General features: G+C 43.7%; 2 protein-coding genes and 1 long non-coding RNA gene across 4 annotated transcripts in view; all 3 read left to right on the forward strand.

Annotated features, from left to right (window-relative positions):
• LOC120928551 overlaps window positions 1-1,566 on the forward strand; it is a 2,567-nt gene extending 1,001 nt beyond the window's left edge. Inside the window, exon 2 of the long non-coding RNA XR_005747221.1 lies at window positions 1,349-1,566. This is a non-coding gene — a long non-coding RNA (uncharacterized LOC120928551). The remainder of the gene's footprint in view (window positions 1-1,348) is intronic.
• A 54,267-nt stretch (window positions 1,567-55,833) lies between these two features.
• LOC120929444 (poly(U)-specific endoribonuclease-D-like) lies at window positions 55,834-84,251 on the forward strand. Its single transcript, XM_040340869.1, has 7 exons — window positions 55,834-55,943; window positions 57,824-57,992; window positions 63,857-64,059; window positions 66,763-66,876; window positions 70,293-70,399; window positions 80,572-80,714; window positions 84,083-84,251. The coding sequence occupies exons 1-7, from the start codon at window positions 55,874-55,876 to the stop codon at window positions 84,192-84,194; spliced, it is 918 nt and encodes a 305-aa protein (XP_040196803.1). The 5' UTR covers window positions 55,834-55,873; the 3' UTR covers window positions 84,195-84,251.
• A 7,243-nt stretch (window positions 84,252-91,494) lies between these two features.
• On the forward strand, window positions 91,495-115,103 carry LOC120929445 (poly(U)-specific endoribonuclease-D-like). Of its 2 annotated transcripts, none has more exons than XM_040340871.1 (7): window positions 91,495-91,606; window positions 96,236-96,410; window positions 102,140-102,342; window positions 107,084-107,197; window positions 108,695-108,801; window positions 111,988-112,130; window positions 114,944-115,103. In XM_040340871.1, the coding sequence occupies exons 1-7, from the start codon at window positions 91,537-91,539 to the stop codon at window positions 115,053-115,055; spliced, it is 924 nt and encodes a 307-aa protein (XP_040196805.1). In that variant the 5' UTR covers window positions 91,495-91,536; the 3' UTR covers window positions 115,056-115,103. The 2 variants fall into 2 exon arrangements, with proteins under 2 accessions (XP_040196805.1, XP_040196804.1); XM_040340870.1 differs by having other exon boundaries at window positions 91,499-91,606; window positions 96,233-96,410.
• The last annotated feature ends 29,076 nt before the right edge of the window (window positions 115,104-144,179 follow it).

The following is a 144,179-nucleotide window of genomic DNA, read 5'->3' on the forward strand; positions in this document are numbered from 1 at the left end:
TTGTTCTTCTCTGCATACTACCCTTTGTTCTCTGTTGCTTATATTCAGATAGCTTGTGCTGTTTGTATACTGTTTGTTCTCACATCAAGCTGTCAGGCATAGAAGTTAGCAAAAATAAAAAGGAAGGGAAACGCATCCTCGGCTGAAACTGGATCCCTGAGAACATTGGTGTGCACCCCAGAGCACAAACACACGTGTGTATATCAGCACAACAGTGGATGGTGTTAGTAAAGGAAAGATTGGTGTCAGTAGAGCAGTGGATGGTGTCAGTTGCGGTTTTATTTTATTTTTATTTATTTTTTAATTTTACAATTGTTTTTTTATTTATTATTTATGTAACTAAAAGTCCCACCATGCCTCATGCCGCGTAAACACGATAATTTTTCAGCATGAAAAAAAAACGTTGTTTTTCAGCATGTTGAAAAAAACGAAGTTTTTCCAACTTCATCATTAAAACGACGTTGCCCTGTCTACATTTATGTTTCCTACTGGGCTATGTCTACAATTGTTTTTTATTACCATGTTGGATGTGACTTTTCAATAAAACCCTTTGTACAAGAAAACGACGTTGCCCACACACCATCGTTTTTAAAAAATGATCTAGAAAAGCGCGGTGACGTACAACGGCACTATAAAGGGGAAGTTCCATTCGCCTTTGGGCTGCTTTAGCTGATTCCTTGTTAGTAAAAGACGATTCGCGCTTTTCTTTCTGTTACAGCGTGATGAATGTGCTTACTCCATTATGAACAATAGTTTTACCAGAACAAACGCTCCCGTCTCATAACTTGCTTCTGAGCATGCGCGGGTTTTTAACATCGTTTTAGCCCACACGCGATCATTTTTTACAACCCGAAAAATGACATTGTTTAAAACGACGTTAAAAAATGCAGCATGTTCGATTTTTTTTTTTTTTTTTTTTTTTTTTTTCAGAACCTCAAAAATGATGTGAAGCCCACACACGATCATTTAAAATATTTTTTTTTAAAAACAACGTTTTTTTCATGCCGAAAAATGATTGTGTGTACGCGGCATTAGCCTTTGGGAGTCATGCTTGTATCTATCAGCGTTGCAAAGCATCATGGAACTTGAAGTTCCACAACAGCTGGAGGACCACACGTTGAGTACACATTGCCTAATATAAAGGGGATTGGCCACCGTGGGAGTTACCATTTCTGTGGTCGCTATGGGGGCTTGAGGTTGATGGGACACCTTGCTCCTAGGTAGGAGACACGACCCCCAACCCCCAACCTATATTATAATTGTTTGTTTCCAGTGGTGTTTTTTACACTTAATGGATTTTTATTTATGTCAATGTACTTATGTTTAATGTTTGTATACCAACTTGTAGATTGTCTCCTGATGAAGCGATATCCATCGCAAAACTAGTCGAGATCTCCCGTATCGTGACTCCAACCTTCACCCAAAAAACCCCCCTACCTTGGGGATTGCACCTCCGGTGATCCATTTGACGTCACGCTATGTGCACTGTTTTTAAATGATGTCGATGTCTGATGTTTTTTATCCTTTGTTTTGTGTCATTATATTAATAAATTGATGTTTATTTTTGAGATTACTGCTCTTTTTGAGTTTACCTGTTTACCGTGTACCGCAACAGTCCTCCCTGCCCACTTTACTCTGTTGGCTCTATAGGGTCTTTGAGGTTCCCTGAGTCCTTCTGCTATTCCATGGTGAAAGGATCAATGTCCAAAAGAAAACTCAAAATGTTACAAAGTGTCCATATAATTGTAGAAACAGAAATTAATATAGATATAAATAAAAGTGCACTGTTCCAAGTGTTCATTGATATTTAAATCATAGGGGGCTTCCGTCCTCCACCAGTGCTAATTTAAAACATAGCCTCTTACCAGATCAACATAACCTCTGTTATAGGAGATCATATACAGCATGAGATAAAGGATCACTTTCATCCACCTGCGTCCAGCTACACAGCAGCACTTGTGCAGAAGCAGATCGTAAGCTTAACGATGAACGCCTCAGCCTCCACACATCCATGTCATATCTCACTGCAAACCTCGGATCAGCTATTCTTTAGTTGAAGGTTATTAAACCTGATGTTTTTTAAAAATATGAACACTTTGTGATATTTTAAGGCAGGTTGTGTTTTCATTGATGTTAATACCACTATTAGAGTATTGGTGCTAAAGTTACATTTTTCCTTGTGGATTCATATATCACTTGGTGTATAATCATGTGAGAATTTATTTTCTTTGTTAACAGACAGCGCAGTCTTTTTTTCATTTGCTTGCTGAATTTGCATTCTTATCCATTTTGTCTATCCATCCTTATGCTGCATACACACGATTGAAAATTCCGACAGTAAAAGTCCGATGTGAGCTTTTGGTCGGAAATTCAGACCATGTGTAGGCTCCATCGGAAGTTTTCTGTCTGAATTTCCGCCAAGAAAAAATTGAGAGCTGGTTCTTGGAGGAAATTCCGATCGTCTGTATGCAATTCCAACGGAGAAAAATCCTATGCATGCTCGGAATCAAGTCAACGCATGCTCGGAAGTATTGAACTTAATTTTTCTCGGCTCGTTGTAGTGTTGTACATCACCGCGTTCTTGACGGTGGAATTTGATGTGACCCTGTGTATGCAACACAAGTTTGAGGCGGAATTCCGTCGGAAAAAAAAATCCTGGATTTCTTGTCGGATGTGTGTACGCAGCATTATTGTTCTATTCTTTTAAAACCTTTTAGAACCTAGTACACACTAGCACACACTAGTAGTCTTTTTTCGTTCAACCTGACAAAAAACTGACAGCTCAGGAGGAGCCACAGTACTAACCATGCAATGCTAGTAAAACGATCTCTCCTACTGTGCCCCCTGCCAGAACACTCTGGTCAGCATTTTCACCCATTGGCTGAGAGCACTGATCAGGAGCTGATTGGCAGACCTTTTTTGGATGGTTTCTGTCGGACTGGCTGCAGTACATGGGCCGAATGTCAGACGGTTTCTATTAAACTGGCCCACATTCGGCTTGTGTGTACTAGACTTAATTCTTCTCCTGGTGGGATGATTATTCCTAACTTGGGCTAACCACATCTCTCTGCATGTTCACTATAGCGCTGCTGGCAGTAGATCTCCTCAGTGCTGGAGAGTTTTAGGTTTCATCACTACTGGGACAATGTAGGACAATATAGGACAAGGACTGGCCTTTTCCAAGGGATGTTTTACTTAATCAGAAAAACATTGTTCTCAACCAGTTAATAAAGTTTGGGAGGTTAGTTAAATATGAAATCCCTCCAGGCCCCTATCTATCTGGAAGCAGTGTCCAACAGGCCTTTCAGAGGAAAAGATTCCAGTTAAACAGCATTAAGCCTCGTACACACGACCGAGGAACTCGACGGGCGAAACACATAGTTTTCCTCGTCGAGTTCCTTGTTAGGCTGTTGAGGAAATCGACAAGCCAATTTTCTCCATTCCCATTAAGGAAATAGAGAACTTGCTCTCTTTTTGGCTCGTCGAGTTTCTCGACAGTTTCCTCAACGAAAATGTACACAACCGGTTTCCTCGGCAAAAAAATATCTCCCAGCAAGTTTCTTGCTGTTTTTTGCTGAGAAACTCGGTCGTGTGTACGAGGCCTTAGCTATCTTTGACCCTGACCAGCTCCATCTTGTCAGCATTACAGTGTTTGCAAATAAATTGTGAACCGTGGTATCTACAGGCCCAGTGATAAAATAGAAACATGTGGTACATATTTCCTTTATTTTTTCACTTTTAAATTTTTTATTCAAAGTTTTTCAATTTGACAACACTTCAAACATACAAAAAACTTAGTATATCAAAATTTATAATTATACATGCCTTTACATACAATCCCCAATAATATATATAAAAAGAAAATACTTACAGACTAAGGGCCAGATCCACATACAATTGCATCGGTGCAGCGTATCAGAGATACACTACGCCGCCGTACCTTACCTGGCGTATATTCGAATCCTCAGCGAATTTTGCGCCTTAAGTTACGGCGGCGTAGTGTATTTCTGGCGGCGGATTTGAAATTGGGCGGGTTTGGGGGCGGGTTTCATTTAAATGAAGCCCGTCCCCGCACCTAATTAACTGCGCATGCGTCGTCCCGAAATTTTCTACCGTGCATTGCGCTAAATGACGTCGTTAGTTTTTTTAACTTAGACGTGAGTTACGTCCATCCCTATTCACGGACGACTTACGCAAAAAAAAAAGAATTTAAAATTTCGACGCGGGAACGACAGCCATACTTAACATGGCTATTCTATCTATACACCGCAAAATACCAGCTTTAACTATACGCCGGAAAAAGCCGACTACAGACAACGTTAGAAAATGCGACGGCCGCGCGTACGTTCGTGGATCGTCGTAAATTGCTACAGAGATAGTGATCTCCCATGTGTTAGAGATCTGAGGAGCATATCAGGTTCTAAAAACCTTTCAAAAAAGATTCCAGGGAAAGTTTGTTGCTATGCTTGACAAATTACAATACAACCGGTCTCCTACGTGAAGAGACAAGTGGAACAAGGATACAAAAAAACTGCTGATGGTTAAGTGGTTAAGAGGGCCTTGTCTCCCTTTTTTTTAAATTAATGAATGTAATACGGGCATCTAATAATTTAGGGAGAGGATTTAGGGAGAGGATCCAGTGTAAAAAGGTATTTAAACAGTCTTTTGAAAAATTACTGTCAGGCACTAAAAGTATTTTTTTTAAACTTTATATGAGAGCTAAAAAAATCAGAGTACTTTGATGCTTGCTTGTTTTTTAATAAGGGGTCAAAAAAACTTTTTTTTTCTATATATTCTTACATGACCACAGGCCCAAGCATTATTATTAGTTTTCTAAAAGACAAATTTTTTCATAGTTCTGTTTGGTGGTTTTATGTAAATCTAAAGAAAATAGAGACTACAGACTGAGATATCTCACTGTATAATCTAAATAATAGTTCATGCACACTTGCAAGGTTTCCCACATGTTATGTTCCTGGACCTTAAAGTGGATGTAACAATGTAGAGTAAAAGACTTCCTATCATCTGTGCCCATTCTTGCCACACAGAGTTAATCCAGCTCTGAGCAATCCTCTTTTATTGTTCAGTGAAATAAAACGGACTTACAGAGAAATATCTTAGTCCGTTCCGCCCCCTTGCTGTGAGTGAAAAGTTATTTACATATCTCATGCACTAGCTTGGAGACAGGCATTATTTTTTAATTCCCACCCCCACTCCTTTTCTGAAGTCATGTGGTTACTTTTCTGGATTTTGACTGGATGTTAGTGATCATAGCAGAATTTAGTGTAAGAAATACACAGGACAAAATGCATGTTGACAAGGGGAGTGTAGAGGAGGGCGGGCCAGTCTGCTGACATCACGACTCCACCCACTGAGCTCCAGACAACAGACCCACCCACAGAATCTACATTTTTTCAGTTCTTATAACAGACAGAGGGGAGACATTTGACAGGTAAGGATACATGCAGGAGACATGTATATCCTTATAGATCAGCACTATGGCAGTAGTTTAGAAAGGATGAGAGTGGGTTTACATCCACTTTAATTGTAGGTCTACAATAATCTCCATTTGGGCATAACACATTAGTGAAACAAGCTCTTGTGAATATGAATGGACTCTGGGATTCAAGAAAGGATTTTACATAGGAAAATCTCACTGGGTGGTCCCCATTCGTTTTGGAGTTTTGTAGCTGGAGCCAAAGATTGCAATGGCATCTGATCTCGGAAGTGTCTGTAATAAATATGATCTAAAGCGATCTAAAGCGTTTTTTGTTTGCTTTTGGCAGCTTCATGGGAACTGAAGCAAGGAATTGTGAAAGATGCCTTCACAAGCAGTATGTTACACTTGAGTGTGATAGGACGTTTGTAAAATGTGCAAAGACTAACTACCTTGCAATGTAGTTGCACTTCTTTTTCTAACTACTAAACATTGCTTTCTTTGTACATTCCACAATACAAAGATGCCTTATAAGTATTGTAAAATGCAGCCTTATTGATTTGTTCAAGAAAAGAGTATTCTTCTCCAGTCTGCATTACCACATACGACAGTGAATTTTATGTTGGTGAATGAATAAGTACGGAATGTTACCCGCGGTAGCCTGTCAGTTTGCCAGGGCAACAGGTTCAGCTATGACAAATATCTATTTACAATGCTAACTGTATCCTTAGTTTTTACAAGTGATTCAAACATCTCCTCAAATAGTCCAATAGATTTTGGTTTTGTAATAATATGCAGTTACAAAATTATGGAAATCTATTCTTCAGAAAAGAGGCTTGTTTTGTTTTCGGAGAAAAAAGAGCTCCCAGATTATGACAATTTACATAATAATGAAGGGGAGCAATGGGTTCTGGATGAAAGTATTGTAGCCCGCCTCTGTTTATTATGGAATACCTTGCAAACTATAAAGCTGCACTTAGGTTCCCAGGGAAGGTCATGTTAAATAAATATACTTTTTTTGCAGCGTTACCAGGCTTGATTAGACTAATGTGGTTGAATCTTATCTATTTTTTTTTTTTACTTGTACCTATGTATTTTGTACCTTATAACTTACAACACTTTTCTGTGGAAAGAATGTAATAGTATGTTACACAGCTTTCAGCTCAAAGAATTAATATAGTCATACACTTTTGAATTTAGGTTTGCAACTCTAAATGATTTCTAAAATCAGTGTAGTTTTAAGAAATTGTACTGTTCACATATTTGTGGCAAAACTGTATGTTACCTATACTGATTTACAGAAGGCCTCGTCGGCAACATTTACTAACTTTCCATATGCTACCCCACCATCGCAATCAACCCATGCAGCCAAAATAAATATCTTAAGCCTTTGGATGATACGTATGATACCGTCAGGGTACCCTAGAAGAGGAGGATCGGGGCCGCTCTGTGCAAATTCATTGCATAGAGCAGGTAAGTATAACATGTTTGTTATTTAACCACTTTCCCACTGGGCATTTAAACCCCCTTCCTAACCAGACCAATTTTCAGCTTTCAGTGCGCTCACATTTTGAATGACAATTACTCAGTCTTGCAACACTGTACCCAATATGACAGTTTTTTTCCCCCCCGCACAAATAGAGCTTTCTTTTGGTGGTACTTAAAGCGGGAGTTCACCCATTTGTAAAAAAAAAAATGTTCTCCCCTTAGCTTCCTGCTCGTTCGGTCTAGGGGAATCGGCTATTTGTATTAAAATATGAGCAGTACTTACCCGTTTTCGAGCTGCATCTTCTTCCGTCGCTTCCGGGTATGGGTCTTCGGGAGCGGGCGTTCCTTCTTGATTGACAGCCTTCCGAGAGGCTTCCGACGGTCGCATCCATCGCGTCACTCGTAGCCGAAAGAAGCCGAACGTCGGTGCGGCTCTATACTGCGCCTGCGCACCGACGTTCGGCTTCTTTCGGAAAATCGTGACGCGATGGATGCGACCGTCGGAAGCCTCTCGGAAGCCTGTCAATCAAGAAGGAACGCCCATTCCCGAAGCCCATACCCGGAAGCGACGGAGAGGATGCATCTCGTAAACGGGTAAGTACTGCACATATTTTAAAATAAATAGCCGATTCCCCTAGTAAAAACGAGCAGGAATCTAAGGGGGAAAAGTGCCCTCTAAGGGTGAACCCCCGCTTTAATCACCGCTGTTTTTTTTTTTTTTTTTTGTGCTATAAATGAAAAAAGACATTCTGTAAAATAATTTTTCTTAGTTTCTGTTATAAAATTTAGCAAATTAGTAATTTTTCTTTTTAAACTTTGCCCAAAATTTTTACTGCTACATATCTTTTGTAAAAATAACCCAACTCAGTGTATATTATTTGGTCTTTGTGAAAGTTATAGATTCCACAAGCTACGGTGCCAATCACTGAAAATCGATCACACCTGATGTACTGACGGCCTATCTCATTTCTTGAGACACTAATGCCGCGTACACACGATCAGTCCATCGGATGAAAACGGACCGATGGACCGTTTTCATTGGTTAACCGATGAAGCTGACTGATGGTCCGTCGTGCTTACACACCATCGGTTAAAAAAACGATTGTGTCAGAACGCGGTGACGTAAAACACAACGACGTGCTGAAAAAAACGAAGTTCAATGCTTCCAAGCATGCGTTGACTTGATTCTGAGCATGCGTGGATTTTTAACCGATGGTTGTGCCTAACGATCGTTTTTTTCCCATCGGTTAGGAATCCATCGGGTTAAATTAAAAGCAAGTTGTTTTTTTTTTAACCGATGGTTAAATAACCGATGGCGCTCACACACACGATCGGTTTTGACCGATGAAAACGGTCCATCAGATCATTCTCATCGGTTGAACCGATCGTGTGTATGCGGCATAACAAGTCAGGACAGTACAAATATTCCCCAAATGACCCCTTTTTGGAAAGTAGACATTCCAATGTATTTAGTAAGAGGCATGGTGAGCTTTTTGAAGTTGTAGCCTTTTCCAACAATTTTATGCAAAATGAAGATTACATTTTTTTTTCTCAAATTTGTCATATTAACAGGTTATTTCTCACACACAGCATATGCATACCAAAAATTACACCAGAAAACACATTCTGCTACTACTCCTGAGTATGGCCTGGAGATGGGGGCCTCGTCCCCAGGGGTAATGGGGTCCCTGTCCCCAAGTGAGAAGGTGTCCCTGTCCCCACAGTATTAAAAATGACCAGATTAATATCCCAGGAGTTTAATTGACTCGATGCTATACTCTGATTAAAAAGTGGTGTATTTATTGCATTACAAACTGGTCTACCTTCAATGTTCTGTGATATGCACTCTGCTGTTAAAACATGTGCCTGTAGTTTGCTAGGTCTCAAGAATCTACATTTATGGGTACTACTGTGGAATATGTTTGATGTGTAAAAATGAAATTTCCATCCACTTGGTTCTTAAATTAAATATATCACAAAAGAAATATGGAATCTGTCATTGCTTTTTGCCTCCAGAACAACATACTCAATAAGACGATTGGTGCTAAAAAAAATTGGGGGGCGCAAATAAACTGAAAAGAATTTGAAAAAATAAACCATCAAACGCTGCCACTGTGCCATCAAACGATGCCACTGTGCCCACCAAACGCTGCCTCTGTGCCCACCAAACACTGCCACTGTGCCCACCAAATGCTGCCTCTGTGCCCACCAAATGTTGCGACTGTGCCATCAAATGCTGCCAGTATGCCAAATGCTGCCAGTGTGCCATGTGCCAAATGCTGTCAGTGTGCCCAGTGCTGCCAGTGTCCCATAAGTGTTGACACAGTGCCCCAAGCGTTGCCCACCGTCTGCCCGGTGAGCGGTGTCCTCCATTTCTTCCTCGATGAGGAAGACTCTTCTCCTGCCCGCTCCTCCTCTCGTCCTTCCAAGCCTGCCGCTTCAGCCAATCAGGCGGGTCAGTGTTAGGGAAGCAATTCCCTAACACAGCACTGTTTAACCAGGGAACGCACAGCCGTGCGCCCTCTGGTTAACCATTTGGAAGCCGATTAGAGCCCATAGGCTCTAATCAGGAAGCATATTAGAGCCTCTGGCTCTAATCAGGCACTTCCAAAACACCCCAATCGCTGTTATTAGGGTGGCCGGCGCTCAACAGGGGCCGGACACCTGAAAATGGGCGGCAGGGGCGACAATTCATGGATTTATGCAATGCATAAATCTATGTATTGTTGATTGATAAAGCAGGAACATAAATAGTTTCTGGACAGCCGAACTCTGAAAAAATTGTAGCCTTTATTAAAAGAAGGACAGCACTACAAATCACAGCAACATAAAATAAAACCTGACTCCTGACGCGTTTCGCACTGAAACTAGTGCTTATTGTTGATTGATGGGTGCAGGAGAGAGGGGGCGGCGCTCCTGCGCCCACTATGGACGCACCACCACTGATGAAATTAACAACAGGTGCACTAGATGGGCAACAATGAGATGACCTCCAAAACGTGAATGATTTTACAGGTGGAGGCCACTGACATTTTTTTCCCCTACTCATCTTGGGGCAGATGTATTATTGATTGAAACACGTGTAGTTTATTAAGAATTCCACCCCCATCGTATCAGCTCGTCCCATCATGATTCAAAAAGGCCTCTTCTGTAGGCATCCGCCCCTTGCAGAGTTCAATCAATAAAACACCCGACCCTTGCAGAGTTGCACAAGCATCAGGAGTGCGCGGGAACATGTGGCACAATATTGTCTTCTTTGCACAGGCGCCGTTTACAGCTGTTCATGTTCTGAGACTTTCGGTTGCTCCGTAGTGCTCCATACTGCGCAAGCGCTGCGCCTGTGCAGTACAGGGCAGGCATTATTCAACGGGGGTTCATTCTTGGCACAACACCGGGCCTCTTGTGGCGAGAGTACGCAGCCAGTTCCTGGAGGTTGAAGAAATTTATACCATTGAATGGCCCCCACGCCCGCCTGATCTAAATCCAATAGAACACCTCTGGGACATTATGTGTCGGTCCACCTGAAGCCGCCAGGTTGCACCTCAGTCTGTTCAGGAGCTCAGTGATGCCCTGGTCCAGATCTGGGAGGAAGTACTACAGGGCACCATCCGTCTTCTCATTAGGAGCATGCCCCGACATTGTCAGGCATGCATACAAACACGTGAGATCAACAATTCTCTTTTGCTCCACTTAACAGTATGCATAGTGTTAATGTTGTTGAACCTGGTTTCAAGATAACACTAGAAATGCTGTAAGAACTACTTGCACAAACCCAGGTGTCTATGACATAATTATCTTATAGATTAGCAAATTGATGTTATTTATAACATTGTACCCTTTGATATAGTAGCGCTGCAGAAATAGTAGTGTCTGTGACCCTGGGTTTAGGAAAACACCTATGATGGCAAACACATTCTTAAGACCATGATATTTTTTGCTAAATTAATATTAAATATGTTATATATATGCTTGATTCATAGCATGCTATTAATATTTTTTTAAATATGTTTTTTAAAATAACATACTGTACTTACTAAAAATGATCTTTGTAGGTTAGCCTCAGAAAAGAAAAAATCTGGCAATTCCGAAATGACTATGGGATGATTGCAATTACATCTCTGGGCAGGTCTGATCCAGTTTATTATTTGTATATTATTTGGAGAGAATATAATTTTTTTATGTAATATTTATATCATTGTTCTTCAAGCAGACCTTTTAGTAAATTTACAAGTCTGCATAAATACCTTCCTGACATACTACGATATACAATAACAGTATTCCTTTTCAGAAAACCTCCTTTTATCATTAACAGTGTTAATTTAGTCGCTGAAAATATTTTTATCATAGTTTTCGTCATCTGCATGTTTTCAGTGGCAAAACTAAACCAAAAGAAAATTAGTCAATCGATGAAAACTTTGATGAAAATGTATTCTAATTTTCATTTAGTCGACTAAAATTTTCAGGACATTTTAGTTGACTAAATCGAATGGGTTTAGTTAAATTGTAATGCATTTTTTAAGCAATTCTCCAATTTTTTTTAACTCATTATACTGTATACTCCTGGAGTAAAAATCGAATAATCTGTTATTATTTATGGTATTAATGTTTACATATGCACTACAGACACAGATTTATATATAACGGGCCAGATCCACATACATTTGGATCGGCGCAGCGTATCAGAGATACACTACGCCGCCGTACCTTACCTGGCGTATATTCGAATCCTCGGCAAGTTTGCGCCGTAAGTTACGGCGGCGTAGTGCATTTCTGGTGGCGGATTTAAAATTGGGCGGGTTTCATTTAAATGAAGCGCGTCCCCGCGCCGAATGAACTGTGCATGCGTCGTCCAGAAATTTCCTGCCATGCTTTGCGCGAAATGACGTCGCAACAACGTCATTTTTTTAACTTAGACGTGAGTTACGTCTATCCCTATTCACGGACGACTTACGCCCAAAAAAAAAATGTAAAATTTCGACGCGGGAACGACGGCCATACTTAACATGGCAAGTCTATCTATATGCCGCAAAATACCAGCTTTAACTATACGCCAGAAAAAGCCGGCTACAGACGACGTTAGAAAATGCGACGGCCGCACGTACGTTCGTGGATCGTCGTAAATCGCTAATTTGCATACCCAAAGCAGAAAACGACGTGAACGCCACCCAGCGGACGCCGAAGTATTGCATCTTAGATCCGAAGGCATACGAAGACCTGTCGGATCTAACCCAGAAGCCGTTGTATCTTGTTTTGAGGATTCAAAACAACGATACGACGCAGGAAATTTGAAAGTACGCCGGTGATCTGCCGGGCTTGTTCCAGCTATGGTATTAGTTCCACTAAACAGCTGATGATCAGCTGTTGCGTTCGGCTATTGCTACTGCGCATGCCCGGAGTCTGCGCAGTCGGTTGTGGAACAAGCTCGACGATGGTCATCTTCTCCTCCTCCCTCCCTGAGGCCTCCCCCGCCCGGGTGCTCGCTGACTGGTGCCCTGGATGGGCCGCTCTATTGTCAGTCAGTGAGCTCCTCCTGCTCTGTCAGCCCCATAGAGCCGCACACAGCCCCCCCTCTACGATCCGTTTCAAACCCGACGTGCTGCACCGGCCAGATTGCGATCCAGGATGTAATAAATATACAGTGAAGCATACAGTGAATAAATATACGTCCTCCCCTGCTGACTTTTGGTACGCTCCACAAGCCGGGTTTCCTGTCTCAGCAGCTAGCTGCCGATTCCGTGTTCCACAGCTGACGATCAGCTGTTTTGTTCGGCTATTTCCGTAGCCTGTTACTGCGCATGCCCGGAGACTGCGCAGTCGGTTGTGGAACTTCCCCCATAGGGGAACATTCAGGACAAGTCACCGGCGTATCAGTAGATACGCCGGCGTACTTCATCTGTGGATCTGGCCCAACGTCTTTATAAATAAAACCAAGTTTGATAAATAAACAAAAATATTGCTTTTTGACAAACAGAAGTGCAAATTTAAAATATAAAAAAACAAACAAAATATATGTAAACAAGTGGGGATGGGGAAGTAAAAGGGAGTGCACAGGGCAGGATGCATTATACTTTGGAGATGGGACGGTGACCTGCAAATAGGGATGGGGAAGTAAATGAAAGTGAGGGAGTGCACAGGTCAGAGAACTAGATGGTCTGGGAAGGCTGTTATTTTACATCATCATCCAAACAGCTACATCTAATTTCCGATCATCATCCAAACAGCTACTGTACATCTAATTTTCACAAAATATACACAGATACTCGAAAAACTATTCATAGAAAATTTGAAATATTCGGAAACTTTCAAGAATATTCAGAAATATTCAATAACATTCAGAAATACTGCAGAGTAGGTAGTATACGTCTTTTACAGATCCCCGACCCAATCAAGGGTTTAAGTTAAGATTAGAACATAATGCATCTATCCAGGGCTGTCTTAATGAGAGGGCACACCTGGGCACTGCCCAGGGGCACCAGCTGCATGGGGGGGCCCCTGCACATTCCCCAAAGCAGCTGGCCCTTGAGCCCACGCTGCCCCGAAATTGGGGGCCCCCATGATGGCACTGAGAGTGATAGATACACAGGGGAGGCAGTCTGCCTCCTACCTACTTGATGTCTGTTTACCTGCACTGTCATCATGGTAGGGGCCCCAGAGCATTACTTTGCCCAGGGGCCCTTGATGCTATTAAGACGGCCCTGCATCTATCCACTTGTTCCAAATATTTTCAAACTTCGAAAAAGTGTTACGTTGAATGTAGGTATATTTTTTAAACGTTATACACTTCCCGAATACCCTCCACCAGAAGGGAGGATTGGGTGACACCCAGCGAAATGCTTTCAACTTATGTACAATAAAAAGAGATGTCAAAATGGCCACTATCTTATCCCGATCCATGCTATTAGGATTCACATAACCCAGAAGACATAAAATAGGATCTAAAGTCAACCTGATATCATATACGGAATTTAGCAGGTCCACCATTTCCTGCCAATACCAAAATATCTCCAGGCATCTCCAAAAAAAGTGCATAAAAGAGCCAGGTGATTGAGCGCATCATGCGCATTCCCAGTTTTTTCTCCTGCCTACCCTGTGCAGCAGCTCCGGTTACAATAAACTTTATACAGAATAAATAGTGGAATTCCTCTATGAGGTGGAGATATTGAAACAAGCTGTACATTCTGTAATATTTGGTCCCATATATCCTCCAAATTCACATCGATCTCTGCCTTCTATCTTTGCCTACATGGAGCAGTAACGTCGGAGAACACTTCAGATAATAAATGGGTATAGAATATACTAATAAGGCATTTTGTTGTATCTGCTCTGGCTATACTGTCCAAAACAGGAACAGAGGAGAAAAAGACCACTGGAGTCATACCTTGAGTTTTTAATACATGTCTTAATTGCAAATATTGAAAAAAACATTTTTGGTCTAGGTTATATTCAGTACAGAGTTGTTGATATGTTTTCAAGAATTCATCAGAGTATAGTTGTATCAGGGTATTACACGCTCCAATCTGTAAAATCCTTCCAGTTGTAGAATTGCTGTAAGTGCTTTATTCGACCATAGTGGCATATATCTAGTATATCTTTAAATATCTAGTGTTTTTTTAATGGACTGCCAGACCTTTTATATCAACTATAATGTTGGATAAGTAAATTGATTAAAAGGTGGAATAGTAGAGTATAAGGCCAGCAAAGGATTACCTCTGCGAAGTAGGTAAGCAAGCATATTATAAGAGGATACATGCAAACCTTCCATCTGCAAAATGCTGGAGTTGAGCCGCTAGGAAATACAGCCAGAGATTTGGTTCTAATAGCCCCCCTGGTCATTTAGATATTGTATGAATTCATATCTACAGTTGCAAGAAAAAGTATGTGAGCCCCTTTGGAATGATATGGATTTCTGCACAAATTGGTCATAAAATGTGATCTGATCTTCATCTAATGCCGCGTACACACAGTCGTTTCTTTGTGATGAAAAAAAACTATGTTTTTCAAACTTAATTTAAAAAAACGACGCTGCCTACACACCATCGTTTTTTCAAAATGCTCTAGCAAAGCGCGGTTACGTTCAGCACGTACGGCGGCACTCTGTTCCATTCAAGCTCGCGTCATAACTTGCTTCTGAGCATGCGGGGGTTTAAAAACATTGTTTTAAACGTCGTTTTAGCCTACACACGGTCATTTTTTATGACACAAAAAATGACGTTTCGAAAAACGACATAAAAAATTGAAGCATGCTGGAATTTTTTTTTGTCGTTTTTCAGATAAAACAACGTTTTCCCCACACACGGTCATTTTAAATGACGTTTTTAAAAATTTCGTTTTTTTTCATCACAAAAAAACGACCATGTGTACGCGGCATAAGTCACAACAATAGACAATCACAGTCTGCTTAATCTAATAACACACAAAGAATTAAATGTTACCATGTTTTTATTGAACACACCATGTAAACATTCATAGTGCAGGTGGAAAAAGTATGTGAACCTCTAGACTAATGACATCTCCAAGAGCTAATTGAAGTGAGGTGTCAGCCAACTGGAGTCCAATCAATGAGATTTGATTGGAGGTGTTGGTTACAGCTGCCCTGCCCTATAAAAAACACACACCAGTTCTGGGTTTGCTTTTCACAAGATGCATTGCCTGATGTGAATGATGCTTCGCACAAAAGAGTTCTCAGAAGACCTACGATTAAAAATTGTTGAATTGCATAAAGCTGGAAAGGGTTTTTAAAAGTATCTTGAAAAGCCTTGCTGTTCATCAGTCCATGGTAAGACAAATTGTCTCTAAATGGAGAAAGTTTAGCACTGCTGCTACTCACCCTAGGAGTGGCCGTCCTGTACAGATGACTGAAAGAGCACAGCGCAAACTGCTCAATGAGGTGAAAAAGAATCCTAGAGTGTCAGCTAAAGACTTACAAAAGTCTCTGGCATATGCTAACATCCCTGTTAGCGAATCTACAATATGTAAAACACTAAACAAGAATGGATTTCATGGGAGGATACCTCAGAGGAAGCCACTGCTGTCCAAAAAAACATTGCTGCACGTTTACAGTTTGCACAAGAGCACCTGGATGTTCCACAGCAGTACTGGCAAAATATTCTGTGGACAGATAAAACCAAAGATGAGTTGTTTGGAAGAAACACACAACACTATGTGTGGAGAAAAAGAGGCACAGCCCACCAACATCAAATCCTCATCCCAACTGTGAAGTATGGTGGTGGGGGCATCATGGTTTGGGGCTGCTTTGCTGTGTCAGGGCCTGGACGGATTGCTATCATCGAAGGAAAAATGAATTTCCAAGTTTATCAAGACATTTTACAGGAGAACTTAAGGCCATCTGTCCACCAGCTGAAGCTCAACAGAAGATGGGTGTTGCAACAGGACAATGACCCAAAGCATAGAAGTAAATCAACAACAGAATGGCTTAAACAGAAGAAAATACGCCTTCTGGAGTGGCCCAGTCAGAGTCCTGACCTCAACCCGATGGAGATGCTGTGGCATCACGGAGGAGGACAGGGGCATGTACGTCCAAAGATGAGACCCAAGAGTGTTCCTCTGGACCGTACCCTTTCCAATGCACTAGGTATTGTATGCACCCACGGAATGTACGGGAGTCAACAATGGACTGTACTTCATTCTTCTCATGGTTCTCAACCTGTATAGGGTGAGGACGTGACACAGAGGTGGTAAAGTGGTTGCAGACCAGAGGTTTCAATAAGGAGACATGAAACACATTTGAGATCTGCATACTAGAAGGAAGGTCCAATGCGTAAGCCACTGGGTTGATCCTGTGAAGGATACGGAAAGGCCCAATAAACCGAGGTGCGAACCTCAGAGAAAAAACACGAAGTCGGAGGTTGCGAGATGACAGCCAGACCCTGTCCCCAACCTGGTAGGAAGGCGCAGGCAGGTGTCTGTGGTCAGCATGGAGTCTGTACCTATCGTTAGCATGTCGCAAAGCCTCCTGGACTTGTGCCCAAGTGGAACGAAGAACACGGAGATACTCCTCTAACGCAGGAATACTCTGCGTAACAAATGAGTCAGGCAACATGGAAGGTTGGAAACCATAGTTTGCCATAAACGGGGACACGATAAGGGGTCTGACCAGTTGTTATAATGGTCAGAAATATAGCAATGTAGGAATTGCTCCAAGGACTGATTGGCTTGTTCTGCGGCCCCATTAGACTGCGGGTGATGCGCAGAGGAGAAAGCAAGCTGAATTCCCAACTGTGCACAAAAAGCTCTCCAGAACAGGGACACAAACTGACTACCCCAGTCTGAGACAATCACCTTGGGTAGCCCATGTAAGCAAAAGATCTCCCGAGCAAAAATGGAAGCCAGTTCTTTAGAATGGGCAACTTCTTAAGTGGGATACAATGAGACATTTTCGAGAACCAGTCAACCACCATAAGGATAACTGTGTTGCCCTGGGTGTTAGGAAACTCCAAAATGAAATCCATAGACAGGCGGGTCCAGGACCTCTTTGCATTGGGTATGGGTTGTAGGAGGCCCACTGGAAGGTGTCGTGGAGTCTTACTCTGAGCACACACTGAACAGGCAGCTATGAAGACGATTACATCAGCACGTAGACTAGGCCACCAGAATTGTTGGGAAATGGCCCAAAAGAGTTGATTCTTCCCAGGGTGGAGACTCTCTAGGACAATGCAGTGGTCACATGGTTTCTCAGGAGGAGCATCGACCTGAGCAGCGAGAATTTTGTCACCCAAAGGTGAGGTGAGACTGGTGCGAACCGTAGCCAGAATATGATCAGGAGGAATCAAATAAACCATCTTGGAAGTGGAGGAAAATTGTCGTGACAAGGAATCAGCCCTTACAATGTAATTAAAACTTGACAAGAAAAAAGCCCATCGCGCCCTTCTGGGGGAAAGGCGTTTAGCCTCAGACAAGAATGTGAGATTCTTATGGTCAGTAAGAATGAGAATCGGCACAGTGGTACCCTTGAGGAGATGTCTCCATTCTTTCAGGGCTAAAATGATCGCCAACAGCTCTCTATCAGCAATCTCGTAGTTTCACTCTGCAGGTGACAGTTTCATGGAAAAGTAGCCACATTGGGGCATATCGCTCTCAGAGCTAGGACGTTGAGACAGAAGGGCTCCAACTCCGGTCTCAGAAGCATCAACTTCAAGGATAAAAGGCAACGTAGGATCAGGATGTGCCAACACAGGAGCAGAAACAAAGGCAGCATTGAGACTCTCAAAGGCCTTAATGGACTCCGGAGACCAACTCTTTGGGTTACCGTCCTTTCTGGTCATATCAGACGAGAAGTTACGAGTAAACCTCCGATGATAGTTGGCAAAGCCAAGGAAACGCTGCAGAGGACGTAAACCCACGGGCCAAAGCCACTGTAGGACTGCTGAAAGTCTCTCTGGGTCCATTGAAAAACCAGCAGTGGAAATTACATATCCCAGGAATTTAACCTATTCACGATGGAATTCGCACTTCTGTAATTTACAATAGAAATTGTTCTCTCTTAGTTTCTGAAGCACAAGACAGACATCTGTGTGGTGGCTCTCCAGAGACTTGGAAAATATGAGGATATCTTTGTTACAAAGGCCAAAAGGCATTACAAGATACTTATAATGACCTGTTCAGGTATTGAACGCAGTTTTCCACTCGTCGCCCTCCTTAATCCTGACAAGATTGTATGCCCCTCTCAAATCAAGCTTTGTGAAAAACGTTGCTCCCTTGAGGCGGTCAAATAACTATGTAATCAATGGAATTGGATAAGCATTCTTAATCGTGACACGATTGAGACCCCTATAATCAATACAAGGTCTCAGTTCAGCACTCTTCTTTACAAAGAAGAAACCAGCACCAGCAGGAGACGAGGATTTGCGGATCAAACCTCGAGAAAGTGCATCTGCAACATACTCCTCCATGGCCTTATTCTCCAAGACCGACAAAGGGTAAACCTGGCCACGAGGGGTTATGGCACCAGGTTTAAGGTCAATTGCGCAATCATACGACCAGGGGCGGACTGACAGTTCATGGGGCCCCCGGGCAAAAGGAGATCATGGGGCCCCCTTGTGTCTCCGCCCATGTGTCCCTGCCCGCGTTAAAGCTACATTCACACAAAGTCCCACCTACATATTGCACTGCCCACATTGCAGGCGTTCAAAGAATTTCTCTACACACTGTTCAAAATAAATGTTTATTATAGGAATTAAAACATTCTTCTCACTGATCACCAATGTAAGGGACATTCTTCCCACTGATCACCAATGTAAGGAGCATTCTTCTCACTGATCACCAATGTAAGGGACATTCTTCCCACTGATCACCAATGTAAGGAGCATTCTTCTCACTGATCACCAATGTAAGGGACATTCTTCCCACTGATCACCAATGTAAGGAGCATTCTTCTCACTGATCACCAATGTAAGGAACATTCTTCCCACTGATCACCAATAGTGTTGAGCAGAATATGCCATATTCGATTTCGCGATATATCTCGAATATATATTCGAATATTCGAGATATATTCGCTAAATTCGAATATTCGTGATATTTTATCGAAATTAATTGATTGCGATTTTTCGCTATTGCGAATGCGAAAATAATTGCGATTTTTTGATAACTGCGGTAGGAGCGCTCTGATTGGCTCAGAATATTCGTGATATTTTATCGAAATATCGCAACATGCGAATGCGATATTTATTGCGGAATTTCGAGATATGCTGGAGGAGCGCTCTGATTGGCTCAGAATATTCGTGATATTTTATCGAAATATCGCAACATGCGAATGCGATATTTATTGCGGAATTTCGAGATATGCTGGAGGAGCGCTCTGATTGGCTCAGAATATTCGTGATATTTTATCGAAATATCGCAACATGCGAATGCGATATTTATTGCGCAATTTCGAGATATGCTGGAGGAGCGCTCTGATTGGCTCAGAATATTCCTGATATTTTATCGAAATATCGCAACATGCGAATGCGAAATTGATTGCAGATATTTCGAAAACTGCTGTAGCAGCACTCTGAAATCGAATATGTATGATATTTTAACCAAAAAACATATTGCGATTGCGATTTTTCGATCGCGCATGCGCAATTGCGCGAACAACACGCGACCATTTCCTGGAGCCTTGCCAGTTTCCAACTTATGATCGCAGCGCAATCACACAGCAACATGGTTGGAAGCAATTTCACTAAGTCTGAGGAAAAGTTGCTGATTTGTGTAAGTATTTTGACCACTGTTATTTCATCATCTTCAACTGCATTTTAGTCTAGTTTAAAAGTTAGTATATATGATCAGATATTAGTATTTCACAAAAAATGTGTCTCCTGCTTTTACAAAACTACAAGTCCCAGCATGCCTGGACAGCTGCAGACACCCTGGTTGGCAAATGTGTATTTAGGCACTTTTCCTTGTTATTTAGCATAATGAATTTAACATTTTTTTGGACATAGGACGTATGCGAACGTCCTGACTTCAGTGTCCTCAAGGCCCAAGGACGTTCGAATACATATTGCCCTTTAGATGTTGCAGAACTACAACTTCCAGCATGCCTGGGAATGCTGGCACTTCTAGTATTGTAAGTTCTGCAGGCCCCCATTTTTCAGGCCTTTATGCACGGGTCTCTAAACTGTGGCACCCTAGATGCAGCAAAAGTAAAATTCTTAGCATGCACTGACAGACCGTGGCTGATGGGAGTAGTAGTTTTGCAACAGCTGGAGGTGGACTGGTCTTGAAACCCAGAGTTAGGTAACAAACCCGTAGTGTTTTGCAACCATCCTGCCTCCAGCTGTTTTTTTCCTGTTGAAAAGCCTGTGGCGTGCAAAACACAACCCAAAAACTCCACCCGGTGCAAGGAAAAATTTGCACACACCTAAAGAGTGACATCACAAAAAACTGCGGCGGTTGCATACGTCAGTGGTCCTCCGAAAAGGTCCCGTCTCTGACCCCCCGGGGCGTTAGGCTCCTGACAGGGAAAAGAGTTACTGTGGTCCATACAGCCGAAGCCATATGGACCCATCTCGGTCCAAGCAGCGCAATCAACACGCGAACAACACGCGACCATTTCCTGGACCCTTGCCAGTTTCCAACTTTTTGATCGCAACGCAATCGCAGAGCAAGATGGTTGGAAGTAATTTCACTGTATTTGAGGAAAATTTGCTGATTTGTGTAAGTATTTCGACCACTGTTATTTCATTATCTTCAACTGCATTTTAGTCTAGTTTAAAAGTTAGTATATATGATCAGATATTAGTATTTCACAAAAAATGTGTCTCCTGCTTTTACAAAACTACAAGTCCCAGCATGCCTGGACAGCTGCAGAGACCCTGGTTGGTAAATGTGTATTTAGGCACTTTTCCTTGTTATTTAGCATAATGAATTTAACATTTTTTTGGACATAGGACGTATGCGAACGTCCTGACTTCAGTGTCCTCAAGGCCCAAGGACGTTCGAATACATATTGCCCTTTAGATGTTGCAGAACTACAACTTCCAGCATGCCTGGGAATGCTGGCACTTCTAGTATTGTAAGTTCTGCAGGCCCCCATTTTTCAGGCCTTTATGCACGGGTCTCTAAACTGTGGCACCCTAGATGCAGCAAAAGTAAAATTCTTAGCATGCACTGACAGACCGTGGCTGATGGGAGTAGTAGTTTTGCAACAGCTGGAGGTGGACTGGTCTTGAAACCCAGAGTTAGGTAACAAACCCGTAGTGTTTTGCAACCATTCTGCCTCCAGCTGTTTTTTTCCTGTTGAAAAGCCTGTGGCGTGCAAAACACAACCCAAAAACTCCACCCGGATGCAGTGAAAAATGTGCACACACCTAAAGAGTGACATCACAAAAAACTGCGACGGGTACATACGTCAGTGGCCCTCCGAAAAGGTCCCGTCTCTGACCCCCGGGGCGTTAGGCTCCTGACAGGGAAAAGAGTTAGCAACGCATATCTCCCCTATACGTGTATCCTGTGTTGTTAATAATATATTCATAATTATGCAAATGATAATGGCTGCTATATTTATGCAAAAAAGGTGGCGACCGAAATGGCAGGATATAAAATCTGTCATGTTACCCCTGTCATTGATTAATAAGGCGAGAATGCTTCCAATTGTTGAATAGCATACATTTACGTCATATATCCATAAGGCTGTCAACAGAAGTATTACAATATACTTTGTTCTTCATCTTGCAGAAGTTCCTGGAAACAGGATACGATAAGCTGCGGAGGCAGCCAGAGAAAAGGGCTGTGGTCAGCGCCCTAATCGCTGACTTTGGCGGCCAACACGACCACAATGCAATTGTGAAGAAGTGGTCTGACCTGAAGAGGCGCCAAATGGATCAGGTCAGACGTCTTCGGGCTAAATATCATCCAGGTAAGTTATTGTTGACAGTTATGTTTTTTTTTTAAAAAGTGTATTTTGTGCGTGAACTCGAAAGAGAGAGGAGCCGGCCTGCAGGAGTTGGGAGGCCTCCCCCAGAGGCAATCTGCCACCTTTCTCCATGCCCCGGTTGGCAATGGCGGGTGTGAGGGGGTCCTCCCAACCCAACCTCGCATAGCACACCCACCAGGGGCGGGGCTGAGACCACCAAACTCAATTCACAGGTAGCCGAGTGCGGGATCCGAACCCCTAGCTGCAGAGGTGAATCACTTGTCAGTGCAGTGGCAATCGCGTGGAGCCACCGCAGCTCCTTTGGTGACAGTTATGTAAGGTCATATGTAATTCATGTAAGGTCAGATGTTGTTAACCAAGATGCCATGTTGTGCTAACATATATCACCACCAGCCAAGGTATTCATAGTACTGTTGAAAAAAGACATGGGACAGCAGACAGGAACACAGAAGTTATGTGGGAACATACTTTTCCCATTGCTTTGCATGGGACTTTAAAGAAAAACCCCGACCATGGCAAGTGGGGGTGGGTAAGGTTTAAACCACCTATCCTATGTTTGTGGCTGACATATAAGTAACCTGTGTGCCAAGTTTCATATAAATATCTTTAGCCGTTTGTACGTGATGCTGGAACATACATACATACATACATTTATGCACACACACACGTTGAGTTTTATATATATAGATTACCACTAAATTCCTGTGTTAGGAGTGGGGTTGTTATAGTAATCCCGTGTGCTCCATCAGGCCCTTTTTTTAACATGAGATGGTCTGAACAAAACAAAGGAGACAAAAACAGCTCATTTTAACATGGTGGCATCCCAGCTCACGCTCAGTCCCCTGTAGTGCCCACAAGACCCTTTAATATAACATTGTCCCATTGGTTAACTGTCTATATAAATCAATTTGTATTCATATACAATACAGCAGAGTACACAGAATTTGCATACGTCATTAGAAAACATTTTTATAATATATGAACATTGTGTTATTATAGGAGCTCCAATGCCAGTTGTGCGCGCCAAGCGCAGAAGGCGCCAGGCCGATGAGGAGGAGGAGGAGGATGCGGCAGAGGAGGATGCGGCAGAGGAGGAGATGGATGAGGAGGAGCAGCCAGGGCCCTCCCACTCCCCAACCCCAGCTCCTGTTGAGGAGCAAGCTGAGGAGCTTCCCCCCCCCCACCACCCCAACTTCTCAAGCAGAAGAGCAGGAGGAAGAGAGCGGTCCTGTGAGCCTCGTTCGGGAAGGTAAATATGTGCACAATGATTAATAACATTTCAACAACAAAATGTAGATATAAAAATGGACAACATATAAAGCGCACCTGTCAGATTGTAGAACCATAATATGGTATTGATGCTAGAAGTATACAGGTAGTGCATAATTATTAGGCAAGTTGTATTTTTTGAGGATTCATTTTATTATTGAACAACAACCATGTTCTCAATGAACCCCAAAAACTCATTAATATCAAAGCTGAATTTTTTTGGAAGTAGTTTTTAGTTTGTTTTTAGTGTTAGTTATTTTCGGGGGATATCTGTGTGTGCAGGTGACTACTATTACTGTGCAGAATTATTAGGCAACTTAACCAAAAAATAAATAGATAGCCATTTCAATGATTTATTTTTAACAGTGAAACCAATATAACATCTCAACATTCACAAATACACATTTCTGACATTTAAAAACAAAACAAAAACAAATCAGTGACCAATATAGCCACCTTTCTTTGCAAGGACACTCAAAAGCCTGACATCCATGGATTCTGTCAGTGTTTTGATCTGTTCACCATCAACATTGCGTGCAGCAGTAACCACAGCCTCCCAGACACTGTTCAGAGAGGTGTACTGTTTTCCCTCCTTGTAAATCCCACATTTGATGATGGACCACAGGTTCTCAATGGGGTTCAGATCAGGTGAACAAGGAGGCCATGTCATTACTTTTTTTTATTTAATACCCTTTCTTGCCAGCCACGCTGTGGAGTACTTTGACACGTGTGATGGAGCATTGTCCTGCATGAAAATCATGTTTTTCTTGAAGGATGGTGACTTTTTCCTGTACCACTGCTTGAAGAAGGTCTCTTCCATAATCTGGCAGTAGGACTGGGAGTTGAGCTTGACTCCATCCTCAATCCGAAAAGGCCCCACAAGCTCATCTTTGATGATACCAGCCCAAACCAGTACTCCACCACCACCTTGCTGGCGTCTGAGTCGGACTGGAGCTCCCTGCCCTTTACCAATCCAGCCACGGGCTCTTCCATCTGGCCCATCAAGACTCACTCTCATTTCAGCAGTCCATAAAACCTTAGAAAAATCTTTCTTGAGATATTTATTGGCACAGTCTTGACGTTGCAGCTTGTGTGTCTTGTTCAGTGGTCATCGTCTTTCAGCCTTTCTTACCTTGGCCATGTCTCTGGGTATTGCACACCTTGTGCTTTTGGGCACCCCAGTGATGTTGCAGCTCTGAAATATGGCCAATCTTGTGGCAAGTGGCATCTTGGCAGCTGCACGCTTAACTTTTCTCAGTTCATGGGCAGTTATTTTGCACCTTTGTTTTTCCACACGCTTCTTTTGTTTGATGATCACGCTTCAGAAGCTTTGCAACTTTAAGAGTGCTGCATCCCTCTGCTAGATATCTCTCTATTTTGGACTTTTCAGAGTCTGTCAAATCCTTCTTTTGGCCCATTTTGCCAAAGAAAAGGAAATTGACTAATAATTATGCACACCTGATATAGAGTGTTGATGTCATTAGACCACACACCTTCTCATTACAGAGATGTACATTACCTAATATGCCTAATCTGTAGTAGGCTTTCGAGCCTATACAGCTTGGAGTAAGACAACATGCATAAAGAGGATGATGTGGTCCAAATACTCATTTGCCTAATAATTCTGCACTCCCGGGATGTGTTAGACACATAACAAGTGTATACACATGATAATGATTGATTAATAAGCAAAAAAAAATATTTATTTATTTGGTAACTTTATTTGAAATCCAAATGTTTTTTTATTATATCCTAAAAGCATCAAGAGATCTGAGGAGGCAGAACAGACTCATCGAAAAGACCCACCAGAGGATCCTGCAAAACCAGCGGAAGATGAGCTACCTCACCCAACAAAATGCTCTGCTAGAGCAGCAGCTATTGGGTCAGATTGCGGAACTGCACCGCATTCAGAAACGCATTGATAGCTATATTTAAATTTATTTTTGTATTAAAAAATCTTATTTTTTGGAAATGTTTCATTTCTTTTTGAGATAGAGTTGTAGGTTTTTCAACACATCTAACTTCACATCAAACAAATCAACATCAACACATTTAACTTCATAATAAGCAAAAACATTTTATACTATTATTTTATTTAACATTAACCTAGGACAAACTAAAGCACACGACACAGACACGACGAACACAAAATAAACTGTTGAAAAATGAACATAACAAAAGCAACAATATATATATATATATACAAAGAGAGAGAGAGGGAGAGCAAGAAAGAGAGAGAATGCAGATGAGCTCTTGCAGACAGCCCAATGGTTGCAGTATAAATGCCGCAAAACAGGGTTTAACATAAGGTTCATTGTTATAGTTACACTTGCTGTTTAGATCCGGTCTGGTAGTCCGGTCTGGTAGCTTGTAGCGGAGGCTGTTGGTGGATCCGCTGTGCCAGAGAGGTCATGAAGCTTTACTCAGCATGGAGGCAGCTGCAGGAGTATTAAAATATAATATAACTAGACAATGCATTTCCTGAGGAAAATGCGAGTGGGAATGCTGAATAGCTTAACTGGTGAGCCCCTTGCCAAAGACATTCACCATAACCACTACACTATCTTTAGGACACACAGCTTCTTTCTCTATCTGCAAAGTATAGAGTATGCTGACTTCCTGGTCGCCCCTCCCCCCTCAATAGGTTTCCCCTCCCCCCCAGGTCAGTGAGGAGGAATATTGCACTGAGGTCAGGAAAGTTATTTATGGAAAGAAATAACATTACAAACGCTTTTAATTCACAGATCTAATACATGATTTAAGCCTCCAAACAAAGCTTAATAAATCCTCAAACGTACATGCAATTGATACAACGACTACACCGTTTGAAATACACGGCCCTTGTAAACGCATCGATATGAAATTTATGTAGATAAACTTAAAAATGTGGCCATGTCTGCGATTTAGAAAAGAGCGTCTTTGTGAGTTCTGCAGCAACATTTTTTAGATAATTTCACATGAGAGTCTATGAGACATAATTTCTGGCTGTTGCTCCAATAACTAAAACTAAAATACGTATCGCAGAATTGGTCACATTGCCATAAACCAGACAAGCATAGCTACGTTTTGATATAAAAATTGTGTATGAAAAGTAGATCTTGTGGGCGTGAGACCAATTTGTTTCCCCTTTTTGTAAAGATATTTTTAATTACAAAGATCTCCAATGTTAAGGTCATATGACAGACTCTAAATCCCCTCCATAGGATTACATTATAACCTATTGCATTTTTGTGAAAAATTCGCAAAACGTAAATTGCGTTTTCACCAAAAAATTGTAAACGATAACGATCTGAAAAGTCATAGCCGGATAGCTAAATATTTTGTGACCGCTTTAAAGTTTTTTCAGTGTCTGTAAGTGAAAGTATGAAGTAGCTGAAACTTTTGGCAGGGCATGTGAATTCAAAGGGGAAAAGGATGTTCTCATTGACTTCAATGTTAAAAAAAAGGGTCTAAAAGCTTAAAATTTATAAAAGTGTAAAAAGTAGAAAAAAACTTGAAGAAGTCCCATCATTAGCTGAACGAGACGAACATTTTTACAGTTGAATGGTCTCAATAGCTGAAAGTATGCCGAAGTTACGCAGAACCAAAAAACGTAAGGAATAATAAGATTACTAAATTTACGGATATCAATACTGGAAATGTTTATTAAAGCATTCACACTAATTAAGATTAATACATTTACGGGTATCCATACTGGGAATGCTTATTAAAGCATTCCCACTAAGTATCACACAGGCATGATTTACAAGCAGTAGTGGTAATAGTAATACATAGCATAAAAACACTTGGGGAATACATTACAGCATCAGTAGTGGTCATAGTAGTCAATAGTGTACCAAAAAATTGGGACACAGGTGTCTTGACTGAGCTGTAATAGTAGTAGTAGACATTGACAATACAGTGTCAAATCACTCGGGCAAGAGGTGCCATGATGAACAGCAGTCTTAATAAGAGTATATAGGGTGTGAAATAATTGCTGACATAGGTGTCTTGACTGGGCAGCAGAAGCAGCAGTAGTAGTATTAGCAGTAGTAGTTGATACAGAGTCATATCACTTGGGCAGGAGGTGCCATGATGAACAGCAGTATTAATAAGAGTATATAGGGTGTGAAATAACTGCTGACATAGGTGTCTTGACTGGGCAGCAGAAGCAGCAGTAGTAGTATTAACAGTAGTAGTTGATACAGAGTCATATCACATGGGCAGGAGGTGCCATGATGAACAGCAGTCTTAATAAGAGTATATAGGGTGTGAAATAACTGCTGACATAGGTGTCTTGACTGGGCAGCAGAAGCAGCAGTAGTAGTATTAACAGTAGTAGTTGATACAGAGTCATATCACATGGGCAGGAGGTGCCATGATGAACAGCAGTAGGAATAGGAGTATATAGAGTGTCAAATAACTGCTGACATAGGTGTCTTGACTGGGCGGCAGCAGCAGCAGAAGCAGCAGTAGTAGTATTAACAGTAGTAGTTGACACAGAGTCATATCACTTGGGCAGGAGGTGCCATGATGTACAGCAGTCTTAATAAGAGTATATAGGGTGTGAAATAACTGCTGACATAGGTGTCTTGACTGGGCAGCAGAAGCAGCAGTAGTAGTATTAACAGTAGTAGTTGATACAGAGTCATATCACATGGGCAGGAGGTGCCATGATGAACAGCAGTAGGAATAGGAGTATATAGAGTGTCAAATAACTGCTGACATAGGTGTCTTGACTGGGCAGCAGCAGCAGCAGAAGCGGCAGTAGTAGTATTAACAGTAGTAGTTGATACAGAGTCATATCACATGGGCAGGAGGTGCCATGATGAACAGCAGTAGGAATAGGAGTATATAGAGTGTCAAATAACTGCTGACATAGGTGTCTTGACTGGGCGGCAGCAGCAGCAGAAGCAGCAGTAGTAGTATTAACAGTAGTAGTTGACACAGAGTCATATCACTTGGGCAGGAGGTGCCATGATGTACAGCAGTCTTAATAAGAGTATATAGGGTGTGAAATAACTGCTGACATAGGTGTCTTGACTGGGCAGCAGAAGCAGCAGTAGTAGTATTAACAGTAGTAGTTGATACAGAGTCATATCACATGGGCAGGAGGTGCCATGATGAACAGCAGTAGGAATAGGAGTATATAGAGTGTCAAATAACTGCTGACATAGGTGTCTTGACTGGGCAGCAGCAGCAGCAGAAGCAGCAGTAGTAGTATTAACAGTAGTAGTTGATACAGAGTCATATCACATGGGCAGGAGGTGCCATGATGAACAGCAGTAGGAATAGGAGTATATAGAGTGTCAAATAACTGCTGACATAGGTGTCTTGACTGGGCGGCAGCAGCAGCAGAAGCAGCAGTAGTAGTATTAACAGTAGTAGTTGACACAGAGTCATATCACTTGGGCAGGAGGTGCCATGATGTACAGCAGTCTTAATAAGAGTATATAGGGTGTGAAATAACTGCTGACATAGGTGTCTTGACTGGGCAGCAGAAGCAGCAGTAGTAGTATTAACAGTAGTAGTTGATACAGAGTCATATCACATGGGCAGGAGGTGCCATGATGAACAGCAGTAGGAATAGGAGTATATAGAGTGTCAAATAACTGCTGACATAGGTGTCTTGACTGGGCAGCAGCAGCAGCAGAAGCAGCAGTAGTAGTATTAACAGTAGTAGTTGACACAGAGTCATATCACTTGGGCAGGAGGTGCCATGATGTACAGCAGTCTTAATAAGAGTATATAGGGTGTGAAATAACTGCTGACATAGGTGTCTTGACTGGGCAGCAGAAGCAGCAGTAGTAGTATTAACAGTAGTAGTTGATACAGAGTCATATCACATGGGCAGGAGGTGCCATGATGAACAGCAGTAGGAATAGGAGTATATAGAGTGTCAAATAACTGCTGACATAGGTGTCTTGACTGGGCAGCAGCAGCAGCAGTAGTAGTATTAACAGTAGTAGTTGACACAGAGTCATATCACTTGGGCAGGAGGTGCCATGATGTACAGCAGTCTTAATAAGAGTATATAGGGTGTGAAATAACTGCTGACATAGGTGTCTTGACTGGGCAGCAGAAGCAGCAGTAGTAGTATTAACAGTAGTAGTTGATACAGAGTCATATCACATGGGCAGGAGGTGCCATGATGAACAGCAGTAGGAATAGGAGTATATAGAGTGTCAAATAACTGCTGACATAGGTGTCTTGACTGGGCAGCAGCAGCAGCAGAAGCAGCAGTAGTAGTATTAACAGTAGTAGTTGATACAGAGTCATATCACATGGACAGGAGGTGCCATGATGAACAGCAGTAGGAATAGGAGTATATAGAGTGTCAAATAACTGCTGACATAGGTGTCTTGACTGGGCAGCAGCAGCAGAAGCAGCAGTAGTAGTATTAACAGTAGTAGTTGATACAGAGTCATATCACATGGGCAGGAGGTGCCATGATGAACAGCAGTAGGAATAGGAGTATATAGAGTGTCAAATAACTGCTGACATAGGTGTCTTGACTGGGCAGCAGCAGCAGAAGCAGCAGTAGTAGTATTAGCAGTAGTAGTTGATACAGAGTCATATCACTTGGACAGGAGGTGCAATGATGAACAGCAGTATTAATAAGAGTATATAGGGTGTGAAATAACTGCTGACATAGGTGTCTTGACTGATCCAGAGGAGTCATGGGAGAAAATCATGTGGTCAGATGAGACTATAATATAACTTTTTGATCATAATTTCACTAACCGTGTTCGGAGGAAGAATAATGATGAGTACCATGCCAAGAACGCCATCCCTAATGTGAAGCATGGGGGTGGTAGCATCATGCTTTGGTGGTGTTTTTCTGCACATGGGACAGGGTGACTGCACTGTATTAAGGACAGGATGACCGTGGCCATGTATTGCGAGATTTTGGGCAACAACCTCCTTCCCTGAGTTAGAGCTTTGAAGATGGGTCGAGGCTGGGTCTTCCAACATGACAATGACCCAAAGCACACAGCCAGGATAACCAAGGATTGGCTCTGTAAGGAGCATATCAAGGTTCTGGCGTGGCCTAGCCAGTCTCCAGACCTAAACCCAATAGAGAATCTTTGGAGGGAGCTCAAACTCCGTGTTTCTCAGCGAGAGCCCAGAAACATGACTGATGTAGAGAAGATCTGTGTGGAGGAGTGGGCCAAAATCCCTCCTCCAGTGTGTGCAAAGCTGGTGTAAAACTACAAGAAAGGTTTGACCGCTGTAATTGCAAAGAAAGCCTACTGTACCAAATATTAACATTGATTTTCTCTGATGTTAAAATAGTTATATTCAGCACTTTAAATACATCAGGTCCGGGGCTTTATCAGGGAATGCATGACAAGGGACCCTTCAGCGCCCTGAACCGACGACGGGTGCCAGAAAGTCACCGCCGATCCAGGACTCATTCATCTTTATGAATGTGAGTCTGTCCACGGAGTCTGTGGACAGACGGGTCCTCTTGTCCGTGACCACCCCACCTGCCGCGCTGAATGTCCGCTCAGATAGTACGCTGGAGGGGGGGCAAGACAATAACTCCAGCGCATACTGAGCGAGCTCGCGGCAGGTGTCCAATCTGGCAACCCAGTACTCCATGGGGTCGTCGGTGCTCATACTGTCAGAAGCACCGACGGACGCCATGTAGTCTGCCACCATGTGGGCCAGCCGCTGGTGGTGACTGCTGCTGCTGCTGGTGCTGGTACTGGGTCGCTCGGTTTGGAAGAACATCCTCATCTCTTCCATTAGGTCCCCTGCTCGGCTGCAGCTGGGTGCAGCCACCTGCTGGGTGAGATGAGGGGGGACAACTGGAGGCCGGGGAGTTGCCTGCTCCAACCGTCTGACAATGCCTGCCTGCAGTTCCTCCATCCGGTGCTGCCTCCGGCTGGCTGGGATGAACTGCTCCAGTTTCCCCTTGCACCTGGGATCCAAAAGGGTGGCCATCCAGAAATCATCCCTCGTCTTGATGGTCTTAACCCGGGGGTCCCTCCTGAGGCATCTCAGCATGTGGGCAGCCATGGGGAAGAGCACAGCCCGCTGTGACTCCTCAATGCTGGCCAGGTGAATGAGGTGCGACTCTTCATCCCTGAGGCGCTGCTGGTCAAACTCAGACATGCCCAACCCCCGGACTATCGGTGCCCCCAACACCGGCTCTCCCTCCTGACCAGGCCCTGACTCCGGGACGACACCAGCAACCACCTCCTCCTCCTCTTCATCATCATCCTCCTCCTCCTCCTCCTCGTCCTGGCCCTGGTCTCGGTGGAGCATTGCTGACTCCTCCTGCTCCACCAAGGCACTCTCCCCAGCCTCGAGCAGGCGATCTAGTGTCCTCTCCAGCATGAACACTATTGGCAGCACGCTATTGAGGCCGATTTGCTCACTGCTGACCATCTTGGTCGCCTGCTCGAAGGAGGACAACACTTGGCAGACCTGGTTTATCTGCCCCCACTCCGCACAGGCGATGAAAGGGAGTTGTGGTGAAGTCCTCTCAGTGCCTAGTTCCATCAGGTACTCCCTCACCGCCCTTTGCTGCTCCCACAACCTCTTCAGCATGTGGAGGGTGGAGTTCCACCGCGTCACACTGTCCACAATCAGCCTGTGAAGGGGCAGATTGTACTCCCGCTGCAACTTGGACAGGGACGCGGTAGCGGTTGGGGAGCGCCTGAAGTGGCTGGCAATCCTACGCGCCTTTGCCACAATGTCACTCAACCCTGGATAAGTGCGCAGGAACTTCTGCACCACCAGGTTGAGGACATGTGCCAGACAGGGCACGTGGGTCAGACTGCCAGCACTAAGGGCGGCGAGTAGGTTGCTGCCGTTATCGCAGACAACCATACCTGCCTGGAGCCTTCGGGGTGTCAGCCACTTCTGGACCTGAGCCTGAAGTGCTTTCAGCACTTCTTCTCCAGTGTGTCTCCGGTCCCCTAAACTAACAAGCTGGAGCACGGCCTGACAGCGCACGTGCCCCACACTTGAGTAGCTACGGGGGCGCTTGCTGGGAGGCTCAGCAGCTGCGGAGACAGTGGCTTGAGGGAGACCAGCAGTTCTCCCCTGGACACCCCGGGGCGGCACCACAAGATCGGTTGCCGCCGATCCCTCACCGACGCCTCGGAGGGAAACCCAATGGGCCGTGAAGCTGATGTAGCGCCCCTGCCCATGCCTGCTGGTCCAGCCATCCATTGTCAGATGAACCCTGTCGCTGACAGCGTGATCCAGCGACAGGGTTACATTCTGCACAATGTGCTGGTGTAGGGCAGGGACACCAGTCCTGGCAAAGAAATGGCGGCTGGGGACACGCCATTGGGGTTGGGCCTGCTCCAACATCTGCCTGAAGGGGTTGCTGTCAACTATGTTGAAGGGCAGCAGATGTTGGGCAATAACCCTTGCCAGGAGCCCATTGAGGGAACGCACACGTCGGTCTCCAGGGGGGAAGGGAGTGGTGCGGTCAAAGGCGTCTGAAATCGACGCCTGGCGCCGGACGGCAGTGCGGGACACAGACGTGGAGGGTGCTGTGGAAGTAGAGGTCTGGCTGCCGGTACCAGTACCTCTACTAGAGGGAGCGGGGGGGCATGACCTGCTGGAAAGAGATGAAGATGTGGCAGGGGCTGCTGTACCCTGCTCACTTGTGGTGGTGGCGCTGCTACCACCACCACGCTTCATCTCGTCATACACCGCCCAGTGGTTTATCCTCAGGTGCTGGTTCAGGGCTGTGGTACCCACCCGAGCCAAACACTTCCCTCTCTTCACCCTCACTTTACAAATCCGGCAGATGGCCACGGTAGGGTTGTCTGCCACCAGGGTAAAGTAATTCCAGACAGGTGACTTCAGCACCGCCCTCCTGTCAGATGGGGTGACGCTTACTTGCACCTGCTGGGACTCGGTGCGCACAGGTGGAGCTGCCTGCTGCTGCTGCTGCTGCTGCTGCTCCTCCTCCTGACACCTCCTGCTGCCATCACCAGTGGAGACCCTGACGATGGTCTCCCTGGTGGTGACCTGGCGCACCGTTTCACCAGGGTGCCTACCTTCCCCGTCGTCACTGACGTAGTGAGCCGACGCGTCAGATGGCAACCATGATGGGTCACCCTCTTCGCCCCCAGAGATGTCAGACCAAGGGCTGAAATGTGTTGGTCTGAGGGAACCACCTGACATGGAGCCTCTAGCCTGGTTTCCGCTGTCCCCTCACCCACGCCTGGGTCTGACTAGGTGCTGCTGTTTCCTGCACCAAAACAGCAGCACCAGTTTGAAGGGATGTCTCTGGGATACTGCCAGCAGGTATCCCATCCTCCTCATCCATCCCTTCAAAAAGGTCCTGACCATCAGGACAGAGCTGGAGGTCTGCCTGATGCATGGCCTCCCCCAAGATATCCCTATCACTGTCGCTGTCGAACAGTAAGATGCTGGACTCTTGGGGGCTGGGGGGGGGAGTACAGGCACCGGAGTAATGGTGGTACTACTGTGAGTCGGGACCGACGACTCAGTGGCACTGCTGTGCCCCATGTAGTCCACCACTACTTCAGCCTGAGATGGCAATATCGGGCGGCTGCCCGATGGGAAGAACTCCCGGATCAGGCGTACTCCCCTTGCACCCGATCCTCTACCACTAGTAGGGGCACGAGAGGTACCCCGTGCTGGCAGCGATCCAGCACTGGGAGTAACTCCCCTACCCCTGCTGCCACGGCCACGGATGCCGCTCATTATTGCTGATATGTGTGTGGGGGGGGGGTAAACTTTATTGGGGGGGGGAAATGTGAACAAAATGTGTTTTTGTGTATTTTTTACAAGACAGGCACGCAGACAAAGACGTACACAGACAGCTACTAAACTATAAGAAAAGTAGTACACCAGACAAGGACTACAAAATTAAAGAAAAAAAAAAGCACTAAACAAACACTAACTTTTTTTTTTTTTTTTTTTTAAACACAAAACACAGACACTAAACACACACTAAGCTAAGCTAGATGAAATAAATGTAAACTAACAGTGTGTACACTTACTACACAAAATTTAACTAAACTGAACACAAAACTTAGCTTTTAGAAAAGCTCTTTAGGAAAAACTAACCAAAATGTGAACTGAGATGCCTAGCAAATATCACTGAACAGCGAACCTGCAAGATCTAACAGTAACACAAGATGAACAAAACTTAGCTTTTAGAAAAGCTCTTTTAGAAAGCTCAGCAAAATGTGTTCTGAAATCTCTAGCAAATATCACTGAACAGCGAGGATTGCAGGATCAAACAGTAACACAAATGAACAAAACAGCACAAAACAGCACAAAACGTAGCTTTGAAAAAAGCTCTTGGGTCTATTGCTTTGAAAAAAGCAGTTGATATACTGGAAAAGATCCACTGGAATCACTAAATAGCAATGCTGGTGATGATCTAAATCAATCAGGAACAAAGACACAGGAAAACAGGAACACAGAAACAGCCTCCACACTCTCTAGCCAGCTTCTGAATCTGCAATGAAATGGTGCTGGGAGTGAGCTTATATAATGTCCATGCAGGCAGGTTCCTATTGGTTGCTAACCTCTGACGAGTGTGGAAGGAGAACTCTGATTGGCTCTGATGCAAAAGGGCGGAGCAAATAATCGCGCAATATTCCTATTGCCGAATATTCGCATTGCGAATATTCGGCAATATAAAATGATCGCTTCAGCTACTCGGCCCAAGGTCTCTAATCATACCAGCAATGCTTTTAGACGTCTATGGAGATCACTAGGATGTGATCTGTTTTAAAAATGAAACTGTAAAAATCGCTCTGATGCGGAAGATCGGGGCGAGGAAAATAATCGCGCGATATTGCGTTTGCCGAATAATCGCATTGCGATCTTTCTGGAAAATTCAATGAACGCTTCAGCTACTCGGCCCAGGGTCTCTAATGATACCAGCAATGCTTTTAGACGTCGATGGAGATATCTAGGATGTGATCTGTTTTAAAAAAAAAATTGTAAAAAATCGAATATTCGAAATTGCGAATATTCACCGCGAATTTCGAAATATAGCGCGATTTCTCGAATATGCTATATTCGAGTCGAATATTCGCAATGCGAATATTCGTGAGCAACACTAATCACCAATGTAAGGAACATTCTTCCCACTGATGATCACCAATGTAAGGAACATTCTTCCCACTGATCACCAATGTAAGGGACATTCTTCTCACTGATCACCAATGTAAGGGACATTCTTCCCACTGATCACCAATGTAAGGGACATTCTTCTCACTGATCACCAATGTAAGGATCATATTTCCCACTGATCACCAATGTAAGGAACATTCTTCCCACTGATCACCAATGTAAGGAACATTCTTCTCACTGACCACCAATGTAAGGAACATTCTTCCCACTGATGATCACCAATGTAAGGAACATTCTTCCCACTGATCACCAATGTAAGGAACATTCTTCTCACCGATCACCAATGTAAGGAACATTCTTCCCACTGATCACCAATGTAAGGGACATTCTTCCCACTGATCACCAATGTAAGGAACATTCTTCTCACTGATCACCAATGTAAGGGACATTCTTCTCACTGATCACCAATGTAAGGGACATTCTTCTCACTGATCACCAATGTAAGGGACATTCTTCCCACTGATCACCAATGTAAGGGGCATTCTTCCCACTGATCACCAATGTAAGGAATATATATAGGGAATAACACTCACTTAGGCTGGATTCACACCTATGGCATTTTTAGTGCTTTTTGCATTTTGCAGATTTGCACTACAGAACGTGTTCCATAGGAAACCATGTTAAATGGATTGTTGTGCAAATCTGCAAAATGCACAAAAAATGCCATAGGTGTGAATCAGCTTTAGTCCAGGTTCGCACTGACAGCGGGAATGAAATTGTGCGAGACAGTTCAGCTAAACTCGCATGATTTCATACCCGCATATCAGTGCGAATTTGGCGGGTGATTTCAGAGACATCTGTGAGGGTTGCTGCACAGATGTCTATGGAAATTGCACCAAGAAGTCGCCAAAAGTTGTACAGAAACTACTTTTGGGAATCGGCGCCACGAATGGGGCATCACACCGATTCGGTTAGTGCCATTGCCATGCGATTTGACATGTCAAATCGCATGGTAAATTGCTTCAATGTGAACCAGGTCTAAGTGCTATTCCCTATATATAACACTGATATCTATACACTGAGTGGCATTCAGTGTACCAGATATCAGTGTGCAGGGGCGGATTGACCAGTCAGTCGGCACCGTGGTGGCAGGGCCCGGGCCGGCTCAGTCCGCCACTGGAGGTGCCCGCAGCAGTGGCAGCTTATCATACACAATAAAAAAAAGAGTCTGTACCCCCGAGAAAGCAGTGCCTTGAACCATTAAATCCCACTAGCTAGGTTGATGTGGCTGTTGTATATGAGGGGGTCGGGAGGTATGAGCTGGCCGGTGTCCTGACGATATGGTTCCTCTATCTGATAGTTTCCGACCTCAACTGTGCATGCTCAGTCAGAGTCTACGGAAATCTCCGAGGCTGAACAGCTGTTTGTCCGCTGTAAATGGAGCATGCGCAATGCGCTCGCTCCCGACCCGATGCTTGGGGCTGGTTATACACGGCTCCTCCACTTGATGGCCAGTGCTTTTGTCAAAGGGGTGGATGTCATATTGAGAATATCAACAAACTGGGGGTGTGTGTAACCAGCACCAAGCATTGGGTCGGGAGCGAGCGCAGTGTTCATTGCATATGCTCTGTTTACAGCTAACAAACAGCTCTTCGGGCTTGGAGATTTTCGTAGCCTCCGACTGCGCAAGTGCAGCGCCTGCGCAGTCGAGGTGGGAACCTATCCGATAGGGGAACCATCTTGACAAGACAACGGGATGGATGGCTCATCGTGTGCACTAGTGAATAGCCCCTGACATGACCTGCTACCTGGTTAATAAGCACAGACACAGCACAGGGCAAGAAGGTAAAGAAACAATCAGCATGGGCATGGCTCTTATAACACAGATTAGACACTGTCACGGTAACTGCAATCACAGGGCTTTCATTATTTTTGACACTGACCTGCTAATCTGCACACAACACAAGGCAGGTCATTGTGAATGCCATTCGTTCCTGTGTCTGTGCAATTCAGTGTGCTCTGCTCTGCCTCTCCAGTCCAGCAGCAGCAGCTCCTTCACATGCAGTCCTCCGAGGCAGTGACTTATGGCCCCGCCCCCTCAGCTGAATTCCACAGGGGAGAGAGGTGGCCGGAGCGCCTGTCACAGTGTCACTGTACATCCTCGCACGCACAGCTCACGGCTCTGATGAGCCATCCATCCTGGGAAGCTCATAACTCCCGAGCGAGCCTCTTATACAAGGCATCTCGGGGGTACAGAGTGCAGACTCCGTTTTTTTAATTGTTTAGAAGCTGACGCTGCTGCGGGCACCTCCAGGGACGGACTGAGCCAGCCCGGGCCCCCCCCACCACGGGCCCTCGGGCAATGACCGAATGACCGAATGGTCAGTCCGCCCCTGCATACGACCAGTGTGGAGGCAAAGAACCAGTCATACTCCTCCGGCAGGGAGGAGAGTGAAGAGGTGTACAGGACCTTGGCTACCTTCTGGAAGCATCTCTTACTGCATTGTGGTGACCAGGACAGAACCTAAGCATGGAGCCAATCAAAAGAAAGGTTGTGGCTCTGTAACCAAGGATAACCAATAACCAGCGGAAACTTAGGTAAGAAAAAAACCTGGAATTGGATTATCTCATGGTGAAGAGCCCCTACGGCCATGGACAATGGAACAGTCTCATGAGTCACATGGGCAGGCTGTAGAGGTCTCCCATAAAGAGCCTCAATGACAAATGGAGTGCCACGCAACTGCAGCAGAATTGAGTGCTTTGATACATAGGCAGCATCAATAAACAGGCCTGCAGCCCCAGAGTCGATTAGAGCCTGTAATTTGACGGACGACTCAGCCCAAGAAAGGATAACCAAAACCAGGGGCTTATCCTTCTGGATAACTTGAGACTAAACAATGCCACCTAAGGTCTGTCTGAGACAGGACCTCAAGGTTCGGGCGTTCCCAGGACGGGAAGGACAAGACTTTAAAAAGTGACCAGCCTCGCCACAATGAAGGCACAATCTCTCTCATCCCCAGAGAGACGCGTGAAGCCCAAGTGCATGGGTTCACCTTCACTGTCCGACTCGGTACCAGGAGGCATGGGAGGTGAGGGAGGCAAGGGTGGGACTGCAAAGCTCAGAGACAAATGTACAGGAGGCTTCCGTAAGCGCTCATTAAAAGAGTCTTTCTCTGAGTCTGGAGTCAATGAGGATGGCAAATGTGATCAACTTCTCCAGCTCAGTGGGTATATCTCAGGCTGCTATCTCATCCTTGATGTTATCCTAGAGACCATGAGAAAAAGCAGCCACAAGGGCCTCATTGTTCCAAGCGACCTCTGCTGCCAGAGTACGGAATTCAATGGTGTAATTGGCAAAAGTTCTCATACTCTGTTTGATGGACATGAGGCTCTTGGCAGCAGAAGCAGAGCGTACAGGAACGTCAACTACCCTTTTGAAGGAAGCCACAAATTCTGGGTAACTCAGGACCACAAGTTTTTGCATCTCACATAGAGGGTTTGCCCAGGCCAAGGCCCTCTCAGAAAGCAAAGATATCACGAAACCTACTTTGCTTTTGTCAGTGGGAAACACCTGGGGCAGCATCTCAAAGTATATCTCAACCTGGTTGAGAAACTCTGCATTGAACTGGATCGGCCAAAAATCACTGGGGAAGAGGAGCGGAACCAGACATGCCTCTAATAGAAGTAATACTCGAGGCGGGTGCCTGCACAGAGACTGGGGCAACAGCAGGGTCGGCTTGCAACACAGGTTCTACCGGAGCGACCACAGTGGGAGATTCCAGATGAGCCATGTGACTCAGGAGCGTCTGTATTGCCATGGCAAACTGATCCATGTGGTGATCCAGGTCATCCAATCTGGAAAAAATATTACCAACAAGTGGATTGACTGCATCTTCTGAATTCATGGCCATCGCCTACTGTCAGAAACCATGAATCAGACCAAGACAGAAGTACAGTTAAATCACACTTGTTTATTAATAATAATAATAATAATAATAATAATAATAATAATAATAAAAAGATAAACAGAGTAAGCATAGTCAAAACATAGCCAGAGTTCAGGAACCAGATCGGATAGTCAATCGAGCCAAATGTCATAGAGCCAGAGAAGAACGTAGTAGAACAGCAAGTGGGATCAGGAGCCAGAAGGGATGTGTCAGCCAAGCAAGTCTACAACAGGAACGTAGGAGATGTTGAAGACTGTTGAAGGAGTCTCTGTGATGTTGATCAAGGCAAAGGCAGAGAGAAAGTGAACTGGAAGGCTTAAAGGGGTTGTAAAGGTTTGTTTTTTATTTTCTAAATATGTTGCTTTTAGCTAGTGCATTGTTGGTTCACTTACCTTTTCCTTCAATTACCCTTCTAAATGTTTTTTTTCTTTGTCTGAATTTTTCACATTCTGTTCCTCCTCAGTAAGGTGTTTGGTAAGCTGTTCTAAATGACTTTCCACCGCTCGGATGATGGTGGAAAGCTTACTGAGGACAAACAGGAAGTGAGAAATTCAAACAAAGAAAAAAAGCATTTAGAAGGGAAATCGAAAGAAAAGGTTAGTGAACCAACAATGCACTAGCTTAAAGGAACCTATTTAGAAAATAAAAGACAAACCTTTACAACACCTTTTAAGTAGGCAGGACTGATGAGCCGGATCATCAACAGGTGAGTCACTGTGGAGAGATAGGAGCTGGCAATTAGCCGACAGTTGAGCAGCCAGCTCAGAGAAGGAAGGGCTGAGCCCAGCCCTGACAAACATCTCTCTATTGCTGGCTGCAGTAGGGGGCAGTGTGGTGTGTGATTCAATGCATTACACAGTTCCCTTTTTTTACTAACTTTATTTGAAGTGTACAAAATGTCCACTTCATTCACGTCAATGTATAATAGTGTGATGCGCTGTGTTGCTGTACATTGCTATGTGATTCTGCATGATGAACAGTTTTTTGTGTGTCCCTGCGGTGATAGAACAAACGTCCTTCACTGCATTTAGTGTGAATTCACCCTTTTTCAAGCAGCCCTTAAAAAGCTCTTCTGGCATTATCAAGAGAGCAACCAAATAAAAATTCTTTACCTTTGCCTGGAAATGTTACCAGTATACTTATTGGCAGAGGAACTGGGATTTACTATCTTAAATGTAATAAGATAAAGGATCTGTTTCTTGTTGTATGTGTCACATTGAACTACACTCCCATATGGACTTTTCTGAATGCAGAATTTCCTGGAATCAGCTGTAGGAACAACCATATTTTACAGCAACTAACCTAAACTTTGCTATGCTTCTCTTATTTCATGGTCACCTCCTCTTTATTGCCTCCTGTAGCTAGGCCCCCTCTCTTCTGTCTTAGCTATTATTCTTTTACTTCTTCATTTTTGTTTTCTTCTGTAGCTGCTCTCCCTCTCCTCTGTTAGCCATTCTCCTCCTCCTTAATATAAAAGATCACCCCAGAAAGATAATTATCTGCAGCGCCACACAATCGAAGTGCAACAATTAGTCACATATCTATATAAAGTAAAGAAATCAACATAACTATAAATACATAAATCATAAGTGCACTATAATATCACAATAAAAATAAAGTACAGTATCTCACAAAAGTGAGTACACCCCCTCGCATTTTTGTAAATATTTTATTATATCTTTTCATGTGACAGCACTGGCGAAATGACACTTTGCTACAATGTAAAGTAGTGAGTGTACTGCTTGTATAACAGTGTAAATTTGCTGTCCCCTCAAAATAACTCAACACACAGCCATTAATGTCGAAACTGCTGTCAACAAAAGTCACATACTGTTTTAGGGTTGTCCCGTTACCGATACTAGTATCGGTATCGGGGCCGATACCGAGCATTTGCGCGAGTACTTGTACTCGCACAAATGCTCCCGATGCTTCACCGATACCTGGGATGAGAGGGAGCGAGGCATTGTGTAAACAGGAAGTCAGCACGCGGAGTCGCAGGCGGAGTCGTGGGGTGGAGTCAGCGGGCGGAGCTACGGGCGGAATCGCGGTCGGAGCAAAGATCCGAGCAGAGTCCTGGTGCAAGTAAGCTGGCAGGGGTGGAGGGCGCAACACCGGGCTGCATCATCCATTGCTATCATTGTCCAGTGACGCTATGTGTTGCCTTGAACATCCCGACACCCATATTGGTACACCCTGAACCCGGCCACATTAAGCCAGCAGCAGACATCTTGTTACACCCAGCCCATATAGTTTGAGCTGGGTGTAACAAGATGTCCGCTGCTGCTTTTATGCAACCGAGTGCAGGGTGTACCAAGATGGGCGCCGTAGGCAGTATAGTAAAATATTTTAGTTTTCTTTTTCCTCTCATGTAATTAAGTGCCAGATATCAGTGCCCAGCCATCAGTGCCCAGACGTCAGTGCCCAGCCGTCAGGTGCCATCTGTCAGTGCCCAGCCATCAGTGCCAGCCATCTGTCAGTGCCCAGCCATCAGTGTCCATCCGTCAGTGCCCAGACATCAGTGTCCATCCATCAGTGCCATCTGTCAGTGCCCAGCAATCAGTGCTCAACAGTCAGTGGTCATCAGTCAGTGCCACTGCCAGCCATGAGTCAGTGCCAGCCATCAGTGCATGCCATTTATCAGTGCACTGCTCACCAATACTGAATCAGTGCCACTTATCAGTGCTCATCAGTCAGTGCCAGCCATTAGTGCCAGGCATCAGTGTGTGCCAGCCATCAGTGCCATTGCCAGCCATCAGTCAGTGCCACCTTTTAGTGCCCATCAGTCAGTGCCATCTATAAGTGCCAGCCATCAATGCGTCACTGTCACATGACATTAAAAACAGTATCGGTAATCGGCATCGGTATTAAGAAAAGTATCGGTACTTGTACTCGGTCTTAAAAAAGTGGTATTGGGACAACCCTATACTGTATATATGTATATATGTATAAAAGTGCATAAAGTGCAGGTAAAGGAGGTAAGGAGTCTGTGACCTGTTACATGCCATAAATATATATATACAAGCGGAGGAAAGCAGATTAGTGTGCACAGGAAATCAAATAGTTTGCATCTGCATAAAACCCTGGCAGAGAAACTTTCCACCAATTAGCATAGGAGGGGACCTAAATTGGTATAGCACAGATAGATAGGCCAGGGGGGGAGTTGGGATTGTCCTCCACCAAAGGCTCTGAGGTTACATGCACACAGTCTCTTCTTTATCAACAGCCTTATCTTCTTCCCGCATATCAAATTCAGTTCCCTCTTCAATGAAGGATGGGAAAGTCGGATCTACTGTCAGCAGGGAAGATTGAAGGTCTTCCAACTAGAGTTGAGCGGACACCTGGATGTTCGGGTTTGGACCCGAACCCGAACTTTAAAAAAAAATTTGGGTTCAGGAACCCGAACCCGAACTCCGAACCCCATTGAAGTCAATGGGACACGGACTTTTAGTAAAAAAAAATAAATAAATTTGCGGAGGTCCCCCCAAATTCAATAACCAGACCCTTTAGGTCTGGTATGGATATTAAGGCTAACCCCGCCATCAATTAAAAAAAAAAATGACATGGGGTTCCCCCTAAATATCCATAACCAGACCCTTCAGGTCTGGTGTGGATTTTAAGGGGAACTCCACCCCAAATTTAAAAAAAAAATGGCGTGGAGTTCCCCCTAAAATCCACACCAGACCCCTTATCCGAGCACGTTGACCTGGCCGGCCGCAGAAAAGGGGGGGGGGACAGAGTGCGGCCCCCCCTCTCCTGAACCGCACCAGGCCACATGCCCTCAACATTGGGAGGGTGCTTTGGGGTGCCCCCCAAAGCACCTTGTCCCCATGTTGATGGGGACAAGGGTCTCATCCCCACAACCCTTGCCTGGTGGTTGTGGGGGTATGCGGGCAGGGGGCTTATCAGAATCTGGAAGACCCCTTTAACAAAGGGGACCCCCAGATCCTGGCCCCCCCCTGTGTGAAATGGTGATGGGGTACACTGTACCCCTACCATTTCACGAAGGAAGTGTAAATAGTAGTTTTCAGAAAAAAAACACACACACCGTAGAACAAATTACTTTATTAATTAAACCAAATAAAAATCCAGTGGTGAAAATAGACGATCGGTGGTGCTCGCTGCTCCATCGTTGTCTCTATCCAGCGTCAGGTGATCTCTCCAGCGACGGGTGATGTCTCCAGCGATTGGTCCAGCGATGAGAACATCCATTCAGAGCACAGCTCAGCGAATGACGCGCCGATGCTTTGACGTTTCTTTTTTTAGGGGAGGCGGGCCACACGTCACGTGACCCCGTCCCCCTCTGACGCACACTCTGCTACGTCACTGGGACAGCCCTTGCGTCAGAGTGGGACGGGGTCACTGTGGATGCTTATTGGTCCCTTGTGGGAAATGCCTGGACATAATGTGTGAAATAGTCAGTCACTTCCAGGATATTTCCCTGCCTACACAGATCAGAAGCACACCAGCTCCATGTGTCCCTGACTTTGAAGATGGCCCATTGGGGAAGCTTGGTGAGGCAAAGTCTTTCTTTGGATGCATCTGATGCAGGAGTGGCAATAGCCCTCAGCCTGCATGCAGGGTCCGTAGAAACGTTCCCTCATCAGGTAAAAAGTCATCTCGGGCCCTAGGTGGCTATGTTTGTCGTGTAGAGCAGTTAATACTGTCTCCCTATGTTTTTCAGGTAGGAACAACTTCCATTTTTCTTTCGGAATCGTCAGAGGGGCCCCTTTGGTAGACCACCTCTTCGTGCAGCTGTAACCGATCCCACTCTCAGTGCAGCAGATGGGATTCCTGTGGGGAGTCAGTGAGGGGCAAATAAGGGTGTTGGCTCTCCAAGGCCTTCAATGCTAAGCTACAGCGGGGGTTTACCAACTGGTCCCTCTGCAGGGCTTTCTTAGAAAGCTTGGGCAGACCTTCATCCCTAACTTGGGTAATGTTGCAGTAACATCTGAGGACACCAGAAGCTGACACCCCAATGTCTTCTGCCCTGGATCCTCCACCCATTTGATATTCTGTTCCTTAGCTCGTACCCCCTCAGGTGTCTTTGGAACAATGAGACCTTCTTGACAAAGCATTGTGTCTTTGTTTCCGACCCCAGTCGATACTTCAGGCTGAAAGTGAATCCCAATAGGGCAGCCAACCATCTGTGACCTGTGGCATCCAACTTTGCAGTCGTGAGAATATAGGTGAGCGGAATATTGTCAGTCTTGATTACAAATTCTGCTCCCTACAAGTAATCCCTCAGCTTATAAACTAATGCCCACTTCAGAGCCAGAAACTCGAGCTTGTGTGTGGGATAGTAATTCTCAGCGGGAGCCAGGCTACGACTCACATAGGCAACAGGCCGTAGGTGTCATCATGCTCTTTATATAGCACCCCGCCTAACCCATCTCGACTGGCATCAACATGTAGTTTGTAGTGCTTGTTTGGATCTGCATAGGCCAGGACTGAAGTGATTGTTAGGCCCCGTACACACGACCGGATCTGTCCGCTGAAACTGGTCCGACGGACCAGTTCCAGCGGACAGATCCGGTCGTGTGTAGGCCCGACCGGACAATTGTCCGGCGGATCGGACAATTTCCAGCGGACAAAAATTTCTTAGCATGCTAAGAAATCTGTCCGCTGGAAACCTGTCCGTCGGACGTGTTCGGTTGTCTGTACAGACTCACCGGACACGTCCGACCGACCGCCATCCCTTGCATGCGTCGTACTGATTCGACGCATGCGTGGAAGCTTTGAACTTCCAGGGCCGCCCACGTCGCTGCTTCATCGTCGCGGCGACGGCGCGGCCACGTCCCCGCGTATTGTTTACGCGCGGATTTCTGTCTGATGGTGTGTACAACCATCAGACAGAAATCTCCGGGCGGACATGTCCGCTGAAAACGGTCCGGCGGACCATTTTCAGCGGACTGTCCATCCATGTGTACGAGGCCCTAGGGTCCACTTCAGCTGCCTAAAAGCCTCTTCACACTTTGGAGTCCATTGTTTCTGAATGGACTCTCTGGGCTAGATTCAGGAACGAGATACAACGGCGTATCTCCAGATACACCGTCGTATCTCTGAGTTGCGGCGTCGTATCTGTGAAGGACTTTTTACCTATATGCTTCAGGTTAATCCTCCCTGCTTGTTTAAGGCTGTTAATGGTATTTGCCCTTCTGCAGCCAGTCCTGTTTCAAATGTTAATTGTTCTAGCCCTGTGTTTACTGGTTACTGTGATTAGATAAGTGGCTCATGTTAATTATGCTGATTGCTTCATTGTGGTAATTATCTCTCTATATGCGGAGCCGAACCGGCTAGATACTGATTAGTTCAAAGAAATATCTTTATTTCAAGGGAGCTGTATTGAAGACCCCCCACTGTGTAAGGGGGGGGCGGAGATTTGTCATTGTAACAGTTGTAACCACATATAAGCTCTGGTTTTTACTATTAAAAGTCTGTGTTGTTCCAGCCTTAAGCCTTGCCTCATGTATGGATGCTTCTGGGATGTTCTTGTATGGAGAGGAGGGAATGCTTGACGGGGATATCATACCAATACCGTCACAAATTGGTTGGCAGCAGCGGGATTTTCCCTTCTACTCTCCCTTACACCAGGATTCCAAGCAGACACTGGGAACAGTGAATGGAAGGCTGCTACACCCTGCTTAAAAGAAATACACTGAAAGAACTACTGGAAGTTCGTGGAAGGATTGCTAGCAACAAAACCAAGCGGGTCATCATAGCAGAATTAATGGAGCTAGACCAGGAGAACGTGATTGCAGCAACGCCAGCAGTACAAGAGATGGAGACACCAGTGATTCAGGAGGAGTCACCAACCAACAAGCTAATGAGAGAGAAGCAAGCGTGGTCTGGCCTGAACCCAACGCCGGATGTGGTGCTGAAAGTGATGGACCTGTTAGCGAAGGAGGCTAAACAAATAAGAGACGCAGAGCTACAGTTAAAACTGGCAGCAGTCCAACAAGCAGCCGCACATTCTCCAAACAGTGAGTACAGCACAGCAGACGCAAGGAAGATTCCGTTTAGCGCTTTTAAAGCTTTTGATGAAAAGGACTGTGAGATTGATAACTACCTGGCAGACTTTGAGCGACAATGTAACCTGCACCGAATAGCTAGAGGAGAGTGGGTTTCAATATTGTCAGGCAAACTGTCAGGCAAAGCTTCTGATGCTTTCCGGACCGTGCCAGATCAGGATATCCATAGCTACGCCAGGGTTAAAGAAGTGCTCCTGGCTCGTTATGCAGTAACCCCAGAGTCCCACAGACAGAAGTTCAGGGACTCACGCAAAACCACGGAAGACTCTAACGCGGAATGGGCATGCCAGTTGTCCCTGTCGGCCTCTAACTGGGTTAACAGCAGCCAGGCCACCACCGCAGAGGACATTTTGCAACTAATGCTCCTGGAGCAATTTTACAATCACATCCAGACGGATGTCAATGATTGGGTGAGAGATCGCAGGCCCATGACTCTACCAGAGGCCGCGAAGTTGGCGGATGAATATGCGGATACTCGCAAGACAAACCAGGTCACACCACGGGTACAACCTCCACGACCAACGGCGCCCTCACACCCACCAGCCGCTAGATACCAACCGCCTAACAGATCGATGACATCGAGCCCTCGCTATCCACGCCAGGAGGACAACGAACAACGCTGCTTCCGGTGCAAACAGTTGGGTCACTTCAAGCAGAATTGCCCCCTGAATGACAACACCAGGTCAAATTGGTCTCAACCTGGGTACCGCCCACCAGCAGCAGCCCATTGTGTAGACTCGGCTTGGGATCCCCAGGAGCTGGGTCAGGAAGAACCATTGGGCACCCCTTACGAAGCCCTCATGGTACAATCTGTTATTACGGACAACAGGGAACACCATTGTCAGCTGGTCATGGGTGACAGCCATGAGCCGGAGGGGCCTTGGAGGGAGCTGGGCAGAAAGAGGCACCGCCAGCTACCCTCCAAGAAGAAGAGGTCCTGGAAGTCATATAACCAGCGGACCTGGGAGGAGAAGAAGCGACTGGAGGAGATGGAATCGCAGCGGGCGCCCCAGATGCAGGCCGAGATGTTCGCCAAGGGCCCTTACACCACCACCCAGTTCCTGATGATGAAGGACCACGTGGAAAGCCTGCAGGACATGAGCAAGCAGGATCTGATCCAGGAGTACATAGAGCTGGAGGAGTGCATAAGCCGCATGGAGGAGGAGAACAACCACCTGAGGTCACAGCGGGCTGACCCCCCCAGGCTCCATGAACTGGAGATGGAGCTGGAGAAGCTCAAAGAGGAGAACCGGCGGCTGCGGAGGGAGCAGGGGGTGGCTGACCTTATGGGGCTCTGAGTCCCCCCCCCCCCCGGACTCTGAGCACCAGTGCTACAGCATTTCAACAAATATAACTTTTCCTTTTTATGAATCTCCTGTGATTGTCACTTCAGAGCCATAACCTGCCCCTCCCATGGCGGGACACCTAGACGGCGGCGCACAGACCCATTCGCCGTCTTCACACTGACTTCTGGTGACTCTGCAGATCGCACAAAGACTTGGGGACTGACCGGCGTGTGATCTGACGACCCGGTGACATACCTAAGTCGGAAGCAGTTGCCAAGGGAGGTCAGTCACGCCAAACGGAGTTAACCTCGGACTAAAAGCTCTGAACCCGTCAACCCTACTGGACCAGGGAAGGTCCAACCGGGTTTGCCGGAGCAGGGAGAAAAAGGGGGGCCATTGTGAAGGACTTTTTACCTATATGCTTCAGGTTAATCCTCCCTGCTTGTTTAAGGCTGTTAATGGTATTTGCCCTTCTGCAGCCAGTCCTGTTTCAAATGTTAATTGTTCTAGCCCTGTGTTTACTGGTTACTGTGATTAGATAAGTGGCTCATGTTAATTATGCTGATTGCTTCATTGTGGTAATTATCTCTCTATATGCGGAGCCGAACCGGCTAGATACTGATTAGTTCAAAGAAATATCTTTATCTCAAGGGAGCTGTATTGAAGACCCCCCACTGTGTAAGGGGGGGCGGAGATTTGTCATTGTAACAGTTGTAACCACATATAAGCTCTGGTTTTTACTATTAAAAGTCTGTGTTGTTCCAGCCTTAAGCCTTGCCTCATGTATGGATGCTTCTGGGATGTTCTTGTATGGAGAGGAGGGAATGCTTGACGGGGATATCATACCAATACCGTCACAGTATCTATGCGCCTGATTCTTAGAATCAGTTACGCATAGATTTGACTAAGATCCGACCGGCGTAAGTCTCTTACGCCGTCGTATATTAGTTGCAATTTTAAGCTGGCCGCTAGGTAGCGCTTCCGTCGATTTACAAAATGAATATGCTAATTAGGTAGATACGCCGATTCACAAACGTACGTACGCCCGGCGCATTTTTAAACGTCGTTTACGTTAGACTTTTTCCGGCGTAAGGTTACTTCTGCTATATGAGGCGTACACAATGTTAAGTATGGACGTCGTTCCTGTGTCGAATTTTGAAATGTTTACGTCGTTTGCGTAAGTCACTCGCGAATAGGGCTGTACGTAAGTTACGTTCACGTCTAAAGCATTGACGATTTGCGGCGGAATTTCAAAAATGCGCACTGGGATTCTTTTAAAAACGGCACCTGGGCCCTCCAGCTGGTCTGACAGGCTTAGCTAGATCTGGGACATCCTTGTCTTCTTTGCTTTTCAGCAGCTCTTTGAGTGGGCCAGCTATTTTAGCAAATCCCGCTATGAATCTTCTGTAATAGGAACAGAATCCCAGAAATGACCTGAGCACAGTCACATTAGTAGGCCTCGGCCAGGAGGTGCATGGGTATTTGATATACCCGCTCTTCAGGTCCAGCACACTGAACCATTTTGCTCCTGACAGGCTCTGCAAAGCGTCTTCTATCTGTAAGGTGGTGTACTGGTCAGGAATGGGCCTTCGGTTCAGCCTTCCGTAGTCTCGATGATCCATTCTTCTTTCGTACCACCATCATCGGGGAAGCGTATGGACTTCGGGACTCTCAGGTGATACCTGCTCTCTTTAGTTCTGCCAGCTGTTCATGCAGATTCTCTATGTTTCTTAAGGAATCCGTCGGACTCTCTCTCTGAACAACTTATCTTCTTGGAGACGGATCCGGCGCTGAGCACTTTTTGCACAATCCACATCAAATTCACTCCTTGAGAATGCAGCCTTCCACCCCAGGAGCTGAGTCTTGGACCTTTCCTTTAATTCAGGTGAGAGAGAAGTATTCTTTGGAAAGAAATCTTTGACAGGGATCCCATACTTTCCTCCACCCACCAAATCAGATGGTGAGACGGTGGTGGCCGGATTTACCTGTCCCAGCAACATCCAATCTGGCATCTTCACTGGCGAGGCCGTTATGTTGCAGACACTAACCAAGATCTTCCCGTGACTTCTTTGAAATGCTTTGGTTGAAACCACTTCGGGAATTATCTCCACTACCATGCCTTCCCTCTGTCCATCCGCTTCGAGGACAATGAAATGGCCTTTCTTGCTTCCACTTTAGCGTTCTTGCACCAGGCGTTGATAGGCTTGTCTTAACGGAGGTGCATACTTTCAGTTGAAGTGTCCAGCTCCAGAACAAGAGGTGTCAACAGTCTTCTGAGAATGCCCCATATGTCCAGCTCTTCCAACTTCTGCAATGGCAAGTGCTTGAGGTGCCTGTCATAGTAGTCTCTGTAGAAAAGGGTCACTTTGGCTCCAGTATCCAGAAGAGCCTTGGCTTAGATTCCTTCTACTTGGATGGGGCAACATGAGAAGGTCCCATCAGCTTGTCAGGGAACTTGGAGGAAGTGGTGGCCTTGGCCTGTCCGGTGGCTTGTATCCGCGCTCCTTTCTTGCGGGAATTTTGATCCGGCTTAAGTCTTCACTGAGTTCTGGAAGTCTGGTGTGCACAGACTCTCCGCCGCCAGGCAGCATGTGTCAGAGGGCAGGGGACACTAGTTTGCTCAGAGGCAACATCGGGAGCCCTCTGCAAAGGTTTGGACTTCTGCTGCTGTCTCTTTGTGTAGTTTTTGGAGATAGCTATTGCAAATGGGCTCCCAAGTGGCTCCTTCACCGGGGGTCACTGACGTTTCCTGTCAGCTTCTGGCGCTGTGCTTGAGGCTTTGCTTGGACTCACCCATCGGCAATGTCCTACTCCTCCATAGTTGAAGCATACTTCATTGTTTATCGGCCTCTTGCCAGAGGCAGTAGGTGGGGTTGAATTCACACTTGCCTCTGTAACACTCTCGTCCGGTGTCTTTGCAATTTCCGCCACATGCAAGGGCATCCTTTCCATTAGCTGAGCCATCTGAGGCTTTAGGGCGGCTATTTCAGAGTAGTGCTCCCCTGCCCCACAGACCTGACCTCAGCCAGAGGTGCTGAAGCTGGACGGATGGCTACTTGCTTGTCATTGAACATGGCCTCCTCTTCTCTCACTACTTTGATGAGTTCAGGATATTTTAGGGGCATAACACCTGCAGAAGTCTTCATCTGAAGCCAGACTGGGTCAGAGCATAGGGCCCCTTTAGGAGTTTCTGCATCCTGGCCTGGTTTATGGCAGAAGGCATCATCCCCTTTTAAGTACGATCTGGTATAGCATCTTGTTCAGCCGTCTGATGTATTCAGACAGACATTCACCTTGCCGTTGGAGAGTATGCTCAAATTGATAGATCAGGTTGGCTGCTTTTTCTGTCAGCCCAAATTCCTCCTGTAACATAGCCAGGTAATCATAAGCTGTACAGGTCGCGTTACTAAATCTCAAGTTCCTGATGGCCTCAGCAGCAGCTCCTCGCATTCTCTCACTGATGTGCTGCTTTTTTTTGAGCCTCTGACAGGTCCCACTCTTCTAGAGCCTGCATAGCCTGTTCAATCCAGACTTCATATTCTTCCTCTCCAGCGTACACTGGTTGTTTTTCCGAGAAGATCCTCAGCTTCCGATATCCAGCCCCAGAACACACTGGATTGCCCTTCTGGCATTTTGATACAAATTCCCCAATGGCGGTGAGAAATTCCGGCCTGATCATGGCCAGGGGTGACGGGGAGGGAACTTCTTGCGCAGTTGACTGGAACTGGTAGGACCCTCATCTGGAATCTTCAGATGGATTATGCAGAGCTCCATCTTGTTGGCCAATTGCACACCGACACCTTTAAAGCTTTCAGGGACTCTTTGTTTCCACTCTAACAGCGCATAGGTGCTGGAGGTTCCATGGTCTGGTCTGACAGCCATCACCCACACCTTCCTATCTGGAGACAACGTCTTCACTGTTTGGCTGATTTGTTGTTCAGTCCAGGTCTCCTCTGGGAGCTCGATCACCACGCTTGACTTTGAATGGGCACCTTCTTCCTTACACCACTGGATCGCATTCTGGTGCTTGCAGGGTTGTTTTCTGGGGGATTTGACTGCAGAGTAGTGGTAAATATCCCAGACGAGCCCCAACATGTAGCTCTTCCCCTGTATGAGCCACTTAAGTTTGTTCAGTTCGTTACTCTGCCCTTCAACCCCAAGAAGCGTCTCAGCCCCTACTGGCACACCTAGCAAAGTGTAGATATTACTATGGCTAAAGGGGAACCCCAGACCGGCATATAGTACCTTTAATAGTAATGAGCAATGAGGTAATATAAACACCAATGATGTGTCACCTTTAAGGCTCCATGAACACTGAAGCTGATAAACTGCAGTTTATTGGCATTTTGGCTTTTTTTTTAAAGCCCATAAACTGAACTCTATGTTAGCCTATGTGCCCATGCACACCTGGGCGTTTTTTAGTGTTAATGAGCTTTGGAGTTTATTGGCTTTTTTCTGAACGCCCGAAATCTGCGTTCAAAGTGCAGTTTTTCGGCGGGAAAAACGCAAACAAAATGCTTAAAAACGCTTAAAAACGCTCAAACATCGTTTTGCTCGTCGAGTTCTGTGTGAAGCTGCCGAGGATCTCGGCGAGCCAACTTTCCTCATTGAACAACGAGGAAATAGAGAACATGTTCTCTATTTGGCTCGACGAGGAACTCGTTGGCTTCCTCGGCCGAAAGTGTACACACGGCCGGGTTTCTCGGCAGAATTCAGCTCCGATCGAGTTTCTGGCTGAATTCTGCCGAGAAACTCGGTCGTGTGTACGGGGCCTCAGGGTAATGAAATAGCAATGTTCAAATTGCAAGGCCTTGCGATTATCTTCACCGGGAGCTTAGAAAAGATAAAAAATCCTCAGTATGTGACAAGGAGAGTCAGTAATCAGCATAAGGCCCCTTTCACACTTATACAATTTCAAAGTAATGCGATTTTGCCGCGATTTTGCCACCGCGATTTTGCGGCCGTGATTAGGGATCAGTACAACTTCAACTTTGCCACAACTTTGGCATTAACCAATGAAAACATACATGGTGTGAGGCAATTCCTTTTCCTGACACTGCAGTTGTCATTGCTGCTGCAGCAGTAGCAATGCATGAGGAAGAAGAGCCATCATTGCCAATTGTGAAGATAGGGGTCAATTTTGGGTCCTCTATAATGAAGAATGAGAAGAATGCTCCTTACATTGGTGGTCAGTGGGAAGAATGCTCCTTACATTGGTGGTCAGTGGGAATAATGCTCCTTACATTGGTGGTCAGTGGGAAGAATGCCCCTTACATTGGTAATCAGTGGGAAGAATGCTCCTTACATTGGTGATCAGTGGGAAGAATGCTCCTTACATTGTTGGTCAGTGGGAAGAATGCTCCTTACATTGGTGGTCAGTGGGAAGAATGTCCATTACATTGGTGGTCAGTGAGAAGAATGCTCCTAACATTGGTGGTCAGTGGGAAGAATGCTCCTTACATTGGTGGTCAGTGGAAAGGATGTCCCTTACATTGGTGATCAGTGAGAAGAATGCTTATTACATTGGTGGTCAGTGGGAAGAATGCTCCTTACATTGGTGGTCAGTGAGAAGAATGCTCCTTACATTGGTGGTCAGTGGGAAGAATGTCCCTTACATTGATGGTGAGTGAGAAGAATGCTCCTAACATTTGGTGGTCAGTGAGAAGGATGTCCCTTACATTGGTGGTCAGTGAGAAGAATGCTCCTTACATTGGTGGTCAGTGGGAAGGATGTCCTTTACATTGGTGGTCAGTGGGAAGAATGCTCCTAACATTGGTGGTCAGTGGGAAGAATGCTCCTTATATTGGTGGTCAGTGAGAAGAATGCTTCTTACATTGGTGGTCAGTGGGAATAATGTCCCCTTCATTGGTGATCAGTGGGAAGAATGTCCCCTTCATTGGTGGTCAGTGAGAAGAATGTCCCCTTCATTGGTGGTCAGTGAGAAGAATGTCCCCTTCATTGGTGGTCAGTGGGAAGAATGTCCCCTTCATTGGTGGTCAGTGGGATATTGTCTTTGTAGTTTATCTCGTCTTTGTAGTTTGGGTCACACAAATCATAAATAGCTGGGCACTCACAGATAAATCGAATGATTTGCTCATTATCGTGGACGTCTCTTATTTGTACCTGTTTGGAGCACATTGTTCCTGGGGGAATAACCAGGAAGTGAACGTGTGGTGGAAAAATGTGCTTGAGAGGGGCTACTATGCTGAAAGGATTGGGTGGGACAAGGGTTAAAAAGCTGCTTGTGCTTACAAAGTTGTACTGAAATCGTACTGAAATCGTGTCTATATTATTCAGGTACGATTTGCATGCTACTTGAGGGTTTAACATTGAGGTCTTTGGACATCAACTCGCATGGAAGTTGGACCAAAGTAGTGCAGGGACTACTTTGAAGTCAGCACTACTTAAAGTCGTGCCAGGATGAATGGTGTTCATTAAAAAATCATGGAGAATGACTTGTCATACGATTTTGCAGTACAAAATCGTGAGTGTAAAAGGGCCCTTAAGAGATTTAAAGGGGTAAATGACAGGTCCTCTTGGCAACATGCAACTACGGGGTCTGTATGTAGTGTTCAAAGTGGGTAGTGTGTCTTTAAAATGGGAAGATGCCCTCTCACCAGCCGTGCGACCCAGGCAGGAAGAAGGATGTCCAGGGAGATAGTTCTTCAGCAGCCCGCCTGGCCACCTTTCGACTCGATCGCCTCTTGTCCTTGGATTGCCTGCAGTGTTCACCAGAGGTGTCTCTCTGGTGGGATGCCTGAATTCCAGTCTCTGGAATGTCTCTGTAACCGGCTCTGAACCGGCTCTGGGACCCTTGACAGGATGGTTTTCCAGCAGATAACCGTAAGTCCCTTGGACACATCTTATGCCGTGTACACACGATCGGTTCAACCGATGAGAATGATGTGATGGACCGTTTTCATCGGTCAAGGCCAGAAACTAAGAAGCACTTGAAGAAATGTAAGAAAACAAAAGTTTAAAACAGGAAAATCTGAGTATAAAAAAGAAGAGAGGAGCCTCTAAGTGTAGCAATATGGTTACATTTAATGAAGGTACAACATTTAGTAACTTATTGCTACACTTAGAGGTGCCTCGCTTCTCTTTTATACCCTGTAAAAAAATGCTTTGATATACAAGTGCTTTGGATTACAAGCATGTTTCTGTAACGAATTATGCTCACAAACCAAGGTTTTACTGTATATACATGAATAATTGTATTAAAGGGGTTGTAAACCCTTGTTTAAAAAAAATAAAAATATATCAAACATGTCATACTTACCTCCATTGTGCAGTTCGTTTTGCACAGAGTGGCCCGATCCTTGACTTCTGGGGTCCCCCAGTGGTGCTGTTTGCTCCTCCCCACATCGAGTGTCCACATTGGAGAAGTGCTTTCCTTAGGTGGACACCCGCGCGGGTACGCTCCCGAGTCCTGCTTCTGTGTACATTCACACAGAATGCAGGAATTGGCCATGCCCCCGCGTTATTGGATTTGATTGACAGCAGCGGGAGCCAATGGCTGCACTGCTATCAATCTATCTAATCTACAGGCAAAGAGAGGTAGAACGCGTCTCCACCGAGGGAACGAACAGGCTTTAGGCTCAGGTGAGTAAAATGGGGGGGTTTGGTTCTGGGGGGTCAGTGAGAAAAGTTTTTTTCACCTTAATGCATAGGATGCATTAAGGTGAAAAAACACAAGGGTTTACAACCCCTTTAAGTTCACTTTCAAGTCAAATTCCTATTGTATCTCATAAATAAGTAAAAATTACATGTTTAAGAAATCTCATTTAAAGGTCACCCAGTTTTTACGGTCACCCAGGATAATGTTACACAATTCCTGAAGTTCAGAAAGGTTGTGAGACAAGCAAGGTCACTCGTATTGATATTCCACCTCCTGACGTCACTGATACAAGGTGTCTATAAAAGACTTGCAGCTGCACAGAGGTTTGCAGGACTGTATCCGCAGACACTCCACAATGAGGACCTCCTTCCTTATCCTGTGGTTTTTGCCATGCCTTGCCTATGGAGCGCACCTACCAGAGCCAAGTGAGATCCTTTTATTTCATGCCAGTTACTTGGCTGTGTTATAAACAATATTCATATTTAGATATTGTATTATTTAAACTAGGAACCAGCTGAATGATGAACTATGTTTTAAATGTTAATCATACATTTTTGATATACGTTTAAAGGGAATTTCTCAAAACCGAAACAGCAGTGTAAGAAAGTCCTGATCAAAGCAGCCTTTCTCCGAATCATAGAATGCATACTAGTGTTCCTTGTAATTCGATGTATAGGTTTAGCTTCACAACTAGCATGTGGTAGATGAGTTAGGCAATGGTTGCTTCTATCAGAGACTTCTTACTCAGGTTCCTTTTTTTGTGTGGTAAGTGCTGAGGGGTTTGAATCACTGTTAAGTTTTCATTTCTGTCTTAGTCCCCTTTGAGGAGATTTACTCTCTTTAATTGTCCTGAGCACCAATAATATATTTAATGGAAATGGGCGTAAATTCTAAATTTTGAGTTGCCACATGAACAGAAATAGAGGGCAAATCTTCCAATGGGAGACATGTGCTCCTGTGACAACTGTGTAAGAGGGGATTTTCCTCACATTTGAAATACATCCTCTCACTTCCTGTTGAGTCTACAAGACACAGGACAGGTCTACAGGACACAGGAGAACATGTTTTAATGAGACACAGCAGTTTTAACCCTGATTGAGCACTTGCAGTTCATTGACACTTCCTCCAGTTTTCTGACTGACTCCTGTGAGGGGAAAATAATAAATACAACCGGGACTTCCTGCTGTAAAATGAGTATGATCCTCAGAAACATGTATCTCCCCGTTCCTGAGTCTTGGTTTAATGAATATTAGGAATTTCCAAGTTCCCAACTCCACCAATTAGAGCAGCATATAGTTTAACAGATCTTTCAATAATACACCAAAGGTGTAACTGTAGTCTAATTATGTCTGATATCATGGTGAACAATGGGCTGCAGTGCATTCCAGAAATGAATAATGTTCCATCATACAGATGCCATATGTAGCATTTCCCACTATTTATTTCATGGTAAGGGTGTCCACCAATTAAAGAAAGTCTGTCATAAGAGAAGAATGCAGGCTGCCCATGTCAAACCTCCCTTTTGAAAATGAAATTTCCTTGTCTGTCATGCCGATGCTTTGCTTATATCTGAGTAGATATAAAGAATATCAAGGTATGGAATTCTGGTACTTTTTGACTCTCATTTACCATGTGTGTGTTCTGGATATGTGACTTAAAAACTTGCATTTTCAGAAGGAGGTCAGCAAAGACAACCCTTCATGACAGTCTCTCCTTAAAGCTTTAGTGCCCTCTCTGGTCTGACTGCTGTCTGACTGCTGACTCTACTATACACCTCTGCTGCAGTTTTCAGAAACAATAATGCCCCGTACACACAATCAAGCTTTAGCCCAGCCAAACTCACATCGGAATTCCATCAGAGTAAAAGAGAACATGTTCTCTATCTAAACTCTGATGGAATTACTCGGAAAAAAGTCTGATGGGGCATACACACTTTTTCCATCAGAAATTCCGATTGTGTGTATGGGGCTTTACTCTTACTGGTAATGACTGTTAAGGGACTGTTGAGTTATATAAATCCTCAATGAAAATAAAATAAGTGGACTTCGAAGATAAACTGAATTAACTTTTGAAAATAAACTGAGTCGACTTTCTAAATGTATTATGGTGCTACTTTTGCTTCATTAGATTTAGCAGTTCATTAACTGCAATTTGATGCTCTTTCTGTGTCTTCTTAAACATTATAGGCATAAACACTTATTCTAAAACCTGCATAATCAGTATTTTTCTATTTGTATATATTTCCTGAAATATTAAATTATTGCAGCAATCACTTTATATTTCTGTTTAAACTGTTGTATTCCAGGAGCAGTACCAGAGGTGTTTGCAGCCACCAATGCTGAAGTTACCAATTTAGTCGAGCAGTTGTATTCTTCGGATGTAAACAAAGCTGCCAGTGGTGATGTTACCTTGAATCTCCAGTACTTGGCATCCAGCTCCCAGACAGGCTCCGGAACAGACTATGCCAGCCAAAAGTAGGTTGATGATCTTCTTCCATCATATTTAATTATTTTCTATCTATTACAATTTTATTTTAGAAAGTTGCGAACTTCAACATGCTGGGTAATTGGAAAATAATTAAGGCTTATGTAAGGAACTGTAGCTTGAAAGGGTGAAGTCTGTGCTATATCTCAAGATAGAAGTGAGGGACAACACTGGTACAATGGGATATAATGCTATGGACATTCCTCTTTCCACCCCCCTCTAACTAATCTCTGGTATAATATATAAAATAATCTAAGGGCTCTTTCACACGGAGCGGATCCTTATTGATCTGCCCCGTGTGTGTCCATCTGCTCAGCGGGGATCATCCATAAATCCCCTCTGAGCTGTCGGCGGACAGGGCGGTCCCCGCACACTGTGCAGAGACTGCCCTGTCTTTCCTCCGCTCTCCCCTATGGGTAATCGGATGAATACGGACCGTTCCGCCAGACGGAAGAAAAATAGGATTTTCTTCCGTCTGAAAAAGCGGATCTTTGCGGAGGCGGATCTTTACGGACGTTAGCAGATGCTCATCCGCTAACGTCCACAATCCCATAGGGATGCATTGTGAGTCTGTAAACGGACTTGTAAAAAACGGACCGTTCGTCCGCCCCGTTTGAAAGGGCCCTAAATGTCCCTTTTACTTACCTAAAGTAAATAATTAATTGTAAAATAATTAATTAAATGGTTTCAAAATCCCAGTTACATTCCCAGAATGCAGGGAATGCTAACTGTCACACTTGCTGGTGCTCTCAACCAATCCGTCAAACTATCCACTGTTTGGTGTCATAACTTATCACATGGGTGTGCACCATGGCAGTTTCAGATCAAACAGATTCAGTTTCCTTCTTTGGGTGTCCATGTCACTGACTGCATGGGCACTTCCCATTGATTGTCCCGTGGCGGGGTCCTCTTAGAATTCGAAAGACAGACTGAAATGATGATAGCAGTGCAAAGGGAACAACTAGGAACGGCTGGCGTGGGTACATCTCGAATGCTGAATTACCAGTTCCCCAAAAATGGCACCGACAAGGGACATGGATTGGTTGACTTAGGTAAGTATACAATTGCTTTGCCAACAAATGAAATGCTGGTAGGATGGGAAAGATTTTAAGATTTGCCTGGAGATTGGCTTTAAAGCTCAGCTTTGGGCACATTTTTAAAATAGTAAACATAAAAAAACAGCTCTGGTTAAAAAATACTCTTCAGCACTGGTCCCTTGCCGTTATTCAATTCTGCCACTGATTGTTCTTAGTTATCCTGGTTAAATGTCAGGCAGGCAGTGTAATTTTATACAGAAGACTGAGGACATACAGTATATCAGAAAAGTGAGTACACCCCTCACATTTTTGTAAATATTTTATTATATCTTTTCATGTGAGAACACTGAAGATATGACACGTTGCTACAATGTAAAGTAGTGAGTGTACAACTTGTAAAACAGTGTAAATTTGCTGTCCCCTCAAAATAGCTCTACACACAGCCATTAATGTCTAAACCACTGGCAACAAAAGTGAGTACACCCCTAAGTGAAAATGTCCCAATTGGGCCCAAATTACCAATATTGTGTGGTCACCATTATTTCCCAGCACTGCCTTAACCCTATGGGCATGGAGTTCACCAGAGCTTCACAGGTTGCCACTGGAGTCCTCTCCCACTCCTCCATGATGACATCGCAAAGCTGGTGGATGTTAGAGACCTTATGCTCCTCCACCTTCCGTTTGACGTATAGCACAGGCTATCCCCCGAGACATGCAATACCCTTCCGTCGGAGAGGCCCTGAACCCTTTTGATTTGTCCTATATTGGATACTGCAGTGTGGCTGCCCATTTTGGATACATTCCCCATCTTGGCCTCGCCCCCTGCTCTTGTGGTCCCGGCTCTGTGTGTGGGTTTGGTTACCTGTCAGACTCTACTCTTGTCGCTGGACACTATATATACGTGGGTCTGATGTCCTTTAGAGGAATTCCTCTTTGATTGGCTATACTAAGCTTTTCTATAAACTGCAAATTGATGGTACGTCTGCGATCTTAAATGTCCCCGGTGCAATTGGACGGCTAACGATCATTCCAATTAATGAAATATATAATATCTCACTGTCAAACTCTCCTAACCTCGTCCTGAGGAAGCCAAAAGGCGAAACGCGTAGACGAAAAGGAATTTTTGCAATTGAACGTACCCTTTTTTCTATATTAAATACCCCAGCTTTTTCTGTCAAGTATATATATATATGTTTACCAAATTTCTTTAATAATGCAATATAGTCATGGACGGTGCATTATTTGAAAGTCTTGAAATTAATAACTTATTCCAGATTTATTATTTTCCCCCTATCCATTGTAATTTGATCCCTGCACATGCTTCATTTAAAGTCCCGCTCTCTCTCTTTCTTTTTTAGTACACTTTATATGTTTTTTTTATGTATTTTCTCTATGTATTTTATTGTATCTCTGTAATTAAAAGTTTATATTTTTCTAAACCCTATGCTCCTGTCTTGCCTTAAAAGTCCGCCTTGTCACTGCCCTTAGCAGTAACCCTTCCCCTATGTGCCATGTGTGTTTAGCAAATATGGTATTTTCTAGCTGTCCTTTTAGGTGTCAGGTAAAAAGAACTCTCCAGTCTTACTTTCTCGTCTGACCCCCAGGTTATTGTTTTGCCAATATCTGTGAAGGTTTTAATTTATCCAGGTCATAATATAACCCAGCCTTTGTCAAACTTTTTAATACAGAGGAATTCTTGACATAATTTTCAGGTCTCAGGGAACCCCTGTTCATAATTACTATGTCTACACTGCATACTTGATCCTGGGCTGCTCTGTATAACAAAATAGATTTTAGCAATATTAATAAAATTAAATTAGTAATTAGTAATTATGGCCAGAAAATAAACACAGCCAGTAAAATTAGCAGTGTTTTCTCATATTGGTGGTAAGTGGAGAATTGCCCAATTACATTGGTAGTTGGTGAAGTGCCCCATTAGACTGGTGGTCAGTGTAGCACTTTCTAATATTAGTGGTCAGTGAAATGCTCACCTACATACCCGTAGGTAGTCAGTGGGGAATGCCCCCTTAGATTACTGGTCATTTTAGACCCACTTAAATTAGTGATCAGTAGGAATGACGCTCCTTACAGATAGCTAAAAAGATCATTGGAGTCAGTGGTCACTTATTTGATAGTCAGAAGTTGCTTGTTACTTGGGATATTCTTGGACAATCAACATCTGCCTTGTCACATTTCTCAAAACAAGGGTGATTGGATTAAGGAGACTGAATTTACTGTAGATGTTCATATGCAACATGCAGCCAGGGCAGCCATTGGAAATTTTTTGGCCCCTTACACAGCTTTAGCTCTGAACCACCAACATTGCCCAGGGCCTGGCCGCCAGCCATCTCACCGAATCTGCACTCAGCCCCCTCACACATGTACGCACTCAGCCCCCCTCACACCTACAAATATGTCAGCCCCCTCTTTCCTGTATATATGTCAGTCCCCTCACTCCTGTATATATTTCAGCCTCCCCCTCACTCCTGTATATATGTCAGCCCCCCTCACTCCTGTATATATGTCAGCCTCCCCTTAACTCCTGTATATATGTCAGCCACCCCTCACTCCTGTATATATGTCAGCCACCCCTTACTCCTGTATATATGTCAGCCCCCCTTACTCCTGTATATATGTCAGCCTCCCCTTAACTCCTGTATATATGTCAGCCACCCCTCACTCCTGTATATATGTCAGCCACCCCTCACTCCTGTATATATGTCAGCCACCCCTTACTCCTGTATATATGTCAGCCCCCCTTACTCCTGTATATATTAGTTGGCAGACCTGCTGAGTTCCTCCCACAGCTCTATTCCCTGCACAAGCTTTGTAGTGCAGAGATGATGTCACTGCTAAACTCTGGGGGCTAGATTCAGGTACAATTGCGCTTTTTTTACGGAGGCGCAGGGCAACGTTTTTGCCCTGCGCCCCCGCAAATTTACTGCGCTGCCCTTGATTCACGGAGCAGTAGCTCCGTAAATTGCGTCGGCGCGCCGGTAAAATGCCCGGCGTAAGCGCGCGCAATTTAAATGATCCCGTAGGGGGCGGGAATCATTTAAATTAGGCGCGTTCCGTGACGATCGTAGAGCGTCATTTGCTTCAAAGGGAACTTGAATGGCGTCCAGCGCCATTCACAAATCACTTACGCAAACTACGTAAATTTGAAATTTCGCGACGCGAGAACGACGGGTATACGTAATATTGGCTGCCCCTAATAGCAGGGGCATCCTTACGCGAAAAACGCCGTACGGAAACGACGTAAACTGCGTACGCAGGGCTCGCGTAACGTTGTGAATCGGCGTTAGTATGCAATTTGCATACTATACGCTGAGCACAACGGGAACGCCACCTAGCGGCCATCGCAAGAATGCAGCCTAAGATATGCGGGCATAAGAGCCTTATGCCGCGCATATCTTAGGCTGCAGTCGGCGTAACGAGGTTCCTGAATCAGGAGCATTCGTTACGCCGGGGCAAGTAAGCAATTGCGCTGTGTAACTATGGTTACACAGGCGCAATTGCTTCTTGAATCCAGGCCTGGGACTATAAAAGCATTTGGTGCCCACAAAGTGGACTTAACACCTCATATTTTCCCCTTTTTATCTGTTAAATACTCCATTAAAAATGCTTTCCTATTTATGTTTGATTAGTGCACAACCCCTGCTGAATTTGTCAGACATTAACCACTTGCCAACCAGTGCATGCACTTTTACTTCGGCAGAATTGCACGGACAGGAAAATGGGCATACAGGTACGTCCCTTTAAATTTACCACTGTGTTAGTGCGCGTCCCTGCCGCAAGCTCCGTGACAATGCCTGCGGGACCCACGGCCTCGATGTCAGCAGGTGTCCCGCGATCGTGTCACGGAGCGGCAGAACGGGGGCATGCCTGTTACCTGTTTTGCCTAGTGACAGGACACTGATCGTCTGCACAGCAAACAGTGTCGTGTCACAGTAAGCCCCACCCCCGCACAGTTAGAATCACTCCCTAGGATGCACTTAACCATTCCTAGCCCCCTAGTGGTTAACCCCTTCCCTCCCAGTCACTTTTATACAGTTACCAGTGCATTTTTATAGCACTGATCGCTGTATAAATTTGAATGGTCCCAAAATAGCATGTGTACGCCATAATGTCGCAGTCACAATAAAAATCGCTGATGCCATTACTAGTAAAAAAACATTAATAAAAATGCCATAAACTATCCCCTGTTTTGTAGACGCTATAACTTTTGCGTAAAACAATCAATAAACGCTTATTGCAATTTTTTAACCAAAAATATGTAGACAAATACGCATCTGTCTAAACTGAGGAAAAAAATAGTTTTTTTATATATTTTTGGGGGTTATTTATTATAGCAAAAAGTTAAAAAAGGTTTTTTTTTTTTTTTAAATTGTCGCTCTATTTTTGTTTATAGCACAAAAAATAAAAACCGCAGAGGTGATCAAATACCACCAAAAGAAAGCTCTATTTGTGGGGAAAAAAGACATCAATTTTGTTTTGAAGCCACAACCGCGAAAAAAGAGACCTGAAAGGTGCCTCTTTGCAATGACTAGCAATCCAACTTTTTTAAATCATGAAAGATTCCACAAGGTCAAGTTAGTGCAAACGGCCTTATAAGTATACAAACATTGCACAGATGCAATGTCTCACACAACACAAATTCTATATCAGTAACATGGCTTATTTATTATTATTATTCCAATGTTTTTGTAGCGGTTAAAAAGGAATAAAATTATATATAAATTTACATTTTCAGTCTACCAACATCTTTATCTTATTGGGCACCTTTAAGCATGTACTAAATTCTGTTTTACTTTTAGGCTCTTCAGCTATGTCAATGAGGCCAAACTGTTTGCCCGTCCAACCTTTTCCCGATTCATTGCTCTGCTTAACAATTACGTGGAGACGACTGGAACAGCAGAGTCAGTGCCCACTGCAGAGATCACAGAGCAAAATGCATTTGTTGATGAGGTCTTTAAGACTTCTATCTTCAGTTTACTTTCAAATTTCCTCGTTTCCAAAGGTAATCATCATTATTGTAAAAGCAATACCACTATTATTACAAAGGTACAAAGGTAAACAATATTATTTGCACATATTCTTAGGCCCCGTACACACGTCCGAGGAACTCGACGGGCAAAACACATTGTTTTGCTCGTCGAGTTCCTTGTGAAGCCGCCGAGGATCTCGGCGAGCCAAGTTTCCTCATTGACTAACGAGGAAATAGAGAACATGTTCTCTATTTGGCCCGACGAGATCCTTGTCTGTTTCCTCGGCCAAAAGTGTACACACGGCCGGGTTTCTCGGCAGAATACAGCTCCGATCGAGTTTCTGGCTGAATTCTGCCGAGAAACTTGGTCGTGTGTACGGGGCCTCACTATCAATTGGATTACTTACATTCAAACAGTCCATGCAACCTTTTTATAGACAATTTTGTATGAGCAACCAATGATGATATACAATATTCTATGATATTTAACAACCATATCTGAGTTTACTCAGGACAGACTAGTAAAAGAGGAGTTTTGATCACTTGCTAAAGGTTATGATATTTCGAGCATTGCTGTTTGCCTTATTCTAACTACCCTCTTAGGTTTGCCTTCACTGTATCACATGTGCTTTGGACAAAACATTGATATTATAATATTTAGACCTGGCACAAAAGTCAGGTAAAATGTATTGAATCTTTAGCGTAGGAAAAATCCAATCTATATGTGGCACTATCCCCGAAGGAGCTGCCGGTTTGTTTTGGGTGGCATGTTACCTCTATTTCTCCACCGTCTAGGGTACTGGATGAGAGCTGAAACAAAGTCAATGTCCACACGTTGCGTTCCCTTTTCTCTGCTTTATTTACCGAACATGGTAAAAGAACGAACAATCGAAGAGGTGAAATAGGGTATAGGTAGTGGGTTCAGGTAAAGAACTTGATCGGAAGCCTCTCTCACTAGTCCTAGCAGCCAGGGCACTACACGGAACCTTGGTACAGTCTCTGCCACTGACCTTCCCAAAGGTGGAGACACGTTTGGTCTAGAATCCTCTCACTTTAGGATTAAGCCCCCGGATATCTTCTCAAAGTAGTTACTTGTGAAATCAGGAAACTGATGGGCGATCACTGCTCAGCCTTTCAGTAGTGATGTGTCCTTTAATGAAGTTCAGGCCCCCCCTGAGTGTATCAGCCTTGTGCTGGGTGCTCTCCAGAACAGGTACTTCATTCGGTGGCTTCCTCCCTCTAGAATGGATAGCGCAGGACCACTTTATCAATGCAAATCCCAGTCTGGATACTGGGCCTGCTCGGCAAGACACGACTCCAGACCAACGTGGTCACGGAGCCAGGAAACTCTAAACACGCACCCTGGCCAGGAGGGCCACACACAGGGGTGGTGGGACGACTGCCCAGGGCAGGCGACTACGACCCAGAACCCAAGACATCTGTCCCTTAAATACTCCTCCCCAGCATGCACAGCGAGGCGATCAACCCTCACTGATTGGCCGCTGAGAAAGAATACCCAACACACCTGGATCTGACTGCTACCACCCTTGGCCTGGGGTGGAATTGACACCCCAGACAACAATAGTGGTCACCTGCAGTACAGCCACGGCTGGAACAAAGGCCCAAATTTGAAAACAAATAGGTCAGAGATAACTAACTCTCTGACTAACCTCTAAATTTAGAGCAGGGTCAGCAAAGAAAACAGCTGCCCGCTACATATAGATGTGACATTGTTGGCAATATTTTATTACAACCTACCTACCAGAAGGAGTTATAGGAGACCCCTTTCATCAGTGCTTAAAAACTTTCAGGAGATGTGAATACTTAAGCAGCCCACAGATTACTCAATTTTCTTGTGGAGGAAGAAAATAACATTTCTTGATTTCCCCATCAACACAGTTAGTATTGATGGGGAAGTATTCCTGGTCGACAGAATACAATGATTACTGTTAGTGGCTATAGCTGCTGGCAGTAATCACATGAAGGCTGGTTCTACCCAAGTTTATCAATGGATATTGGGTACAATTAGCCTCCCATACTGTACATGGATTGAAATTTCGCCAATTCCTGCTGAACCGGGTGAATTTCGATCCATGCATGGCTGGCTTTAGATTGTAGAAAACTGTGGTAAGGCCTTCAAACTTCATAAGATGTGAATAATCAAACTGTAAAGAATGCTGATAAGATCTTCAAATGATTAGAAGATGATAATACTTGAACTGTGGAGAACTTTGATCTGAATATAGATTTTAGAGAAGGAGTGAGTACTTCAGCAGATGGTTTTGGAGTTCTTTACAGTCTATGTATTCCTGTCCTCTGAAAGTTTGAAGCCTTGTTGGGGTGGGGGGATTGGGGCTGGTTAACAGATTTTTTTCAATAAATAAACTTTCCTACTTGGACTTACGCTGGCTCGGGCCTCTTTTTTTATTACGCATCTTATATAACATTTTGGACTTTAGATAGGCCTCTCCAAAGCCATTATACTTCAAAATACTGTAACCTCAAGGCTTTATAGAAGGAGACTGAGCATGTGGGATCTAGAATCATAGAACCTATACTTGCTATGTAGGTGAATGACAAGTACTGTATAATCAACCAATTCAGACCATGGACTAAAATGCAGAGAAATGTCTCCAAGAAGTCTTACGAAATGTGCCAAAGGCAATTGTCCAACTGTGCAACCTGTCAGTGATTGTCAAGGTAAGTCTAAATGAAAATTTCTTTACCTTCACACAGGTTATTATACATCTTCCACAAGCTTTAAGGATGACCTGAAGATGATGTGGTTTGGACTGTTTACACGTACCAAGGGGCCCTTGGATTCATCAGGTTTTGAGCACATATTTCTTGGTAAGTAGGAGTAGCTGCTTCTTGTATCTTGACTTTTTATTTATAGAAATAACATACTGTCAGCACATTAGGCCTAACTAACATATCATATACTGTATTTATTGAAAGCATTGTCTAATTTAGGTATTTTTTTTAGGTATTTTTTTTATTTTGAACATATCTTATACATCTTTAACGTTTTTCAGAACATCTTGTGGACATTATTCCCAACTATTGTTAGTAAAGATTATACCCGTGTGTTCCTATCCTGATTACCAGATGCCAATCTGTAAAATTATGGGTAAAGTAGTTATTCCTGCGCTACAGTGGAAACTATTAGCTAGATCCATTTGCACTACGCCGACGTAACATAGTGAGGCAAGTACTGTATTCACAGCGATTTTTATCTTTCAGTTAGTTTATTTGCATATTTGCACATTCATTTATCAATTATACTATTTTGGTTATTTATACATTTTACCAATTACACCATTCTATGCTATTGGAGCGCAACACCATCTCTTGATTTTTTTCCCAGTCTGTAAAATGGCTACAGCTGTGAGATTACTTTGAACTAATTGGGTTGATTTCCATTCCCTTGAGCACAATGAGAAATACCAATCGTCTGGCTGTGGTGGGATATGCCAATAAATACACAGAGGGCAGCCATCACAAATTTTGGGGCCCCTTACACAGCTTTAGGCAGGGCCCCCTGAAGCAGAGAATGGGTGGGGGGGTGGTAACAAAAATAAGTGTAATCTCTTCTCTCCTCTCTCCTGACGCAAGATGATAAGTGGGAGGGGGGGCGATGGTGGTTGGGCCTGGGGACCATCGGGCCTCTTACAGGTGTAATGCAAAAAAAACGGGAGGGGGCCAGGCGGACCCCTGGGGACCATCGGGCCCCTTACAGGTGTAATGCAATAGATAAAAAAATGGGAGGGGGGGGCAGCCGGGCCTGTAAGGGGCCCTGGGAACCATCGGGCCCCTTACAGGTGTAATGCCTGTACCCCTCCTGATGGCGGCCCTGAATACACACACATCTGTTTAGTGGTAAATACACTTAATTTATTAATACGAGTTAGCGTAAGTAACAGTTAAACTGAATTTTTTCCGTATCCTCTGGTCAAGAATGGATGTACATCGCTGGATTTTTTTTTCTCTTTTTTAACAAAGGACTTGTCCCAAGCTGTCTATTGTGTTTTTAACTATTTCGTTGTATTAACCCTCAACACACAGGGAGATTAGAGCATCAGAGGTGGGTGGCATGAACTAACAAAAAAGGAATTAGCACAAAGGACACATCCTGCTGACTGTAAGTTATGTCCCTTGTGCTGATTTTTCTATTTTTATTTTAATCCCTTAAAGTGGAATTCTAGCTTAACCCTAACTACACTTAAAAGTGTCCCACACCCCCTTCTAACACCTATGCTTAATAACCTATGTAAGAAAGATGTAACTCTGGTCCGGTCATGTAGTGCCGATCCCCTGTGTCAGCCAGTGTACCTGCAGGGGAGAGAAGGGAGCACTGAAAATAGATGGGCCATTGTTGGAGAGCTCTCTCCTCTCCCTTGCAGTGGCACTGGCTGTCACAGAACAGTGGGATCATGTCATTAAACCAAAGCAGCCTGAATATAGGTAAGTGTTTACATCTTTCTTACATAGGCTACTAAACATAAGTGTTAGGAGGGGGGAGAGAACATTTTAAAGAGTAGTTAGGGTTAAGCTGCAAAGCCGCTTTACGTTTTGGTGCGTGATTAATGTGTGCTTAAAGTGGAGTTCCGATGATTTTTTTGTTTTTTACAAGCCAGCAGCTACAAATACTGCAGCTGCTGACTTACTTTTAAAATATGGACACTTACCTGTCCAGGGCGCCCGCAATGTCCTCACCCAAAGCCAATCTGTCCCTTGGCTCTCGGGTGGAGGCGCCACCATCTTCAGTAAGGGAATCAAGAAGTGAAGCCTTGCAGGTTCACAGCCTGGTTCCCTACTGCGCATGCGCGTCCTCACTGGTCCCTACTGTCTTCTGGGACTTTTGTGTCTCCCAGAAGACAGCGGGAGGGGGACAGAGGAGGGGCCGGACATGGCATAGATCGCCGCGGAGCCTGCAGCGATCTATGCCCGGAAGTGGGAGCAAAAACCTGGATTAGACAGGTATCTGCTCCCCCCTCCCCCTGAAACTGGAGGGGGGAGGAATCCGAAAAGCTAATTTTTTGGGTGGAACTCCGCATTTTGTCTTGAATTTTGACCACATCAAAATGTTATGTGTTAAATGTTCGTATAATATATTTTGTGCAGGAGATAAAAAAAAGCTACTTAAAATCATGGTAATGATGTACCGGTAATTACAGAGAGTAATGGACTGTACAGGTATATGTATGTCAAATATCAAATTTTCTATTAAATGCGGCACCTTTTGTATATGTAGATGTGAATATTACGGGAGATGCTTTCACCTAATACATATAGGGGGATATTTACTAAAACTGGTGCACACAAAATCTGGTAGGGGCAGCTTTGCATAGAAACTTCAAAGTTCAGCTTGTTCATTTAATCTTTGACAATAAAACCTGGAAGCTGAATGGTTACAATGCATGGCTACAGTAGACTCTGTGGGCCAGATTCAGATAGAGATACGACGGCGTATCTCCTGATACGCCGTTGTATCTCTAAATTCCGTCGCTCGGATCTATGCGACTGATTCATAGAATCAGGTTACGCATAGATCTCCCTAAGATCCGCCAGGTGTAAGTGACTTACACCGTTGGATCTAAGGCTGCAATCTCACGCTGGCCGCTAGGTGGAGCTTCCGTTTGTATACGCAACGAATATGCAAATGAGGAGTTACGCCGATTCAGAAACGGACGACCGCCCGGCGCTTTTTTTTTACGTCGTTTGCGTTCGGCTTTTTCCGGCGTATAGTTACCCCTGCTATATGCGGCGTATCCTATTTTAAGTATGGCCGTCGTTCCCGGGTCGAATTTCGAATTTTTTACGTTGTTTGCGTAAGTCGGTCGCGAATACGGATGAGCGTAATTTACATTCACGTCGAAACCAATGACGTCCTAGCGACGTCATTTGGAGCAATGCACGCTGGGAAATTTAGGGGACGGCGCATGCGCAGTTCGTTCGGCGCGGGGACGCGCCTGATTTAAATTCTAGACGCCCCCTAGCCGCGGAATTTGAATTCCGCCGGGGGATTTACGATACGCTGCCGCAACTTCAGAGGCAAGTGCTTTCTGAATACAGCACTTGCCTCAAAAACTTGCGCCGGCGGATCGTAAATCAGATAGGTTACGCGGATCTAAAGATCCGCTAACCTATCTGAATCTAGCCCTCTGTGTGCACCAGTTTTAGTAAATCCCCCCCAAAATGTATCTTTTTTAGATTTAAGCCTTCTTTACACAGCGCATATTCTCAATGGTACTTTGCATTCATAGGTGAAATCCATGGTGGAAAGATCTCTGGCTTCCACAACTGGATCCGTTTCTACCTGCTGGAAAAGGAGGGAAAACTCAACTACCTGAGTTACAGTGCAGATGGACCTGTAAGTGTTTCTGTGCAATTGCTATAGCTCCCCACAGACAATGTTAAGTAAATGATGCAAGGTGTGCAAATCATTCCTATGTATTCTCACTGGGCTCATAGTAACAGTTCCACAGGCAGAATAGCGATTCCTATTACAATCAATTAACCACTTAAGCCCCGGACCAATATGCAGGTAAAGGACCTGGCCCCTTTTTGTGATTCGGCACTGTGTCGCTTTAACTGACAATTGCGCGGTCGTGCGACGTGGCTCCCAAACAAAATTGTCGTCCTTTTTTTCCCACAAATAGAGCTTTCTCTTGGTGGGATTTGATCACCTCTGTGTTTTTTATTTTTTGAGCTAAAAACAAAAATAGAGCGACAATTAAAAAAAAATTCAATATTTTTTACTTTTTGCTATAATAAATATCCCCCAAAAAATATATAACATTTATTTTTTTCCCCTCAGTTTAGGCCTATATGTATTCTTCTACATATTTTTGGTACAAAAAAAACGCAATAAGCGTTTGCGCAAAATTTATATTGTTTACAAAATAGGGGATAGTTTTATGGCATTTTTATTAATTATTTTTTTACTACTAATGGCAGAGATCAGCGATTTTTTTTCATGACTGCGACATTATGGCGGACACATCGGACAATTTTGACACATTTTTGGGACCATTGTCATTTTCACAGTGAAAAGTGCTATAAAAATGCACTGATTACGGTGAAAATGACACTGGCAGTGAAGGGGTTAACCAGGAGGGGGCGCTGTAGGGGTTAAGTGTGTACTAAGGGAGTGTTCTTACTGTGGGGGGCGTGGCTGTGCATGTGACGTCACTGATCGTCGTTCCCTAACCCAGGGAACAGACGATCACTGACAGCCACACTAGGAAGAAAGGGGAAGGTTTGTTTACACTCACCTCTCCCCGTTCTTCCTCTCTGTGACCTGATTGTGGGACACCGCGGCGATCAGGTCCGTGGGTCCCGCGGGCACGGTCACAGAGGGCAGGACCGGGTCATGAGCGCGCCGCCGCCGCTGCACTCGCGACCTACGGCTGGGCATCTTAAAGGGGATGTACCTGTATGTCCATGTGCCATTCTGCCGACGTAAATAGTCGTGCGTCGGTCCATAACCGGTTAAATAGTTACATTTATTTTTAAAAACCTAGCCAAGAAAGTGACAGCTGTAATCTTGATGAAAGGTGATAATTCAGAGTGTTCATGAGATGGGAAATATAGGTGTGCATGGCTGTACAGTTTTCGTACCTATCAGCTCTCGTTGGTGTTGCTAGTAGTAGTTATTCACATTCAACTGGACTTATTTAATGAAAAACTATTTTTGTGTGTAGCACTACCCCCGAAGGAGCTGCTGGTTTGTTTGGGGTGGCATGTTACCTCTAATCCTTCGATGTCTAGGGTACACGATGAGAGCTAAGAAGAACTGCAACGTCCACACTTTAGGTGTCTTTTTCTGTGCTTTATTACCCAACGGGGTAAAATAATAAAAGTAGTAGTTGAAGAGGTAGAAAGGATAGTAGGTAGTAGGTTCAGGTGTATAACGAGGAAAAACACCCAATAAGCCCTGACTCGACTGCTGCCACCCTTGGCCTGGGGGTGGTACCAACACCCCTGACAGCAATAGTGGTCACTCACAGTACAGCCATGGCTGGAACAGAGGCCCAAATTTGGCAAAATAACACGGCCAGAGGCAACTAAATCTCTGACCACCCTCTAAATTTAAGGTAGCACCAGCTATGAAAGTAGCAGGGTGCTACATCTGCTTATCCAAACAGCTTTTCTAGCTCTAATTACTCTCAGGCACATACCCCAGCATTTATAGCTACATGCAAAACTCACTCACCTTAAAGGTGATCTTAACCTAAAAACAAAAATGTGATATATTGCTGCTTAGCAGTCCTCAGATGTTGTGGCTGCATTCGTTTTTTTTTCAGGAGTTATTTTTTTATATTCCCCTTGTGATCCTGCCAGTAACACACTTCCTGTTCTAGGGTAATAATGCTCACTTACCATACAGTATGTATGAAGGGGCTTGGTTTCCACTCTCCTGTCAGGCGTCTCTTTTATTTTGGAGTTCGAAACACCTTCCCCTCTCCATATCTCCATTACATACAGCAGCCTATCTCTACATTTTTAACATGGGGGGGCCCTTTAAATAACTTTCACGTCTCAGGGAACCTCTGGCAACTATTACTGTAGCTACAGCTCATGGTACTTTAGCCGAAACAGTAATCTGAGATACACTATATTGTCAAAAGTTAGTTGCCAGGATGTACACTGCTCTATGCACACAACACATTCTATATTTTATCTTGGGAGCGAGAAAAAGAGAATGGCTAGTGTAGCGCTACCCCCCTAGGAGCCGCTTAATATTTGTTTGGTTCTGCACTCCATACTTCAAATTCTTCCTCTCCATTTGGCACAGGCTGTTTTCCAGAGAAGATCCTCAGCTTACGGTATCCAGCCTCAAAACACACTGTGTTGCTTTTCTGGCATTTTGAGACAAAGTCTCCCATGGCTGTAAAGAACTCTGTCCCAATCATGGCTAGGGGTGCCATAGAGGGGGCTACTTCTTTAACCACCTTTGCTTGGCTGGAGCTTGTTGGGCCCTCCTCTGGGACTTTCAACTGAATTATGCGAAGTTCAGTCTTGTCAGTCAACTGCACACTGACGCCTCTGACATTTTTAGGAACTTCTTGCCTCCATTCTAACAGTGGATAGGTGTGGGAGGTCCCATGGTCCGTTTTGACAGCAATCACCCACACCTTTCTGTCTGGAGACAGCGTCTTTACTGCTTGACTGATTTTTTCTTTTGGCCAAGCCTCCCCAGGGAACTCGACCACCACGCTCACTTCTGAGTGGGTGCCTTCTTCTTTGCTCCACTGAATCGCAGTGGCGGGGTCCATTTTGGTGCTTATGGGTGTGCCCTGTGGGGGGGTTGATTGCAGAGTAGCAGGTATCCCGGACGAGCCCCCATTGGTAGCGCTACCCCCGTAGGAGCCACTTAATATTTGTTTGGTTCTGCACTCTGCCGCTCAACCCCAAGAACTGTCTCAACCCCTCTGGCACACCTGCTTAACAATGCTAGTGTAGAACCCAGCAACAGAAAATGACACAATAATGAAAGAGCATATAGTATATTTACCGAGACCCTGCGTTCCGTCACTTCATCAGTTGTGGCAGTAAATAGAGACTCACACAAGATATCAATGAACAACTTGTAAAAGTTTACTATGAAAAAAAAATGTGAAGAATAACATAAAGAAATTGTGTGAATAACAGATAAATAACACAAGCATTGATTGGCAGAGATATTTGTTTAAAGCAATAACGTCACACCGCTGTATCCAATAGCAACCTGATAAGGGTATATGTGAACAGGTACACAGTGGAATAGATCCTCAATACTTTAATACCTGTATTGAAGCTTCTCCCCACTGAGGCCTCAGCACACAGACCACTGCACGCAGAATATACAACAGTGAACACAATAATAAAAGTACAAGTTCCAACTGTATGTTGCTAAATGGCTCCCCCTAAAGTGCAGTTCAGAGTGATACACAATTGTATAGCAGTAAAGCCTTGTGAAAGAATAAAGTATTGACAGTTTCTCCAGTTCCAGTTTTCTTGTCTTCAGCTAGCTTAATTATACTGTAGTGTGAGGTAGTGCATGTATTTGTAATCCAAAATAGCAAAGGAAACAGTAACTGTAGAATATGGTGAGATTGATTACTTAGCTGCAAACTATCCCCACTTGTAATTCCTTCTGTGAGTGAACAGTACAGTGCTGACCTTGCAGCATGGGGGAAAAGGAAATAGAAAACCCCAGGATCCAGCTATTACAGGTCTAAGCGGCAGTCTGTATAGCATGCAATCACTTAACAATAGTACAGTCACTACATGGATAGGCATATGCCTTCTCACCACTCTGGATCCCAGCTGGCTGTGGACTCTGTCAGTATAGATGGCACCTCTGCGCCGTGCTGCTCCTCCCGGTATGCTGGAAGGCAAGTGGCTTCAAAAGCTCTGAAGCTCTGGCTGGTTCTCCGGCTCGATCGGCAGGGCTGCTCCCAAGGATTCCTCTGAGGCAGACGATCCACTCTCTCTACTGTAGGTCGCAGGTTCTCCCAGCCCTGGGCAAACACACAGGCCTCTTGCTGGTTGTTGTATGGCGTCCAGAGAGACAAAAAGGAGGCCACGCCTGTCCTTTTATCTGCTTACCTAGCAGGCTGTGCTGTGACTTGGCATTGTGGGTTAGTAGTTCCCAGCCTGATTTAACAACATGAGTGCTTCCTCATTGTCCTAAATATCCCACAATTCATAACTGCTTTTCTAAACTAGAAGGAAATATCCTGATAAAGTTTCAATGGCCACTAGAGGGAGCCAAACCCTTTTCTAAAGATGATAACTTTAGGTAGTATACCAGTGCTACACTAGGTTCTGACATACAGTGGGAAATAAGATCATAGCAGGGAAAAAAAAAGGAATTCAGACATTTGAAGGAGGCCGAGAGCCAAAAAAGGTAGTTTTTTGAATACATACTTGAATAGACTTTTTTTTCAAAGCCAGAGTTTCATGTCACTTTAACTTCTTTAATCCTTTGCGGCCAGTAATAAACATATTAACTCCTTAACCACTTTAGCTCCAGAAGGTTTACCCCCCTTTCATGACCAGGTTATTTTTTGCGATACGGCACTGCGTTACTTTAACTGACAATTGCGCAGGCGTGCAACGCTGTACCCAAATACAATTGAAGTCCTTTTACCCACAAATAGAGCTTTCTTTTGGTGGTATAATAAATGGTATACCTCTGTGTTTTTTATTTTTTGCGCGATAAACAAAAAAGGCCAACAATTTTGAAAAAAAATAATATATTTTTTACTTTCTGCTCCATTGGTAAAAAAATCCCAATAACCATATATTAATTGTTTTGCGCAGTTATAGCATCTACAAACTACAGGATATTTTTATAGATTTTTTTTTTTACTAGTAATGGCGGTGATCAGCGACTTATAGCGGGACTGAGACGATTGGATTTTCGGGTGGGAATTGTGTGTTGACAGCCTGTTGGCGGAAAATCCAACCGTTTGTACGCTTCACCGGACAATTGTCAGATTTTCTGCGGACAAATGTTGGATGGCAGGCTTTAAATTTTTCCGTGAACAACGGACATTAGCAGAAGGTGCCCAAAGGGTGGCACTAAAGAGCTGAAAAATCACGTAGTACGTAACTATGTTCGTGTTTGTTGGCCAACAATTGTGTGCCATTTGTATGCAAGACAAGTTCATGGCCAATGGTCAAGTCCGAGGCTTTGTCCGCGGAAAATCCGATTGTGTGTACAAGGCTTTAGTGACACTTTTGACACTCTTTTGGGAATCTGTGCTAAAAAATATGCACTGTCACTGTACTAATGGCACTGGCAGCAAAGGGGTTAACATCAGGGGTGATCAAAGGATTAAATGTGTACCTAGGGAGTGCTTGCTAACTGTGGGCAATGTGCTTTAAAGAGAAGTTCCAGCCTGTATAAAAAAGTCAGCAGCTACAAATAATATAGCTACTGACTTTTAATATAAGGACACTTACCTGTCCAGGGAGCCCACGATGTCGGCACCCGAAGCCAACCCATTCACCGACCCATTGGGTGCAACTGCCGGCATCCTTACTAAGGGAAACAGGAAGCGAAGCCTTGCGGCTTCACAGTTTATTTCCTACTGTGCATGTGCGAGACGCGCTGCACTTTCTGAATGGTCCAACTGTCTTCTGGGACCTTTGTGTGTCTCCCAGAGGGCAGCGGGGGAAAAAGGAGGGGCTATAAATTACATAGGTTGCCATGGCGCCCTTACACGGAGGTGGGAGCGGGTACCTGTTTTTGACAGGAATTCACTCCCCACGAAATGTGCCAAATGTGGCACCAGAGGGGGAGGAGGAAGCAGAGAAGCGGAGCTTCCACTTTTGGGTGGAACTCCGCTTTAACTGTGGGAAGACAGTGATCCGTGTTGATGCCTAGCAGAGACACAGAATGTCTATTTTCCCCACTAACAGAACGGTGATCTGCCTTGTTTACATAGACAGACCGCTGTTCTGTCTCTCTAGGGAACGATTGCCGGGTCCCGACGGACATCGGGTCTGCCGCCAGTGCGTGTGTGCACCCAGACCTGGAAGTGCAGAATCACTTATCTGTACGTGATTCTGCGCAGAGTGGCCGCCTTACCGTCGTATATCTATGGTATACGGTCGAAAAGTGGTTAATTATGTTAATGTCCCAGCCTATTATATGAATATTTTTATTGACGTCACTCTAATAATATAATACAATATACACATTACCTAGCAATCATATTTATATATGCATACAGTCACAGATAAAATCATTCTATCAATCATGTTTACCTTAAATATAATATCTTAAATAGATTAAAGGGGTTGTAAAGGATTTTTTTCCCCCTAAATGGCTTCCTTTACCTTAGTGCAGTCCTCCTTCACTTACCTTCCTGTTCTTCTGTCTGTAACTCAACACAGTAATGCAAGGCTTTCTCCCTGGTGTGGAGAAAGCCTCTTGAGGGGGGAGGGGGCGAGCAGGAGAGTCAGGACGCCCACTAACACACAGCTCCTTTCTCTATCTGCAAAGTAGAGAGTGTCCTGACTTGCCTGCTCGCCCCCTCCTCCCTCAAGAAGCTTTCTCCACACCAGGGAGAAAGCCTTGCATTACGGTGGTGAGTTACAGACAGAAGAACAGTGAGGATTTCTCAGAAGAAATAAGGACATTTAAAAGCAAAATGGAAGGATGAGGTAAGTGAAGGAGGACTGCACTAAGGTAAAGGAAGCTATTTAGGGGGGAAAAAAATCCTTTACAACCCCTTTAAAGCGGAGTTCCGGCCACAATTTCACTTTTTAAATATAAATACCCCTGTAATACACAAGCTTAATGTATTCTAGTAAAGTTGGCCTGTAAACTAAGGTCCGTTTTGTTAGGGTGTTACAGCATTTAGACACTTTATAAAATAGAAATTGACTGGGGCCATCTTAAGTGTGGGCATCATGAAGCCAGACTGTATGACTTCCTGGATTTCAGCCTTGCAGATCTTGCACATGCTCAGTGCTGCACAAGCAGTGTCAGATCAGGTTTCAGCACCTGTGCTGTCCAAGTCACATGATTCTTTGAGACTGGGGAGTGCACAGACTCCTGGAAAGTTACACCCACTACATTCTCAGGAGTCTGTGCGGTGTAGGTTAGGAAGCTTAAGCACCTAGGTGCAGGAAGTGGGAAGATTAACTATTCTGCCTAGCAACAACACTTTGAAGGCATCTAAAAAAAATTTTTGTAAAGGACTAATGACATTTTTTTAAAACTACTGATGTAATGTTATATTTATGGGTGGAACTCCACTTTAACTTCACCAATAATGAATTAGCACAATATACACTAGAACATTTGTAATCATATTTACCTATCCATAAAATCACAGATAAAATAGAACCCATTTTTTTTTTATTATTATTACATTAGACATTAACTATCTTCCAAAAAGGTTTAAATCAATTTCAACATTTATTCCATTCGTTAAGACTATTTAGCTTATGAATCCAATTTTTTTCCTTCTTTGAAACCATTTTGAAAAGTGAAGTTTCAAAGAAGGAAATAGACTTTAGTCACAGAAAATCCTTTTCTTAGGTACGTCATTTACTGGTTAAAAAAAGTGGAAGTCACGCTTCTGGAATACACACGCGACATTGCTTTTGTATTTGTAACAGTTTCCTTATGAACTGAACATTTCCCATAGACCACTTAGCTGTAACGAGTAGTTTTCCCGTAAGGAAGGCTTTTTATTTCATTTTCATTTAGTCTAAAGCTGGTCATACATGGATTAAAATTTTGCCGGTTCAGCAAGGACTGACCGAATTTCGATCCATGTACATCGACTGTGGTTGACCAAAAGACGATCTACCTATCTACTTCTGTTTAACTACCCTGTTGGATTTTAGCTGCTCGTTTCTATGCTGCAGGTTATTGACTGCAGCTCTGTGTATTATGAAGGCAGGGTAGTCTCCCTGTTGTTAGAATACAAAGACACGGCAGAAAAATTTACTTTGTAGGCACATAATTATAAAAATACAAAAATGTAATGTTTCACAGAAAAAATACATCTAAATACACATGAAAAAGTATGAAAAAATATATAAATAAATACAGTACAAAAAATGGGATCATGCGATAACCCTCTAAAGCAGTGGTTCTCAAACTGGGGTCGGGACCCCCTCGGGGGTCAAATGATGATTTGCAAGGGGTCACCAAATCCTGGGCTGTTCCTGAAGCCCCCACTGTTCTCCCAGGAAGGGAGATGATAAGAAGGGGAGGAACAAAGAAAAAGGGAGAGAAAGGAAAAAAAATAGAGAGCAAGAAAGACAGCTAGAGAGAAGGATGGGGGTAAAAAAACAAGGAATTAGGATAGAGAGAGATAAAAGGGAAAGAAAAGCGAACAAAGAAAGAGTGGTACATCCTAAAATGTACCATAAGGAGTTTTAATACTGTACGAGTCGAAGGCACTCAGGGAGCGCTAAATGTCCGCGGGTTAGGGGCGCAAATTACTTGTCTTGCCTTGGGTGCTTTCAACCCAAGCTTTGAAAATAATTTTACTGTTAGGGGTCCCCACAACTTGGGAAATTTTATCAAGGGGTCACGGCACTAGAAGGTTGAGAACCACTGCTCTAAAGGGAGTGACTCAATAATGTTGTTGGTAACTTGCTACAGAGATGTTTATATAGTAGATGCCTATATTGAGTACACATCTCTCCTTGATAGGAAGTCCACAGGATCCACAATGAAAAACTTGAGCTCTACATGTTTTGCGATATATAATCGCTTCATCAGGAGCCTCTAAATTGTATAGAGAGAAAACAAGTCTAAATTAAATTGTCAACACAACAATATTGATTTGGTTTTAAACAATGTCAAACAATAGACATTATGTGTGAAACGCTCACCAAAAATTTGATGCTGCTTTGAGAGTATTCATAAAAACGCCCACCCAATTGTGCAGGTTTTTATTTCTGTCTGTAACCTTATTGGAGAGATTTTAGGGCACTTCCTGCACCGATGAGGCCTACAGACAGGGAGACACTGAGGCCTCGTACACACGACCAGTTTCCTCGGCAGAATTCAGCTTCCGACCGAGTTTCTGGCTGAATTCTGCCGAGGAAACTGGTCGTGTGTACACTTTCGGCCGAGGAAGCCGACGAGGAGCTCGGCGAGGAAATAGAGAACATGTTCTCTATTTCCTCGTTGTTCAATGGGAGCTCTCGCCCCGCCGAGCTCCTCGGCGGCTTCAGGGCTGAACTGGCCGAGGAACTCGATGTGTTTGGCACGTCGAGTTCCTCGGCCGTGTGTACGAGGCTTGACAACAATAAAAACATTGTCAGAAATTCTAACCCTTCCTTGATGATACAGTGTTTTTGTCTTTTTGTGCCCCACAGGGAAAGGTTTCTCCAAGGAGATTAGGGACACAGATGACAGTTAACACCTAAAGCCTCGTACACACGCACGGTTTTCTGGACAAGAAAGCTGCTGGGAGAGCTTTTTGCCGAGAAAACTGTGCGTGTGTATGCTTTCTCAGCGAGAAAACTGGCAGGAATCCCGAAGAGAAAAATAGAGAACCCGCTCTCTATTTTCTCGTCGGGATTCTCGGCAGTGTTTCCTGCCGAGAAAGCCGTTTCGTGTGTATACTTACCTGTCCCCAGGTAAACTGGCGCATGCTCAAAAAGACTTTGACACATGCGCGGTAGCATACAAAAGTAGTGTAGGGTGTAGCAAGATGGCGGCGATGGCACCGAATGTGACGAGCGCAGGCTCGTCGTAGTCGATGACGTCACCGCGTTCTTGCCATTCAAAATAAAAATGGTTCATTCGAATTGGCCAACTGTATGCATGGCTTTGCAAGGAAAGCTTGCCAGGAATCTCGTCAGGAAAACCAACATTTTTTTCCTGACGGAATTCCCAGCCGTGTGTACAGGGTTTAACTCTTTCCTTCCTACACTGCTTTATTCAAAATGAAAAAAAAAAGATTTTGCTTGAGCTGGGCTTTAAATGATATCAACACTTAAAATCCTGAATCATAATATGAATTCTTTGGAATTATACAACATTGTTTTTTTTTATTATATATCTTCTTCTAGTGGACAAATTATCCTGATGTATATGGATTTCAGTTTAAGTGGTCAAACTACCTGAAGAGCATTGGTTCGATGTTTATTGGAAGCAGTCCTGAGTTTGATCTCGCAGTTTTCACCCTGTGTTATGTGACTCGCCCTGACAGTGTGTAAGTATGCCAGCTGTTCTTTGGGCATATATTTGCCCTTGACTTTTTTTTGCTATGAATGACTCTTTTTGACTCGAATGACAAGTTTTATCCAGATATATGTTGTGGTAGAGTAAGACTTGACAGGCTGTGAGGCAGGCAGTGGCGGCGATGGGCAGAGAGTCGCTGATTGCTGCCATTACTAGTAAAAAAATAATATGCCCCTGATTTCATTTTAAATAACTGGTTACCTTATCATAGAGCAGACTTTTTTAACCCTTTTCACACAGATGGGCCCTTGAGGGGAGGGGAGCAAGATGGTTAGGTCATCTAAGAATAAAGAGAGAAGAATAGGGGAAATAAAAAATGAGGGGTATAGGTAAAAGAACTTTGGGTAGAAAAGGAAGCAAGGGGGTAAGGGAGAACTCCATGTGGAAGTCCCTTTGGTACCATTGGAGTGGTCAAATTAGGAAGGACTGATGGATAAAAATCAACAGATGATGAGGCTACTACTCACAGAAATTCTAGTTGGAATAGTCAGAAGAGTATTGAAAGTATATCCAATAATTTCAAGTGTTTACTCGTGATCATAAAGGGTGCAGGTGAGATCTTCCATGAGCATAGCATCCTAATTATGAAGAACCACTAGTCCATCAAGTCCATAGTATTTTTCCATGTGGCAGGAGTGTAGGCTTTTGTTGCATTGAGATGGAGGATGAGTAGAGATTTCTTGGTGGAGACAAGGTAATGCAAAATAAGGTAGGAAATCGGATCATCCGATAATGCCTCGTACACACGATCGGAATTTCCGATGGAAAAGGTCAAACTGACTTTTTCCATCGGAAATTCCAAGCGTGTGTATCCTCTCTTCCTTCCACTGTCCCCTGATAATTTCCTGATAACACAGAGCCTATGGAGTCAGGCTGCACATGCACAGTTTGGTGTGTATTGCTAGAGAGGGTTTTTTTTGGGGGGGGGGGGGTGCATGTGATCAGCACAGGGCCAATCAGCAATGTCCAGACAGAGACTCAGAGGTCTTTCAGTCCCAAAGCACAGTCAGAAAACTCACCATACAAGCTTTAACCAGTGCTTGGCTGAACACTGATAGAAGTCACAAGACTGCTGATGAGAGAAAGTATTTAGCAGTTTATATTTACTAAAATAATTGCATTTCCATGTTCTGCGTAATGTGGTGGACCAGATATAGTGAATGCAGAGTCATGGGTTTAATAGTAATGTATCTATCTCTACTGGACTACAGAATAGCATCACTGTTATCACTGTTTAAGATTCAGAACAGCAAAGTCACTGTGCTGTCATCTCACTACAGAAAATTACTGAATTTCTGTACTTATGGTGTTTTTTAAGTGATAAACATGGGAAAATGTGCATGTATTTATTATTATTATTATTATTATTATTATTATTATTATTTTATCCTCTAAATCCCAATTTTCCCCAAAACGTTTTTTTTTTTTTTTTTTTAAAGAATAGAATACAGTGGGATAGGCTTTCAAATACTTTCAAATAATTTTGGGTTTAAAACTCTGTCTGTGTCCCCTTTTGGGACATTTTGCATCAGATTTTAAATGTTTTCTTAGAATTGATTTCTCTATTACTGTTCTGTCTGATACTAGACATCTGGGCAGGAAGTGAGGCTGAATCTCGCTAATAGGGAAGCAGACAGCGATATAATGCTGACACAAATTCTTAACTTTATTTATTTATTTCGTTATTTAGGGATTTCCCCCAACTTCTTGTTCTGTATGACAGATATGAAGTAGACAGTAAGGAGAAGTTTCCCAAATAGTGACAGACAGCAGTAAAAAGATGACATAACATTTAACCCTTCCACACTGCTTCCAAAGCGAAAAAAAAAAGGTTGAGACTAAAGTTAACTTTTAAGTGGAAAAATCGTAGTCTCTTTTTTTAAACACTCATGTCATGTCATCTCATGGCTACCACTGCTGGTAAAATTCATGTTCTAGATCAGTGGTGTCCAAACTGCAGCCCTTTGATCACATTTATCTGGCCCCTGGAGTACTTTTCCTCTCACTGATACAAGACACTATTCCTCATACTGGACACCAACAATGGGGCATAATACCTGATGGTGACACCAACAATGGGGTACTACTTTTACCACTGACACCAACAATGGGGCACTATTCCTCCCACTGACATCAACGATGGAGCACTATTTCTCCCACTGACACCAACAATGGGGGTATAATTCCTGGTGGTGACACAAACAATGGAGTACTATTTCTCCCACTGACAGCAACAATGGGACACTATTCCTTTGACTGATATTAATTATGGTGCACTATTCCCCCTATTGATATAAATGATGGTGTACTATTTCTCCTACTGACACCAATGATTGGACACTATTCCCTCCACGGATACAAAGGATGGGACACTATTCCTCCCACAAATACCAAGGATGGGGTGCTATTTCTCCCACTGATACCAACGACGGGTGCTATTCTTCCCCCTAACATTATAATACTGTTTACTGCCACTAACGCTAGGACAATTTCTACTCAGTCCGGCCCCCCTAAAGTCTGAAGGACAGTAAACCGGCACTTTGTTTAGAAAGTTTGCAGACCCCTGGTCTAGATCTACTCATGATCTATATTGATTACCTAGTTAATTTATCATACCTAGTAGTGGTTATGCAAACATCAGTATTATGTTATCATTAATTGCAATACTGCAAGAAAACAAAGTATGTTCTGTTTGGCCTTTACACAATGGTGTAGAATAAATTGTGGTCCAGCCATGGTAACAGGATTGTTTTCTTTAGAGATGCCTCATTATCAAAGTGTATTATGTTCTGATTGCATTTTTGAATGCATATAATTACAATACACAACGCTGGATATAATTAAACGATAAGTAAACACATAAAAGAAATACAACATATTACACCTACAGCCCTTAGATGTGGTGGCTGCCTTAGTATTCTTTTTTAAACTAAGATCATTTTTGCAAATCCAGAAAAAGGAACATTGCTCTTGCCACAATTGCATGTCCGTGTGCTGCACAGAAGAATATCCTTTTTCTTAGCTATCTTTAGTAAATTACAAATTGCTCTGCCCCATATAATGGAGACAAAGAGATAAGAATATGTTTGTAGTCCATATCAGGAGAGCAGACTAGGGTGACAACCATTGCTCCCTCTATAGATAAAGTGGAAGAGTGACAAAGCCATCCAGGTACTGGAAGCGTGTTATTTACTGGATTATCTAAAGAAAATAGCTAAAGAAACTTTGGAGAAAGAAATCAAATGCAGCCACCTCAACAAGGACTAGTAAGCTGCAATATATATTATGTTTTTATTTTGGGGTTTATATACTCTTAAATTATCATTTGCTGTTTTTTAGATGCACTGTCACAATGGGAGGCAAGACCCTTAAGATTCAAACTTATACCTGGGCCAACACGACTTATGGAAATGGCAAGAGATATGTGGCATCTACTTATCCTATTGTTTAATGGGAAGAAAACTGTGGCTAAAATGTGAAAATTAAAGTTCTTTCTTCTGCAAAAATATACTTGACTCTATGTGTTTGCATGTAACATTCTTACCTGATAAAACAAGACAAGACTAGAGTCAAGTGAAGGTGTTTCATCAGATATGGTGACCCGTCAGATTTTTAAACGGAAGTGACGTTGCGTTGCTGCCATCTTGCTACACCCCACACTCCTCCATAGTAAGGATGCAGTGAGAAGGGGACAAGCGGACATCTTTTTACACCCACCAGAGCCTGGCATTTCACACTTATTTTTGCTACTAAACGGAGTTTATATAGTGACATAGAGTATTTGGAAATCCATATGACTGTTTTGATGTTGATTTTTTAAATCAGCGGTGTTCTGTCAGATCAGCAAACCTGTGAGATCAGCAGGCTTGCAGCTGCTTTTACAATTCAATATCAAAACAGATGAATTGAAAAACACTGAGGCCCCGTACACACGACCAGTTTCCTCGGCAGAATTCAGCTTCCGACCGAGTTTCTGGCTGAATTCTGCCAAGAAACCCGGCCGTGTGTACAATTTCGCCGAGGAAGCCGACGAGGAGCTCGACGAGGAAATAGAGAACATGTTCTCTATTTCCTCGTTGTTCTATGGGAGCTCTCGGCCCGCCGAGCTCCTCGGCGGCTTCAGGGCTGAACTGGCCGAGGAACTCGATGTGTTTGGCACGTCGAGTTCCTTGGCCGTGTGTACGGGGCCTTAATGTCACTATATAAGCTCCGTATAGTGGTAAAAATAACACAGCCACCAAGATCACTGGGCTGGGACCATTTGACAGTGCAGATAGGATAAGATGGAGTATCAGTCTTAAAGAAAAATCATGGTTTAAAACAAAGATCAGAGCTGACTGAAAACAAGCATAGAACATTCAGATGATGTGACAGCTTCAATGTTGTCACAGGCAAACAAAAGAGGAGACACAACTATGGAGAGGGACGTGGCAAAAAGCAGAGCCAATGTATGCTGCTGCTCTCCTACTGATAAAGCCTATGGCCTGGCTTGCTTATTCAATGACTTCAATAATCTCTAAATTAGCCAGACAACTATGATTTTCCGAAAAACACCAGCAATTGCAGTTTTCATATTTCTCTCACTGAACGTGTCCTTTATATTTATACACACATAGCTCATAGCTATATGTACATAGCCCTTATAATTGCAAGATGGGTGGGAACGCTGCAGGCACCTTGGGTTCGCCATGTCCATGAAATAAATGGCTGCAGATTCTAAGCTAGTTAATTTGGTTTTAGAGAATATTGAGATCTAAAAAACTTTTTACACCCAAACTACCTCTAGACCTAAATATTGAAGAAACCCTGGGCCTTACTCTGAGGCCTCGTACACACGACCAGTTTCCTCGGCAGAATTCAGCTTCCGACCGAGTTTCTGGCTGAATTCTGCCGAGAAACCCGGCCGTGTGTACACTTTCGGCCGAGGAAGCCGACGAGGAAATAGAGAACATGTTCTCTATTTCCTCGTTGTTCTATGGGAGCTCTCGGCCCGCCGAGCTCCTCGGCGGCTTCAGGGCTGAACTGGCCGAGGAACTCGATGTGTTTGGCACGTCGAGTTCCTCGGCCGTGTGTACGAGGCCTGACACATTCACAATATATGCTTTCCTATGATCCAAAAGGGGATAGTGTGCCAGACTGCTTGGGGAGATGGGAGTGTTATCTTTGTTTGCCATTTACTAAATAACAAGAGAATCTTTTACTTTGCTCAGCATCAAACAGTTTCTCAGCAAAAACCAGCAAGAAACATGCTGGGATTTTTTTTATGCCGGGGGAAACTGGTCGTGTGTACATTTTTCGACGAGGAAACTGTCGAGGATCCCGTCGAGCCAAAAAGAGAGCATGTCTTCTTTTTCCTCTACGGGAATGGAGAAACTTGCCTTGTGGAGTTCCTCGACAGCCTAACAAGGAACTCGACGAGGAAAACGATGTGTTTCGCCCGTCCAGTTCCTTGGTTGTGTGTTCGAGGCTTAAATGCAATCAAGAAATGGGCTACAAAATCTTGACTAGAGTGTATAGGACTCAAGCCAAAGTACATGCACTTAACCCAACATTACAAAACACATACAAGAGAAGCAAAATATGAGTCAGTAATATCCTCCAATGCGAAAACATGTTTTAAACAAATACAGGGGACCCATATGGCACTCAGGAATCACCTACTGTGTCCCACCTCCCCGTTGTGTAATATTGTTGTTGCAATGTATTGAATACTAACTACCAATCAATGGGGGTGCTGCCACTTATTTTACTGAAAAAAAATCAATAAAAAAAAAAAAATTATTTGGTCTTGGAAATTTCAAAGAAAGGCAACTGCTAATCTAATATTGATCACTGGTTCCAAATTAATAATAATCTACTGCAATAGGAAACAGACACAAAAAGATACAGTCAGCGTCTTTCCAAATATCTGTTCTGATCAATCGATCAACTTGGGTACATTCAGCCTGCCCATACATGGTCCCTGTGGAACTGGCTGAGATTTGAACCCTCTATTGCCGACTTTAGTTCTTATGAGAGTTTAAAGCAGCAGTCACTAAATGGCGGACCGCAGTCTAGAACTAGACCGCGGCTGTGCCACTGCCATGGGAGTGTGTGCTCTCATGGGCCTCCCGTCCAGCCACCAATGTCATCCTTACAGCGGAGTGGAAGGAGCTGCAGATCGGGACTGATTGGCTGCCCAAGTCATTATGTTAACAAGCAGGTGATTACCCAGCTTGTTAATATGAAAGTCTCCCGCTTTCTGTCCTCGGTGCTACATATGGGGACAGCAAGTGGGAGTCTTTTCATATTAACAAGCTGGGTAATCACCCACTTGTTAACATAATAACTTTTGCAGCTCTCCATCCTCAGTCCCGATCTGCAGCTCCTTCCGCCTCTGTCTGCTGAGAGGATGACATTGGTGGCGAGGCTGGAGGCCTGGGAAAGGACACCCCAGGATGATTAGTGCCTCTGACCCGCCAAAGGTATCATAGGACTGTGCAGGGAAGGGTTGAATTAAAGGGGGATCTGCATTGTGTTAGGGGCACTGTGATGTGTTAGGGGCACTGTGTAAGGTTAGGGGTGCTTTGTTGTGTAAAGGGGCATTGTGATGTGAAGGGCACGCTAAAGTAAATGGGGACAGTGATGTGAGGGGGAACTGAGGACACTGTGGTACTGCTTTAAAGAGGGGACTGTGATGTAAAGGGGACTACGATGTAAAAGGTTTGCTAAAGACAAGATTCAGACCTCTGTTGGAAGGAAATTTTGCTGACTGGACCTCCATAAATTTTAATTCAAGACCCCTTGTCTAAAGAATGTGAATAGGTACTAGAATAGGATGATTGTGTGCAAAATGCTATTAGTGCTGTGTGCAAAACATACAAAATGGGGTACAATTTTATACAGAATTCTAAATTTAATTCACAATTACTGTGGTTAATTCACACATTTTGACTTCACTTAGCATATTTTTTAATAATGGGAATCTAGCATGTGCATGCATTTCTGCATGTTAATTATGCAAACCAACTGAATTGAATTACAAAATACACAGAAATGCATTTTCTTTTTAGTGGGTAATGGAAAATCTATAGTCTGAGGGGTTCTTCCTCACGTTACATAAGAACTGAACAAAAAAAAAAACCATACAGTTCACTTGGGAATTTGAATCTTCCATGCATTCTATGTACCTAATCAAGTGTAAGGCAAATAAAAAAACATAGTGATTGATTTACTAAAGGCAAATCTCCTTTGCACTACAAGTGCACTTGAAAGTGCAGTCGCTGTAGATCTGAGGGGAAGATCTGCTGATTTTATCATCCAATCATGTACAAACAAAAATGCTGTTTTTTTTTTTTTTCCTGGCATGTCCCCCTTAGATCTACAGCGACTGCACTTCCAAGTGCACTTGTACTGCAAAGGAGATTTGCCTTTAGTAACTCAATCCCATATTTTTTTTTTCTTGCACATAATTAATTAATTAAAGTTAACGTGTCTTCACCTTATTTACTAAAGCTCAGTGCAAAGTAAGGAGTAGAATGGGGCGCTCTGGATAACATGGAGACTTTAAAGCGGAGTTCCGGCTACAATTTCACTTTTTAAATATAAATACCCCTGTAATACACAAGCTTAATGTATTCTAGTAAAGTTAGTCTGTAAACTAAGGTCCGTTTTGTTAGGTTGTTACAGCATTTAGACACTTTATAAAATAGAAATTGACTGGGGCCATCTTAAGTGTGGGCATCATGAAGCCAGACTGTATGACTTCCTGGATTTCAGCCTTGCAGAATCTCGCACATGCTCAGTGCTGCACAAGCAGTGTCAGATCAGGTTTCAGCACCTGTGCTGTCCAAGTCACATGATTCTTTGAGACTGGGGAATGCACAGACTCCTGGAAAGTTACACCCACTACATTCCCAGGAGTCTGTGTGGTGTGGGTTAGGAAGCATTAAGCACCTAGGTGCAGGAAGAGGGAAGATTAACTATTCTGCCTAGCAACAACACTTTGAAGGCATCTAAAAAAAAAAAAAAATTTCGTAAAGGACTAATGACATTTTTTTTAAAACTACTGATGTAATGTTATATTTATGGGTGGAACTCCACTTTAACAAACAGTACATGACTGGCTCTTGAAATCTGATTAATGCACCGCAGTAGCACTTCAGAAAAGGACACTCTATAGAAAAAACAAGGCAGAGAAGAAGGCGCTTCTAAGTGCAGTAATAAAATACTTTAATGATAAGGAAGGGTTAAAAACAATTACAAGGATGGAACTGAAAACAGGCATATCAATTAATCTATAACGTCCAGCGGGATGCCTCCTGGGAGTAAAGACAGCTGCAGGTAGAAGTTCCAGCCATCCAGCAGTGGGAAACACTGTGTCTCTGAACCAAGATCTTAAATGCATGGGATAACAATATTAAAAATATAACATGCAGTAAATTATTTGTATGTCTGAGTAGAGTTAATGCTTAATAGATTTCAATGATTTGAGATTGTTGTAGTCCCTAAGTAGATGTCTGTGCTGCACCGCAATGTGTTAATGAACGTGTTATCCCATGCATTGAGTTATTGCAGCAAATGCAGATGTTTGCTATTTTTTCAGATGCAGTGCACCAAAATCCATGGTAATACTTTACCGTATGTAGTGCGGTATGCAATAAACCTACATTGAAGGTACATTTGCTTAGTGCATAAGATTGCTATTCAAAATGCATTACCGTAAGGTCTAGGTGAGAAGCTGGCCTCAAAATAGTCTGTTCAATGATAGTTGGTTTGCTGGTAGGTTGAGCCTCTGCCCTCACTAATTGCAGAGTCACTTTCAACCAAATTCTGGACTGTTGGCCCCCAGGTAGTCGGACTGCTTACTTTAGGATGACCTGTACAGTCAGTGTCCACTGCCAAAAGATAAAAAATAAAGTAGATGACGCTAGATAGAGTAATTCAAGTTAATTCATGTTTCATTTAAAGTCGAACTTCCGGAAATTTTTTATTTTTTACTACTGCTATGTACAAAGAAGTTACCTCTTATGATGTTTATCCTAGGCTTGCGTCAATCCTGTGTACTGTAAAAATCCTAATTTAATCGGTGCCTAAAAGTACCAATGTTATACTTCTGGTAGCTATTTAATCTAAAACTAAAGGCAAAACTTTGGATAAAGTAACAAAGGGTTATAGCCCCTGTCAGTTTTTTGCTATCTGTGTCCCATTGGGGAGATTTCCTCTCACTTCTTGTTCCATAGCCCCAACTAGAACTTCGAGGAAATCCCTCTGAGCCCTGATTCACATTGATGCTACTTTCAAAGTAGCAAGGTCAGCGCGATTTCAGATGCTACTTAATAGACATCTGTGTGGCTTCATCCACAGATGTTTATTGAAGTCGCACCTGAAATTGGCAAAGGTACTACTTTTGTAAAAATCGGTGTGGCGCCGCAAAATTGATGTCGCACCAATTGGAACAGTGCCATTGCCTCCAATAGGCTGCGACTTGTCATACGATTTTATCTCTCAAATCGCATGACAAATTGCGCCAATGTGAACCTAGGCTAAATTAGGGAATCCAGGGTGTCACCAGGGTCATCAGGACTAGTGTCCCCATTTGAAGATTTCCTCTCTATTCCTGTTCTGGTGACCATTTTCATTTTCAGTGATAGCAGTAAGCAGGACAAATAGAGAGGATGAATCTCAATAATGGGAGACACAGACAGCAATTAAAGCCGGAGTTCACCCGAATTTTTTTTTTAACATTAGATTGAGGCTAATTAAGGGGAGCAGAAACGGGTATTTTTTTTTAAATCAATTCCGTACTTACCGTTTTCGAGGTAGATGTTCTCCCGCCGCTTCCGGTATGATCTTCGGGACTGGGCGTTCCTATTTGATTGACAGCCTTCCGACGCGCTGTATGCGATGGTCGGAAGGCTGTCAATCAAATAGGAACACCCAGTCCCACATCCCATACCCGGAAGCGGCAGGAGAACCTCCACTTTAAAATGAGTCAGGTGTTCAAAACCCTCTCCAATATGTCTAAAACGAAAGCTGGTTATACACTAGTAAAATTTTGTTCAAAATTTCTTGTTTTAAGATTATTCGTTCAAATTTTCAATCATTAGTGGGGTGAAAACGATATTTAACTTCAGTTGCAGTGACGAGAACATTTGAAGGAGAAAGATGGAGATTTTTTCTTGAACAAACAAATTTCTAACAGTGTATGCGGCTATTGTTTGGTAATATTTACTCAATTCTAAAATGGAATGTTAAAAAGAAAACAACATTTTCATCAAGCTGTTGAATGCATTGAGAATTTTTGTATGTATTATGATACAAATATTCGTAAGAATGGTCATTCAAAAATCTTCTAGTGTACTAGTTTGCAATTCAGTTATGCTTTAAACACCTAAGTTTCACTCTTTGGCCTCTCGCATTGGATTATTCACAGGATATAAGGCATTCTGTGAAGGGGCAAGGGGAGAGGAGGGGTGGACAAATGACAGTCTGGCTTGTGTGTATGAAAGCTGCATCTGTCCTGTCGCAATGCCAGAAGTATAGGTCTGGCTGTACGTTCTAGCATCAATTACATTAAAATTAATTAATTATTTTTTCTTATTTTGAGAAAAATTATACTTTATAGTAGGCATCAAAAAAATCTGCATTAATAACAAAATTAGAAGATGAAGTTTGTTCATTATACTCAATCTAAGTAAGACTGAGCCATACAGGGATGGTCTGTGTATGTTCCACCCCATGAGGTCACTGATACTCTCTATAAAGGACTTGCAGTTACTGCTTTTAGGGATCTGGTTGGTGACACATCCACGATGAAGGACACATTTGTTCTCCTCTGCATCTTCCCTTCTGTGATCTATGGAACCACATTACCACAACCGAGTAAGACTTCTTACATACTGCTATTTCAGCTATAGCTTGTGTTTTTTTTTTTTTTTTAAAGTATAGGATATGGAAAATGTTTATTTTGTCCCCATAGGATTTTAGGAAATGCTACATATTTTGTACGACACGTAGTTTTCTTATAATTATTAAGTTTTGTAAATTAATGTCTTGCTTTTAAATGTAATTATTGTCTGTTCAGATACGTTGGAAATAGAAGAATGTATATATATTTTTTATATCCTATGACTAGACCGTATATGAAGTACAGTAAAACCTTGGTTTGCGAGCATAATTGCAGTTTTGATATGTCCATCAATATTGGTCACAACTCCATAGTCAGCAGTAATTACCTAAACCCTAACCATCGTCCAAGAAATGATCAAGTGGTTGCACTACATCACAGGACTTTATTTAAAGAGAAAATGCAAGCTGTTCAAATCACGTTTATTTAATGTAAAACTCCATATGCATATTGCAGTTTCTAAAAACTTTTTTATCTGGGTTCCCAAAAATTGAGCTTTAGCCATCCTTGCCACGTTTGTGATCAGGGACAATAAGGACTACTTTTAAAATATCTGATGCTTTTAAAGAAGATCGTTCATTCACTATAGAAATATTTACTAAAGTCTTTTTTGAAAGTATATCCCTAAAATTTTACAAACATGAGCACTAAAGCAATGTAAAATGTTTTGTAGCATGGTGTATAGACATAACATGAGCATTGCCCTCAGACTTTCTTGTTTGGAAATCAATTCATCTCACAGCAGTTAAACATTTTCTACATAGGCCTGCAAAATGTTTTTGTTCTTTGAAGTGAGAAAATTCAGACTGGCCCGTTACCATTTGTTGCACACTTTGTAGGACTTTGTACAGGGTACCAAGCTCCAATTGTGTACACTTACACCTTGTATGTATTTTACCCTTTTTCATGTATACATCTTTAGTGTAATGCCGCGTACACACGGTCGGAATTTCCGACAACAAATGTTCGATGTGAGCTTGTTGTCGGAAAATCCGACCGTGTGTATGCTCCATCGGACATTTGCTGTCGGAATTTCCAACAATTCCAACGCACAAACAACCACGCATGCTCGGAATCAAGCAGAAGAGCCGCACTGGCGCATTTGTCTTGGCTCGTCGTAGGTCTTGTACGTCACTGCGTTCTTGACGTTCGGAATTTACAACAACATTTATGTGACCATGTGTGTGCAAGACAAGTTTGAGCCAACATTTATCGGAAAAAAAATCCATGGTTTTGTTGTTGGAATGTCCGATCGTCTGTACGCGGCATTAGGCTGACTCAAGTTACATACAGCATGTGTCGGTACCCCTGTAGGGGCTGCTAAGTGATGTGGCTCACCTGTTACCCTGCCCAGTCTGATTTTCACTTCCCAGTCACTTTGAGACAAGGAACAGTCCATGTGCTTATTTTTGTTATTTTATTTTAGGGAATTTAACTTGAATGGGGTAAGGGAAATATGGGATGCCCAATGTATTGCATATCAACCAATTGGAACAACTATATATACTTCTCTGTACAAGTTACTACTCCAATCTCCTCCAGCACTTTCCTTGCTTGCAGATTATTCCTCTTCCTTCCTCCTGACAACTCTTTATCTGCCAGGACCAGCTAGCACATGTTTAGGCCTGACATTTGCTCAGCTAGGCCTTAGCAATTGTAGCAAGAAATCAAAAGTCTTTAGTGCTAGCTGTTCTACTGGTGGACTACTCTTCCCAGTTAGCACTCTTCATGCCCTGCAAGCCGTCCTGGCTGCAGCTGCCTGACTCCACTGCCCATGACATTGCAATCCTCACTACTGGCTCTGAACCCATCTCTGACTGCAAGCCTCCAGTCCTCTCAGGCGTGCCTCCCCAGTCATCCTGAATGCACATGCCACTCACCAGCCCTCTTGGTTGCAACTGGTGGTTTCCTCCTGGAGAATTGCCTGGGAGTACTAGCTCCTGCTGTCCTCTCTTGCTCCTTTTGTGCCTCCTATCCAGAACCTTCACACTTTCCTGAAGAGCTCCATCTTGCACCTGAGCCCAGGCCCAGACGAGTTTTCATATCCCATGGGGGGCCGCATGCAAACTTTCAAACTTCAAAAACAACAGTACTGGTGTCAGCGAACGCATTATTAACCCCCCCAGCACTGGTGTCAGCGGACGCATTATTACCCCCAACACTGGTGTCAGTGGATGCATTATTAACCCTGACCACTACACTGCACACCAACCACTACACTGCACACTGACCACTACACACTGACCACTACACTGCACACTACACTGCACACTACACACTGACCACTGAACACTACACACTGAACACTACACACTGACCACTGAACACTACACACCCCACTGACCACTACACTGCACGATGACCACTACACTGCACACTGACCACTACACACCCCAGTGACCACTCACCATCAGGGCACAGCACATCAGGTCACAGAGCCCAGAACATTGGGGCACAGCGCACATCAGGGTACAGGGCACATCAGGGTACAGAGCCCAGCACATCAGGGTACAGGGCACAGCATATCAGAGCACAGCACAACAGGCCACATCAGGGTACGGGGCATGGCAAGGCACATCAGGACATGGCACTTTAGGGTACAGGACACAGCACATCAGGGTACAGAGCCCAGCACATCAGGGTACATGGGGCACATCAGGGTACATGGGGCACATCAGGGTACATGGGGCACATCAGAGCACATGGGGCACATGGGCCACATCAGGGTACATGGGGCACATCAGGGCACATGGAGCACAATCAGGACACATCAGGGTACATGGGGCACATTAAGGCACATCAGGGCACAATCAGGGTACATGGGGCACATCAGGGTACACGGGGCACATCAGGGTACAAGGGGAACATCAGGGCACATCAGGGCACATGGGCCACATCAGGGTACATGGGGCACATCAGGGCACATGGGCCACATCAGGGTACATGGGGCACATCAGGGCACATGGAGCACAATCAGGGCACATGGGGCACATGAGGGCACAATCAGGGTACATGGGGCACATCAGGGTACATGGGACACATCAGGGTACATAGGGGACACATCAGGGTACATAGGGGACACATCAGGGTACATGGGGAACATGAGGGCACACTCAGGGTACATGGGGCACATCAGGGTACATGGGGAACATGAGGGCACAATCAGGGTACATGGGGAACATGACGTCACAATCAGGGTACATGGGGCACATGAGGGCACAATCAGGGTACATGGGGCACATGAGGGCACTTTAGAGCACATGGGGCACGATCGGGGCACATCAGGGTACATGGGGCACATGGAGCACAATCAGGGCACATCTGGGTACATGGGGCACATGAGGGCACAATCAGGGTACATGGGTCACATCAGGGTACATGGGGAACATGACGTCACAATCAGGGTACATGGGGCACATGAGGGCACAATCGGGGTACATGGGGCACATGAGGGGTACATGGGGCACATGAGGGCACATGAGGGGTACATGGGGCACATGAGGGGTACATGGGGCACATGAGGGCACAATCAGGGTACATGGGGCACATGAGGGCACAATCAGGGTACATGGGGCACAGGCCAGCGTTTACTTGTTGTGGTTTTCTTCACATGCAGAGTAAAGCAGGAAGCGTCTGTCATAAGTTCACTTCTCTCTCATGTCACGCTGCGGCTGCTCCCCGCCCCCCGGCGGCCCCCCCTCTCTTTTCGTCCATCCCAGGTGATATCACAAGCAAATGGGGATGGACGAGAAGAGGGGGCCGCCGGGGGGCGGGAAGCAGCCACAGCGCTCCATGACAGACAAGTGAACTTATTACAGACGCTTCATGCGCTACTCTGCATGTGAAGAAAATCTACCCCCCCACTTCCGCGGCACCTCCCGCCCTGCCTGCGGGCCATTTATAACCGGTCCGCGGGCTGGTACTTTAAGATCCCTGCCTTAAAGGCACGAAAGCCTAGTATTCCATATCCAGTTCTTTCATCCGACAACTCCTCCCCAGCTGGGCTGACTCTGCCCCCTGCCAATCCGGGTTGGGGATTGTCTCTTTCTAGTACCTTCCAGAAGGCTCTAGAAAGAAGAGGGAGATCTTAGTGATGCTGCCTGTGAATCACCAGCTGCTGACTCTGAGCCACTCTCAGCCCACACAAACCAAACACAAATAGACCTAGCTTCCAGCTAGGCCTGCCTAAATTTGCCTATGCTTACAAAAAAACGAATCTAGCACCTACCTATGTAAAGGGTTCTACACAAGAGAATTTCATATAGTTTCCTCCATGCAATGGACCTATGTTGAGTATTGTGTACCAAGGGTTTTGTTTTTCTGAAACCTAGGCTTTAAGTCTACACAGTGCTGGAAACTAGTGATAGCCAGAAAAAATATTGATATCCATTGGCCTTCCACACAGCCCTAAAAATTAATCTGGGACCAACCTGTGGGGTTTATTGGCTCCATTTTGATTCACATCTTGTTGGTTATAGCCTTGACATTGGACAAACGTATACCTATTTGCTTAGATTTGCGACCATGACATAGTGTGATAACTTTACCATAACAAAAGTTTGAATTGTGTGAAATAACATTTTTGTTTTACATTTAAATAGCAGTAAAAGCTCCCTTGAAATCACAGTTTGTTGTCACCAATGATGAAATTCGGAGTCTGGCTGAAGAGCTATATGTAGCTGATATCAATAAAGCTGGCACTGATGACATTCTTCTGAATCTACAATACAAAGCCAACAGTTCCCGAAACAGCTCAGGAACTGACTATGCCAGTCAAAAGTAAGTTGACAGTTTCTTAACTATGCCATATTTTATTTATTATTCTATGTTCATTAAAGTGGAACTTCAGTCATTTTTTCATCTTTCTATCTAATAAATCTTTTGCCCGTGTTGTTTTAACTTTGGATAGTTTAAAAAAATACCTTATACAGCCTACTTCCTGTTTCTTGTCTGGAAAAAAGCCTAAGCTTTTGACATCATGCTAGAGATTTATTTTGGTGATATTTAATCACCACAGTTTGTTTTATTTATTTTTTAAATAAATGTAAAAAGACTGAAAATTCGAAAAAAATATGTTACAAATAAATACCGGTAATTGTTCCTCATACCCAAAACGTATTCTGCTACATTCCTTTGGTAAAAATATCTCAAATCAGTGTATATTATTTAGTCTGTAGGAAAGTTATAGAGTCCACAAACTATGGTATATATCTGATAATTGATCAGTCCTGATGTACTGATGGACTGTCTCAATTCATGGGACCCTAAAATGCCAGGACAGAACAAATATACAATTGTACACAAGAGATGGCATAAAAGGTAGCCATCCATTGTGTACAACTGATACGTAACCTGCTGTGATTGGTCGCAGCAGTCACGTAGTACTGGCAGCGAGCTGGTGCAATGATCAGTCATTGGCTGTGTCTGGTGGACATAGCCGGTGACAGATCACCCCCTGCGTCACCCCGCGGCCGACATAGTGGTGCTTTCTAAGACGACGCCATATGACATTCACTTAGGTTTGTAAAGTCACTGCCCAGCCATCATTCTGCTATAGGCCGGGCGGTAAGGTCTTATAAAGCTTATTAAGTGCATCTTCCCTCACAAAGTGAACAGCATTTTTGACTTTTTTCCTTTAGTAAATCAACCCCAACATATCAAAGAGTTACTGCTGCGTGCCTATAAAGATCATATTTGAAAGATCTAGACAGCAAAGATAATTTTATAAGATTGTTTCAGTTTAAAAATTATAATAGCACATGATCACATGTCTCCTTGCTCAGCTCTTTCCATAGCACTGTCCAATAGCTAAGTTCAAGTGCCATCTGGTTTAATGCAGGAAGGTTTTCCTGGAAGAGCACAATTTCAGCAAAGAATATGTAGCAAACTTTCTGAGGAGTGTTAGACACTGGCCCGTACACACAACCGAGTTTCTCGGCAGAATTCAGCCAGAAACTCGATCGGAGCCGTATTCTGCCGAGAAACCCGGCCGTGTGTACACTTTTGGCCGAGGAAGCCGACGAGGATCTCGTCGGGCCAAATAGAGAACATGTTCTCTATTTCCTCGTTAGTCAATGAGGAAACTTGGCTCGCCGAGATCCTCGGCGGCTTCACAAGGAACTTGACGAGCAAAACGATGTGTTTTGCCCGTCGAGTTCCTCGGACGTGTGTACGGGGCCTAAGCCTGGCTATACATTAAGCAATTCTCTTTCCTCCAATCACCGGATGAAGGAAAGAAAATTGATTGATTAACTGAATGTGTTGATGGGGGAATCCCTACCGCTGTGCTATTGTATTCTGACAGCGGTAGGTTTTCCCCCCAGGATCAATATACAATAAATACTGCTGATGACTAGTCTGTCAAAGTTACCCCATGGTTACAAACAATAGCAAGACACATAGAGTTAAAATAGTCTTTAAATCTGACAGAGGCGATTCAGTTCGCATGTGTTGCGCTTTACAAGTTTCTCACTCACACTTCCAAAATGCACCTAAACCATCATTGGTGGGCACTGGTATAGTAACTAATTCCTCTAATTTTAGTGCAGAACAGATGTTACTGCGTTTGGGGATACATTGTGATTAAAAGATAAAAAGATCCCCTGTACAAGCTCACTTTATGAAGTTTATCACATTTACATATTTTGTGTGAATACACATTGATAAAAAGAAATGTTTATATTTAAATGATTGCACTGTTTGTATATGTGGGACAATGAAAAAGGTAGCATCACACAATGCCTTTATTTTCAGGGCACTTTCATTGCCGAGTAGTGTACACCAGTGGTGGCTGGTGCTCAATATTTTGGATGGACATCAAACCAAGGCCCCCCCCCCCCCACGGCAGATAGAGGGGAATGTGGCGACACCCCCCCTATGGGAGATGGATGGAAATGCGATGATCCCCCCGGGGATGGCCGCACAGGGCGGGATGGATGGGAATGTGGTGGCGATCAGAGAACTCCTTAGCTTGGGAAGGAGGCAGATCAGGCAGACATGGATCCAGGCTGCAGCTCCTCGCTCCAGTGCCATTGCTTCTCCTCCAGGCCGAACAGGAAGTGGGTCCTAAGACCCAATTGGCCAAGAGTCCTAAGACTCCCTGGTCAATCGGGTCTCGGGATTTGCTCTGCGCCCTGAGCCCACCCTTTTTTGAAGCCAATTAGAGCCTCTCTAAAATCTCTTCGTAAAAGAAACGTTGTTTTCCTCGACGAGGTTCTTGTCAGGCTTGACGAGAATCTTGTCAAGCTTTCCTTGCATACACACTGTCAAGACAAAATCTCGTTGTTTTCAAACGTGGTGACGTACAACACGTACGACGGCACTATAAAGGGGAAGTTCGATTCCACTGACGCCACCCTTGGGGCTGCTTTTGCTAATCTCATGTTACTGCGTGTTAAGTAAAAGTTTGGTGAGACGATTCACGCTTTTCAGCTTAGTGTGCTATCTCCATTACGAACGCTACTTTTACCGAAGGTGCGCTCCCGTCTCATACTTTATTTTGAGCATGCGCGGGTTTCTAAGCATACACACGAACGTGTTTCTTGTCGTAAACCAGCCCGACGAGAAACACGTTCTCTTTTTTTCTCGTCGAGATCCACAACAGTTTTCTTAACGAAAAACATACACACGACCATTTTTCTTGGGAAAAATGCTCTGCCAGCATTTTTCTTGATGGATTTTGCAGAGGAAAACGGTTGTGTGTACGAGGCCTCAGGCTCTAATCATGTACTTAAAAGAAAAAACATTGAAAACCAATGCGTCCGGGCGGCCCGCATGTAGATTAGGGGGCCGGAGGCATGGATATGGGGGGTGGTGCCCATGTGTCCCCTATGGACAGGCCACCAGAGGTGTACACCCCCGAAGAATGTGTCATCCTATAACATTGGGTGTACACCTTTGTCCAGTAAGGATTTTTTTTGTTCTTTATGCACAAACTTAATAGGACACACTGGAATAAACATGCAACTTTATAAGAGGAGACTGACAAATTATAAGCTAGCACACTGGTTTAACTATGTTAGTTGTGCCTTCTATAGACAAGTTATGCCTACTTTGCCACTTTTGTTTTTTCATGGATCAGAAAAGTGGGGACCCTATACACAAATTTCCTGCAAACCTGAAATACTTATGTCCCAGGATTTAATGATATTTGCATGTTTCACTAAAATGAACTTAAGTAGAATTGCAGCTTAAACCTAACTAGCTTTAAAACCCCTCCCCTAACACCTATGCTGACTAACCTGTGGAAAAAAATATGTGTATATATATCTATTTTCAGTTTGCTTCGATCCAGTTCAATTATCTCTTGCAGCTGCAGGGGAGAGGAGAGAGTGCCAAAAATGGCTGGGAAAGCCTAGGAGTGATGATGTTACCCATAGGCTTCAATGTCCTAACTGTTGTTGGCACTCCCTCCTCTCCCCTGCAGTCACTGCTGGCTGACACAGGGGAGCTGGAGAATGCGACTGGAGCGGCATAAAAATATGTAAGTATATAAAGTACATATAATTTACACAGGTTAGTCATCATAGGTGTTAGGAGGAGGTGGGGGACATTTTTAGGACTAGTTAGGCTTTTCTGGAATTCTACTTTAAAGTGGACCTTGCAGTGAAATTAAAGATATGCTTAACTTGTGCAGACTCCTCTCCCTTTTCAAATCACCTATTAGTACAGTAGGTGTGAAATGTACTTTGCCTGAGTCAACCACAATGCTGGGCATGGCTTCACTGTTCTTCTGAGAATATTTCTGGGGAATGCAGGGCAGATTTCAGGAAAAGACACTTTAGTCCATTGCAAGAGGATCTTTTCTCAAGAATTCGGCTTCTTTGTGTTTTGCAGGATCATAGGCGTCCGCTCCATAGGGCAAGGGGGGTCATTTGCCCCCCCCCTGGAATAGCCAGGGAGAGCCAGGAGCAGGGCCGAACTGGCCCTGGGGCCGATTTAAGCCGTGAATACAGCGCTTCCCTCCTTCTGTCCTTCGGCAATCGTATCGTATGTCATGGAGCTAAGTCTGTGTGCAAGGTCCCGCCCCCTAGTTCGGCTCGTCTGATAGTCTTCTAGTGTTCTGTCGAACTAAGGGGGTGGGACCTTGCACACAGACCCAGCTCTGTGACATACGATACGAGCGCCAGAGGATAGAGGAAGGGGAGCGCCGTTTTATATCGTTTACCAGGCCTGTGCTTTATTTGTTCCAACATCTGTTGCCACAGGTAACACTAGACTATTTTCTGATGTGTTTTTAGCAAGTCTGTAAACGCAGAGCAAACACAACAGAGTTGTAGCCTACGGCATAGTTTCTAGTTGTCCCTTATTTAGAGTGCCTGTCCCTCTTCTGGAATCAAATCCATTTGTCCCTCATTCCAAAAGGTTCCTCTTTTAGACCTGAAATAAATATACTGTCAATATAGTGTAGTGTTTCAGTCAAGGAAAAGGGGTCCAGAGGTGCAGGGTGCTGTGTAATATAAAGGGGTCCACTGGTGCAGGGTGCTGTGTAATGTAAAGGGGTCCAGTGATGCAAGGTGCTGTGTAATGTAAAGGGGGCAAGTGATGCAGGGTGCTGTGTAATGTGAAGGGGTCCAGATCTGTGGGGTGCTGTGTAATGTAAAGGGGTCCAGAGCTGTGGGGTGCTGTGTAATGTAAAGGGGTCCAGAGCTGTGACGTGCTATGTAATGTAAAGGGGTCCAGAGGTGCATTTGTGGAGAGGGGGTACACAGTAGTGACAAAGAGATATTGAAAGATGCAGGGGGCACAGTGGGGTGTTTTTACATTCTAACGTGGGGGGGGGGGCGCTTTTAACCCCTGCTAGCAGTCGAATAAAGGGTAAAATGCGTCTGTGTATCGCTGCTGCCGAAGTGCGCCCCCCCCCCCGAAAAAATGTCAGCGGACGCCCATGTGCAGGATCTTGCTGCAAGGAGTTGTCATCATCTCCTAGGCACTGAGAGCAGAAGATGGTGGTGAGATAGATATAAACCCTAGCTGTTTTCTTTACAGGTACAATTTACACCTACTCGTTGTAGACGAGGGTGCCTAGACAATATAAGTGGACCTTGCATTTTAGTGCACAATTGTATGTAAACCCTGGACATGTGCTACTATAGGTCCTTATACCCGCCACGCAGTGCAAGCTCTCAGAGTCATTATACAGTACAGGGCACACTAACTATATGGTTAGATGACCCCATGGCGTAGTGGCAGTCTGGCAGCCAAGGTCCATTTACCTTACAGGAAACAGAACAAGCCCCACACATAAGTTAGATTCATGAATAGCAGAAAATGTTACAGTGGCTGGAATTTATGACAATAGTCTGCAAAATCTTAAATCATTAAAGGGTGCACTTTTTTACAAGCTCCAGGTTGCTGGTGTTTTTTTTCATAAAAAAACCCACTGCTGCTGTATTTAAAAACACTAATCAATGTAATGCCAGCCCTTACTTTGATGTATGTATGCATTCTGTGTATATATTTTACATCAACGTCTTAGGATTTTCTGTATTTCTGTATTATGATCTTAGGCTGTTCAGCTATGTGAATGAAAGCAAACTGTTCACTCTCCCAACTTTCACCCATCTTATCGCACTGCTGGATAATTACATCAAGAACACAGGAACAGTGGAGTCGGTGACCAGTGAGGAGACCCAAGAGCAAACAGCTTTCATGGAAGCCATATTCCAAACTTCTGTAATGAGCAAGCTATCCAAATTCCTACTTGATAAAGGTACATTGGAATAATGGTAACAACTGTCAATAGAATACATAAGCTGGGCTGCCTAAGTATTTCTGCTGCCTGTGTAATATAGGGGAAATTTCCCTTAACTTCCTGTCCCAGAGAGGAAATCTCCCAAAGTAAAGGAAATTCTCTTCTTTGACAGTTGTCCCCGGAACGGCTATCCCCATTGAAAGATTTCCTCTCACCTTTTATTCTGGGGACGACTCTAAAGTTTTGGATTTCCCTTTATTTTCTTTCTCATCAACAAGGTCACCAGTACAAAGGGAGGGATGAATCTCCCCAACGGGGAGAGAGGGTGCAATAAAAACTTGACAGAGGATCCATCCCTTCACTGCTCAATCCAAAACTAAGAAAAAGGTTTTGCCTAGAGATAGACGGCCAATGTTCTCATTACTGTACCATGCAATTAAAAAATAATGCCAGTTAAACATATTAGTAAATGTTAAAGTAGTTGTAAACCCTTTACAACCACTTTAGCCTACAGGTAAGCCTAGATTAAGGCTTACCTGTAGGTGCTTGAAATATCTCCCAGACCTGCACGGATGCGTCAGAGTTAGAAAGGGCACGTTGTGCCGTTTCTATCTCGGGGCATGCCAATAAAGGCGGCTCCCGCGCGCATGTGACTCCGGCCAGTCACAGTGCCGGAGTTCGCAGCCCCAGAAGGAAGAGGGGTGAAGAATGGCCGTTCACTACTAGTGAGGAAGACGGGGATATCGCGGCTTCTCCTGCAGGTAAGTGTCACATAATGGGCTACTATGCGATGCATAGTAGCCCATTATGCTTTACCTTTACAGGGAAACAAAGAAGAAGTAACACCCATCAGGGTTTACTTCCTCTTTAACCCCCCTGGCGGTATTCCCGAGTCTGGCTCGGGGGAAGGTTTCAATACCAAAGGCAGTATCCCCGAGCCAAACTCGGGATCGCCTCGTAGCATCCACAGGCATGGTTTACTTACTTTGTCCCTGGATCCTACAATGCCTCCCCGCTGTGTGAGCGAGCGGCGTCCTCGCTCGACTCACACAGTGCCTGTGTGCCGCCGATCTCCCTTCCCTGCGACATTACGACGCACAGGGGCGGAGAACAGCGCCAAATTCAAAAAAGTAAATAAGTGCATTACATACAGTATACTTATATCTTATAGATTACAGTACTGTATGTAAAGAATACACACCCCCTTTGTACTTTTGTATAATAAAAACTGTTCTTTCTGCCTGCAAACTGTAGATTGTCCATAGCAACCAAAAGTGTCCCTTTATGTCAAAAGTGATTTTAGAGCAGCTAGAAAACAGCGAAAATAAATTATAATCACTTGCAGAATTGAGCGATAGCGATTTGTGGGGAAATTCGCCATAGAAAAAATAAAGTAATGACAGCGATAATTCTGCAACTGAGCACATTTCAGTGTTTTTGATTTGATTACATTATTGAATAATTTTTATTATAATTACATTATTATTTGTTATAATTATTTATAGTTATTTATTATATTATAATTTATGATTTTGTTTTTCAAACTTTATCATACCCGGGATGTCTACTAGACTCTTGTTTGGACAGATTTAAGTGAGTACCGTATTTATCGGGGTATAGCGCGCTCCCGCATATAGCGCGCACCCCTAAAGTTGCCCCGAATCCTGTGGAAAAAAGTTGTTTTTGTACTTACAGTTTTGGTGTCTTGTGCGGCGTCCATCGGCGGCCTCGTCGGGTCCGGCGTCCGTCTGCGGCTTAGGGTGTCCTCTTCGTTGGGTCCGGCGTCCTTCTGCGGCGTCCTCGCGTCCTCCCCGCTCGTTTCCTGCGCCGAGTTTGAATACTGCGCCGACATATACAGAGCGCAGTACACTCGTGTATTGTCGGCAATGCTCGCCTACTCTTGCGCTGACATCCTGTACGTCAGCGCGGGAGGAGCCGAGACTGCCCGACAATACACAAGTGTACTGCGCTCGGTATATGTCGGCGCAGTATTCAAACTCGGCGCGGGAAAGCGGGTATCGGCATATACCGCGCACCCACGATTTTGCCCTGATTTTCAGGGCAAAAAAGTGCGCGGTATACGCCGATAAATACGGTAATTCCTAAGAATTGCAGGCCTACAATGTAAAACGCCAAATTTTCATGCAAAATAATTGTACCGCTTTCAGCACCTAAAAACAGAAAGAATCATACCGCCAGGGAGGTTAAGTAACCTATCAGTTACTACTACATATATTTCATTCATTTATTGTTTTAGTTACCAGTATATAGAAAAACCTAATAAACATTTATTGTTAAAAAAGAAAATAATGCCAGTTTTCCCACGACTGAAACCTTGTACACACGACCGAGTTTCTCGGCAAAAACCAGCAAGAAACTTGCTGGGAGATATTTTTTTGCCGAGGAAACCGGTCGTGTGTACATTTTCGTCGAGGAAACTGTCGAGAAACTTGACGAGCCAAATAGAGAGCAAGTTCTCTATTTCCTCGACGGGAGTCTCAAATTGGCTCGTCGAGTTCCTGGTCAGGCTGGTTTCCGACGAGAAACTCGAGCGTGTGTATGCTAAGAAACCCACGCTTGCTCAGATTAAAGTATGAGACAGGAGTAAAAGTAGCATTTGTAATGGAGATAACACATTTTTAAAGCTGTAACAGACTGAAAAGTGCAAATCGTCTCTTACCAAACTTGTATTTAACACGCAAACACATGAAATTAGCAAAAGCAGCCCCAAGAGTTGTGCCAGTGGAATCGAATTTCCCCTGCCGTTGTATGTGTTGTAGGTCACCGCGTTTGAGAACGAGGAGATTTTGTCTTGACTGTGTGTACGCAATGTAAGCTTGTCGAGTTCCTCGACAAGCCTAACAAGGAACTCGACAAGGAAAACGATGTGTTTCGCCCATCGAGTTTCTCGGTCGTGTGTACGAGGCCTGATTATGAACCATGTAACAAGCAGTTAATCTGACTTGCAGCATTAATTGCAGACACCTGAACAGTGACAGTCACCAATAATGGTGATGGTGTAATATATTAGTTGTTCACTAAAGCCCCATACACACTTTTAGATTTTCTGCAGATTTTTGTCTTCAGATTTACCAAAACCATACAGAAAGGCCCTTGCACCACATGGTTTTGGTAAATCCGAAGACAAAAATCTGCAGAAAATATAATAGTGTGTATGGGGTCTAACTGTGGGTACATGTAAACTATTTATTAAATCATCTTGACATCCATTTTTTTATATGGCCTATAATGAGGTAATGTAAATCTTTAGGCATGCAGGAATACAATTACCTGTATATAATTAGCAAAAGCTATAGGGAGATTTTCTATAGTGCCAGGTTACAATTTAAACATTTGTCTTTTTTGCGTTATCCAAATGGGGATACAGACAGCAATACAAACTTGTCAAGGGTCTAACACTTATCCACTCTATCCAAAACTAAAAAGTGGAGTGTATCCAAAACTTTTTTAGTTTTAACTTGTAGTAAGAAGAGTATCTCTAGAGCTACATTTTATGCTGTTTACTTTTGAGGAGACAGCAGCTTTAACTTGCAGTTGCAGATTAATATATTTATTGACCATTTGACACTTCGATTGCCTCCCCCACAATGTAGCCTTCTGTTCCTGTGCGCTCCCATTCTAAATCTGGTGCAGCTGTGCATAGTAGCCAATCAGATTCTAACGTCAACTTTGAAAAATCATGGAAGCTGATTAGTTTCTATGCAGAGCTGCACCAAATTTTGCTCTCTCCAATTTTAGTAAATCAACCCACACAGTCTATCTGCTCAAGGCTTCAGTTTTTTACCCAAGTAAATCCTGAACCATTTGCTTGAAAACATCATCAGTTCATTGATATTGCTCTTTAAAGCAACCACACAACTTGCACCTACATGTAGACAACGGTGCAGTTGCACTATCGGGCCGGCTCCATGAATGGAATCATGCCGGGATTATGCCGGTCCCGTGCGCATGCGCGGGATTGTGCCATCCCGCGCGCATGCGTGGGAGTGGCTTCATCGCCCCTCCGGCCAGTCACAGCGCCAGAGCAGCGATACACGGATGGGACATCGAGGCAAGATTGCGGCGGCGGAGGGGAACGAGGAGCAGTTCGGGGGCTTCGATCTCAGGTAAGTCATTCATAATGAGCTAGTATGCTATGCAAACTAGCTCATTATGCCTTTTTCTTGCAGGGTTTTAAAAAAAATACCGGGTTTACTTCCTCTTTAAGATTGTCTTTTTGTACACAGAACCACTGAATTTGAGACAGTTACATGTTTTGAGTGCTATTATATACATTTAACAGCAACCTTTTGTTATTGATCTTTCATAGTTTTATGTATGCATATGTTATTGGGTGATTATAGGTGATTAGGTGACTATATACACACAATTTTTTTTTTTCAGTGCTTTTTATCTAATGGAAAGCACACTATATTTCAAACAGATAATTGTACCATGTACTGTACGGAATTAATATGTTACATTGGCTTGCTCATCCTTTATAATAAAAAGCTCATTAGCATGTATTTCCTCCAGGCCCACACTGGAAATTGACAGTTTTCCTGATTGTTGTTAAGGGGCAACACAGACATTTCCTGCTTTGGTAACTGAGGTTTTTTTTGAGAAAAAATAAATGGGTGAAACTATTAGAGAGTGCGTCAATGCTAGATTAATAAAATGTTGTCATCATCTTCTTGCACCTTCCAAACTTGTATTTTATGAGAATGTTTTTAACATGTAAGATTGTTCTTCCTAATAGGCTTTTATACCTCAATGGAAAGCTTTGAGCGTGATTTAAAGGAAATGTGGTTTGGACTATACACTCGTAAAAAAGGTTTCTTAGACTCTTCAGGCTTTGAGCATGTTTTCCATGGTAAGAAAAATACTCCATTTACATTACAAGTTGTAAAGTCACAATGGATTCCTTAATATCTGGTATGTTGCAATCTGGCCACAAAAGGGGCAAAAAACCTCACCATTTTAGTATATCCATCAATAGTAGACTTATAAGGGATCTTTGTTAGCATTCTGTCTCAGCACCATGCAGTGCCCTAAATATTCCCTATTTTAACCACTTAAGCCCCATACCGTTTTGTTGCTAAAGGACCAGGCCCCTTTTTTCGATTCGTCACTGTGTCGCTTTAACTGACAATTGCGCGGTCGTGCGACATGGCTCCCAAACAAAATTTACGTCCTTTTTTCCCCCACAAATAGAGCTTTCTTTTGGTGGTATTTGATTACCTCTGCGGTTTAATTTTTTGCACTATAAACAAAAATAGAGCGACAGACAATTTTGAAAAAAAAATTCAATATTTTTTACTTTTTGCTATAATAAATATCCCCAAAAATATAAAAAAATATTTATTTTTCCTCGGTTTAGGCTGATATGTATTCTTCTACATATTTTTGGTAAAACAAATCGCAATGAGCATCTATTGATTGGTTTGCGCAAAATTTATTGCGTCTACAAAATAAATGATAGTTTTATGTCACTTTTATAATTTTTTTTATAGTAATGGCGGTGATTATCGATTTTTATCGTGACTGCGACATTATGGCAGACACATCGGACACTTTTGACACTATTTTGGGACCATTGTCATTTTTACAGCGATCAGTGCTATACAAATGCACTGATTACTGTGAAAATTACACTGGCAGTAAAGGGGTTAACCTGATCATTGTTCTCACACCAGCTGAAGTTTCCAAGATTTTCTGAACAGGCTTTATGTTAGAAAATTTTATTAAATACAATTTTAAATGTTTTTTGTTAGAAAAGGAAATATGACAGGGCTAGTAGCTCAATCTGAAATTTACACATGCAAGTGAAGGAATCAGAGCAGCGATTCCCTCCTTTACCCTTTCCTTCATGTTTAAGAGACACAATGCCTGAAAGGAAATCACTTCTGGTGTGCTGTCCCTTTACAAAGGAATACTCTGAGAATTGTGTGCCATGTTTTAAATATTTATTTTTAAAACAAAGATTGTTTAGAATAAAATACAAGTTAAGGCTCATACACACTATAAGAAAATTGGGCGAACATTTTCGTCCTCGAAAAAATCGTACGATTTTCTGATAGTGTGTACACAACTTTTGACAGCCGATTTCGACCTTTCCGAATTTTTGAAGGGAAAAACTCCCAAATTTTTTCTCGTTATGGGAACAGAAGGAACGATATTCATATAGGTTGTACTGTTTTCATAGAAAATCAAGAACAAAAGACTGCATATGATCAGAAGCAATAAACAGCCTTTGTCGTATGAGAATTTTCGCACATTATTCTTTCCTCGGTTCCAACTTGCTATGAAACAACGATCATCCGATTTCCTTATAGTGTGTACCCAACTTTAGAGCTGCTTGTTTTTGCAGGTGAAATCCATAAAAGAAAGATCTCTGGATTCCATAATTGGGTACAGCTCTACCTTTTGGAGAAGGCTGGTGAAATTAACTACTTGAGCTACATCACAGATGGACCAGTAAGTTGACTAACTGGTAACAGATGGATAGAAGCATCTCTTCTAGTAGAGCTGAGTTGTTACTTTATAATTACTATTACTGGCATGAGATAATCACGCTTTGGATAAACTTAATAAAATAACGTAAATACTTCTGTCAAGTCTTTATAGCTGTTTGTGACTTGGTTGTGGAGATTCCACCCTGATTCCTGTCCCTGTGACAGCAGAGCAAGAAATGAGGGGAATGGCTGTCATGCGGAAGGAAAACACCTACAGTAATATCTACCTGACTTATATTCTCAGGCCTCGTACACACACAGAAAAGACACATCGTTTTCCTCGACGAGTTCCTTGTTAGGCTTGTCGAGGAACTCGACAAGCTTGCTTTATGTACACACGGTCAAGACAAAATCTCCTCGTTCTCAAACGTGGTGACGTACAACACATACAATGGCAGGGGAAGTTCGATTCCACTGGCACAACTCTTGGGGCTGCTTTTGCTAATCTCATGTTACTGCATGTTAAGTAAAAGTTTGGTAAGAGACGATTTGCACTTTTCAGTCTGTTACAGAGTGAAAAATGTGTTTTCTCCATTACAAACACTACTTTTACCGAAGGTGCGCTCCCGTCTCATACTTTATTCTGAGCATGCGCAGGTTTCTTAGCATACACACGCTTGCCTTTCTCGTCAAAAACCAGCCCGACGAGGAACACAATGAGGAAATTGAGACTCCTGTCGAGGAAAAAGAGAACGTGTTCTCTTTTTTTTTCCTCGTCGAGTTCCTCGACAGTTTCCTCGATGAAAAACTTACACACGACCGTTTTCCTCAGCAAAAAAGCTCTCCCACCAAGTTTCTTGATTGATTCTATACGAGGCCTCAGGCCTCGTACACACGAACGAGGAACTCGACGGGCGAAACACATCGTTTTGCTCGTCGAGTTCCTTGTTAGGCTGTCGAGGAACTCGACAAGCCAATTTTCTCCATTCCCGTCAAGGAAATAGAGAACATGCTCTCTTTTTGGCTCGACGAGTTCCTCGACAGTTTCCTCGGGAAAAAAAACCCCAGCAAGTTTCTTGCTGGTTTTTGCCTAGAAACTCGGTCGTGTGTACGAGGCCTAACCCTTTTTGGAATCTGTGTCCCCATTAGAAAGATTTTCAATTACAGGCATACTCCACTTTTTAAGTACACAATGGGGTTTCTTTACTATGTACTTCTTTTTAAGTGGGGACACAAAAACTCTTTCCAATTTGCACAAAGAAAACGTGGCTTAAGTTAGACTTTAAATGGGCACTGTTGCATTCCTAATGAGGTTTTCTTCAAAAAATGTAAATGATATTTTTTTGTAATCTACAGTAAGTAAACTAAAAACCATCTGCTATCTGTAATAAATGTTGTACATTGTGACTACCCAATGCTTGCCTTTATTGACTATGGTTTGGTGGTTTTTTTTTACATTTTTTTGGCAAAGGCTTTTATCTAATAATGCCAAGAGCGATGGTCAAAGTACATCAACATACAACATACAAATACAAAAAACACAATCAAGCTGATTTACTAAAAAAGTTGGGAAGCTTTAGTCAATAAATTGTGTGAATTTTCACTTCAATTATCTGTTTATGTGAAAAGCAAATTCTTGTTAACTTATTTCTTCTGCACATAAAAGGCATTTAAAGTCAAGCCAAATTAGGTTTTTACAGTACTGGATAATTGAAGTGGGTATTCTCACAGTTTATTAAGTTAATAATTTCTTCTCCTTTTTTTTTGGTTTAAACGAAAAACAATCCCAGATTAAGTGCCGGTTCACACTACCGTGAGGGATCCGACTTGTGTCGCCCCGAGTCGCCCGACATGAGAAATTAAATTGAAGTGAATGAGAGCCGTCCTAATGTACACTAATGAAGTCGCTCCAACTTCAGAAAAGGTTCCTGTACTACTTCAAGGCGACTTCTAGGCAACTTGTATCCATAGATTTCAATGGAAGTTGCCTCCAAATCGGATCTCTGTCTTAACTTAAGCAACTTTACAGGAAGAGAAAATAGTTTACCAAGGCAAACCCCGTCCCTCCCACAGAGCTGATTATTCTGTGATTGGCCACAGCCAAAGTCGCCTGTCCTGGAGGCAACTTGTAAGTTGCTCCAAGTCGCGCTGAAGTCGCACTGAAGTTGCGCTGAAGTTGCCTTGCAAAGTTGCGCTGTAAGTCGGGGTTGCCCCTGTGTGAAACGGCACTAAGGCTCCTTCCTTCCCATAACAGCTACATTTCTGTACAAACTAGGACTGTAGGAAGATATGAGTTTGGCTAAACTAATATTCTGAGAGAGGGCAACAAAAATAATCAACATTTTAAATGATATTCATTTTATTCATTACATATATTATTTTATTATAATTGTACAAGTCTTTACATTTTTTATTTTACTACTCCCAGTTGTGCATATCCTTTTTTGCCCGGTGCTATGGCGGTCATTTTCCCACCGTCATCAGTTTGCAGTAGATTGTAAGCTACGTAACTATAAAATTTAAATTCGCATGGACTGAAAATAGCTGTCACTTTTCTTTTTCTTCAAAAAATTTTTTTGATTTATATTCTTTTTTTTCTTTTTTTTTAATTGATTCTCAACAGATAACATGAGAAACATTTAATACCAGTTTTAAATACTCTTGAAAGTATTATGTATTAGTATAGAACAATACAGATAATGAATATTATTTACAAAGTTGACTCTTTTCCTTTCCTAGCTGACAATATTATGTTAGACAAAAAATGGATAAAAAGAAAAGACCCTCAATAGGACCATCTTATGCCTGCGGAGTCAATTTCTTCCTCTATATTGGATGTTGTGTACATTTTAAGAATCATAGCTGTTATATTTTCTATCAGTTCCATCTCATGGTCTCATCCTAATGCTGCTTGTTTAGCCTGACAGTTACTGACTTGGCATGTAGTTAGCAGAAAATCCACTACGTGGGGACGTTTCATCATAAATGAATATAAATAACGATGCGTGAAAAAAGAAAGATATGTCAGTAGAGGTTGTTAGGAAATATATTTATGTAAAATGGATATCTATTTGTAGAATGATTATGCAAAATTATGAAAATTATGGATTTAAAGCACTTAAGAAAATCATTAGAATGCATGGTTCTATGTAAAACTGACAAAATAAGGTATATTTGTGTTTATTTCTTTAATATTTATTTTCTTTAGTGGACAAGTTATCCTGATGTGTATTCATTCCAGTTCAAATGGTCCACCTATTTGAAGCCCCTAGGATCTTTCTTTATGGGATCTAGTCCTGAGTTTGATATAGCAATGTACACACTGTGTTATGTGACTCGTCCTAACAAGCGGTAAGTATTTTGTGTTCCTGATATGCACTTTGCTACTACAGTACAACAGTGGCTAGGATATGTTTAATGCAGGTTATTTACTTTTAAAAGAGATGTATGTTTTTTTTTTTTACATAATCATACATACCCAGGTGGATGCAGCATCTGTCCCCCGTCGCCTCTGCACTGAGAACCGAGCCACCAAACACCTCCGATGGCTCAGTTCTCACATCTCCCGAAGCAGAGAGCTGCTGACAGTCAATAAGCGGCTCTCCGCTCTGCCCCCCCCTTGCACACTGGAGTGCTGAGCTGTGGAGGGGCGGGGAGCGGCCATCTCAGCCTCACAGCGACTCGCTGAGAGGCTGAGCTGGGTATCAGTCGAGGAAGCTGGCGGATCAAGACGTTATTGTCGGGATGACCCGGTGCCTGGGCTGATTTCTGTGACGTTAGCAGAGAGTGGACTTCAGACCACACTCTGCTGAAAACGGATCACAGGAGTGCAAAACGAATTGCACAACTGTGATTCATAGGCAAAGCCCAGCCAAACAAACTCAGGCTGGACTTCTTCCTTAACCACTTCCTTACTGGGCACTTAAACCCCCTTACTGCCCAGAGGACTTTTTGCGATTCGGCACTGCGTCGCTTTAACTGACAATTGCGTGGTCTTGCGACATGGCTCCCAAACAAAATTGACGTCCTTTTTTTCCACAAATAGGGCTTTCTTTTGGTGGTATTTGATCACCTCTGCGGTTTTTATTTTTTGCGCTATAAACAAAAATAGAGCGACAATTTTGAAAAAAAAAATTTTTTTACTTGTTGCTATAATAAATAGCTCAATTTTTTTTTTTTTTTTTTAATCTTCAGTCTAGGCCGATACGTATTCTACATATTTTTAGTAAAAAAAAAAAAAAATCGCAATAAGCGACTGGTTTGCGCAAAAGTTATAGCGCCTACAAAATAAGGGACAGAATTATTATTTTTTATTATTTTTTTTTTACTAGTAATGGCGGCGATCTGCGATTTTTATTGCGACTGCGACATTATGGCGGACACATCGGACACTTTTGACACATTTTTGGCACCATTCACATTTATACTGCAATCAGTGCTATAAATATGCACTAATTACTGTATAAATGTGACTGGCACGGAAGGGGTTAACACTAGGGGGTGAGGAAGGGGTTAAATGTATTCCCTATATAGTGTTCTAACTGTGGGGGAAGGGGGGTGACTGGGGGAGGTGACCGATCTGTGTCCCTATGTACAAGAGACACAGATCGGTCTCCTCTCTCCCTGACAGCACCGCTGTCTGTGAGAGCCGGCAATGAGAAATTATCTCATATGTAAACATATGAGATCATCTCTCATTGGCCGCACAGATAGCCTAGCAAACGGCCACTCCGATTGGCCGTTCACGGCGATCTGTGATTGGCTGTGTCCAAGGGACACGGCCAGCACAGAAGTTCCCCACTGCGCGCTCAGGAGCGCGCGGGGAACGCGGAAAGGGGCGGACGTCAAATGACGGCGCCCCAGAGAAGTAGAACCACCCTGCGGCCGTATATAGTCGTACGGCCGTTGGGAAGTGGTTAAAAGCCTGTGTCAACAAGCTTTGGGTTTGCATCAGTGGCATCAGTATAGCATTTATTTGAGATGCTTCTGAGATCAGTATTAACTGAGAGGTGCATTTGATCTGCCATTGACCTCCTCTTGACCTGCATTTGACCTGACCTACATTCAGATAGACTTGTATGGCGACACAGGTCCAAAAGGCATGTCCAAACTATTTTTGGGGCTGTTGGAAAAGAGTGAGGAGGTATTAAAATCTCTAGCAAATTTTTAATTTGCTTCAAAAGTGAGGGAAGAGGCAACAGACAGAAATAAAAAATAAAATAAAAAATAGGGGTAGGCTAGAACCCCTGACAGATTTTTATTTTTATTTGTTGGAGATTTTTCCTCACTTCCTGTCTAGTAGTACCATTGTCACAGGGGATGTACATGAGGGAAAATCTCTCCAAAGATAGAATAGGGATAGAAGTAAAAACTTCAGAGGGATTCTAATCCTTTCCCATTCTATCCAAAACTCAAATAAAAATGTGGCGGTTGGTGCTCAAAATGTTTGGGGGGGCGCAAACAAACTTAAAAAACTTTTAATTGCTGCCACTGTGCTCATCAATTGCCGCCACTGTGCCTATCAATTGCTGCCACTGTGCTCATCAAACACAGCCACTTTGCCATCAAATGCAGCCACTGTGCCCATCAAGCACAGCTACTGTGCCCATCAAACGCAGCCACTGTGCCCATCAAATGCAGCCACTGTGCCCATCAATTGCCACCACTGTGCCCATCAATTGCCGCCACTGTGCTATCAAAAGTAGCCACTGTGCCCATCAAACGCAGGCACTGTACCATCAAATGCAGCCACTGTGCCCATCAATTGCCACCACTGTGCCCATCAATTGCCGCCACTGTGCTATCAAAAGCAGCCACTGTGCCCATCAAACGCAGGCACTGTACCATCAAATGCAGCCACTGTGTTCATCAAGCGCAGCCACTGTACACATAAATTGCCGCCACTGTGCCATCAAACGCATCTTCTGTACCCATCAATTGCTGCCAGTGTGCCCATCAATTGCCAACACTGTGCCCATCAATTGCTGCCAGTGTGCCCATCGATTGCTGCTACTGTGCCCATCAATTGCTGCCAGCCACTGCTCATCACATTTGGTGCACTTTGTATTAGCGGTCAAGTATAAACTTTGCTTAGTCATACCAACCTTAATTTATCCAAGGACTGTTTGCATCTTATTACTTTTAACTTGTTGTTTGTCTTGAAGGTGTATCGTCCGATTTAATGGTCATTCTGTGACAATCCAAACTTACACTTGGACTAATTCATCCTATGGAAATGGAAAAAGATATGTAGCAAGTTCTTATCCTGCCGTCTAGACAAAATGATGCAATTTTACACTTTACAAATAAACATTGATTCTCACATTTGTCTGTTCTAGATTTTTTCAATGCTAAATATGAGTAAAATATTTTCACAGTAACTATTAGGCCCCATACACACGGGAGGATTTATCCGCGGATACGGTCCAGCGGACCGTTTCCGCGGATAAATCCTCTCGAGGATTTCAGCAGATTTTAATGTGATGGAGTGTACTCACCATCGCATTGAAATGCGCGCCGAAATCCTCTGGCGATGACGTGTCGCGCCGTCGCCGCGATTATGACGCGGCGACGTGCGCGACGCTGTCATATAAGGAATTCCACGCATGCGTCGAATAATTACGACGCATGCGGGGGATCCCTTCGGACGGATGGATCCGGTGAGTCTATACAGACCAGCGGATCCATCCGTTGGGATGGATTCCAGCAGATGGATTTGTTTGGCATGTCAGCAAATATTCGATCTGCTGGAATCCATCCCAGGGGAGAAATATCCGCGGAAACAGATCCGCTGGAGTGTACACACCATAGGATCTATCCGTTGAAACCCATTTGCTGGGATTTTTCAGCGGATGGATTCTATGGTGTGTACGGGGCCTTAGTGTTACAAACCCCACACCAGTAAAATCTGTCTGTATATGCAGAATAGCATGCTTGTTATACTCACTGTGGAACTTAAGGGGTTAATCCTATGCATTGTGTAAAAAGGCTCTTTGACACTATATGGACAGATCCTTCCCTCCTGCACTGTCTGTCTTGGCATGGACATATAATACAGTGAGGGTAGCCATCCTGCACATGCTCAGTTTAGTCTCTATTGCAGGGAGAGAACATTTCCTGTTTCAGTTGAACAGTTCAGGTCACATGATACTGACATCACACATGTGGGCGAGTATACAAACTGTAGTGGAAATCTCCTCCTACCTGAAAACTCAGCACTGGACAAACTGTGCCGTTTATTATGTGACCGTGTTATACAGATCAGCAAAAAAGATATAACGTGGCAGAATTTAATGTAAAAATAAGATTTATAAGCTGTGGGCACTGTGGGGGGCAGAGGAATTATTTTCCTATTATTGGGTTTAGAAAACACTTTAACCACTACCCGATGGCCGTACGACTTTATACGGCCGCAGGGTGATTCTACTTCTCTAACTGGCTGTGTTTTTACGGCCTGCACGAGCAGTCGGCGGCGCGCGCGCGTGCCCGCTGCATCGCTGAGATGCCGATGCGCCTGCCTGGCGGCCGTGATGTCCGCCAGGCACTCGGGATCGGCGGCTACAGGGACAAGACGTGGAGCTCTGTGTGTAAACACAGAGATCCACGTCCTGCCAGGGGAGAGAGGAGACAGATCTGTGTCCCTTGTACATAGGGACATAGATCGGTCACCTCCCCCAGTCACCCCCTCCACACACAGTTAGAACACAATTCAGGGTACACATTTAACCCCTTCCTCACCCCCTAGTGTTAACCCCTTCAATGCCAGTCAAATTTATACAGTAATTAATGCATATTTATAGCACTGATCGCTGTATAAATGTGAATGGCGCCAAAAATGTGTCAAAAGTGTCCGATGTCTCCGCCATAATGTCGCAGTCATGAAAAAAATGCTGATCGCCGCCATTAGTAGTAAAAAAAAAATTGGAACCAATGACAGTATACATGGAAGGTGGAGGCTCCTTAAGAATCAATTTAAAGAACTAGGCTGCAAGATGAAGGGAAGGACCTCCAAGGTGATATTCTCTGAAATATTGCCTGTGCCATGCGCAACACAGGAAAGGCAGGGGGAGATTAGAGAGCTGAATGCATGGCTAAAGACCTGGTGTAGGAAGGAGGGATTTGGGTTTCTAGAGCACTGGGCTGACTTTTCATTGGGGTGCAGCCTATATGCTAAAGACGGTTTGCACTTGAATGGAAGGGGGTCTGCTGTGCTGGGGGAGAGGTTTATGGGAATGCTGGAGGAGTATTTAAACTAGGATTGAGGGGGGAGGGTGAATTAGAATTACATCGAGCAGACAGGTCAGTTAGTGGTCAGACATTAATGGAGAGTGGAATGGGGATAGATGGGGGAAGGGTTATGGCAGGTGACAAGAAAGTTCCCATGTTGCAAACAGCCATTGGAAATAATAGTGCCATTTGTACTACTATAAATTATATGAAAAACACCAGAGAAAAATGTAACAATACATTTAAGTGTTTGTTCACCAATGCCAGAAGTCTGCCAAGCAAAACAGATGAGCTGGAAGCTCTGGTGCATGAGGAGAGCTATGATGTAATCGGTATTGCTGAAACTTGGCTTCAATCCTCACATGACTGGGCTATTAATATTCCTGGCTATGCTCTCTTTCGGAAAGACAGGGTAAAAAGGAAAGGTGGAGGGGTCTGTCTCTATGTGAGAAGTGACCTCAAAGCAAGCGTGAAAGAGAACCTGGTTGATGGAGAGTGTGATGAGGCTGAAGCACTATGGGTGGAACTGCATACAGATGTGCGTAGTTCAAAATTAATCATTGGAGTTTGTTATAAACCACCCAATGTTAATGAGGAGGTGGAGACTCAGCTCCTTGCACAGATGGAAAGGGCTGCAAGGTCTGGGACGGTGATAATAATGGGGGATTTTAACTACCCAGAAATTGACTGGATTAATGGCACTTCTGGGACAGTTAAAGGACAAAAATTAAAAAACCTATTGCAGGACAATTTTATGGTGCAGTTTATTGAGGCCCCAACTAGGAATGATGCCCTGTTGGACCTGATAATCTCAAACCATGCAGAGCTTATTACTAATGTTCAGATAAAGGAACACCTGGGTAGCAGTGATCATAACATGATTTCATTTAATGTCAACTATAAGCAAGAAATACATACAGGAAATATTAAAACACTAAATTTTAAGAGAGCAAATTTTCCAAGGATGAGGGCTGCTCTCCAGGACTTGGACTGGGAGGGACTATTGGCACAGATGAACACAGAACAGAAATGGGAATTCTTCAAAAAGACTGTGTGGAACCTCACTGCAAAGTATGTTCCCATGGGCAATAAGTTTAAAAGGCTAAAAATAAAACCTATGTGGCTCACGGTCAAAGTTAAAAAAGCTATAAACAATAAGAAAGTAGCTTTTAAAAAATATAAAAATGAAGGAACACTAGTGTTGTTTAAATGTTACAAAGAATATAACAGGATATGCAAAAAGGAAATCAAGGAAGCAAAAATTCAAAATGAACGACAGATTGCAAAAGATAGTAGGACAAACCCCAAAAAATTATTTAAATATATTAATAGTAAAAAGGTGAAGTCTGAGCATGTAGGCCCCTTACAAAATAATCTAGAGTGGGTGACTGGGGACAAAGAGAAGGCAAATTTATTAAATGTTTTCTTCAGCTCTGTGTATACAATGGAGCATGGGGGAGCTCATGTCCAAAATGGGGGTGGGAGTGACACAGCCTCAAATCCACAATGGCTCAAAAGTGATATGGTCCAGAAATATTTAGACAGAATAAAGGTGGATAAAGCACCTGGACCTGATGGCATCCATCCACGGATCCTAGGTGAGTTGAGCTCTGTCATTTCAAAGCCACTGTATCTAATATTTAGGGACTCATTAAAGACAGGAATAGTACCACTGGATTGGCGCAGGGCCAATGTGGTGCCCATATTTAAAAAGGGAACAAAGTCTTTACCAAGTAACTATAGATCTGTTAGTTTAACTTCTATAGTTGGGAAGATACTGGAACGTTTAATAAAAGACCACATGGATGAGTTCTTGCTGGAAAAAAACTATTTAAGCAGCAGACAACATGGATTCATGAAAGACAGAAGTTGTCAGACAAACCTGATTTCCTTTTATGAAGAGGTAAGTAAAACCCTGGACAGAGGCGTGGCTGTGGACGTGATATATTTGGATTTTGCAAAAGCGTTCGATACAGTTCCGCACACACGGCTCATGTGTAAGGTAAGGTCTACAGGATTGGATATATCAGTTTGTAAATGGATAGAAAACTGGCTGAAAGACATAATTCAGAGAGTTGTGGTTAATGATTCTCACTCTGAATGGTCCAAGGTTATCAGTGGTGTACCCCAAGGTTCAGTGCTGGGACCCTTACTTTTCAATATATTTATAAATGATATTGGGTCTGAGATCAAAAGTAACATTTCTGTCTTTGCAGATGACACCAAGCTATGCAGTGGAATAACGTCCTTGCAGGATGTCTCCAATTTACAAGCCGACCTCAATGCTCTGTCTAATTGGGCGACTAAGTGGCAGATGAGGTTTAATGTAGATAAATGTTATGCACTTGGGGGCTAAGAATATGCATGCATCATACATACTAGGGGGAGTACAACTGGGGGGATCTGTAGTGGAGAAGGATCTGGGGGTTTTAGTTGATCATAAGCTCAATAATGGCATGCAATGCCAAGCTGCGGTTTCCAAAGCGAGCAAAGTCCTTTCTTGTATTAAGAGAGGTATGGACTCCAGAGATAGAGATATAATTTTGCCCCTGTACAAATCATTAGTAAGACCTCATCTGGAATATGCAGTTCAGTTTTGGGCACCAGTTCTCAAAAAGGACATCAGAGAACTAGAGAAAGTGCAGAGAAGGGCAACCAAACTGATAAGAGGCATGGAGGAGCTCAGCTATGAGGAAAGATTAGAGGAACTGAATTTATTCACTCTTGAGAAGAGGAGAATGAGGGGGGATATGATCAACATGTGCAAATATATAAGAGGTCCATACAGTGAACTTGGTGTTGAGTTATTCACTTTACGGTCAACACTGAGGACAAGGGGGCACTCTTTACGTCTAGAGGAAAAGAGATTTCACCTCCAAATACGGAAAGGTTTTTTCACAGTAAGAGCTGTGAAAATGTGGAACAGACTCCCTCCAGAGGTGGTTCTGGCCAGCTCAGTAGATTGCTTTAAGAAAGGCCTGGATTCTTTCCTAAATGTACAGAATATAACTGAGTACTAAGATTTGTAGGTAAAGTTGATCCAGGGTAAATCCGATTGCCTCTCGGGGGATCAGGAAGGATTTTTTTCCCCTGCTGTAGCAAATTGGATCATGCTCTGCTGGGGTTTTTTGCCTTCCTCTGGAGTTGGGTGTATGGGATTTTACTGTGTTTTTTATTTTGTTTTTTTATTTTTTGTGGTTGAACTGGATAGACGTGTGTCTTTTTTCAACCTGACTAACTATGTAACTATGTAATAATAATTCTGTCCTCTATTTTGTAAGCGCAATAACTTTTGGGCAAACCAGACGCTTCTTGCGATTTTTTTTTTTACCAAAAATATGTAGAAGGATACATATCGCCTAGACTGAGAAAAAAAAGTTTTAAAAAAAAAATTGGGCTATTTATTACAGCAACAAGTAAAAAATATTGTTTTTTTTTCAAAATTGTCGCTCTATTTTGGTTTATAGCACAAAAAATAAAAACCGCAGACGCGATCAAATACCACCAAAAGAAAGCTCTATTTGTGGGGAAAAAAGGACGTCAATTTTGTTTGGGAGCCACGTCGCATGACCGCGCAATTGTCAGTTAAAGTGATGCAGTGCCACAAGCTGAAATTTCACCTGGTCAGGAAGGGGTATATGTGCCCAGTAGGGAAGTGGTTAATACTTATGGAGAAACAATAACATGTGCCACTCTCCCAGCCCTGCTGGCTCCTCCTCCAGCAGAATGGCTGCTTAAAGCGGAACTTTACCCTAAAGATGAAGTTCCACTTGTTTGTCTCTGCCGACCCTCCTATGCCACATTTGGAACTTATTTTTTTTTATGTATATGGACATTACCCCCTTGGGACTTTAAAGGTAGCCACAACATATTATTCCAGTAAAACATAATTTAGCATTTTATTGGTAACAATCATATACAGTTGTATTCAAAATTATTCAACCCCCACTGAAATTGATTGTTTTGCCCAGTTTGACATTGATTTTGATCATTCAGTCATCATGCTTACAATTAAATCAAAGAGGCATGTGTAGGTCAGACAAATATAACATAACATTTATAATGAAATAACCACAAATGTCTTTTCTGTGCTCACATCATTATCAGTTTTATCCAACCCCCAATTGACATTCAATCTTAGTACTTAGTACAACATCCTTTTACAGTTATAACAGCTTTTAAACTTGAAGCATAGCTTGACACAAGTGTCTTGCAGCGATCTACGGGTATCTTCGCCCATTCGTCATGGGCAAAAGCCTCCAGTTCAGTCACATTCTGATGCCACGTACACACCATCACTTTATGTGATGAAAAAAAATGACGTTTTTAAAAACGTCACTTTAATTGACCGTGTGTGGGGGAAAACGTCGTTTTATGTCTTCTAAAAAACGACCAAAAAAAATTGAAGCATGCTTCAATTTTATGTGTCGTTTTTCAAAACGTCAACTTTTACTTCACAGAAATTGACCGTGTGTAGCAAAAACGTCATTTAAAACAACGTTTTTTCATCCGCGCATGCCCAGAAGCTCCTTATGAAGTGAGCTTCAATGGAAAAACGTGGTGGAACGTAACCTCGCTTTGCTAGAACATTGTGAGAAAAACGATGGTGTGTAGGCAACTTCGTCTTTGAAAATTGAAGTTTCAAAAACGTCATTTTTTACTTCACATAAAATGTCGTTTTTTTTTCATCACATAAAGTGATGGTGTGTACTGGGCATTAGGCTTGCGCACTGCAACTGCTTTCTTTAAGTCCCACCAGAGGTTCTCAATCGGATTTAAGTCTGGTGACTGCGATGGCCACTCCAAAATGTTCCAGCCTTTCATCTGCAACCATGCTCTAGTGGACTTGGAGGTATGCTTGGGATCATTGTCCTGTTGAAAGGTCCAACGTCTCCCAAGCCTCAGGTTTGTGACGGACTGCATCACATTGTTATCCACTATCTTCTGGTACTGAAGAGAATTCATGGTACCTTGCACACGCTGAAGCTTCCCTGTACCTGCTGAAGCAAAACAGCCCCAAAGCATGATTGACCCCCCGCCATGCTTCACAGTAGGCAAGGTGTTCTTTTCATCATAGGCCTTGTTCTTCCTCCTCCAAACATAGCGTTGATCCATGGGCCCAAACACTACTAATTTTGTTTCATCAGTCCACAGAACACAATCCCAAAACTTCTGTGGTTTGTCCACATGATTTTTGCATACTGCAGTCGACTCTTCTTATTCTTTGGAGACAGCAAGGGGGTGTGCCTGGGAGTTCTGGCATGGAGGCCTTCATTACGCAGTGTGCGCCGTATTGTGTGAGCAGAAACTTCAGTACCCACATCTGACAAATCTTTTGTCAGTTCCTCAGCAGTCACAAGGGGACTTTTCTCCACTTTACGCTTCAGGTAGCGCTCAGCAGTCAAAGTCAGCATCTTCTTTCTGCCACGACCAGGTAGCGTTTCAACAGTGCCCTTTGGCTTTAACTTGCGAATGATGCTTCCTATGGTGTCTCTTGGTATGTTTAACATCTTTGCAATCTTCTTATAGCCATTGCCCTTCCTGTGAAGAGTAATCACCTCTTCTCTTGTCTTCCCGGACCATTCTCTTGACTTCACCATGTTTGTAACCACACCAGTAAATGTCTAGAAGGAGCTGAGTATCACAGTCATTTTAAAGCTGCCTGATTGGTGCTTATTAGGCTTTATTGCTGCTCCCTGACATCCACAGGTGTTTTCAATACCTGATTGAAAACACTTCAATGAACCTCTGTTCTTCAGAGTAGTAGTCTTTAAGGGGTTGAATAATTGTGTAAATGAAGAATTCACAAAATAAACATTTACTACTGTATTACAAAACCAATTGATGTCATTTTAGTTGCATATGGTTCTTTAAGAAGTCCTTGTAGGATTTCATTCTGAATACAATTACAAATGTACACTAAATTCCCTAAAACCCTTTACAGCATTGGGGGGTTGAATAATTTTGAACACAACTGTACCTTGTATAAAGCACATATAGCCATAGTAGTACTACTACTACAGATATATACTAACCGGCAAACTTTATTAGGTATACCTTGCTATTACCATGTTGGACCCCTTTTGCCATCCGAACTGTCCTAAATCGTGGCATAGACTCAATCCGCCCACTCCGCTGATTGTGGCCTGCGACCAGTTACCAAGTTGCTTAAGTGGCCCTCGCACTTCAAAATGTGAGGCACCCCTGACCTAAACTGACAGGCCAGCCAACAAGAGCATTCATCAGAGAAGCAGGTAACTCTGGAGGAGCTGCAGAGGTCCACAGCTTAGGTGGGAGAATCTGTCCACAGGACAACTATTAGTTGTGCACTCCACAAATCTGGCCTTTATGGAAGAGTGGCAAGAAGGAAGCTATTGGTGAAGAAAGCCATAAGAAGTCCCATTTTCAGTTTGCGAGAAGCCATGTGGGGGACACAGCAAACATGTGGAAGAAGGTGCTCTGGTCAGATGAGACCAAAATTTTACTTTTTGGTCTAAAAGCAAAAAAACACTGGGGCCCAGATTCACAAAGTAGATACGCCGACGTAACTCCGAATTTAAGCCCGTCGTATGTTTAAATGTATTCTCAAACTGAGATACACTTAAACATGCCTAAGATACGACGGCCTGCGCCGTCGTATCTTAGGGTGCAATATTTACGCTGGCCGCTAGGTGGCGCTTCCATTGAGGTCGGCGTAGAATATGCTAATGAGTCGTTATGCCGATTCACGAACGTATGCTTGCCCGTCGCAGTAAAGATACGCAGTTTCCGTAAGAGATACGCGGCGTAAAGATTAACATGTCCCCTAGGTGGCGTATCCAATGTTAAGTATGGCCGTCGTTCCCGCGTCGCAATTTGAAAATTTTACGTCGTTTGTGTAACTCGTCCGTGAATGGGGCTGGACGCCATTTACGTTCACGTCGAAACCAATGACGTCCTTGCGACGTCATTTAGCGCAATGCACATCAGGAAATTTTATGGGCGGCGCATGCGCAGTACGTTTGGCGCGGGAACGCGCCTAATTTAAATGCTCTACGCCCCCTACCCGGCTCACTTGAATTACGAGGGCTTGCGCCGGAAGATTTACGCTACGCCGCCGCAACTTTACAGGCAAGTTCTTTGTGAATAAAGGACTTGCCTGTAAAACTTGCGGCGGCGTAACGTAAATGACATATGTTACGCCGCCGCAGTTTTGCACGATTCTACGAGAATCTGGGCCTATGTGTGGCAGAAAACTAATACTGCATAACACCCTGAACGCACAATCCTCACTGTGAAACATGGTGGTGACAGCATCATGTTGTGGAGATGCTTTTCTTCAGCAGGGATCGGGAGGCTGCTCAGAGTTCATGGGAAGATGGATGGAGCCAAATACAGGGCAATCTTAGAAGAAAACCTGTTAGAATCTACAAAAGACTTGAGACTGGGGTGGCGGTTCACTTTCCAGCAGGACAACAACCCTAAACATACAGCCAGAGCTACAGTGGAATGGTTTAGATTAACCTCCCTGGCGGTATGATTCTGTCTGGAATTACGTATCAAAAGCGGTACAATTATTTTGCAAGGAAATTTGGCGTTTTATACTGTAGGCCTGCAATTCTTAGGAATAACTTATTTAAATCTGACCAAACAAGAGTCTAGTAGGCATCCCGGGTATGAATTTTTTTTAAAAACAAAATTATAAATTATAATATAATAAATAATTATAAATAATTATAACAAATAATAATATAATTATAATAAAAATTATTCAATAATGAAATCAACTCAAAATCACTGAAATTTGCTCAGTTGCAGAATTGTCGCTGTCATTACTTTTATTTTTTTATGACGAATTTCCCCACAAATCGCTATCGCACAATTCTGCAAGTGATTATAATTTATTATCGCTGTTTTCAAGCTGCTCTAAAACCATTTTTGACATAAAGGGACACTTTTGGTTGCTATGGACAATCTACAGTTTGCAGGCAGAAAGAACAGTTTTTATTATATAAAAGTACATGTAGGACACTGGGCAGACCACTAGGGACAAGGGGGGTGTGTATTTTTTACATACAGTACTGTAGTCTATAAGATTACAGTATACTGTATATAATGTCTTTGTTTACTTTTTTGAATTTGGCGCCGTTCTCCGCCCCCGTGCGTCGTAACGTCGCAGGGAACGGAGATCGGCGGCACACGGGGACACTGTGAATGTGAATATATTTATATTTAAGTGTTTGGCTGTAACATGACAAAATGTGGAAAATGTCAAGGGGTATGAATACTTTTTCAAGGCACTGTATATACTTTTTTTATGCCCCAGATGGCTGTGGTTGTGTGCAATGAAAGTCTGATCTGACAGTTTTTGTTTTAAAGGTCATAAAGATAAATTTATTTTTAAGGGTGTGGAATCTACTTATAGGAAAGCAGATTTTACTTTGAAGTTGAGTGACTATACTTTATATCTTCTTGCTCACCATCAACTGCTATTGGCTGCTATATATAGTATATAGTACATGTGATATTATAAATAATATACAAGGTAATTCATGTTAGAACAAGGGAAGAATTTAATTTTATATTACCGTAGTTTAAAACTGATGTTGATTTTAATAGAAATGCTGAGCTGGAAACTGGTTTTCAGACCACATCCTCTGCTTACTTTGCTTTTCATTAGAATAATGTCAGCAGCATTAAAAGAGTGTATCAATTATCAAATCAAATCAAATGGGCAGTATTATTTGCCTAAATATATATATGCAGATTTTTGTGGATAATCATGCAATTCAGGAAACAAACAATTTTGAGTCGCCATGCAATTATTAAACGAGATCAAGCAGGAACCAACCGAGATTCGAACCATTAGTGGGCAGGCTGAATGTGCCAAGTTGATTGATCAATCAACTTGGGTACAACCAGTCTGCCGAAATCTCTTGCGATTATCAAAAGAGGCTGCTATAGCCGCTAGCGATAATCACTGTCTTCCCTCACCTGCCGGGAGAAGACAATTGCCCAGCAGGAGGGATTCCCGCATCAACCCATGGTTGCAGGAAAAAAATTCTCTCCCTGTATGGCCAGTCTTACATATGTAGCGCTTGTGTACTTTCAGTACAGGTGCTATGTTAAATTTAGAGGGGAATGAGAGAGTTATTTTGCTCTCATTCATGATGATTTTTTAAATAGGGTTTCTGCCCGGCTGGACTGTTCTGTGGTTTCATTCTGTGTTCCAAAGATACTGTTCCATCTTTGGATAGCAGGTGGCGCCAGAGGGGTCCAGGGAAAGGCGCCTTCTGCCAGCAGCCAATCAGAGGAGTTTCTCACTCGCGGGACATGCTGGGGGAGGGTACTTCTAGGGCGGACACCATTCTGGAAGGGTCTTCGCCCGTTCCTGGTACCAGGTGCGGCACCCACCTTTAGGGTGTGCGCACATCACGGGCCCCGGCGAGATGGCCTACCAGGCCGGGGCACACGTGCTACGCGGAGTTCCTGACTCTGGGCCCCAATGGCCCGGAGCAATTAAAGCTGCAGAGGGGCCCCAGTGACTTACTGGGTCCCCACAATTCATGAGGAAGATCCCAAGCGAGTTATGCTGTTCGGTGGGGAGTCGGTCTGAGGTGAGCCTGGAGGCAGGTGATCCAACAGGGCTTAGACGATCCATCTGGGATCTGGGTGACCGGACACTGGGAAGTTGTATGCTGCAACTTGTCAGTCGGTGACCCCAACCTAAGAAGTCTACCTGAGGGAGATTCAGGCAAATTATATTTACTGGGAGGATTCACTCTACTGTACATTTTCCTGAGCAACGGGCCTGTGGCAGAGATCTCGTTACAAATTCTAAGTTCTACTAGAGCCAAGTCGGTGGCAGAGACTTTTTCCTTTCCCAGAAGTTCTAAGTGATACTCTGGCTGCCAGGTCGCTGTGAGAGGCCTGTCCAGGTACACTTTACCCACCCCGGCTGGGGTGGCGACGTAAGTTAAAGTCCCATTGGAGGCAGGACTGCTTCCGTTTATCCATAGGCCTGAATCTGCGAATTCTCCTTTCACCAACCTATTTCTAACTACCTTGAGTTAACCGTTTGCCATGTTGGGCAACAAATAAAAGCACAGAAAACGACACTCTGCTGTTTGGACATTCCGTTATTGCATCATCATCATCATCTTCATCCCTAGACACATCACAGAGGTAAGATAATCATACCGTCCCAATCTAACCAGCGGCTCCTGAGGGGGTAGCGCTATACATAGTTGGCAACTTTCATTGATTAGCAGGAACCAACCGAGATTCGAACCATTTTTTTTTTTTAACAGGTACGTTTTTATTTATCAAAATGCACTACAATAAGAACACAGTACATTACATCATGGTACATAACTCAGAACACACAGGTGTAGTCATACAAACATGTAATTGATGCATACATAAGAAAGCATTGAGGTTGCTAGTCCAGGGAACATCACTCCAGGTAATAACAGTATAAGTACTTAGGCACAGCAAAATCAGGCATTCAGCAGGGGGGGTGGGGGGTGGGGCCCAGACGGAGAAGGGAAACCACAGGGTAAGAGGCACTTGGAGGGCCCCAGGGGGGGGGGAGAGGCATAGATACCCCCAAGGGACAGGAACTGGAGGGTCAGAACCCAAGAATTTATTTTACCCTACAAACAGAGCAGTTCACAACATTAGATCCAGTAGCCCCAGCGGTAGAACAACTAATCAGTACTTGGACACGAGATTCGAACCATTAATGGGCAGGCTGAATGTACCAAGTTGATTGATCGATCAACTTGGGTACAACCAGTCTGCCGAAATCTCTTGCGATTATCAAAAGAGGCTGCTATAGCAACTTTCATTGATTAGCAGCTTCATGTTGAACTGGAACAAATCTGATTTGTGGTCCTCAGTTGAATTGGTAAATGTCAAAGCTTGTTAGTTACCTTGCCACGATGCTGACCACTTCTTGCCAAAGATGGTACCCCACAATTCCTTGTTCTAGGCTACTGGTGGCCTGATTTGCAAATATATTTGGCCAGCTATGATGGTGGAAAATCTGGGTATCCCTCAATTCCATACATCTTCTATGCTAGGTATTTGATATCACTTGGAAGTCATTGGTGAACCCAGCTGATTATCAACAGAAAGGATCTTGCGTTTCTTGTCTGGTATCTGGCCAGTGTATGCAACCTTAAAAGACTTGACTACTCCTGAACGTGATTAGGTCACATGTGAGTATAATCTCTGGTCTACCACATGCTAGAGGCATTGTTTTTCATTCATTTAATCCTAGAATAGCTCGACAAATCATTTACATGACAAAAAGAATAGGGTGGGGCTGTTTAGAAAGCCGGAGATGCGTAAACCTGCTCATCTACTAGGATTGTGTTGTGTATGTGTAAGTCAGAGAAGTGGGCACACCTGTTACACAGCATTGTAAAAGTTTGCTGGAACAAACACTCCATTTATTTCCCTCCAGATTCTGCCTAACCTTTTCTCTTCCCAGTAGACAACAACTGTCATGACTATACCCAATTAATAATTTATGACCAATTGTATTATATGTGAAAAATATTCTCAAAATTAGGAGCAGGCAAAAAAATAAACATGTAAAGTCCTGATTTACAGCTCACAATTTGCTACAACTTTTTGTAGAAGACCATTGCTTTATATATTCTTTAGGCCAGTGGTCCATATTAAAGGGGCTCTCCACTTGGAAAAATTAAACTGAAGTTAAAGCACAAAAAAGACCCCATTGCCTTTAGATCAAAATTACACATTGAATTGTAGACCTTTAGATGCAAACAAAAGTATCTTCTTAATTCTGGTTACGCTAAGGCTGGGCGGTGTTTTTTTTTTTTTTTTTTCACCTCAGAGAACGCTACTGATTCAGTTTAACGTTCATTCGCTGTCTCAAATATGGTTCACATCATTGTGGAATATTTTCTTGCTTTTCTTTTTTTTTTTTTTTTCCTTCCCCTCCTTTGAGCATCTAAAACCTAATTGTGCGATAGGGGTTATTAATACATCTGTGTCATAGTGGAGAAAAAAAAATTCCCTTCCCCCCTCCCCCCTTTTCTCCCTCCCTCCTCCCCCCTCCTCTAACTCCCTCCTCCCATTCCTCCCCTCCCCTCCCGACCTCTCGTAATTAACTCTTCACAGCTAGCTCTAGCTTCTCTGTCTCTCCTGAACGTTACCTCATATCAGTCACTTGTTTAGCTTTAGGCTTTACGGTTTAAGCGCCCATCACTTTTACATATCCCATCGTATGCTTGCACCTTTTCCAAACCTTCCACATCTCTTCGAACTCCTCCCATTTCTCTCCTTCCCTGAATCTTAGGCCTCGTACACACGACCGGATCTGTCCGTTGGGATTTATCCGCGGATCAGTTCCAGCAGACAAATCCGGTCGTGTGTACGGCCTAACGGACATTTTTCGGCGGAGATTTCTCCAGCCGACGGTTTTCAAGCGGATAAAAATTTCTTAGCATGCTAAGAAATCTATCCGCTGGAAACCTGTCCGTTGGACTGATCCGGTCATCTGTACAGACTCACCGGAGAAGTCCAAGCGATCCCCATCCCTCGTGCCAAGTGATTCGACGCATGCGTGGAAGTATTTACCTTCCAGGGTCGCGCACGTCGCCGCGTCATCGTCGCGGCGACGGCGCGGCACATCACCGCGTATGTTTTCCGCGGGGATTTTGATCTGATGGTGTGTACAGCCCATCAGATCAAAATCGGGAGCAGAAATGTCCGCTGGAAACGGTCCGGCGGACCGTTTCCAACGGATGTCCTCTCGTCTGTAAGAGGCCTTAGGTATTCCAAATGATAGATTTCCTCTACTTTATTACACCACCCTCTCAAAGGTGGACTTTCCGGTTGTTGCCAATTTCGGTCTATTTGATTCTTCGCTGCGTTCAGGAGTTGTGGAATTAATGTCTTGAGGTACTGTTTGGTTGGAATTCGGGACCCGTGAAATACACAAACCCATGGGTCGTCTGGGAATTCTATGTTTAATATTTCTCTAATTTTGTGTCTAATCTCCTCCCAAAATTTTCAAATTTTGGGACAGGTCCACCAAATGTGGGCCATAGATCCTATTTCATCACAACCCCTCCAACATAGCTGGGAAGGCTGGGCAGTGTTTATATCTTGAAGTGCCTGTGCGATCTTTCTCCTAAGTCTTTGTGTCAGACTATAGTAAATAGGGACCTGGGAGAAGGGTTACAGGAGAACAGGGATGTTACACGATGTAAACCCTGCCTGACCCTGGACAGCCTAGACCAGTGATGGCGAACCTTGCATTCTGCAGTGTAGTGGAGCATCATGGGAAATGTAGTTCCAAAACATCTGGGGTGCCAAGGTTCGCCATCACTGACCTAGACAGTGAGAAAATATATTTATTTATTTTAAAGTCTGTAACTTCATTTGGGGCTCATTCAGAGTACAACTGATAACTGCAATGTGCATTATTGCATGTGTGTACATGTACTGCATTGCCGTTCAATACACATATACAGTAAAGAGAAACCCTAAGAAAACAGTACAGAATAATTGAGACATGGCAAAACAAAGGTGTCAAAAAAGTTAAAATATCAATACATTTAAAAAAAAAAATTAAAAATACAGACACGGAGCCCCGACCGGCCCCACCCCCTCTCTCCCCTAATTGGCTAGATGACTTTGATTGACAGCAGCGGTAGCCAGTGGCGACGCTGCTGTGTCTCAGACAATCAGAAAAGAGAATCTTGGATGGTTGAGACACTTGTGGACATCAGTGGACAGAGAGGGACCTCGGGTATGTTTTAGGGAGACAGAGGGGGGCAGCTGCACATAGAAGGCTTTTTATCTTAATGCATAAAATGCATTAAGATAAACAACCTTTTGCCTTTACAAGTCCTTTAAGGGTGCTTGGCCGTGCACCTAGCGACGCTGGGATTCAGCTGGGTCTGTACCAGTGACGATGATAGTGGCCCCCAACCAGGGCTTGACTGGGACAGAAATTTGGCACTGGACTTCATCCAGACTGGCCCACTTTGACAGGTCTCTCCCATGGCAGCCAGACAACTCCCACCCCCCCTTCACCCAAGCCCCCTCTCCCCTTTCACTAGCCACTAGCCGTTCTACTCTAATAAAGTAGAACGGCTAGTGAACGGCTGGTACTGGTACTCTCAGGCCCCGTACACACGGCCGAGGAACTCGACGTGCCAAACACATCGAGTTCCTCGGCGTGTTCAGTCCTGGAGCCGCCGAGGAGCTCGGCGGGCCGAGTTCTCCCATAGAACAACGAGGTAATAGAGAACATGTTCTCTATTTCCTCGCCGAGGTCCTCGTCGGCTTCCTCGGCCGAAAGTGTACACACGGCCGGGTTTCTCGGCAGAATTCAGCTCTGAACCGAGTTTCTGGCTGAATTCTGCCGAGAAACTCGGTCGTGTGTACGGGGCCTCAGTCTTATAGTCAGTACCAGTGGGGAAGCTACACATTATTTCACCTGTGGCAAAGAATCAGTTTGGTGCCCCCCCTTATGGGACAAGATTAGGCAGAAGTGAGAAACTCCCAGGCCATAGCTGTTGAGCCAGCTGTCTGTCCCCTCCCCCGTGCTCCTCTGTCGCCCCCCCTGCTCCTCTGGTCCTCCCCCTGCTTCTTTGCTCCCCCCAGGTGAGCGCTGTGCGGAGGGAGAGGAGGTGAGCGCTGCAGGAAGGGAGAGACAGAAGAGCGTAGGGCGGCGGTGGTCCGCTGTCATTGAAGCCGGCCCACTGAGCCATCGGCCCACCGGGAAACTCCCTGTAGTCCCAATGGCCAGTCCATCCCTGCCCCCAACTAGGGTGCCCACGTGTCCCGTATTGCCCGGGACAGTCCCGCAATTAGCAGATCTGTCCCGGGTCACAGGCACCTTTATTCCGGGACAATACAGAATGAAATTGACATAGCAAACAAACCCCAGCATAGCACTGGCTTCCGTGCTTGCTTCACCTCCACCTGAGACTCTGGCCACTGGTTGCCGCCTGGCATCTAGCAACCAGTGATGTCACAGCCGTGACTCCTGCTCAGCATGCAAAGCGGAGGAGGAGTTAACTTCCTCTGCGCCTAGTGCTCTCCACTAGGGGGGGTATGTACTTAATGCGGTCTATACTGAAGTAGGGGGGTCTATACTGAGGGTGGGGGGTCTGTACTGAGTGTTGGGCGGTCTATACTGAGGGAGGGGGGCCTGTACTGGGAGGGGAGTCTGTACTTAGTGGGGTCTATACTGAGGGAGGGGGGTCTATACTTAGGGGGGACTATACTTGGTGGAGGGGGGTGACACCATGTTTTACTGCACCGATGGGGTGACACAAACCTTAGTGGCACCTCTGCCACTCACCTCCTCTATCTTCTCTGGGCTGGCTCCAGCATGCTCTAAAGTGACACTGCATCTACTGGCAGGCTATGGGTGGAAAGTGGCACACTGCATCTGCTGGCAGGCTATGGGTGGCAAGTGGCACACTCATCTGCTGGCAGGCTATGGGTGGCAAGTGGCACACTGCATCTGCTGGCAGGCTATGGGCAGAATATGGCAAGCAGCATCTGGTGGCAGGCTATGGGTGGCAAGTGACACACTGTATTTGATGGCAGTCGACGCTGGCACGTTTTATCTGGTGGCAAGTGACAAGCTCAGTTTTCCCACTGATTCTGCATTATGGTGGGTTGAAGTATTTCATTAATATAAAAAGTGAAAAAATGCGCATACCAAAAAGAAACTTAAAAAAGCAGCAGACTCAAAATGTTATACAGCATATAAATCAATAGTTAAAATGTGGGAGTTGCGCTAAAAATAATAATAAATGAGTGACCATATATAAATAAAAATAAAAAAGCGCTGAGCCAGAGTCAGCTCAATCAAAAAACCAAAATGTAGAATATACAATCTCAATGTGTGTTCATAAACAAATCAATAAAAAATATATATTATAAAATTGAAGAAAGTCCCCAAAAAAAGTCCAAAAACACTAGGAAGTGAATCCAAATCTGTGGTTTAAAGTTGGGACAATATCCAAGTGAAAGAATTCAGGCTTGACCCTTACCAGAAGTATAGATCCCAGGGGATCAAGAAGAGCCATCCATACTGTAGCCACAAATATGTGGAGCGGTCCTATGTGGAGCGGTACAGGGGTTCCTACTTCCGTAGACTCAGCCCAGTGAAAAGTAAAAGGAAAAAAAGAAAAACAAAAATAGTGCAAAAACGGATGATAAGCAGACACAAACTAACTCCCAGTGGCTAAAGTTGACAGACACTGTGCAGTAAAGCTGGGGTCCCACCACCAAACGAACACACTGACCCTTACCAAAGATAAGCGACCCTCAAAGGATCAGTTTTGCATGTCAGTGTGTAACGATCTACAGCAGGAAGACGCTTGTCAGGCAGGTCATTTTGATCCAGAGGTCAGGTAACCAGGAAACATGAAAGATATGCAAACTCTCATAGTGAAATACCATCAAGGTTTAATTAATAAAAAAAGTGGAGCACTTACAATTAAAAAGATTCAATGCAGCAGAGATAAAATGTAGCCGGCCGGCAAACAAACAAACGAGGCACGTCCTCTGTACGCGATGACGTCAGCACGCCAACCTCCCAACGTTTCGTCTTCGTATAGACGTGGTCACGGGAATGAGGATGCGTGCCGCGTCACCGCGTTAAATACGTGCATTTCATGGGGCGTGTCAGATACTTGATCTTTAACGAGTGCAAGCCCGCCATCTTAAGTGAGGGAACCCAACCTGGCAGAGCCAAAACTCTAATGGTAAGGCGGATGTTGCCCCGGGACACAAACAAGTATTGAACGCGCTAAACGCGCGGACATTACAGAAATTAAAAAATTGGGAAATTAATAAATTAAGGAAGGGGTGTTACAAGACCTAGTCCACAATGATTGGACAAACGGTACAGGTATAAACTAATACAAAAACATCATCCGTGCTTCCTTACAGCTGGTTTATCAATCCCAATAGGGAGGACAGGAATCTACAGCAGCAGGCTTGCAGACATCAAGTCCCAACATCATCACTAGGCCGAATTATGATGAATATCAGGCAGTGTAGATAATATATTACACATACTATAACAGACATAATATACAAATGAGCGGTCGTGTTAAAAATCAACCTAGCAGTGATTAAAACTCATTACAAAATTTATGTGATCAGGCTGTCATAAATCAATCTGACAGCAAAAAAACAGAATGACCCTACATATGTGCAAAATTAATATATAACAAACTGGGACATAAAACATATTCTAAAGAATAGCCCATTATGCAGATGTGAAAAAAAATATATGAAAAATGGATATGTAGTAAAAAATCAGATGAATAAAAAATCATGCTATATAAAAATAGTATGATATAAAAAGTGCAATGAATTAATTTTTAAATAAGGTAACACTGTTCTCAATGGAGATTCATAGTGTAGTCTAATAATTATACCAACAACCTCAGTGCCCTCAAAACAATTCCTTATATACACGAACTCAATGCCAAGTTATTAACATAAAAAACATTGAGTGTCCACTGTCAAAGTGTAACCGTAATAGTAATAACAATATTGAGCAAGTGTAAATTATAAACAAAGGGTATGGAGAAAAAAGCTGGTTTCAAGAATTTTCTATGAAACAGTTGACATCAACTTCAATGTTGAGTCCATGGGGTTCAAAGCTTCTCAGCGTATGAATCCACATCATTTCAGATTTTGAAATGCTCCTGACTAAGTCATTTCCTCTCCAATGAGCCCGGAACTTATCAATCCCTATAAATGTTGTACCTGCGGGGTTTCTATTGTGTGTCACCAGGTAATGTTTCGAAACCGAGTGATTTGGAAAGCCGCTCAAAATGTTTGTCACATGCTCATTAAGACGTATGTGTAGGGCCCGCTTAGTCCTCCCCACATACTGAAGCCCACAATGCCCACAATGCCCACAATGCTTGTGGGCTTCAGTATGTGGGGAGGACTAAGCGGGCCCTACACATACGTCTTAATGAGCATGTGACAAACATTTTGAGCGGCTTTCCAAATCACTCGGTTTCGAAACATTACCTGGTGACACACAATAGAAACCCCGCAGGTACAACATTTATAGGGATTGATAAGTTCCGGGCTCATTGGAGAGGAAATGACTTAGTCAGGAGCATTTCAAAATCTGAAATGATGTGGATTCATACGCTGAGAAGCTTTGAACCCCATGGACTCAACATTGAAGTTGATGTCAACTGTTTCATAGAAAATTCTTGAAACCAGCTTTTTTCTCCATACCCTTTGTTTATAATTTACACTTGCTCAATATTGTTATTACTATTACGGTTACACTTTGACAGTGGACACTCAATGTTTTTTATGTTAATAACTTGGCATTGAGTTCGTGTATATAAGGAATTGTTTTGAGGGCACTGAGGTTGTTGGTATAATTATTAGACTACACTATGAATCTCCATTGAGAACAGTGTTACCTTATTTAAAAATTAATTCATTGCACTTTTTATATCATACTATTTTTATATAGCATGATTTTTTATTCATCTGATTTTTTACTACATATCCATTTTTCATATATTTTTTTTCACATCTGCATAATGGGCTATTCTTTAGAATATGTTTTATGTCCCAGTTTGTTATATATTAATTTTGCACATATGTAGGGTCATTCTGTTTTTTTGCTGTCAGATTGATTTATGACAGCCTGATCACATAAATTTTGTAATGAGTTTTAATCACTGCTAGGTTGATTTTTAACACGACCGCTCATTTGTATATTATGTCTGTTATAGTATGTGTAATATATTATCTACACTGCCTGATATTCATCATAATCCGGCCTAGTGATGATGTTGGGACTTGATGTCTGCAAGCCTGCTGCTGTAGATTCCTGTCCTCCCTATTGGGATTGATAAACCAGCTGTAAGGAAGCACGGATGATGTTTTTGTATTAGTTTATACCTGTACCGTTTGTCCAATCATTGTGGACTAGGTCTTGTAACACCCCTTCCTTAATTTATTAATTTCCCAATTTTTTAATTTCTGTAATGTCCGCGCGTTTAGCGCGTTCAATACTTGTTTGTGTCCCGGGGCAACATCCGCCTTACCATTAGAGTTTTGGCTCTGCCAGGTTGGGTTCCCTCACTTAAGATGGCGGGCTTGCACTCGTTAAAGATCAAGTATCTGACACGCCCCATGAAATGCACGTATTTAACGCGGTGACGCGGCACGCATCCTCATTCCCGTGACCACGTCTATACGAAGACGAAACGTTGGGAGGTTGGCGTGCTGACGTCATCGCGTACAGAGGACGTGCCTCGTTTGTTTGTTTGCCGGCCGGCTACATTTTATCTCTGCTGCATTGAATCTTTTTAATTGTAAGTGCTCCACTTTTTTTATTAATTAAACCTTGATGGTATTTCACTATGAGAGTTTGCATATCTTTCATGTTTCCTGGTTACCTGACCTCTGGATCAAAATGACCTGCCTGACAAGCGTCTTCCTGCTGTAGATCGTTACACACTGACATGCAAAACTGATCCTTTGAGGGTCGCTTATCTTTGGTAAGGGTCAGTGTGTTCGTTTGGTGGTGGGACCCCAGCTTTACTGCACAGTGTCTGTCAACTTTAGCCACTGGGAGTTAGTTTGTGTCTGCTTATCATCCGTTTTTGCACTATTTTTGTTTTTCTTTTTTTCCTTTTACTTTTCACTGGGCTGAGTCTACGGAAGTAGGAACCCCTGTACCGCTCCACATAGGACCGCTCCACATATTTGTGGCTACAGTATGGATGGCTCTTCTTGATCCCCTGGGATCTATACTTCTGGTAAGGGTCAAGCCTGAATTCTTTCACTTGGATATTGTCCCAACTTTAAACCACAGATTTGGATTCACTTCCTAGTGTTTTTGGACTTTTTTTGGGGACTTTCTTCAATTTTATAATATATATTTTTTATTGATTTGTTTATGAACACACATTGAGATTGTATATTCTACATTTTGGTTTTTTGATTGAGCTGACTCTGGCTCAGCGCTTTTTTATTTTTATTTATATATGGTCACTCATTTATTATTATTTTTAGCGCAACTCCCACATTTTAACTATTGAAGTATTTCATTATATATTACCATGCAGTCATATAAATTATGTGATTTGATCATCCTGACACCATTTCAAGCATGGTGTCAGGTGCTTGGCAAAATTGTCCCTGAATGGCAGTTTGGAAATGTGGTCATCCTACCCCCAACAATCACTCGGCCAACAGGGAGCTGGCAATGGTGGATCTGCTCTCTCATTTGCTGGAGACACTCCATGCCATCTAGGCAGGGCCGGACTTACCATTGCGCTTGACTGGGCTCAAGCCCATGGGCCCCGCCCAATAGGGGGCTCCGGGAGGAGGAAGCAGGAAGAGCCATGCCACTGCTGATGCACCCCCCCTCAACAACTTTGATTATTCGGCGACCCCCCCCCCCTGCTGAACAACTCGGATCAGTGGCAGCCCCCCCGCTCAACAACTTCGATCAGCTTTGATCTCGGCGGCCCCTCCGCTCAACAACTTTGATCAGCTTAGATCTCGGTGGCACCCCCCCCCGCTCAACATCTTCGATCCACTTCGATCTTGGCAGCACTACGCCCCCCCGCTCAACGACTTTGACCCCCCCCGCTTCTCAGCTCCAGGGGGCCCCTTAATCAACACTCAAGCCCAAGGGCCCCCACCACCCTAAGTCCTGCCCTGCATCTACGTCACCTGGTTGTATCCTCCTGGGTCCCTTCTCTCATCTGAAGGCCAAGGTTCCAAGAGAAAGACTCCTCCCTGAACAAGGCTATTTATGGCCTCACCCAGCTTTCTTTTCTCTCTCCCAGCTGGCTAGAACTTGTAGTCTGCAGCAGTCTGGCTCCAATGCAAATTCTGGCTACTCGGACCACATATTCCATGATCCCTTGGTCTCTGCTTGCTCTGCATTCAGAAGATGATGACACAGTGTTTGGTGAAACAGGCTCACTGCAGCTGGTGTTATAGAATGTCTCACGATGACACAGGCAAAGTTAGCCAGCACCTGGCTACATCTGTATACTTATAGCTTATAGCATTGTAAGGCCCTGAGTTCATTAATTATCCCATAACTATGTGGATGAATGCCATGTTTTCACAAAAAACTTGCTGTCCGGTCACATACCTGGTATGTCACTAGCCTCTCAGCTGCAGGCATCATCCCATTACCGTTTTTTAAAAGAGCCGATGGTGAGCTCTTTTGTAAAAGCAATCCTAACAGCTAACTAGAGGATGTCCCCCCCTCCCGCTGCCTTCTGTGGCCTTACCAGGATCTCTCCTCCTACCGGGAGTCTCGCTTCCAGCAGCTGATCACAGAGCCAAAGACCGACTCTGCTTTGTTCGACTCTGTTCGACCCTACACCATTTCTGGTTTACCCGGATGTAAACTGAGCCATTTTTTAAATCTTGGTGTGATCAAATCCTTTTAAGGACAGAGGAGGGATCGGGGGTCTTAAAGAGTACCTGTCACATGCCTATTGCTGTCACAGGGAATGTTTACATTCCTTCTGACAGAAATAAAAGTGATAAAAAAATTTATGAAAGCAGCTGTGTAAAAATGAATAAATAAATAAATGATTAACCACTATGCAAAATGATGGCCGCAGGGTGGCTGTGTTATCCTGACTGACAATCACAGCTGGTAACATTGTAACCAGGACGTGCCGTTTATCGTCTTTTCCTCTATTTCGTGCTGGCAAGGCGTGAGTAGAGGAGAGTCGATCAGCGGCCCTCCTGACATGGGGGGGGGGGGGTCTTTGCTGATAATAAGCACATTATCAGTGCAGACCCATCAAGAATGCCCACTAGAGCCTACCAGGGATGTCAACCAATGCCCACCAGGGATGCCAACCCTTGCCCACCAGGGATGCCAACCTTTGTCCATCAGGGATGCCAATCAATGCCCACCAGGGATGCCAATCAGTGCCCATCAGGGATGCCTGTCAGTGCCTCCTCATCAATGCTGCCCATCAGTGCCATCTATCAGTGACTATCAGTGCCGCCTATCAGTGCCCATCAGTGCCACCTATCAGTGCCCATCAGTGCTGCATATTATTGCCTCATCATCAGTGCCACCTCATCAGTGCCCATCAGTGCCCATCAGTGCATACTTATTAGTGTCTGTCAGTGAAGGAGAAAACTTACTTATTTACAACATTTTATAACTTAAACAAAGAAAAACATTATTTTTTTTCAACATTTTTGGTCTTTTTTTATTTGTTTAGCAAAAGTAAAAAAATAAACTATGGTGATCAAATACCACCAAAAGAAACCTCTATTTGCGGGAAAAAAAATGAAAAAATGTTGTTTGGGTATAGTGTTACATGACCGCACAATTGTGATTCAAAGTGTGACGGCACTGGAAGCTGAAAATTGGCCAGGGCAGAAAGGGGGTGAAAGTGCCCATTATTGAATTGGTTAAAAAAGTTCCTGAAAACGCCTGTTCTTAAAGTCATCCAGAGCAATTGGAGCTAATAATGAGAATTTTTTTTGCAAAAAGTGCATATGTTTGCATAGGAAACACATTCACATTAGAGGGTTTAGGGGTGTATAATGCACAGGTGTAAAAAAAGTATAAAACACCAAGAGCAGTGGTCAGGAGTGTGTTAAGCACAGAGCATAGGAATCTGGAGTGTGTAATGCAAAGAGTATGGGGGTCAGGCGTGTGTAATGCAGAGTATGGGGGTCAGGAGTGTGTAACTCACAGAACACAAGGGGCAGGGCTGTGACACAGAGTGCATAGGTCAGGAGTGTGTAATGCACAGAGCACAGAGGTCAGAAGTATGTAACCCACAGAGCACATGGGTCAGGAGTGTGTAATGCACCATTATTCACCATTATTAGTGTGTAACTCACAGAGTACAGGGGTCAGGAGAGCATAACACACAGAACACAGAACACAGAGATCAGGAGTGCATAACGCACAGAGCACAGGGGTCAGGAATGCATAATGCACAGAAAACAGGGGTCAGGAGTGTGTAACACAAAGAGCACAGGGGTCAAGAGTACATAATGCACAGGGCACCGAGGTCAGCCTAGGTTGAATGGTGTTCTAGTTACACATTCTAGAAGCAACAAAAAGTACATGGAGCTGGGAAAATAAGTAGTTTTGCTGGCTCCTATCACACTTAGCAGGAACACTTTTGTAGCCAAATCCCGGGCCTCTCCAGGCCTAATTGTGACCTCCAGAGTTATGGACAGCTGACATCCTTCTGTGTAGAGTGGGATACGAGGCATGGTGGGTGTAATTTAAGATAGGGTGCCAGACACTTAAAAAGAACTGGGGGAGAAAGGCTGAGGGTCAGCCAGGAAACCCTTTAGTAGTTGCAATGTTAATTTAGCAGACTCCAATACTTCTATAGGTAGGCAGCCATGTAGGGAAAGGCATCCAGGAAGACACCACATGAGTAGGACCGCTGTCTACTATGGCAACAATCTTGAAACAGTTTCTAACAAAGGTTGTAATGAACTTTTTTGCTTCTTCTACAATCTCCTATTGTAGATCTTTACTGAACTGAGCTCCCAGTCTTTCACTAGACTTGCTGATCCACTGCCACTGGATCCCCTGAGCTCTTACAATCTTCTCATTCAGTATCTAAGTCAAGCGTCACCCCCTGTGTCCCTGCTGGGTCCCTAGCTTGGCACTCACATATACTCCTCAAGTGTTACCCCACTAGCCTGCTTTGTCCCTGGCTTGGCACACAATATTGTTTTGTAATCGTCACCTCCACTGGCTGGGTCCCTGGCTTGACATCTGCTGAAGTTTCCTAATTCTTCACCATCCCCAGTTGGTGAGAATACTGCTCTGGTACTCGCTTCATCTACTCACAGTGATCCCCGGTAACAAGGTGCATGGTCCCTTAGTGGCGACAGCTTTACCTCTACCTCCGACCATGACAGGTTCTCTGGCCTCCTCCGGTACTCCTCAAGTGTTACCCCACTAGCCTGCTTTGTCCCTGGCTTGGCACACAATATTGCTTTGTAATCGTCACCTCCACTGGCTGGGTCCCTGGCTTGACATCTGCTGAAGTTTCCCAATTCTTCACCATCCCCAGTTGGTGAGAATACTGCTCTGGTACTCGGTTCAGCTACTGACAGTGGTCCCCGGTAACAAGGTGCATGGTCCCTTAGTGGCGACAGCTTTACCTCTACCTCTGACCATGACAGGTTCTCCGGCCGGCAGAACTGTCACTTCTGGTTGAACTGCAAGCCGCAATCCCATCCCTACACTGCTCTCTTGTTTCTGGATAGGCCCTCAGACAGCCAGCAGCCAGATGTCCCCAGCATAGGCCTCAGACTCTGGCCTAGCAGCCCGGGGCAGCACGACACACGTCCACCCAGACAGCCGTCCAGGTGGCACAGAACCCTGATCACCTGACTCCACACAAATAAATAGGATCTCCCAACAGTCCAAGGGCCCCAAAAAAATCCCTGCCCATTGGCTGAGACACCCCATTCATTCATAATCTGTCCCTGCAATGCCCTTGTCTTATCTAATGCCACCAGATACCCGGCCATCTAGTGACAGAAGAGAGAAGTGTAGCAATTCCAGAATTAGGGTGACATCAATTGACCTCTTATCAATTGGTAAAAGCAACTATCACTTGGCAAATAAATTTACTAACAACCCTGCCTATATATCACAGTGCTACACTTAGAACTGTGCTGGGGAGAAAGCATAATGACTTTCCATTGTTGTCATCAAAGTTCCACTTCCGCTCATAGACAGAAACATTGAAGCAGATTGGCCATTCAGGGAATTATGGGGAGGTGCTTGCCTGGATGCCAAACAAGCTCCCACACATTCTCTCCACAGGGAGGGGCAGTAAAGCCAGAGGCAGTGAGTGGCATAGCCAGGCGGGTGTAGTGCCAGAGCCAGTGGGTGGCAAACCCAGGCGGGAGTTGGTGTCAGAGCCACTAATGTCTTGTTTCCACTGAACGGAACGGTTCGGGTCAGTAAATTTGGAGCAGTTAGAATGGGACCGATCTATTCTCGTGAGCGTTTCCACTGCAAATCGGACCATTCAGGATTTAGAAAAAATGCCTAGCGCGTCCACCAATCAGTGGAATGTATTGTATCTCCGCCCTAATGGAACCGTTCCATTTTCTTTGGCCCCACATCGGAAGCAGGACCCAGAATGGTCCGGTACGGTTCGGTTTAATGGCAAACTTTTTATAATGGAAACACACAAAATAGTGTACCAAACCGAACCGTACCGAACCGATCCGCTCAGTGGAAACGAGGCATAAGTGGCATCAGGTCCCAGGGCACCCAGCAGGAGGTGCGGGTCTCCAGGTGCCTGATGTTAGTAATACCACTGGAAGGGTTAGAACTTTTCTCATGTTTTTTTTATTTTACTTTGCTGTCTGTGTCCCCACTGGGGAGATACACCCTCTCAATTATTGACAATGGGTCTGTGATAAATAGAGATGATAAGAGACAGTGAGAATTAATGACAGCAAGAAAAACCTGTCAGGGGTTTGTTTTGTCTACTTCCTATTCTATGAAAAAAAAGTTTTGATTACACTTAGAACTGTGTAACAAAAATGGCTTTTTTTTTTCATTATATAGAAGAGTATAAGTACCGGTTCACACAGGGGTAACCCGACTTACAGCGCGACTTTGCAAGGCAACTTCAGCGCGACTTGGAGCAACTTACAACGCGACTTAAAGTTGCCTCCAGGACAGGCGACTTTGGCTGACACATAAGTGCATCCATGGGAAGGCTCCTAGATATCTATGCGACAAGATCAAACCGCACAATTGCAACCGCATTCTGCGATCCACCGACCAAAATCTGGTCAAGGTTCCTAAAACCAAATACAAGTCCAAAGGAGAAAGAAGGTTTGCTTTCCAGGGCCCCAGGCTTTGGAATGCTTTACCAACCAGCATTTGGTTGGAGCAAAACCACCTGTCTTTCAGAAAGCAGATCAAAACCCTGCTTTTCTGAAGGCATGAGACACAAACCACCAGCGCCCAGAGGCGATTCAGTTCGCATGTGCCGCGCTATATAAATTTTTCATTCATTCATTCATTCACAGAATAATCAGCTCTGTGGGAGGGACGGGGTTTGCCTGAGTAAACTATGTTCTCTTCCTGTAAAGTTGCTTCAGTTAAGACACTGATCCGACTTTGGAGGCGACTTCCTTTAAATTAATGGTTAGAAGTCGCCTTGAGGTAGTACAGGAACCTTTTCTGAAGTCGGAGCGACTTCAGTAGTGTATATTAAGACGGCTCTCATTCACTTCATTTTGAATTTCTCATGTCGCACGGCACTTATGGTGTTCAGAATCACCAAAACATCTTTCATCCAGATTACTTGACATAGATGTAGCTTTGTGCTATGGTTTTATGTATGCTCAACACCAACGTGCAAAACAATTTTAATAAACACAAGAGCACTGAAAGTATTTTATATTAATACTTAAGCTGGTAGACAGTCTTTCAGAGAGCACAAAGCCTAATGCCCTGTACACGCGATCGGTTCGTCTGATGAAAACAAACCGATGGATTTTTTCATCAGATATCCGATGAAGCTGACTTTCATAGGTCTTGCCTACACACCATCGGTTAAAAATCCGATCGTGCCCAACGCAGTGACGTAAAACACAACGATGTGCAGAGAAAAATTAAGTTCCATGCTTAAGGGCATGCGTCGACTTGATTCTGAGCATGCATGGATTTTTGACCGATGGTTTTCCCCACAGGCGATCGTTTTTTTCTATCGGTTTTTTAACCAATACGAAAATTTTAAAACAGGTTCTATTTTTCTATTCTATTTTTTTTCACCGATAGGAAAAAAACTGATGGGGCCCACACACGATCGGTTCGTCCGATGAAAACGGTCCATCGGTGTACAGGGCATTAGTATACATTGCATTTACTTTTCCGTACCAAGTTTACCTGCATGATACATGTGCTGATTAATAATTATTAATAGTTTCCGCAAGATTCTTACTAAAATACTTTTGAAACACAGAACATAATGTGCCTAGGCCTAGTTCATTGAGTGAGTATTTTTTTTTTTTTGGTATGTCAATGTTTTTGTAGACCTTTTACAATATGATTGGTCGTTTTTTTCCGTGGTTGACACTTCCTGCATGTTATCTTTCAGAACAGTTTCAGATAGCATATGGTAATGCTTCCTCTAC

Source organism: Rana temporaria, chromosome 2, assembly GCF_905171775.1.
Source record: "Rana temporaria chromosome 2, aRanTem1.1, whole genome shotgun sequence".
Taxonomy (NCBI): Eukaryota; Metazoa; Chordata; class Amphibia; order Anura; family Ranidae; genus Rana; species Rana temporaria.

What these genes read in the sequence shown, in the direction of transcription:
- LOC120929445 (XM_040340870.1), top strand. Translation starts at nt 91,537, where the DNA reads ATGAAGGACACATTTGTTCTCCTCTGCATCTTCCCTTCTGTGATCTAT. An exon ending in ACTGACTATGCCAGTCAAAA is followed by an intron (nt 96,411 to 102,139) that starts GTAAGTTGACAG and finishes TTATGATCTTAG; the next exon opens with GCTGTTCAGCTATGTGAATG. An exon ending in CAAATTCCTACTTGATAAAG is followed by an intron (nt 102,343 to 107,083) that starts GTACATTGGAAT and finishes TCTTCCTAATAG; the next exon opens with GCTTTTATACCTCAATGGAA.
- LOC120929444 (XM_040340869.1), top strand. Translation starts at nt 55,874, where the DNA reads ATGAGGACCTCCTTCCTTATCCTGTGGTTTTTGCCATGCCTTGCCTAT. An exon ending in ACAGACTATGCCAGCCAAAA is followed by an intron (nt 57,993 to 63,856) that starts GTAGGTTGATGA and finishes TTTTACTTTTAG; the next exon opens with GCTCTTCAGCTATGTCAATG. An exon ending in GTGACTCGCCCTGACAGTGT is followed by an intron (nt 80,715 to 84,082) that starts GTAAGTATGCCA and finishes GCTGTTTTTTAG; the next exon opens with ATGCACTGTCACAATGGGAG.